The 144179-nt window shown below is 41.0% G+C and overlaps 8 protein-coding genes across 9 annotated transcripts; 5 read left to right on the top strand and 3 right to left on the bottom strand.

The window, feature by feature from the left end:
* The first annotated feature begins 5959 nt into the window (after positions 1 to 5959).
* On the top strand, positions 5960 to 17153 carry Ms4a3 (membrane spanning 4-domains A3). The gene is given in 6 exon segments (XM_038315653.1): positions 5960 to 6109; positions 6935 to 7069; positions 9635 to 9691; positions 13774 to 13932; positions 15590 to 15691; positions 17055 to 17153. Coding segments are annotated over 6 exon segments (702 nt in total).
* Positions 17154 to 26120: 8967 nt separating this feature from the next.
* On the top strand, positions 26121 to 33219 carry Ms4a2 (membrane spanning 4-domains A2). 2 transcript variants are annotated; one of them, XM_038309656.1, is made up of 7 exons: positions 26121 to 26182; positions 26973 to 27096; positions 27613 to 27747; positions 30154 to 30210; positions 31002 to 31157; positions 31565 to 31663; positions 32510 to 33219. In XM_038309656.1, the coding sequence occupies exons 1-7, from the start codon at positions 26121 to 26123 to the stop codon at positions 32606 to 32608; spliced, it is 732 nt and encodes a 243-aa protein (XP_038165584.1). In that variant the 3' UTR covers positions 32609 to 33219. The 2 variants fall into 2 exon arrangements, with proteins under 2 accessions (XP_038165584.1, XP_038165594.1); XM_038309666.1 differs by lacking the exon at positions 31565 to 31663 and having other exon boundaries at positions 27613 to 27627; positions 31113 to 31157.
* A 10272-nt stretch (positions 33220 to 43491) lies between these two features.
* Positions 43492 to 56008, top strand: LOC119801250 (membrane-spanning 4-domains subfamily A member 4D-like). The gene is made up of 7 exons (XM_038311739.1): positions 43492 to 43602; positions 45555 to 45714; positions 47553 to 47675; positions 49666 to 49722; positions 52072 to 52188; positions 54090 to 54191; positions 55815 to 56008. The coding sequence occupies exons 2-7, from the start codon at positions 45571 to 45573 to the stop codon at positions 55959 to 55961; spliced, it is 690 nt and encodes a 229-aa protein (XP_038167667.1). The 5' UTR covers positions 43492 to 43602; positions 45555 to 45570; the 3' UTR covers positions 55962 to 56008.
* Positions 56009 to 66236: 10228 nt separating this feature from the next.
* On the top strand, positions 66237 to 76066 carry LOC119804009 (membrane-spanning 4-domains subfamily A member 6B-like). The gene is given in 7 exon segments (XM_038315582.1): positions 66237 to 66374; positions 68307 to 68469; positions 69621 to 69755; positions 71190 to 71246; positions 72944 to 73144; positions 74937 to 75038; positions 75881 to 76066. Coding segments are annotated over 6 exon segments (828 nt in total). The 5' UTR covers positions 66237 to 66374; positions 68307 to 68322.
* A 9223-nt stretch (positions 76067 to 85289) lies between these two features.
* Positions 85290 to 95261, bottom strand: LOC119825534 (membrane-spanning 4-domains subfamily A member 6B-like). Its single transcript, XM_038346455.1, has 7 exons — positions 95129 to 95261; positions 93023 to 93185; positions 91731 to 91865; positions 89858 to 89914; positions 87282 to 87482; positions 86280 to 86381; positions 85290 to 85449 (listed from the first exon to the last, which is right to left on the bottom strand). The coding sequence occupies exons 2-7, from the start codon at positions 93167 to 93169 to the stop codon at positions 85375 to 85377; spliced, it is 717 nt and encodes a 238-aa protein (XP_038202383.1). The 5' UTR covers positions 93170 to 93185; positions 95129 to 95261; the 3' UTR covers positions 85290 to 85374.
* Positions 94952 to 103461, top strand: LOC119803942 (ATPase family protein 2 homolog). The gene is given in 10 exon segments (XM_042054434.1): positions 94952 to 94978; positions 96023 to 96135; positions 96246 to 96375; positions 97526 to 97659; positions 100588 to 101275; positions 101278 to 101523; positions 101525 to 101738; positions 101741 to 101922; positions 102114 to 102404; positions 102406 to 103461. Coding segments are annotated over 10 exon segments (3081 nt in total).
* A 2023-nt stretch (positions 103462 to 105484) lies between these two features.
* LOC119803867 (membrane-spanning 4-domains subfamily A member 4D-like) lies at positions 105485 to 118988 on the bottom strand. Its single transcript, XM_038315357.1, has 7 exons — positions 118910 to 118988; positions 116125 to 116284; positions 114185 to 114307; positions 111730 to 111786; positions 109268 to 109384; positions 107262 to 107363; positions 105485 to 105613 (listed from the first exon to the last, which is right to left on the bottom strand). Exons 2-7 carry the CDS (start codon positions 116266 to 116268, stop codon positions 105485 to 105487), a joined length of 672 nt encoding a protein of 223 aa, XP_038171285.1. The 5' UTR covers positions 116269 to 116284; positions 118910 to 118988.
* Positions 118989 to 122494: 3506 nt separating this feature from the next.
* LOC119803448 (membrane-spanning 4-domains subfamily A member 4A-like) lies at positions 122495 to 142255 on the bottom strand. Its single transcript, XM_038314792.1, has 7 exons — positions 142138 to 142255; positions 136866 to 137028; positions 131287 to 131415; positions 128069 to 128125; positions 126286 to 126444; positions 124434 to 124535; positions 122495 to 122627 (listed from the first exon to the last, which is right to left on the bottom strand). Exons 2-7 carry the CDS (start codon positions 137010 to 137012, stop codon positions 122565 to 122567), a joined length of 657 nt encoding a protein of 218 aa, XP_038170720.1. The 5' UTR covers positions 137013 to 137028; positions 142138 to 142255; the 3' UTR covers positions 122495 to 122564.
* Between the last annotated feature and the right edge of the window lie 1924 nt (positions 142256 to 144179).

Raw genomic sequence — 144179 nt, 5'->3', positions numbered from 1 at the left:
ATGTTACCTAGTAGACAATTTATATTACCTATTTAAATTTTGTTTTCTGTTTTGTACCCAGATTCAAGAATATGTCCTTTGTGGCACTTTTGAATATTTATAGTCTATTTTTTTAGATTGCGGCATGTGAGTGCATATGCGTGTCGCAGTCCATGTGGACAGGGCAGAGGACAACCTGCGAGACATCGTTCCCTTTGCAACCGTGTGAGTCCCAAGGATGGAACCCAGTTGTCAGGATTGCTGGTGGTAACCTTTATCTGCCTATCCAGCCTACCGGCTCTCATGTTTTGACATAATAGAATTATGTTCTACATGTTTTTAGTAAGGATTGTGTACAGAGATAGGTGTATTAATGTCTCAGAATAGAAACTTTGGGCCTCGGGCTAGAGAAATGACTCAGAGGTTAAGAGCATTGACTACTCTTCCTAGAGGTCCTGAGTTCAATTTGCAACAACCAAATGGTGGCTCACAACCATCTGTAATAGGATCTGATGGGCTCTTCTGGCCTGCAGGCATACATGCAAACAGAATACTGTATGTAGAGTAAATGAATAAACCTTAAAGGAACTTTGGGCCTAGTTTAAGTTTTAACCTGCTTACTCTCAGGAAAGAGAAATATTCTCTTGTTCACAGACACTTTAATTTGCATAGTGTCCTAATTTATCAAGCTGTGTTCTAGAACTAATTTAATATGACAATATATTCAGATGACTAATCTAGAAAAAACTCAACTCATGGTTTTTAACTTAAGTAAACAGCCTCAATGCTGAAATTTGATGTCATTGCCTTCTGTAATATCTCATCCACATTTGGAACAGTTGACCGAAGTTGGCAGGCATGGACAGAGAGCCTGCCCTCAGTGCAGGAAACCATAAGCACAGAAGCAGGTGATTATAGGTTGATGTCTCTGAAACCGTGAGACAAAATATGTCCGCTTTCCTTCAAGTATGTTTCTTGTTGTTTGATACGGCAGTGGGAAAGCTGACCAACAGACAAGGCAGTGCAGGCTTTTTTCCCCATCAGCATCCTTAGGGTATAAGATGAACATTGCTGGAGCAGCTGGCCTTCAGGAATACGATTCTAAACCATTTTATCCTGATACTCAGGCTCACAGTCCAGCCGGTTAGACTGAGGCTGGGAAGAATTGTGTCTTAAGTGTACATTGACATTTAGGGATAAGCCAGGAACACATCCAGTTTCCTTCTTCATTTCACCACCTATTTAACCTTCTTTAATTATCACAGCTGTGGTTTTCCTATTAAAAATGTGCTGGTTTAAATCATTCAAAGATGCCTATTTTGACCTATAAAATGTCACTTCATAATGGCCAAGATAAAAAACACTGACAACTTATGCTGAAGAGGTTGTGGGGAAAAGGGAATACTTCTGTATTGCTGGTGGGAATGCAAGCTGCTACAACCCCTTTGGATGTCAGTGTGGCGATTTCTCTGAAAATTAGGAAAACAACCTTCCTCAAGACCCAGTAATACCACTTTTGGGTATATATCCAAAGGATGCTCAATCATGCCACAAGGACATGTTCCCAACTATGTTCATAGCAGCTTTGTTTGTCATAGCCAGAACCTGGAAACAACCTAAATGCCCCTCGAATGAAGAATGGATAAGGAAAATGTGGTACGTTTACACAATGGAGTACTACACAGCAGAAAAAATTAACGTCATGTTGAATTTTGCAGGAAAATAGATGGAGCTAGAAAACGTTATTTTGAGTGAGATAACCCAGACCCAGAAAGACAATTATTATATGTACTCACTCATAAGTGGTTTTTAAACATAAAGCAAAGAAAACCAGCCCACAAATCACAATCCCAGAGAACCTAGACAACAATGAGGACACTAAAAGAGACTTACATAGATCTAATCTACATGGGAAGTAGAAAAAGACAAGATCTCCTGAGTAAATTGGGAGCATGGGGACCTTGGGGGAGGGTTGAAGGGGAGGGGAGAGGTAGGGAGGGGAGCAGAGAAAAATGTAGAGCTCAATAAAAACTAATTTAAAAAAATGTCTCTTCATGTGACTTAAAAGCTTTAAATGCATTCTGTCCTTTGGACTTTTTACCATTTGCTGGAGTGGGTGCTCTAATTTTCAGGTTACAAATGAGACACTAACCCTCAAGTTCCTTTTATGACTTTTCAGCTCTAAATTCAAAGAAAAATCTTAGATCTATTTTATTGCACTTCTGTAGATTTCTTTCTTCTTTCTTTAAATCATGTTCTTTCCATTTCTTTCCTTTGTGATATTCCATCTGCAATGGCTTTTGCTAAAACAGTACATGGGTGGTTGTGGGTGATATGGAGTAGGGGCGGGGATGTGTTATGACATTTGCCACTATCCTTCCTGCCAGTTCCTTGTGACCTCTGTCTAGGTTTACTCTTCCAGTTGTCCCTGCGCTTGGCTCTGAGCCCCGGTGTCAGCCTTGGCTGCAGAGCTCCTGCCGAGTATCTGCTGGCCTCATATCCCCAGTCCAAAAGCCTCAGATGATCCTCCAAAGGGATACAATGGGTCAAGGCAAAGCATCGGAGGGCCATCATTCACCCTAGCCCTTCCAGAATGTGGGGCATGGGCTGATATCAGTATCAGCAGTATCATGGGAGTGAGGTATAGGCAGAAGTAGGCTCACCCTAGCGGATGGAGTTTGGACTCTCTGTTAGTTATGTATTCTTATTGCTGTGACAAAACACCAGACAAAAGCAACTTAGGAAAGTAAAGTTTCAGTTCTGCTCACAATTTGAAGGCCAAAGGAGGTGTGGTGATGAGAGATGCCCTCGCTGTGACAGCAGGCTAGTCACTCTCTGCAGTCGGGAAGCAGCGAGAGAGGAATGCTAGCTCTCTTCTTTTCACCCAGCTCATGGCCTCAGACCCTGGGATGTTGAGTCCCATATTTGGGATTCATCTCCCAAGTTAAGCTTCTATGGGAACTCACAGAAATACTCAGTTATATTTCATTTCTCAGGTGACCTTAGCTGATTGATTTTGATCATCCACGCTCTGTTTCTTTTCACTTAGTGTGCCTTGTTCTTACTATGCCATACCATGGCATGAAGGCCCCCTCAGCAGGTGCCAAGTGTCCACTTCTATGATCATGAGGTAACTAAACTTTACAACTCACCCTGTCAGGAGCTTTCTCTTACATTGTCGGGCAATGGACTGACAGAGCCGGTTAAATGGGAGGGAATCTGGCTATGTTTTTTTTTAAATTTTTTTTCATGGTTTATTTTTTTATATTTAAAAATTTCCATCTCCTCCCCTCCTCCTCCCCCTTCCCTCCTCTCCTTCTCCCCCTTCCCTCCCCTCCCCTCCACCCATACCTCCCCTCCCTCCCTCTCAAGACCAAGGAGCCATCAGGGTTCCCTACTCTATGCTAAGACCAAGGTCCTCCCAACTCCCCCCCAGGTCCAGGAAGATGATCGACCAAGCTGAGAAGGCTCCCACAGAGCCCATCCATGCAGAAGAATCAGAGCCCAGCGCCATTGTCCTTTGCTTCTCAGTCAGCCCCCACTGTTGGCCACATTCAGAGAGACGGGTTTGGTCGCATGATCCATCAATTCCATTCCAACTGGAGTTGGTGATCTCCCATTAGTTCTGTCCCACCGTCTCCATGAGTGAATGCACCCCTCACGTTCCTGACTTTCTTTCTCATGTTCTCTCTCCTTCTGCTCCTCATCAGGACCTTGGGAGCTCAGTCCAGTGCTCCAATGTGGGGCTCAGTCATTTTCTTCATCTATCGCCAGGTGGAGGTTCCCTCACATTCCTGACTTTCTTTCTCATGTTCTCTCTCCTTCTGCTCCTCATCAGGACCTTGGGAGCTCAGTCCAGTGCTCCAATGTGGGGCTCAGTCATTTTCTTCATCTATCGCCAGGTGGAGGTTCTGGCTATGTTTTATCCTTCCATCACAATGACTTAGCAATGTTATCTAGGCCTTGGGTTATCCTCAGGATGGGAGGAAGAGATGCACGTGAAGCAAGTTGCACAGCGAACAACAGTTGATATATAGTAACCAGAATATATTTAAATAACCATTGTTTTGATTTATGACAAATGAACTAACCCTGCTTGGCCTGAGAGGATTAAGCATTATCATGCATGTAAAACAATTTTAGTCACAGCACCGGTGCATATGTGAGCATAGTCCCCTATGGCCCTGGTATTTTACTTCTTCCAACACTATTTGTTCTTCCTGGCTTCACCTTTCATTGCATAGCTAGACCTATTCTTCCCCCATTTCACAATACCTTCTTACTAACCCACCCTTATTTTCTGCTTCTGTTTCTTGCTCCAATAATGTGTGAAGCAACATCTTAGAGCCAGAAGGTGGTGGCTCCTGTTACCAGCTTCCTTCTTTATGGGTAAGCTTTGGGGGAAGTGGATGGCTCGCCAGTGCCTTCAGACATGGGTATGATTAGCACACCTTCCAGGCAGCCAGCAAAAACCCTTCCACTGGATCTGCTGAGGTATTGCACAAGGAAGAGATCCGTTAGATGCCAGGAAGAAGAGACTGCTGGTCCTGGGGCACAGACTGTCTTCTCTTCTGTAAGGAGATGGACTTGCAGGGAACGGGGTCTATCAAAGCCTGAAGTCTCCAAGGTAAACCTACAGGCTTCTTCTCCATAGGAATCTCCCTTTCATTTTTGTCTACTAAAGGCGCCTCCCTGAGGCCCTCTTGGAATGTCTAAAAGTTTCCTATTTGGTTGCTCAGTAGAGGTTTGGAAATTTTAGCTATATGGATGGCCGCCCTTAGAATGTAGATGTTACCCTAGTGCCATTATTTTTGGCATACTATAGCTATTTATTTGGGAAATGTAGACATGGACAGACAGACAGACAGAAGTGTGTGCATACACACACACACACACACACACACACACACACACACACGTTGCTATATTAAGAGGCTACCTCTGAGTTTGGTGGCCTGTTTGGGTTATGAGAAGACATTCCTGAACTATGAATGAGGTTTCGTGAGACAGCTCCTGTACAGGCTCAGAGAAAGAGTATTGTGATAACTAAAGGCCATTTTTTTACCCTTAGCTTTTTTGATCCCTGCCTGGTGGACTTAGGGATGTTATTTCAGGCTCTGTTTCTTAGATTCCTCATCTAATCTATAAGATGTAAGGGGCCATAATGCCAATACCCCCTCCAATGGAAGTTTTGGGAACTGATATGAATAAAATTCTCAGAACTTCTGCTACTCAGGGCTGGGAGGTGAGCTACTTAATATGATGTCAGCAAGCCTACATTTTCTTGCTTTTTTTTTTTTTTAAAAAAAATTCTCGCTGAGCATATTTTATACAACATGGTACTTTATCTGAAGGCAGAAGCTCATCTTTGATTCTTTCTTAAAAAAAAAGTCAATGATGTGTCAGACTATGTTTCCTTCCCTCCTTTCTGTGGTGTTTCCAGCATGAAAACACCCAGTGCCTGCTGTTGAATTTTTGATTGTTATCCTTAGACATGGCTTCTTCTGAACTGTGTTAGCTGGGTACCAACTGTGAGAAAGTGGGGCAGTAGAACAAAGATGATGAGCACACATACAGATAGATACAAACGAGCACCTTGAAAATGGAAGCTCAGACTGAGGGATTGTTAAAGGGGTGCTTGGGGATCCCAGAGCAGGCAGAAAGGGTTCGTCGTTCAAACTGGGCCAGGACTAAAAGGAGTATGGTTAAAGTTTGACTCATGGGCTGGAATTTGATTTGAAGAGAGGTGCTGTTCAGACCAAGGTGTAGCAGGAAAGAAGGCTTTGCTTTGAGAGGGAGCAGTTAGTTCTAGGGTAGAAAGGGATGGAGCAGGGGGTCAATCCTGTCATTTAGGAGAGTAATCTTGATGAATGCACAAAACTGAACTCTTTTGCTACCCTAAAAAAATATTGTTAGGAAGCAATAGAAGGAAGCATCAAGCTTTTGGGTTATTTCCCATGCCAGCGACAAGCAGCTCCCAATGGCCTCCCAGGAATTGGATGGTACAGGACTGGGGGCCTCAGCACGTGGTACCTCGCCAGGCAGTCACAGAGAGGAGACTGATGGTTCTACTTATCATCTCCTGGATGGACCACAGGATGTTCAGAGAGGAGTACTGCAAGCCCTCGGGGTAAGTCAGCCTTGGCCACAAAGTAGGTTTTTATAAGAAGGAACAAAAGGTTATATGGATTCCCTCCAAAATTTCTCAGTTGTTTTTTACTAAGTCATTAAAGACAAGTTGGGGCCATGGAGACCCGAGGAGTAGAAATGGAGAATCAGTCTCTCCTAGAGTATATCCTAGAAAACTCTGGAGAGTTTGTTCTAAGGCTCTTTATTGTTTCTTGGTGCTTTCTGATGGCTCCTGTCAGGAGGTTGAGTTCTGTGAAGTTCTTGCTTCCCTCCCATTTCCTACCTTCCCTTCCCTTCCCCTCTCTCCCTTCCCTTCTCCTCCCTTCTCCTCACCTTTCCTTTCCTCTCATTCCCTATCTTTCTTTCCCTCCCCTCCCCTTCCCTTCCCCCTTTTCCTTTCCTGTGGTCCTGTGGATGGAACCCAGGTCCTAATACCTGTCAGGAAAATACTCTATTATTGAGCCAGAGATCCATCCCTTTGCGCTTTTTAAAGGTGGGGGTCTTACTAAATCACACAGTTTGGACTTGAACTTATTCTGTAGCTGATAGATGTTTCCGCCTTATTCTCCCAAGTGGCTGGATTTGCAGGCCTATGATACCAGCGAATGGTCATATTCTATGTTTTAAATAAAAAAATTTAAAATAAAAATTTAACAGCTGTTTACCTTTGTCCTATTATAATCCTAAACAAAACCTTTTTAGAATGAGATTTTGCTCAGTTAATTCAGGCTTAGCATTTTAACCATTTAAAGTCATGATATTTCCTCCATTCTGAGGAAAATAAAGATAGTATTATGCCTTTTATCTTTTTTTCTTCTTTTCCCAGGCCATCCAGATCCTGAATGGAATACTGATTCTGGCTCTGGGTGTTTTATTGAGTTGTTTACAGCATTTGTCTCAGCACTTCAGGCATTTCTTCTTCACCTTCTACACAGGCTACCCGCTCTGGGGTGCTGTGTTTGTGAGTATCCATCCCCTCCGCCACAGGCCGTCTCTCACCCAGCACTGCTAGGGTGCTGCAATATCAAAGCGCTCATTGAGGATCACCAGCTGTGGTTTTGATTTGTAATTTCTGACAAAAGTAGGTAAAATCCCCTTTCTTTCTAATTATAAGAACCACTTCACTTCATATAATAATTTCCAGTTCCATCCATTTTCCTATGCAAGTTATGGCTCAATAAAATTCCATTGTGCATATTGACACATTTTATTTATCTACTCATTTATTAATGGGCATGGGAGACATAGCCAATTCCATCTCCTGGGTGAGACTTAGAGTTCTTGGATATGCTGCACACACACACACACACACACACACACACACACACACACACACACAAAATCCTACAGCTTTGCAGTTTTATAGACTCAGGAACACAAAAACTATATGTTTTCGTTTCTGTGCAGTGCCAAGATTTTAGATTTTTTTATATGTACCTAAATGTGTGTGTGGGGTTCTCTCTCTCTCTCTCTCTCTCTCTCTCTCTCTCTCTCTCTCTCTCTCTCTCTCTCTCTCTCTCTCTCTCTCTCTCTGTACATAAGTTGTGAAACTAGAATGGAGACCAAGAAAGAAGGAAAAAGGTTTTAAGGGCATGATGAGGGGCAAAAGACAACAACAAAACACATGTATCGTGAAAGTAGATTGTGGGCTGCTGTCAGTTCTCAGCCTGATAGAAGACTGTGTGCATTTTTAGTTCACTGTGTGTAGCATGTACTGGGGATTTGGCATCCCTGAAACTGTGAGAGAGTTAAGAAAAAATTTTTGGTGAAAGAGATAAACTCTGAAATATTCATGAATTTCTCTACATAATAAATCTTGACAATCCAAGTGAAGACTTTCTGCTCTGAATTTTAGAAAAAAACAGAACAAAAGAATTTCAGATGTTCACAAGCATGAAGTTTTATTTTCTCAGAGAGTGAGATTAGTGTGTTTTAAAATAGAAGGGGAGCAAGAGACTGGTTTAGCAGTTAAAAGAATTGGATTTCCCCCCAGAGAACCCAGCTTTGATTTCCAGCACCCACATCTGTAACTCCAGTTCTAGATTTGATGTCCTATTCTGACCTCCACAGGCACTGTACATATGTGCAGAGACATATGTGTGGGCAAAACACTCACACACATACAATAAAATGTGAAAAGGGAAGGGATCAGGGAGTCAGTGTCCCATTCACCTCAGCATCGCCAGAAGACTGGATCGTTGATTCCAGTTCTAGAAGTTTCTCTCTGGCTCTAAAGCATTTCAGGGCAAGTCCAAGGTATATGACCCATTCTCCCTTTCTGCCCTTGCCTGTAGTTATTAACTCCTGTCCAAGCCCTCCCCACGGTGAACATGCCTTCTGTGTGCCCCCTATACAGTTCTTTCTATTGCTTCAGCTTTCATATCCTATCAAGGATGTGGTTTTAGAGATTAAATGTGAACTTTTGCCCTCAGTTTCCTTAGTAGGCTGTCAGAAATAGCAAAAGAATCTTCTTTTGGGATCTCTGGAATTAAACAGTAGCTATGTATTGTTAATTTGGATGCTTTCCGTGTCCTGGGCAAACACATACTCCTGCTTTTGTATCATTCATTTTAGTACCGCAGCTGTTAGCAGGTGATGTTAACATGGGGATATGGATATCAGGTGGAAAAGGAAGCTGAGGGGAAGAAAGGCCTACTGGGCTACCCAGGAGACGGAGCTGGTATTGAAAACAAGGTGCTCTTTCACAAAGCACAACAGAGGGAAGGCCTGTGATAATCTCTTTATTATCTGAGGCAGAAAACTCAAAGCCTGCTCCTGCATTTTCTTTTTTATTCTTCTCTCTTACGTTGTATACCAACCACAGTTTCTCCTACCTCCATTTCTCCCAGTCACCCCCACCCCATCCCACAATTCACTCCTCCTCCATTTCCCTTTAAAAGAGAGCAGACCTCCCAGGGAAATCAACTAAGCATGTCATAACAAGTTACAATAAGACTAGGTACAAACCCTCATATCAGGGCGGACGAAGCATCCCAGCAGGAGGAAAAGGATCAAAAGCTCAGATTAAAGAGTCAGAGACAGACCTCATTCCCACTGTTAGGAGGCCCACAAGAACACCAAGCTACACAACCATAATATATATGCAGAGGATCCAGCTCAGACCCATACAGGCTCTGTGATTGCTGCTTCAGTCTCTCTGAGCCCCTGTAAGCCCTGCTTAGTTGATCTTGGGGGACATGTTTGCCTAGTGTTCCTCTGGCTCCTACAATCCTTCTTTATCCTCTTCTGTGGGGTCCCCTGGGCCTGTCTGTGTTTGGCTCTGGGTCTTTGCATCTGCTCCCATCACTTGCAGGGTGACACCTCTTTGATGACAGTTGTACTCGGTGCTAATCTATGAGTATAGCAGAATATCATTAGAAATTATTTTGTTGACTTTCAGTAGTTGAATTTTATTTAGTAAGCCTTTGTTCACCGAGATTTGGTAACTCCTGTTGAGGGAAGGCTGAGGAGAAGGTGGTCAAGACTACACAGATTCTTTGTCTGTCTTACTTTCTGTTTTAAACAGTTTATCTGCTCAGGATCCTTGACGGTTGCAGCAGGGAGAAAGCCTACACGGATGTTGGTAAGAGTCAACTCTTCCCCCTTTTCTCTATGACCAGAGGAGTAGAAATAAATTACCCCCCAACAGTAAGAAGGCTGAGGTTGGTGAATCCAGCTGAGGAACCAAGTCTCATTTAATACACAAGAAAATCAATTTTCTTCAAGAATTCGGTGGTAGATAATCAGGGAAATCAGATAAACCATGAATACTTGTGTCTGGGATTGTTATTATGAATAGTGAGTGAATCTGAAGCTTAGAAAGTAGGCTTCTCTTAATTTTTGTGTGTTGTCAGGCTTAACAAATTATTTTTAGTGAGTGGTGATAAACCATGAATACTCGTGTCTGGGATTGTTATTATGAATAGTGAGTGAATCTGAAGCTTAGAAAGCAGGCTTCTCTTAATTTTTGTGTGTTGTCAGGCTTAACAAATTATTTTTAGTGAGTGGTCTTTCACTACTTCCTTCAAAACTGGAAGCAAAAATTTCTATCCTTCTAATTCTTCCTTCCTTCCTTCCTTCCTTCCTTCCTTCCTTCCTTCCTTCCTTTCTTTCTCTTTTAAGATAAGAACTTTGGGTGGCTATCCAGGCAGGAGATGTCTCTGTCAAGTCTAGAGTTTTGGAAGTTGCCTACAATGCACTTCCTGTTTACTTACTATGTTAAAGTTAAAGCCTTCTTTTTTATTTAAACAGAAAAGGGGAAATGGTGTAGAAAGTCCTTCCGTATATGTGTTGCTTTTATTGGTTAATGAATAAAGAAGCTAGCTATAATAGGACAGAGTAGAGTTAGGCGGCGGTGGGGGTACTAAACTGAATGCTGGGAGAAAGAAGGCAGAGTTGTGGAAAGCCATGTAGCCCCACCAGAGACAGACTCTGGATGAAACTTTACCTGGTAAGTCACAGTCACATGGTGATACACAGATTAATGGAAATGGGCTAACCAAAGATATAGGAACTAGCTAACAATATGCTTCTTAAGTGATTGGTCAAGCAGTGATTTTAATAGTATAGTTTCTGCGTGATTATTTTGGGTGTCCTGGTGGCCCCGGGAGATGAACAAGTGACTTCTAACAACAGTGTACCCCCGGCTGTCCTGGAACTCACTCAGTAGACTAGGCTGACCTCAAATTCACAAGGAAACACCTGCCTCTGCCTCTGCCCCCCTGAGGCCTGGGATTAAAGGCATTCTCCACCATTGCCTGTCCCTAATCTCCATTTTAAAAGGAGTTATCCATACTCTGTCTAAAGCCTTCCCAACTCTTTTACTTCCTGTCCTCTTAAGAATATTGAAGGTATCCAGGTTGCCGAAGAAGTGCTCAGTTCCTGTCCCTCACTTGACTTCACCTCCTCTCCTGATACTTTTTCTCTTGGGCTCCAACACATCTTGACAGTTCCTCCTGTCCTTTTATGTCTCTATTTCCTTTTCAGACTTCTTAGGTTTGGATTCTCAAGGTCGCCATCTTTGGCAGCTACCCTGCTCAGTCTATATTTACTTCCATGATTTCAGCCATTTTCATTGCTTCAAATGTCACCTGTATGGTCACACTCCTGAAATGCATATTCCTGACAAGACTTGTCTCCTGAGCATCAAATTGGACTATCAGTTTTGCTTACAGTTATAAGTCTGAAAGATCCCAAACTCAACTTCTACTATCCCTCAAACCTGTCCTGTGAGATTGCATCTTCATGTTAGCTGATGGAAACTCCATCCTTTCAGATTCTTAGACTAAAAATATGAGCACATGCCATTTTCTCTTTTCACATTCCTGAAGCCAGTATTTCAGCGAATCAAATGGTCTTCACATTCAAGTTTGTGTTTGGCCTTTACTCATCTTTCCTCTCATGGCATTCTCTGTAGCCTCCTAAGTGGGCTCTCTGCTTCCATTTGTGAACCTCATTTTCCTCATGTTCTTACTTAAGACAAAGTGACACGTTTTAGGCTATTGATCTGTTGCCTCTTTGCTCAAAACCCTCCAACAATTTTGCATTTTTCTCAGAATTAGAATCAAAGACTTTCCCCCATAAGTTGCAGGGCTTTATATAATATATCTCTCTGTAAATTCCGATTTATTTTCCTAATCTTATTCACCTTGGCTTCCTTGCTTCCTGGGGACACTGTGGCCTTAGGGACTTTGAACTGTCTTCTTTATCCTGACTTCCTCTGGACCATCTGGGGAAATGCTCAGTTATTTATTCCTATCTCTACAAGTTATTACTACTGAATGTCACAAACTCCACCTCTTTCTCTAGAATTCCATTATTGCTATGGCATTCTATCAGCCTCAATACTTAGTTACTTAAAATATATGGCATAATTTACATGCCAGTGTATTTATCGTTTTCTTTTTTAGTGTTATTTTCTTCTTCATTTTGTAAGCATATTGGGGACAAACAAGAACGTGACATTTCTTCACAGTAGCAATGAAACTTACTAAACTGCCTTGCATTTCAATATCCTTAAATTTGCCTGTAATGCTCTTAGAAATTGATTGGAAAATGGGATTACAATCATTTCAGCTCATAATGACACCTCTTTATACTGAGTGTTCATTGATGTTAAAAACATTTACACACATGGGCTGTTTTCCTCATTTATGGTGTGGAATCTTGGGTCTACCCATGGCTGTGAGGGAATCGCAGTTGCGTGGTGATGATCTAGTTTCTGCCCTTCTGTTTGTGTTTTCAGAGAACAGAACATCTAAACATGGCTGTCTGGTGCTTCAAAAACTCATTTCCTTGCCTTTGCTTCCTTTGTTTCTGCATTCTGTCTCAATCATGGGTCAAATTGCTTAGAATTTCTGGAATCATCAGCATGCTTTTTTTTTAAACTAGAATATGAACTTTAGCTCCACTTCGAATACATATTTTTCCATTCTAAGCTTTTGTCCTGTGAAAACCTCACTTCTCCAAGAAATACTCAAGGATCATTTTCAGTGAAAGTTTCCTCCCCCTTTTGCCAACTAAAGCATTTCCTAGCTCTACAAATTGTCTTGAGTATTCATCTTTTTGTTTCTTCTAGAGAAATTTTTGCTCTCTTTCTGGGCTATTTTTCCAGTATTTCAGTCAATGTATTTCTTAGTTTTAACCCACCAATCTTTCAGTTTCTTTGAAACATAAATTGCTTTGTGTTTATTTATTTTCTTTTTAATTTTTTTTAAATTTCACTTTACATCCCAACCACAGTTATCCCTTCCACTCCTCCTTTCTCCCCCCTCACCTTCCCCTCAGCCCACTCTCTATCCACTCCCCTCAAAGGGTAAAACCTCCCATGGGTAGTCAACAAAGCCTGGCACATTAAGTTGAGGCGGTACCAAGTCCCTCCCCTGACATTAAGGCTGAGCAGGGTATTCCACTAAATGGAATGGGCTCCAACAAGCTAATTCATGCATGGGGATAGATCCTGGTCCTATCGCCAGGGGCTCCTCAGATGGACCAAGCTACACTACTGTCTCCCACATGCAGAGGGCCTAGTTCAGTCCCTTGGAGGTTCTACAACTGTCAGTCAAGAGTTCATGAGTTCCCACAAGCTTGGTTCAACTGTCTCTAGATTTCTCCTTCATGATCTTGACAACCCCCCCCACCCTGCAACCTTGGTCATATATTCCCTCCTCCCTCTCTTCAACTGGATTCCCAAAACTTGGCCTGGTCTTTGGTTGTGGATCTCTTCATCTGGTTCCATCAATTACTATATGAAGGCTCTGTGATGACAGGGTAGTCACCAATCTGATTACCCTCTCCACTATTCTAGGAGTCTTATCTAAATTGAGATAGGGTCTCATATATTACAAGATAGCTTTGAATTTTAATCTCTTAATCTCTGGAATTACAAGCATCCTCAAAGACACCCAGTTTATACAATACTAAAGATTGATTCCAGGGCTTTATACACATTAGGCAAGCATTTTACCAACTGAGCTGTGTACATCAATCTTCTTTGTCTTTCTTTTCTGGATTGCACCATGTTGCAATCTTTGCTTATGGGTGCTTGCACTGCATCTAGAATGCTGTTAGGTGTGTAAATAAATACCTCTTTAAATGGAATGATGTTGCTAACATGTTAAAGTATGTTCTAATACATTAATGAACTTTTTTTTTTGTTTGTTTTAGATGCAAAACAGTTTTGGGATGAACATTGCCAGTGCGATCATTGCATTTGTTGGAACTGCTTTCCTCTCTGTACATTTGGTGCTCAATTCCCAGGCACTCAAGGGCTGCCAGTCTTCACAGTCACCTGAATTATGCATTTACCTGGGTTCCTCATCAGATGTATGTTTTAAACCATTCAAAATACACAGAAAAACAGTATGTTGTATAGAATGTTGACTTTGCTCTTTACTAGTTTTGTACTGAAGGGCACATTAGACAATCTGTCTATATTTTAACTTTCTTATCTTTGAAGTGAAGATAATAACAGGTAGTTCCCATCTAATGGATTGGTATAAAATTCAATATGCTAATATTTAGTAAGTAATGAAAACAGTGCTTAGCTATCATGTTGTATTATTATTACTACTATTTATTATACTCTCCATAGAGAATACGTTAAACAATTTGTTTCACATACCTTTGTTTGATGACAAACTTTGGAGATACACAGCTTATTCTGCAGTCTAGAATGTTTGTGCATGTAAGGTACACTATCATCCTCTTTCTCTCTCTCTCTCTCTCTCTCTCTCTCTCTCTCTCTCTCTCTCTCTCTCTCTCTCTGGACTAGATTGTGTTTGACTTCGTGACTATGTTGCCTGTGTTCCTCGTATTATGTATCATGTACATCATGTGCATACCTGGTTCTTGAGGAAGTCAGAAGAGGGTATTAGATCTCCTGAACTAAGGTTACAGACAGTTGTGACAAACCATATTGGTACTGGGAACTGAACCCAGGTCCATTGCAAGAGTGGCAGATGCTCTTGCCTGCTGAGCTATCTCTCTAGTCCTTCCTTTATTACATTTCCAATCACCTAAATTTGTATTTATCTGTGTCTATTTTTCCAGATTAAGTGGTCTTTTTCCTTCCATAGAAATTTGATTAAGTATTTTCTCTAGGCGCTCAGCAATAATGGAAAGGTAACTTCTGCAGTAATGTGTAGTGTGGGGCTGCGGGCTGCGTTCCTGCCACCCTGCTCCTGGCCACCGGCTAGCTTATGCCCCGAAATAACAACACACAAACTGTATTCTTTTAAACACTGCCTGACCCATTAGTTCCAGCCTCTTACTCACATCTTGACTAATCCATATTGAATAATCTGTGTAACACCACAAAGTGGTGTCTTACCAGGAAAGATTCAGCACGTCTGTCCTGGTGGCTAGCTTCATGGCATCTCTCTCCCTGAGGAGAGGCACGGTGGTCTGCCCCAGAGAGGAGAGGCCGGGCAATTGTCTGAGCCATCTACCTCACTTCCTTTTTCCTGTTCTGTCTACTCCACCCACCTAAGGGCTGGCCAAGGCAGTTTCTTTATTAAAACAGAAGACCCTCCCACATCAGTAATGTGTTATGCTTCTCCAGCATTGTACTTTGGTCTGTGACTCTAATGTAAATGCCTACCTGTCCCCTCTGAAATCCTGTTGGTGGAATTATGAAGGGATCATTTTTTGTTCATTTTGCTAAACTGTGTATTAATTTTTGTAACTTATTATATTGATAAGTGTTAGTGATAGTGTCAGAATTTTTCTCCTTTGATTCCTTCTCCCCTTGACTGATTCACATAGGCCAATCTAGAAATAACATATATATTTCTCCCAGGAGGATGTTTTCATGATTTTGGATTGATACTGGATCCCTTCTTCACAATTTGTGTGTCTGCACCTTCTGTCTAATTTGTGTCTCACCTTATTCCCTGCTGAGGGTTGTGCAGTCTGTTTTCCCACTGACAATTTTTCCCACTGAATGTTTCCACTGATTTGATCTGAGGCATCCTTTGCCTAGGGCCTGGTGTCTCTGATGCTGATCCTCACCCTGCTGGAGCTGACCATGACCATTTCCATCTCAGTCATGTGGTGCCTAGGAAATGTCTGTGGTTCAAGAGAGGTGAGTTTGTGGAAATGAGGAGCAAGTTCTATCATCTGCAAATCCCACAATGGATGAAGCTAGTTCTGATTTTCAGAAAGAGAAACTTGTATATGGTAACGATTTGTGGGCTTCTGGGAATTATTTACTAGACCAAAGCATGAGATGGAGTAAGGTTGGAAATGATTCAGATTTGAAAATGTAAGCAATATATTAAAATACATTTAATGCCGTTAAACTAATTTTAATTATTTTCTTGTAAGTTTTTACTTTTGAGCTATATAACTCAGGATGGCCACATATTCTTGCTGGATATTTAGATCTTCTAATTTAGTTTCTTAAAATTTTCCACTTTCAAATATTTTTTTCTACCCAAGAAAGCTTTACATAACCTTATATACATAGAAATATAAAATAGGTATTTAGACAAAATGTTTACAGATAATGAATAATAAAGGAATTTATTTAAAACAATTAATTGGTATGTAATTTTACCACTTATTAAAGACCAACACAAACTTGCATATTAATGAAATGAATGTGTATGTTTATTTTTCCTTAATAATTAACATTGGCTATGTATTGGATGCTGCAGGATGGAGATCATCTTGTTTCTGAGAATTGATTAATCCTCTGATTTTATTATTCTCAAGGCCTAGAAGGGTGCGTTGCATTAACAAAAAGCACAAAGTGACAGACATGTGTTTTGTATGTTTATGGCCATTCCAAAAATTGCTGGAAATTCTAGCCTAATCCTGAGTCAAAGTTCATTCAACAATGTTTCATGAAACATGTCAACAATCCAAACAGTAATTTTAAAAATTGAACAGTCTATCATGAAACAACCCAAATATATGATAATTTGTTGCTTACATGCTAAGGAAGAATAGTAGAAAAATATTACAGGCATTTGGTTTCTGTAATTACACTACTATGCTTTTATAGGAGAGGTTGCTGCCATTTATAACATACAAAGAGTATTCAATCTGAGCAGCACCCACTGGCATTTTGTGGTGTGGCAGCAGCCACACCAAGTCAGAACCAAGTCTTCAGTGAAGGCAATGCAACTCAAAATGGGCAAGCAAGGCCAGAAACACCTTAGGAAGGTTATACATTTGATTTTTATTGACTTTCCCCGCGCAGTCTCCATATTCAGTTCTAGAACCACATATATGTAGCAGCAACCTATATAAACGAAGCTGAAAATGTTCTTATTGTCTCCTGATCCATATGGATATAATCATTCTTCAGTGTTTAATAGGATAATCACCAGTGAAGGAGTATTTTTGGATCTGTGGTAGTGATCATGATGGCTTTAAGAAGGGATGGAGTGGAGAGGGGAGATGATGACCCTCTTCTTGAGAACCGATGTCTCATTTTCTAGGCAGTTTCTTCACCTCCTAATTCTGCGGAATCGGGAATAGCTCCTGATGGAAGTGATTCGGAGCACCTGAACACTCAGCCTTAAATCACCAAAGACTGAGAGCTTCACTTGAGAACCCAGGAGAGAATGAGCAGATGAAATGCAATCTTTCTGTCACGGCACAATCCATGAGAAAGCTGGGCACCTGTTCTAATCCTGTCTGCCATCTCTGTAAATTCACTATGGTATGTTCTAGATCTTTATGGCATGTTCTAGATCTTTATGAATAAATGTATTTCCTTAGACATTTTTTGATTTGCAACTCCTATGGTCATTTTTTCAAAGCTGATACCAGAAATGCAATCTCTTTTTCTTTTTCTCCTACTCTATTGCTTTGTGAGATTTAAGGATGAAAGATTATCTAATACTTAATTTTCCTTTTTCCTTTCTTTCTCTCTCTCCCTCCATCCCTTCCCCCACCCCGTCTCTTTCTTCACAGTGTCTCATGTCCTGTAGGCTGGCTTCTAACCTATATAGCCAAATCTGGCTTTGAATTGATTTTCCTACCTTCACCTCCCAACTTTCAGAATTAGAGGCATGTGCAAGCATACTCAATTTGATATTTTATACTCACAGGCCTACTCAAAACTGCTGAGATTACAGTTTCAATCCCTATCGTGGGTATTTTTCATAAAATCTCAATTGCAGGATGAGCCAGATTGGTTTCAGCACAGAAAAAAAAGTGCTCTTGATTTTGGCTGACATCAGTATTACAGTCTAGCAAGAAGAACCTTCACCCGGCGATGGATGGAGAAAATGACAGAGCCCCACATTGGAGCACCGGACTGAGCTCACAAGGTCCTGATGAGGAGCAAAAGGAGGGAGATCATGAGCAAGGAAGTCAGGACCGTGAGGGGTGCGTTCACCCACTGAGACGGTGGGACAGAACTAATGGGAGACCACCAAGTCCAGTTGGAATGGGACTGATGGAACAGGCGACCAAACCGGACTCTCTGAATGTGGCTGATGGTGGAGGAGGACTGAGAAACCAAGGACAACGGCGATGAGCATGAACTCTACAGCATGGACGGGCTCACTGTGAGCCTTGTCAATTTGGTTGCTCACCTTCCTGGACTTAGGGGGAGTGGGGAGGACCTTGGACTTAACATAGTGAAGGGAACCCTGATGGCTCTATGGCTTGGAGAGGGAGAGAGTGGGGTATGGGTGGAGGGGAGGGGAGAGAAGGGGGAGGAGGAGGGGAGGAGATAGAAATTTTTAATAAAAATATGAGGAAAAAAAAGAAATACCAGAAAGTCACTGTAAGCATAGAAGCTTGCAGCTTTGCTCTGGGGAAAGGTTTTCTACTCCTGCAGGGGAGGGTTTCCCAGGTGAAGTAGATATTGGCTCTGCTCTGCTCCAGTCTGGTGAAAGTTGTTACACTTAGGCTCTGTTCCTATAAAAGTTTCATACCCCACAACAAACCTCACTCAAGAGGTTTGTGTATTGGGAGGGAACAATCCAGGGAGTGGCTGCCTCTAGAGTGAGAAGCAGCAGCACACTAAATGTGGTACAGAGCTGATATAGGGTTTCAGGGGCCGGGGGGGGGGGGGGGCTTTCTAAGGTAGCTTGCAATTGGTGGGTTTTTCTGGCCTGAATCAGGGACAAGAACAGAGATTGGTGGGATTTTATGCTCAGAGATTGGTGGGATTCTACAGTCTAAATCTGGGGCAAACTCAGGCATTGGTGGGATTTCAAACACTGGCCCTGGGGTCAAGTCAGGAGCAGGATGTTTTTTATTTGACCCCTTTTACCCTATAATATTAAAATACATAAAATAGGAAATAAAACCTATTTAACCTGTAAATGGAAAAAAAAGAAACATTGTGATTAATTTATGCTTTACTGTACTTGAAGCTTAAATCTTCAGACTCTAATTCCATCAGTTTCTAGGAATTACACATGTCCCAATACAATGGAGACTTGAATTAGTGACTTTTGTTCTTCAAAGGACCTTGGGAAACTATAAAGTAGAGACATGAAAAGACAAATTGGCAGATCTGGGGTTCAAATGCAGATGCGTCACTAACATCTGTTTGGTCATTTTTCATCACCTCTGCTTCTGATATGTCACAGATAATCTACTTGCTCTTGTTTGAATAAATCTTCAAGCATCCCTTATCAGAACTTATTAACAATGGAAAGGGACACTGCGATTGCCTCACCAGCATTCCCTACAACCTGAATTGACAGTAACTTCCAGTTTTGGGTGGAATTGACCTCACTCTGAGGTCCAGAGACACGCCCTGAATGATCTAACTCTATTTAGATACTTACTTTGATGATTGTGTTGGTCCATGACATCTCCACAGACATTGACTTGACTCTAGTGTGGCGAGATCTCCACTAAGAAAGGCTTTACAGCTTTCTCATAAAACATGTAACTCAAATATAACTGGAAATAGAAAGCCATTAGGAGATAATGACTAAAGGTTGCTGAAGAGTTAAGCTGGAGGCCACACAAGAGTAGTTCAGAAAACAGAAATTGACTTTAACCTAACCACTCCTGGAATTTGCGTCTAGAGTCTGTCTCCTGAGTTCATGATGTAAGTGTAGGAGGCCAGCAGACAACCCCTCTCACTGGTAGGAGGGCTCAGCAGTTAGGGACAGTTGGCTGGTTAAGGATGCAAGGATCTGCCTGCCTACCCCTTGCCACTGATGGAATTACCAGGGTATGTAACCATACCTGGCTTTTATTTCATTTTTAAAAATTTGCTTAAATCAGGATCAAACCCACGTTTTCATGCTTGTATAGCAAACGCATAATCAGTTGGGTTGTCTCATTAGACCTGCATTTTGTAGTGAACAATTTCTGGTTTTGTTCTTGTTTCCTTCAATTTTCAAGTTTCTCCAGCTCTTGCTGTTGTTAATTTAACCTTTAAGTATGATTTATGCATTTTTCAACTTGTAAAAAAAAACTTCCTTTTCTCAAGGTCTCAGAATAATGCTTTACTTTTTATTGCTGTATTTTTGAATGTGTTAAATTATAAATTTTACTTTTGCCTGGAGAGAATATTATTGTATGGTTGTTGTTATTATAACATCCTTGTAAAAAGCCAAAAATTCTAAAACTTCCACTAAAATGTTGCCATATTCAGATACAGAATTGTACACACACTTCCTAGTTTAGTGACAATTTCCCATCTTGTTAGGAGAACATATTGTTGTAGGTTAATACCATCCCTTATAATGAATGGTTCCTAGGTTATCTAGGACTGATTTCTTCTGTATGTCCTACTATCTAGGACTGATTTCTTCTGTATGTAATTTTTTTATAATTTGTTTGTTTATCCTTGCTTATTTACATCCCTATATAATTTTTAAAAGTAACTTGTTAGCATTTTGGTAATATATGGAAATTTAACTTAAAATAATTTTAAAACATTTTTATTTATGCTTTGAAGATTTTTTGTCCATATATACAAAATATCTTGATGTAATCCACTTCCAGTTCCCCCTCCCACTCCTTCTGTACTATCCCTAACTTATCTCCTTCCTACCTTCATGTTTACTCGATTTCTCTCTTTCATTTTGTAACCCGCCAGGTCCATTTAATGCCACCTATCAGTGTGCTGGATGATCTTGTTGGCTTTACCTTATGCAGGTCTTGTGTAGATATCTATAGATCATGAGTACAAAATAGTGTAAGCTGAACTTTTGATTTTTTAAAAAACAAGCCATATAGGATTAAAAATTGTTTAAAAGTTCTGGGATATAGCAGAAATAAAGAATAGACATGGTTAAACATTCAAATGTAATGATTTTAGCATCATAGTAGGAGAATGCTTGACTTAAGAAAGCTGTCATGGCAAAAAGGCAACCTACTGAATGGGAAAAGAATTTCAGCAACCCCACAACAGACAGGGGACTGAACACCAAAATATATAAGGAAATTAGACATCAAAATACCAAACAATCTAATTTAAAAATGGGGTAGAGATCTAAACTGAGAATTTCCAACAGAAGAATCTCAAATGGTCGAAAGACACTTAAGGACATATTCAACATCCTTAGCCATCAGGGAAATGCAAATCAAAATGACTCTGAGATACCATTTTATACTAGTCAGAATGGCTAAGATAAAACACCAATGATACCTTATGCTGGAGAGGATGCGGAATAAGGGGAACACTCCTTTGTTGGTGGAAATGCAAACTTGTACAACTACTTTGGAAATCAGTATGATGATATCTCAGGAAACTGTGAATCAACTTACGTCAGGACCCAACAACACCACTCTTGAGCATATAGCCAAAAGATGCTTAATCATACTACAAGGACATTTGTTCAACTATGTTTATAGCAGCATTATTTGTAATTGTCAGAACCTGGTAACAACCTAGATGCTCCTCAACAAAAGAATGGGTAAAGAAAATGTGCTACATTTACACAATGGAGTACTACTCAGTGGTAAGAAAAAACAATGACATCTTGAAATTTGCATGCATATGGATGAAACTAGAAAAAAATACTCCTTAGTGAGGTAACCCAGGCTCAGAAAGATGAACATGGTATGTACTTAGTCACAAGTGGATACTAGCTGTAAAGCAAAGGATAATGGGCCTACAGTCTATGACACTAGAAAAGCTAAGTAACAAGGTAAACTGGGAAGGGGAAATAGACAAGATCTCCTGACAAAATTGTGAACATGGGGGAAAAGGGAGAAGAGAGGGGGGAAGGGGAGGAGGAAAGGAGAAGGGGAGGGAGGAGGAGAACTTGAGGGAATGGCATAATCAAGATGGGGGAAGAACAGAGATGGAGAGCAAGGAAAGAGATATTTTGATTAAGGGAGCCATTATGGGACTAGCAAGAAACCTGGCACTAGAGAAACTCCCAGGATTCCACAAGGATGACCTCAGCTAAGACCCTAAGCAGTAGTGGAGAGGGTGCCTAAAGTGGCCTTTCCCTGTAGTCAGATTGATGACTATCTTAAAAAGGGAAGCTGTCATGGTAACTATTCAGAACACAATATGACAGCTGATATCTAAACCTTGCCTGTGAGTCTGCAGCTCATGATATTCCCTATCAAGATATATTCTTATATCTTAAAGTTCAACCATATATCATGCTTATTTCCCTAATGAAAAGTAAGTTTTTGAATAACAGAGGCATATGGACAGACAGATAAGAATTAGTGTGAGTTAGATAACCACCTTGATAGTTATCTGGCCCATAGACGGTGACACCAGACAAAAGCAGTCTACCAGGAGGATTCAAGCAAACCTTAGAACCAGAATGAACTGCATTAATCTAGCTCTGAACATTTCTGAAGTCATTTGGGTAAAGAAATGAAGGTTTTTTTTTCACTTAATGTTCTTCTTACTTGACACTCTAAACTTTAGAGCCATTTGTCTCATGGCCATTTCTGTAATCAATTTTCCATGAAACACTGGAACTTGATGTCAGTCCAAACTGTCTTACTCTAAATCATATTATATATGTGCTTGTATAAAAAAATTTCTTTTTTTCCTGTTTGCATGTGTGCCTGTGTTTATATACCCATGGTGTGAACACGGAGGTCAGAGGACAACTTTGTGGAGTCAGTTCTCTTCCTCCACCATGTGAGTTCCAGACCAGGCCCCCAGGATTGACAGAAAACATCCTTACCCATGGAACCACCTCATCAAGCCTCTTCATCACTTATTTTGAACCCAGACATGGCTCTAAGATGTGGGAATGTAAATATAAGATAGGAAGGAAGGAATGAAAGAAGGTTGTAGAAAAAGGGAGATGACAGAGGAGAGAGAGTGAGGCTGTAATTCCTTGGTGGAAGGTACCAGAAAATACCCTCTAAAGATAACATAATTTAAAACCTTTTGCATGGAAATTTGTGAGTATTCATTTTAAATAAAGTTAGCATTTATTTTTAGAAAACATTTGCTCATGATAAGTTTAAGAGTAAATGTCTTTTGAGTTTGGGGACACACTCCTAACCAAAAGGCTATTTGTAGTTGATACCTGATGGGAGAAGGAAAATCAGTTTTCTCCAATGGAGTATCACTGGGTATCAACAACTCTCCGGGGAAAGCCCCATGCTTACGATTAGCTCCATGTTCTTCTGTGTGTGCGTGCGTGTGTGTGTGTGTGTGTGTGTGTGTGTTTGTTTGTTTGCTTTTTTAATTTTTGGTGTTTTGTTTTTGTTTTTTGCTTTGGGTTGGTCAGGATGTAGGGAAGATCTTTGAGAACTTGGGGAAGGAGAAACAATATGATGAAAATATATTCTATGAAAATTAAGAAAAAATATAATGAAAAAAATCTAGGCTTTCACTGTAAGCATTGCAGCTCAGATGGAAAGGTATCCTGATAGTCAGGAGCCCAGAAATGCGACAAAGTCACTGTAACTGTAGCAACATATAGGTCTGCTCCAGGGAAAGGCTTATACAAGTACAACTCTGCTCCACCAGGGGGAGTTTCCCAGGGAAAGTGTTACAGCTCTGCTCCACCAGGGGGAGTTTCCCAGGGAAAGTGTTGTTACAACTCTGCTCCACCAGGGGGAGTTTCCCAGGGAAAGTGTTGTTACCACTCTGCTCCACCAGGGGGAGTTTCCCAGGGAAAGTGTTACAGCTCTGCTCTGCTCAGCTCTGCTCTGGCAAAAGTTGTTGTGACTGGGCTCTGCTCTATCATACCATATGTCACACCACATAGCAAACCTCACTCAAGAGACTTATGGGAAAGGAAGAATCCAGGAGGGTGCCTGCCTCAAGGGTGAAAAGCAATAGCAAACTGAACAGGGTATAGATCCTATATAGGGTTTCTTGGAGTGGGGGGGAGGCAGAGATTTCCAGGGTGGCTTGGGATTGGTGATTTTTTGCAGCCTGATTCTGGAGCAAGCTCAGGGATTGGTGGGGCTTCATGCTCAGGAACCTCAGGGATTGGTGGAATTCTGGGCTCAGGGATTGGTGAGATTTCAAGCCCTGATCCTGGAGTTATGTCAGGGTCAGTGTGTTTTACTTTTACCCTAGTCTTGGGTCTAGTTGGGGTACAGTGTTTCTTTCCTTGGCCCTTTCCACCCTAAACTAACTTACTAAATAAACTTGATAGTCAAAAAGAAAGCCAGAGAAAAAGGCATGTGAAGAGTCTGTGTGTGCCAGAGAAATGCTATGTAGTGGTGAAGACGTGCAGCTCTCTTATCTCTTCCTTCCAGACAGACATATGGTTAAAACTCAACTTGATAATAGTGCCCAGCCCCAAAGGAAGTCATTTGATCATAAGTTCTGATACTTGCTGTTATGGAAGGTGCAACACTATGGCTGTGGGGAACTGGACTATGAGTACAGAATGTGCTAAGCATCTCAGGAAGGGGAAGGATGAAGCTGTTGATAAACACTGGAGCATGAAATAATTGGGATGTCATAGGTCACCTTTCAGTACTGTATTTACATTTCGTGATTTGCTGTTGACAGTTCTCACAGAAAAGCATTATCTCCAATCATGGAAGGGCCCTCTCACTCTGTTAAGTGTTCAAATCTCAAATAGGTTCCTGATTTTGTTGTTGTTGAACACAAACCTTTATATACTACTAGGAGACACAGTTAAGGACTATCACATTGCTTCAGGACTTTACCCTGCAGACTTGTGTGGTTTTGCAAAGGTTGAGTAAGGGAATGAGATTACTAAACCAACCATTTTAAGGCTAGGCTCAAACATCACCTTCTCTGAACTCTACACATGCTCCATCAGGCAACACTGTTGTAACCTCTTTCACGTTCTAGCAGTCTCTGGCCTCTGATCTCTTAGATAATATTTTTTCTTTGTTCTCATCTGCAATATTATGAGCTAGATAAGTTTGGGATCACGATCCTCAATACTGCCTTCTCCATAATGTGAGCCATCAATAACAAGAAGCACTAAATCCTTTCTGTATGAATTAATAAGAATATGGGGCTTAGTTCTTAATTCAAATAGTGTCTTTGTTAGATGCACTGATTCCCAAAGATACAGAGGAAAGAACGTAGCTGGGGCAGTGATGTATTTTTAGGAAAGATTTGGCAATATGTACACTAGAATCCTTTATGAATATGCACATCTTAACCTCTCCTGAGACATTTTATATCCCAGAAAAATAACTCAGGTGATTAAGGTGCCATACACAGTATCTCGCAGTCATGAAAAACCATTCATAAAATTAAACTGAAATATGAGCAAGACAGACCTGTGAATCCCTCTTGTTTGTTGTGTTCCGGGGTAGTTAACTATGATATAGTTGAGTGGATACTTTGTCTGGGTAGATTATATTGCTCAGTTCCCACCATTCAGATTTGCCTATATAATTTCTGAGTTCACATCCTTTCATGTTTTCCTTGTCTTGTTCTTACCATTATAATGTGCCATTACATTATGGTACATATATGATGTACCATTATACATCAGTTGCCATGGACACATTCAGATAAGGCGTATTTCTTAATTCAAATAGTACTTTGGCTAGTTTCAGTGGCATGGTTCACTCTGTGGGTCCCATTTTGAAGATCATCTCCTGCAGACAGTAAACGCTATTCAGTAGACAGGAAGAGAGAATGAGAAGGAGGGGAGGGGAAGGAGGAGAGGGGAGAGAGAAGGGAGTGGAAAGAGAGAGGATGTGAAGTCAGAGATACATTTAGAAATTGATATTCGTGCTAATACACACATTTCAGCCTTGAGGCCGCATATGAAACCAAACTGAAGAACTTATGACATGGGTATAGTAGATGAAGCTTCTAAGGACCACACCTGTTTTTAATTCTATTTCCTTTGATCTTATCAGTGCCTAGATGCTTCAATATTAGGCTCCATTAATCCCACATCTCAGGCAGAAGTATGCTCTAAAATGCTCGTTTCTCTGTTCACCCTGCTCTCTATTTGGTAGATGTCTCAGTCTTATGACTTCCCATTATAGCAAGACCAAAGAACCACCGATACTAATCAGCTGGGAGACTTATCTGCATGGAGATAACCACTGTATTCAGTCAACACATCTAACTGCCCACCCGGTTACACCACTTCTCCATGTAACAGGCTCCTTCATTCCCGGGTAGTTCAATTTATGAAAAAATGGACACAGAAAATAAGAGCAGAGCAGATCTTGCGCTCCCAAACCCACAAGAATCCCCCAGGTAAGTAAAGACTATTGATTTTTCCATTGAAGTTATTTATCAAGACAGATAAATTCACAGTGCTGGGCAGTCAATTCTTAGATATATGCACGGACTCAAATAAGTTACTGAACCATGTTCACACATTCTTAGTGTCTTTTCTCTTCCGTAGTTGGCAGCAGGTTTTTACTTGATTTGAAATTTGGCAATACCATATTTTCTAACACTAGAGACTTGTGGTTTGGGGTGTGAGACAGGGAGTTTGGACATACAGATCTCTTGCCTCTGTGTTTGAAGTGTGTTTTGGGAGTCAGAGGCATTCTAAGATGACCACATTCTTGTTGGCCTTCGTGAAACTTAAGGCATGGGATCCTGCGCCCAAGATTAAAATATGAATGGAGATTGAAGAAGTCCCTCAAAACAATTCTCTGCGTATGAAGTTGTGTGTATTGACAAAATGCATGCAGATACATTTCTATGATAAAATGACTTTGAAGTCGACAGACAAACGTATTTGGTTGTTTTGTTTTAATCACAGATAGAGACTCGTAGATGGAACTTATGACAACCTGGGATGAACAAGAACATGATGCATGGCTTTTTTTCTGTTCTGTTCTATGTAAGCATTTGGATAATATTCAAATGGTGATTGCTTTGGCTCTCTGAGCCTTCTCAGGCACTACCCTGAAGAGTTCAACTGCTGAATTCTTTCAAAAAACAATTAGCAAGTAACACTCTAGTTTCTGACAGTTAACAACTTCACACAGGAAGTTAGAGGGTTTTCGTATGATTGAAATTTTGTAAATTTCAGTGTGCCTGACATTGAGCTCTTGGAAGCATCACCTTCTGCTAAAGCTCTGCCAGAGAAGCCAGCACCACCCCCACCACCGAAGACATGGCAGGCAGTTTTGAAGAAAGATTTGGAGTTCCTGGGGGTGAGTGTCTAGCCTACATTCTCAACTTGAATTAATGCTGGCTCTAGGATAGAGGATTAGAATATATTTACATTTCCTCTCATGAGCTGATGAGGAGTGATAGGTCCTGTAACATTCTTGATAGGAGAGGAACTGATGGTGCTCACTGCACATTCTGGGAAGAGAGAAGCATTTTCTCAAGAAGACTTTAAGTTACTGAAACATGAATGGAGAACAAGGACTCAGGATGGATACATAATGCTTGTGGCTAATAGATAGGACAGTTACTCCTGTCAATCATAACTATGTAGATAAAGATGTATGCGACACATGTTAACTGTGTGTGCTTTAGATTCTATTAGTAACAGTTCCGATTTTTATAATGAAAAGAAGCCAGTAGAAAATCTCACATCTGGTTCAATCTCAGGAAGGCATATGACACACAAGAGATTTCTCATTTTCGGTATTGCTTATAGGGAAATTGGTACAATCTTGAGAAAATATATCCCAACTTTACAAACTTTGTGTTTTCCACAGGTAACACAAATTCTGGTTGGTGTGATGTGCCTTTGTCTCGGGACAATTGTCTGCTCAGCACTCCCCATTTCTGACTTTGACGATGAAGTCCTTCTGTCCTACAGAGCAGGCTATCCATTCTGGGGAGCAGGGCTGGTGAGAGCACGTCTGGAATTGTTTCTGAAATAGTGCCAATCAGAGTTTTCTTCTAAACAAATCTAGCTACACAGCTCTAGCATTTTGATAGAAATCGACAGCTTTTCACTTCTATGCAGATAGCATCTGTAATTGCAATTCCAAAGTTTTCTCTACATTAACTCATTGACATGCACATTATCACCCTTAGATGTGGTTTAAATCGTTAGCCTTCTTAGTGACTGGATACTTGAGACTTACGACATTGTAAAAGAATAATACATTAATATTTAAGAAGTTAAATAATTTGCCTAAAAGTTGTATTCTAAGAAAATTCCACTAGCACTATTAATAAAATTACATGCTAAGTACATGTATTTTTTTCATTAATAAAAGCTAGTTAAGGCTGGACTTAGTAGTTAAGGGTGCTTGCTGCTCTTCCACAGGACCTGAGTTCAGTCCCAGCACTGTGTCAGGTGCTCACAACTACCTGTAACTCCAGCTCATGGAGATAAGATACTTCCACTGGGCTTCTTGGGCATTTGTACACATGTGGCATATACATGCACAGACATATACATGCACAGACATATACATGCGCAGACATATACATGCACAGACATATACATGCGCAGACATATACATGAGCAGACATATACATGCGCAGGCATATACATGCGCAGACATATACATGCGCAGACATACATACACACTTGCAGATAAAATTTTAAAAACATAAAACCCCCACAAACCCACACCAGAATAGCATAAAAGGTTGTTTTTAAGAAGGGAGGGTGAAATATTGTTCAGATGAGAACAAGGTAACTATGCTGGGTGGGTATCTGTTGGGCCCTTGACATGCTTTTGACCGCTAATGTCCTGGGTTCCTTTTTAAACAATATATTATCTGGAAAGCAGATGGCTGAATGAGAGCACATTCTGTGTATAGAAGAATTCTGTGTATAGACGGTGTAGAATTTGATACATTTGACTCATACACACACATACAATGTTAGCATATATGTCCCCTTCAGTATAACAAGCCTATCTATGACTTTGTAGTGCCTTCAGATCATTTTCAGACTTGTCATACTGCTTGGTAAGTTCTTTTAACTGTCCCCTTAGCTCCTTAAGATGGCCGTCTATCTCCTTGTGCTCTAGCAGCTTCTTGTGGTAGTCCTGAAGCGCCTTATCTCTAGGGTCCGCCATGATGAGAAGCCTATCTGTGATTTGGAAAGTTACATGGCTCCTTTCTCATCCCGAAGCAATCACTAAAACTAAAAGCTATGTTTTAATTCTTAGAGCTTTGTAGAAATAGGATTGCATGCTACAATGTCTCTTATGCCTATCATCCTTCAGTCCATATCATTATCATGTTTTACTTTTATAGATAATTAAATTATAAAGAAATATTTAAATCTAAGAAAAACATTACATTGGTTGAATACGCTGCTAAGTATGGAGCTTGCAGTTCTCTTGGTCTTCTAGACCATCTACTGTATTCTACATCAACATTCTATTCTCTCTCTCTCTCTCTCTGTGTGTGTGTGTCTGTGTGTGTGTGTATGAAAGAGAGAGAGAGAGAGAGAAAGAGAGAGAGAGAGAGAGAGAGAGAGAGAGAGAGCATGGTGCTCATGGGGCGGTTAGAGAATAATAATCCTAGGATGTCATTTCTCTCTTGCTACCTTGTGGGATCCAGGAATTGAACTCAGATCATTGAGCCTGTGTTGTGTTACAAGTTCTTTTAGCTGTTGGACTTTCTCATAGACACAAATATTTAGCTCTTTAAGTGTCCCTGGACACGCAAATCTCAGTTTTTTTAAGAAGGTGTTCTGAATTTGAGGTCTCAATTTTTACTTTGACTAAATATTCCCATATTTACATTTTCATAGTTAACTATATGGCCATGTGCTGCTGAGCAGCCTCCCTAGGTATACACAGCGTAGATACAGGTTTCTGGCCTGGAGGAGTTGACAGTGTAAGGCAGGACATACGAACAGAGTTACAATAAACGAGACTGCCATTGCAGTTGTCCACCAGATCCCACTAGTCCCCGCCGCCTACCCAGGAGGTATCCAAGCCAGCCTCACAGGGGAGACCTACTGAGGAAGAGCCTGCATGCTGCTTCTTTTTCTCACCGGGTAGCTCAGGCTTACCTTCTCCCTTCTTCAGCCTCTGGAGTGCCGGGATCACGGGCATGTCCACCACACTCAGTTCAGAACCTGCATTTTATCAGGACCATCACGGGGTTTGGATAAGAATCGTCATCACTTTATAGGAAATAATAGTAAACAGTAGTTTCCTGGGAGGTTTTAGTAGAGAGCTTCATGAAGCACCTTAAGCTGGCTTTTTGCATGTCCAGGGTAAAGGAAGGGATGTCCCAGAGAGCAGAGACTTACTTTCCTTTCTCTCTTTCTTTTTGGACAGTTTGTTTTGTCTGGATTTTTGACGGTTAGGTCCGAAAGGAAGAACACGCTGTATCTGGTGAGTCACAGTTACATTTTTTTTTTTTTTTTTTTGGTTTTTCGAGACAGGGTTTCCCTGTAGTTTCTAGAGCCTGTCCTGGAACTAGCTCTTGTAGACCAGGCTGGCCTCGAACTTGGAGATCCGCCTGCCTCTGCCTCCCGAGTGCTGGGATTAAAGGCGTGCACCACCACCGCCCGGCTCACAGTTACATTTTTATTCATTATTCCAAAGTAAAACAAGTGGAATTTCAGGGGTGTTAAGGGAGACCCATTAGTACTAGTGGTGTTTGAGAGGGTGTGACTATGTGATTTACCTCAATCCCTTTGTACTTGAAGGCTTTTGGCAGCAAAAGTTGGATAAGATCATTAGAAACATAAATTGTGTCACTTAACTAGCAGTAAAATTTGATTACTTTGACACCCTTTAAAGGGACCCAAGCAATTATTGTCCTTGTACGTATTTAAAAAGTCTTATGGCTATACAATTAGTTTCCAACCGAGATGATTTGAGGATAGACTATGCATGTGTGTGTGTCGTTTTTATGCTTTGTATCAAGTCTCTGACCTTCTGCAAAGCCTAACCCTGTGGCTCACTGCTGAACTATTCCCCAGCCCTCATGCTAATCTTGATGACCTCTCAGAGGGAAATGGATGCCTACCACATGATGAGGCCATCTGGCCAGGAGTTCCCTAGTTGACTGGGGTTGTAGACAGCTTTGAGTTACCACGCAAGGCCAGCTCTGAGAGATAGATCAGTTGATTGGCTGCTGCCACATGCAACCCCAGGGCTGATTGTTCTTCCGCCAGCAGATGAGAGGAAGCCTGGGAGCAAACATCGCCAGCAGCATCACTGCAGCAGTAGGGGTCCTCCTGCTGATCCTCAATCTGAGCCAGGACTTCAGGTATATGAACTACTGTAAGGATCTAAACGAGGACGACGGCTGCTTTGGGGCGTCTTTGGTCACGGTACGCGTCTCTTCTGGAAACACACTAAGTGAGAAACCCCATTTCTCTTCCAGAGATACAACCCCCCACTTGGAGTTTCCGTCTCGTCATCTAGAGTTAGGAACTTTCAGGGGTTGATGGCCGTACTCCCACATGCCCTAAGCTTAGAGTTATCTCCACCTAGCCACCTCCTGGCTGCCTATCGATGTCTGTTTATGAGGTGTGCTCCAGAGAGAGAGAGAGAGAGAGAGAGAGAGAGAGAGAGAGAGAGAGAGAGAGAGAGAGAGAGAGAGAGAGAGAGAGAGACAGAGAGACACACAGAGAGAGAGACAGAGGAGGAGGGAGAGAGAGAGAGAGCTTCTGTAAGGGGAGGGATCTGGGGTACATCTGTCTGTGACTTTGCCCCTTGTTGGTTGTTTGTTTGACAGGAAACAGTATTGATGATGCTGCTGCTCACCATGCTGGCCTTTTGCAGCGCTGTGCTGTTCATTATCCATAGGATTGGAGAAAAATTCAAAAGTAAAAAGGTCAGTGGAAAGTCCTGAATGGCATGTTAAAGAGTTGATGCTTTATTCTTTTAAAACATGGGGCCTGAAATTTCTGGAATTATTACTTCTTTTTTCCTGAAAAACTATTTCTCAAAAGCTGACTTTCGTATCTCATATTGGAAATCTTATTTTAGACCTGAAATGGAACATGGTCACAGCCACAGTCCCCTAAGGGCTAGGCAAATGGAATCTTATAATTATAGAAATTCCGGGTGCTTTGAAGGGATGGCGTGTGAGCAGTGAGTTAATGTCAGCATGTGATGGAAACATGCAGGTGTTAGGTTTTACTTTTCATTTTTGTTCCCAAAGAGCTTGTTATATTTGTTTCTGTCTTTTCCACCCCCCCCCAATGTACTTTTTCCCCCTTTCTATTGCTCTAAATACGCCTTGAGTTTTCTTTCCTCTTGACTCATGGTGACAACTGCATTTTCACCTGCTGCACACATCATTATACCTGTGATGGAGATTCCCAATTCCCAGCTGCTATATCAACTCAGCTCTGACAAATGGAACCCGCTGCTCATCCTCTATGTCCGCTTTTAGACACACTCCAGTCTCTACACGTCTTATGACCCCTGTCCCTAGTCAGAAGGCAAAACATTTCAGAGGCAGGGTCACCTTAGCAATTTGTCACTGACATGGGTTCTTTTAGTCCCCATTGGCCAGTCCATCTGATTTGGTGTCTAGACATTAAGGGAATAATTTGAGTGTCATGAGAGGTAGGTTGAAATTCAAAAAGACAAAAGAAGAGATTTCTGCATGATAAACCTCTTAGAAATGGAAAGTTCTGGGTAATTGATACGGAGTGGTTTTTCTCTTTATCAGGTTGCAGATGATCGTCTTTATGAAGAACTAAATATTTATTCACCGATCTACAGTGAGTTGGAAGACACAGGGAACATGCCGTCCCCTGTTGGTTCATAGGAATTGGGGACCAGAACAATCTGACTCACAGTAGAATTCTGAAATCCAATCTTTAAAAGACTTTTACAAAATTATAGCAAAATTAGTTTGTTCCACATTCTGCCAGTTTTACAATTAGATTATTCTCCTATGCCATTGTTTTAGTTACGCTGTTTCTGATCTTCTGACTCTCCCTCTCTTTGTGAATATCATCCACTCCAGCTGTCTTGTTTTGTGTTACAGTCTCACACACATTCTTTCTGGAAAGTCATCAAGGAATAAGTTAGCTTTACTGTACATCTACAATGATGATCAAAAGGAAAAAAAGAGGAAGTAGGCTTAGAATTTAATTAAATTTAGATAATCAGGTAATATTTGCTCTTTGTTCTTTTTAGAACTCTCAACAACTATCGATGGGCATGATATACATTAACCCATATCCATCTATCTATGTATGTATTTTTAACATGATATATAATTTCTATATGGAAATATTTTGTACCTCAGTAATAATGACTTTTTCTTTCTATTAATTAATATTTTTAGTTTCATTTTATTTTGCTTCCTTTATACTCATTTTACATACCAACTACAGTTTTCCTCCCACCCCTTATCCCACTCCCCCACAATCCACCCCCAATCCACTGCACAGGAAGTGGAAGGCCTCTCATGGTGAATGAACAAAGCCTGGCCCATAAAGTTGGGGCAGGACCAAGCCCTTCCTCCTTAATCAAGGCTGAGCAAAGCATCTAACCATAGGGAATGGGCTCCAAAAAGCCAGCTCATGCACCAGGGATAGATCCTGGTCCCACCGCCAGGGACCCCTCAAATAGATCAAGCTATACGACTGTAGAGGGCCTAATTTGGTACCATGCAGGTTCCCCAGCTGGCAGTCCAAAGTTTGTGAACTCCCATTGACTCGGGTCAGTTGTCTCTGTGGTTTTCTCCATCATGATCTTGACTCTCCTTGCTCATATATTCCCTCTGCCCTCTTTTCCACTGGAATCGCAGAGCTCAGCCTGGTGCTTGTCTGTGGATCTCTGTATCTGCTTCCATCACTTGTTGGGTGAAGGTTCTATGATGACAGTTTCAGTATTCACCAAACTGATTACAGGGAAGGACCAGTTCAGGTACCCTCTCCACTATTACTAGGAGTCTTAGCTGGGGTCATATTTGTGGATTCCTGGGACGTTTTTTTAGCACCAGGTTTTCCCTAACACCACAATGGCTCCCTCTTTCAAGACACTCTTTCATTGCTTTCCCTCTCCATCTCTCCCCCGACTTGGCCATCTGAATCCCTCATGTTCCCATACCCCTCCCTTCTACCCTCCCCCTTCCCCATTTACCCAGGGGATCTTAACTATTTTCTCTTCCTGGGGCCCTGTCTCTTCTAGCTTCTGGAGCTTGCTTATGTGTGCATTTTTGTTTATCTTAGAGCTAAAACATTACAGTCTGCTACATGACTGAGCCCATGTATCAGGAAGGAAGAGGGACTCTTGAGTTCCAGGATGTACATTAGATAAGATTTTAAGTATAGAACTTCAACTAGAAAAAGTAACCTAAACAAATTTGGAGTGATGACTGTATCAGACATGAGGAAGATTGCTCCCTACCCAGAAGCAACAGTCAGAGAGAGAGAGAGAGAGAGAGAGAGAGAGAGAGAGAGAGAGAGAGAGAGAGAGAGAGAGAGAGAGAGAGCAAAGAATTCTCTGTCTAGGGCTATTGAACTCCTATTTCATGCTAAATCTATGTGTCAGCTTTATTGACCTTTCTTTTGGTTGATGTTTTGTTCAGCAGAAATAAAAACAGAACTGCTAGGCTTTTGCTACTGAAGTGTCTTGAATTTGTTATTAGAGAGTCGGGTAACGGAGGATCTTGTTTCTCACAATAGAGAGATATACAGGAGAGAATCGATTAGGGAGACTGACTCAAAGGATCTCAGAGGCTGAGCAGTCACATTACAGGCTATCTACAAGCTGGAGAGCCTGGAACACCAGTAGTATGCTTGAGCCCAAATTCCAAGTCTCCAGAGCCAAGGAAGCTTGTGGTGTAGACTGCCTGACACCAAAGGCCTTTGCCCTTGGAGACTCATACCAAGAGTGTACAACCTTCAAATTCCTCCCCCCACTGTAGCTCAGGACATGTTCGGCAATCCCACAACTTGCTTACAACAGGTCACTATCTTTTCAGCTGTTTCCCAGTCAACCAACCAAATGTGTTGTTAATGTCCTTTCTTAAAAATTTCCTTTTTTATCTACTTTGTCTTTCACACCGTGCATCTCGATCCCATTCATCTCCCTGTCCCTTCATATCCGCCCTCTGCCCTTGCAACCTCTCCCCAAAATAAAATAAAATTTAAGAGAAAATGAAAAGAAAAATCTCATCATGAAAGCTGTAGTTGACACAGTGAGTCGCACAGTGACTTTTGTTCATGTATCATTACTTGCAAGTGTTCACTGCAAAGAGTCATTGCTCTGGCTTGTGGCCTCTGGTATCCGTTATACCTTCGATACTGGGCCCTCACTGGAGCTCCTCTTGGATATCCTGTTGTTGCCCTGTGTCATTGCGGTCCTGCAGCTTTGGGTCTGCAGGATGCACCCCTTCACCTGGTCTAGCAGATCATAGATGGGATGAGCCAGCACACAACCCTGGTTCTGAGCCTGGGTAGTTGCAGGGTTGGTCAGTCCACCAGCTCTCCCTCATCTTCACTATAGGATGAGCTTTCCAGCATTGCTCCAGCTAGTTCACCCTATGCACCAAGGAGCAAGGGGAGGGGAGGCTCTTCTGCTTTTATGCCCTCAGTATCAGCTCACCTGTACCTGCACCACCAACACCAGCTCTACAGTGTTGCCCAGGAGAGGTGCAGGGGACTCTTTCCCAAGCGCTGCACCTGGAGTGGAGCACGGTCAGCTCTCCTACTCTCATTACCTCAGGACCAGATCTCCCAATTGACACAGGTGGCAAGGGGTGGAGGGAGACGTCTCTCCCTTGCTCATGCCACCATATGATAGATGAGGGGCAGGGGCAGCCAGATCGAGGGCTTATCCACCCTGTCCGGCCAATAGGCTCAGCTCTACTATGCTGCACAGGTAAGGTACGGGGATCTCTTTCCTGAGAGTTACAGCTGGTATGATGGAGAATCAACGCCCTCATCCGCTACAGGTGGCAAGGGGCGAGGGGCAAGGAGGAGAGGTCTCTCCCGCGCTCACACTGCCACCAGATGAGCAGTGGGGCTGGCTCTCCTGTGCTTACACTAGCCTGCTCAACCACACCGCATCGACAGGGTTAGCTCTCCTGTGCTGCCCAGGCAAGGTGCAGGGCCCACTTTCCGGAGTGCTGCTGCTGGTGAGGGAGAAGGGTCAGCTCCTTGCACTGCTGCAGGTGGCAGCGGGGAAGGGGAGAGGGCATCTTTCCCTTGCCCTCACCACCATACAGCAGACAAGGGGAGGGTATCGGCTATCCCACTTTGACCCCTCAGGACCCATTTGTCCATACCCCAAAGAACAGGGTCAACTCTATTGTGCTGCCCAGATGAGGGGTAGGACCTACTCTTCCAAGTGCTGCAGCCAGTGAGAGGTGGGACCAGCTCTGTACAACTCTGTCCTCTTAGCCTTCAGTGGTATCAGGAGCCACGGACATTAGCACAGACCGTGGCCAAAACAGGGTCATGGACCCAGAAACGGGTCCTGGCAGCAGTCTAGGCCCGGATATCACCATAGCCCAGATATCACCTCTGTCCATTCCTCACTGCGTTCAGCTCTTCAGATACGCCTCTGTCCACAGCACATGAACCATTCTGTCTTCCTTTCTCTCTCGTACCACACCATACATTTGCTCAGCGTAATAGCGCCCGACTGCCTGGCACTGCAAGGGTCGTGCTTTCTCCTTGGCACCTTGGGCGGGCCATTCCGGGGCATGTGTATAGCCTCGTTGTCACATTTAGTCATGACGGTGCTGGGCAGGGGCTTAAGTCCTTCTTAATCGTCACCCTTAAACATTACATTCAAACTATCTGCTTAGAGAGTTCATATTAATAAATGTATCTAGAGCCAGACTCAACAGTCCCTTAGCGGCTTTCCTGTACACATTTAAGCATCTGTTCTCACATTCCCCAGGCTTCTGTGTAATTATATGTAGAAAACTCCAGCGGTTATTTTAATTTTTCCCAGAGATCAGCAGATAGCATGTGGAAGTAGAGAGGGACATCTGGTGTCTTCCTCTATCCCTGTCCACCTTGTTGCCTTGAGACAGGGTCCTCCACTGAGTTGGTAATTATGTTTACCTGGGTTAGCTGGCATCTCTCTGGCTCCACGTGTCTCCATTGCTCATCTGGGGCTACAGACATGTGCAGCTTTGACAGACTAAGGGTAGTAAGCGGTATTACACTATTTCCAAAAGGAGAATTTTTTTTTATTTTGCTCTTTATTCTGAGAGCCTTCTAAAATTCGGTATATATCGCATTAATCTCTTAGATAATCATTGCTTGTTTATATATGCCAGGCTTTGGATAGATGCCAAACATGTCACATATAAAACAGTATCTTCTTTCTAAGGAAGCCATTCAACTCTCTTTAAAGTTAGGTTTTTAAAAACTGAGATGTCTTGAGAGATGCCTCAGTGGTTAAGAGCATTCATTGGCTGCACTTCCAGAGGACCTGGGTTACATTTCCAGCACCCGTGACAGCTCAAAGCCACTCCAGTTCCAGGGCATCTGTGTCCTCATCTGACCTTAACAGGCACCGGGCATACATGTGGTTCATAGAAAGACATGCAGACAAAATGTCCACTCAAATAAAAAAAAATAAAATGTGTGTATGTATGTATGTATGAGAGAGTGTGAGTGTGGGTTTGTGCATGTGAATACAGTGTCTGCAGAGACCAGAAAAGGGTGTCAGATCCCCTGGAGTTGAAGTTATGGGCAGTTGTGGGCCTCCTAATATGGGAGTGGGTAATCAAGATCTCTTCTAACTACCCTGTTTATTTGCTCTGTTTCTTTTATGTCTGAATGATTGCTCTCTTCCTTCCTCAGTTGTACGGAGCCCACCAATGAGCCCTTGACGACTGCCTTATTTATCTGTGTTTCTCATTGTTCGTTATTTGTTAGATTTTTTTCCTAGCTTTTTAAAAATTACCCTCCAATTCTGTGTATTTTAAAATTCTATGCAATTTTCTAATAGTTATTTAAACTTGGCATCCTGTAGTTCCAACATCCACATCACATCTGAGCCTGGGATTCAGTCTATTAGTAAGATATTAGTCTATTTTTACATTTCCCAGACGGTCATCTCTGGGTCTGCTCCTGCTATGGCTTTGCTTCTCTTTCTGTAGTGGCTAGAAAGACACTCTTGCTTCTTCATCTGCTTTATCCCAAGGTGTTCTTCTTCTCCACTAAGGTACGTGGAGATAAAGGAGGCATCCTGAAACACTCCAACTGAGCTTCAGTCTTAAGTAGGTGCAATCAAGGAACATAGGCCTGGGGCCTTCTCAAGGATGCTGCTCCTCCTTCAGCTGTAATGATGGCCTCAAAACTCACTCCATTCCTTTCCAGATGCAGCTTTCTGTTTTTGATTTTCTTTCCCAGATAAAGTAGATTTGCAACCACACCTTCAGGTTATTTGCTTTTTTTTCTTCCAGATTAAGATTTCTTTTATTTTCTTAAAGGTAAAGAGAAAGGATCTGCCTGTGGGCCTCATAGTATTCCTGTAGGAAGAACCTATGAAGAACTGTGCACACTTTCATACTGGATTACACTTCATTACACTATGTCTTATACTATTCTGAAGGAAAAGCCCACAGGGAACTGTGAATTCCTTTTCTCTGGAACTCTCAGTGCCCACTCCATTCCTCAAGTCCAGTCTTCTTCCAAGCTTGTATCTTCAGTCCTGTGTGAATGGTTCTGATGGGCCCTCTCCCTCTAGTTTTAAGGTTAATGGTGTGTTTCCTGCAGACTTCATTCTCTAAGGAATCCATGAGCCGTGCCCGGATGGAGCGATTGAGCTGAACGACAGGTCAGAAGCAGTGTGTTAATGGCGGAAAATCAAAATAAGAAGGGGTATGGAGAGGATAACTAAGGAGCGTGTGGGCTGAAGCTCCGGAGGGAGATTAGTCATGTTTTTAAAAGAATGTGAATTGCACAATGAGAGAACGGAATGTCCTGGAGATAACACTTGACGAGATAAGGCTCAGGATGGTGAAGGACATCAAGACATTAATTAAGAAATTCCTAGGAATGTCAAATAACCAAAATAGGAATGCAAACTCCTCATATATCTAAATACCATGCACCAAAGGAAGACAACATAAGGAAAAGTTGGTGACATTTAGATCAGCTCAAGATAATAAAAATACAGGAAATCAATAAGCGGTTGCTCCTACCTGTGTGAGGAAATTGCAGCAAGCACTAACAGTGACCACATTTGTTTGAGAAACATCGAGGCAACTGGGTGCCCACAGCAGCAGCGGCAGAAACAATTCACGCCTCCGGCAAAGCTTGTCCCCTTCTGCTCAAGGACAAGTGGATTTTCATTACATGCCCTTTTTCCAATTTTTTTATGACCAATCTCTCCTGGATCATATAATTACACACTATAAACTGCAACTAGAATGTTGACCAAACTATTACGGGAAACACCAACCCACTCCTGCAGCCTCTTTAGTGTGTGGTAGAATATGGACTAAGAAAGTCCATCTGCCTTCAAAAAAAGACTGGGATGAGAATTTTTAGATAATTCTTTTCTAACTTCTTTTTTTCCTTTTCTTTCCTTGTTTTCTTTTTTCCATTCAAAAATTTACACTTCCTCCCCTCCTCCCATTCCCCTCCTGCTCCCCCACTCCCCCTCCTCCCTCCCCCTTCCTTAAGAACCCTGCCCTCTGGGAAGTCCAAGGCCCTCCCCTCTATATCCAGGACTAGGAAGCTTTGCATCCAAATAGACTAGTGTTCCAAAAAGCCAGTACACGCAGTAGAAACAAGTCCCAGTGTCTTTATCAATGGCTTCTCAGTCAGCCCCCATTGTCAGCCACATTCAGAGAGTCCAGTTTGATCCCATGCTCATTCAGAGCCAGTCCAGCTGGATTTGGTGAGCTCCCATTAGAACAGGCACAATATCTCAGTGGGTGGACCAGCCCCTCGCAGTCCAGACTTCCTTGCTCACCTTCTTCCTCCTTCTGCTCTTCAACTGGACCTTGGGAGCTCAGTCGTTGCTCTGATGAGGGTCTCTGTCTCTATCTCCATTGATATTCGAGATAAACATCAATGTGATAGTGGGGCAAGGCCAGTTCAGGCACCTTCTGCACTGCTGCCCAAGGACCTAGCTGGGGACATCCCCGTGGACACCTGGTATGTATTCACTCATTAGTAGACTCTAGCCATAAACAAAGGACATTAAGCCTATAGTTCACAAGCCTAGAGAAGCTAAATAACAAGGTGAACCCAAAGAAAAACATATATAGAATCTCCTGGAAACTGGAAGGAAACAAGATGGCAGGGCAAAAGTTGGGAGCATGGGAGTGGGAGTAGGGGTGGAGGGGGAAGGGGAGAGGGGGAGAGAGAAGGGAGAAAGGAAAGATTGGAGAGAGCTTAGGGGAGTGGGAGGGTGGAGATGGAGGGAGGGCGGGTATAGGAGCAGGGAAGAAGATATCTACATTAAGGGAGCCATTTTAGGGTTGACAAGCGACTTGGCTCTTGAGGGGATCCCTTTCCTAATTTCTTGTTGCTGATCTATATATTCACTCTTTTGCCACCCCTCACTGCATAATAGAGGGAAATTCAGGGTGTCGTGGGACCTCAGGCAGGAAGTAGATGTCTGTTCCTTGGGGGAAATGGTCTCTGGGCAGCACTGGGGAGGTGTGACGAGAAGAAGGAAATGACAAGCAATTACTTCAAGGTAGCTTTTCTCCATGTCTCTGTAGAAATGCCCTATATATTTCTGGGGTTGCACAATGTCTGTCCAACTTTTACATCTTGAGCTGGTCCTGTATATTGATTATAATGATGCTGAAGATAATTTCACTTCCGATGTGAAAAAGGTGTCCTTGTAGATTACTCCAGAAGAGGAACCACTTTGAAAAACAGCGTTATCTCTCTTGCTTCTCTTCTTTTCTTAGTCGTAATTTATTTGGGTAGATAATATAATCTCATGTTTTTATATGATCTTTTGCTTCTTCCTTTTTTGTTTTTTATAGCTTAGAACATAAATATGTTACCTTGTGTTCTAAGATATTTAGTATTTAAGCACTATCACATTATGATGAAATAAGCATCTTTTCTGCTGGGGTTCTTCCAACCCAGGGGAATTTCTCTCAGTGGGATAAGTTGATAGTGTTTCATCAGGGGTTGGAAAAGGGCCTCAGCCAGCTAAGTACCTGCTTCACAAGCAGGAGGACTTGGGTTCAGTCTCCAGAACCCATATAAAATAGCCATGCCCAGTGGCACGTGCCTACATCACAGGACTGGAAAGGCAGACACAGGGGTTCTCTGGAGCTTTTCTTCCAGCCAGTGTGGCCAAACAGGTGAGCTCCAGGTCTGTTGAGCTAGCCTGCCCAAAAATAGAAAGAAGGTGGATAATGACTGATGAAATTGCCCAACATTGGCCTCTGGCCTCCAATTTCACACACAGTTGTAACCACCCACACATGTTCACTCCCACCCACACATGTAAACACACAGGAGGAGGAAAAGAAAGAGGAGAAGGAAGAAGAAGAGGAGGAGGAGAAGAAGGAGGAGAAGAAGGAGGAGGAGGAGGAGGAGGAAGAGCTTTGTGGTGGCCTGGGTCCAATCAGAAAACCCACAATAGATGTATTAGGACACATTTAATATCTTGAGCTATAAATAATAAAAGAGTAACAGAATTCTAGATGGCATCTTAGATTTGAGTTCATCCTCAGTGAAGGAAAAATTTGGAATGGGATCATTTCCTGGAGAAAGTATGATTTAATCACCTGATGGAAGTTTGTTGCTTTGTCCAGACTGGAATGAGTTTGCAGTTAACCAACAAATAACTCAACAGTTTCCTAAGTGTAGACAGAGAGTGGGAAATCAGCAATGGTCCCACCACTAATGTGATGTGAAGTTCAGGTCCAAGTAGGGGCAATGTTCTTCAGGATGCATGAAGTTTACAGGAAGAAAAGGGACACAGCCACAGGAGGCTGCCTGTGCCCAGGTTTCCTGAGGTTAGCCAATGGGAAAAGCATGTCATGTGGGTGAGCATATACTTTTCTTGGCCAAAAAGTGTCTATGTTGTAAATTCAGGGATGCAGGCCTGGAATGTCCATGCTGTGGGTCTGTGCCCACGCTAGGGATGGCAGGATGCCTCTTGCTGCCACAGAGACTCTCTTGCTCCCTCTACTGAGAAACTTAACACATTGTTCCTGTTATAGAACTGCTTAAAGATACTGAGTTACCATCAGACACTTTCAGAATCAACAACCAACACGAGCAACACATATTTTGCTAACTGTTCAACCTCCAGCATCAAAATCGATTCTTGTATTGGAATATATTATATTACTATTGATATATTTTGGGTCGCTAAACATTCTTTCTTAATAAGGAACATATAAACAGTCATGTCATATATAGTACTTTCTGCAGTGATTTATTAATTTTTATATGGTGATTTTGTATTGGAGATTGAACCTAGGGCCTCAAACAGTGAAGGCAAGCACTTTACCCCTAAGTTGTATCTTCAGCCTTTATTTTAGCTTTTATTTTGAATCAGGATCTCACTGAGTTGTCCAGGCTGGCCTTATATTTACTTTCTAGTCCAAGCAAGCCTTGAACTTGTGAGGCTTAAGCCTTCCAAATAGCTGGTATTATGGGCATATACCACCAGGTCCAGGTACTGTTATTTAATAGTACAAGGACAAAGGGAGAGGGAAAAGAGGGAAAAACAAGACAGCTAAACTTCTTGAAGAAAATAAAAAGCCATCGTATACCTGACGATGGATGAAAAGCAGTCAAATCACAGAAGAAAGTAGTCAGCGAAGTAGTAGCACACATGAAGACGTAATTTGACTCATCTAGGCGAAAACTGTGTTTGCTTACATATTGTCAAAGCTTCTGTGCTTTCTACTGCCTTTATGTAAAGTCTTGAGTGTGGCTACAGAAGACAAGTGTTGTTGACCATTAAACATGATTTGTTTGTTCAAAAAATTAAACTGAATTTACACACACACACACACACACACACACATACACACATGCACACACCACACACACACACACACACGACATTCTGATGTTTTCTCTTGGTGTCTGGCACTACAATCAGTGCAGATTTTCTGGAACATTTTCCTATTGTGTGCTGATGGCATGAAGCCTCCTTGCACAGCTGGAGATGCTGTTCCTCTCATGGGAGAGCTTGAAGGAATGATTATCACAACCTGGTACAGCCAAACAGATGCCATCACATCACCCACTATCCTTAGAGTTCCATTTTTTAAACAATATTGTGTCACTACTACCAGCATATGCTCTTTAATCACTGGATTGGATTTCATATTTCCATATTTCATTTTCATATTTTTCTCCTTATTAATCTTAATACACAAAATAATGGATAATACAAAATTTTCATGTATCATAGAATTTTGCTTATAGTCCTTTGGCAAAGTTTTACAAACCATAAATCTTTACTTATAACCACAATAAACATTATCATTTTCTTGTGGAAAAACCCTGTAAGTCATTCTGTTTTTAGTATATTTTGTAATAAATATACACACTCTAGCTGAGAAATCAAAACTTAGTTAATGGTTTTATAGAAAAAACAGGAAGCTGATATTTTCAGAAGTTCATACCACACCCTTTATGATCTAGAAATGTGAAAAAAGAAGCATGCAAATTTCAACTGAGTGTGGAGTGGGGGTGGGGTGGGTCCCGGGTGTGGGTTTGGTCCCGGGTCTGGACAGACTGAGGCTCAGTGTGGGTTTGGTCCTGGGTCTGGACAGACTGAGGTGCTCTCCCAGAGCCTGGCCTTCATCAGACACAGACAGTAGGCATTGCAGGCTGGAAGAAGGTAGGTGCAGACATTTGTCTTCTTAGGTTTTTGGCATGATGGCTACTGGGTGAATATAGGACATCTTGATGGATAAATGAGATCACTACACACACTAGTATTTTGGACTTGCGTTGAGCGCACACCTAAACGCACCTTGGGAGGCAGTTTTTGATGCAAAGAATAAGGACAATGACAAGACAAATGCTTGGTAAATTGGCAGTAATATTTTCTCCTCCAGGGTCTATGACCTCACCATGCAGGTGGCTAGGCTTAATAGTAGCAGACATTAATTTCCTCCTATTGAATATTCTGTAAGGCCATTTACACAGTGCTTGGCTACCCCCAAGATATAAGTGCCAGTTTTGTACCATTGAAAATATCTTGCCATATTCACCCCTAGATGAAGAACTATAGACAATTACTGACTGTTAAGAGAGGCAGAATCAGTCTTCTCTAACAGTGAACTCCCAGATGGGTTATCCAATCCCAGGAGGTTATCCCTAAACAATATACAAATGAGAAACACTAAATGGACCTCACAGGTTGTATGTTTATATATATATACATATATATATTCATATTGTATATTATATATTCTATATAATCACATGCATAAAGGGTATGGGGAACATGGGAAAAAGTTGAACGGTAGAGAGGGTGGGGTGTAAATGATGTAAATAAAATACTCAAGTATGACATTCTCAAAAATAAAATAACATTTAAAAGGGAAAGTAAAAGAAAGACAAAGGCCACACCTTAAATTGTCGACTGAGAATTTTGCAAACGTTTAATAATCTTCTACCATTATATTCATCTCTGTCTCCTAAATATCATCTCTGTAATCCATCAGTTAAGACAGTATCTATTCCATGCAGACTCAGTGGACATGGAGAGGATGATAGAGCCTGAGCGCCCAGCCAGATATGCTTAGTCTGCTCCCGAGATGGACTGTGACCTGGACGAGGTCTCCAAGCATCTCTGGCTTCATTTAGGGTACACATAGGCCATGAGCTGAAGTCACTGATGCAGATGTTTATCAGTGGAAGACACAGGGCAAACTTTTAGCAGTTTGAAGATCATAAAGAAGCTTGGAACAATTGTGCCCAATGCATTCTTTACAGGCGCAGTCACGGTAACCCAGACACAGTTAGTAGCCAGAAATTCACATCTTAATGAAAGAGCTACAAGTAGATTCCAGATTATCGGGTCTTAGGCCAGGCTTTTCCCTGCTCATATTTCATTTCTAGACCATCATCAGTTACCAACAAACTTGAGATTTAGGTTGTGTGTGTGTGTTTTCTATTTGACAAAAGAGATTCCTCTCTTTATTCTTCCTCGTTAGTAACTGACTCATGAGGAGAATATTAATAGACATCCAAGAACTCAGCACACCACAGAGGTCTGAAAGTATTTCTGAGAGGTACAGCAGAGGCCCTTTGTAAACAGAGAATAAACTGTGCATTGGAGAGGACTACTCCACAGCTTAGGTTTCCTTAGGAACACCTTTGCCTTCTGGAGCAAGAAAAGGAAGTACCAAAGGCAGGTTGAATCCTCTCTTGCATTGCAGTTGAGTAGTATACAACAGGGGGAAGTTGTAGCTGACGGAAGCCGGGGACCCAGTGAGAAGAGTGATGGGTTTCTTTGCTGAGGTGGAGAAGATAGTGAGCTGGGGGGAAATGAAGTCAATGGAAATAAATTCAGCTTGTACAAATGCTCCAATGACCAATTTGAAAATGAAGTCCAAAACAGCCATGACTATCTAAAAGAATTTATGAGCACTCAAAAATAAGGCTAAGAAAATAGAAACAGAAGAGCTTCCTTTACCAAAAGATTAAAGCTATTTTTGTAGTTAATCAAAGCTAAACTTTTTATGATAACATAGGTACATTTAGCTCGGAATTTATCAGAAAGAAGGATCCTGGTACTGAGTCATCTCCAGGGGTTCATCCAGAATTTCATTTTTATTTCAGCACTGTTTCTGTTGCCATGGCAACCATGCAAGGACTAGAGCAGACCACCATAGAGGTGGCCCCTGGAGAAGTTCCGCCTTCAGAGAGGTCTGTTGTAAGGGCACAACTGTGGAAAGAGAACGCTGAGAAATTCTTGAAGGGGGAACCCAAAGTCCTCGGGGTAAGACATTTCTGGATCTAAGGGGAGAATGATTTTGTAAATATCTAAATGACTAACAAATAAAAAAAATCTAACACAAGTACTCTGTCCCATTAACCTCATGGTCTTTCTCTCAACACATGCCATGGTCACCAGCATTTGATTTTCAAATCTATCATTTGAAAACGGATATGTTATTCTGCCACATCAGATTTTCAATTTAATTATGTTTAAAATAGAGAAACTTCAGGTACGTTCTAGGTTGTGTGTTATCCGAGATGACCACATCCGGTTCAGTGCAGACAGAACCCATGCAACCTGCTGCTGTGCTCCAGTCCCAGGCCTGCCCAGCGGCGGGGAAACGCATACTGTTCTCAGACGTTTATAGTGCTATCACTTCCCCTTCTGCTCAGATGATGAGAAATCCCCTATTTTCTGCATTCTTCTGTCTGTAGAAGAGTGTATCTTAAAGAAAAGAGAGAGAGAGAACTTCAAGGAATAAGATCCGTAAAGAGTTAAAGGTCACTAAATGCAGACGGTACTCACTGGCCCAACCCTTCAACCCCTGCAGTTGCAGTTGCTGTAGACAGCTTCTTTTCTACTTCACTGTTCTAGTTCTTATAAATATTGAAAAATGGTCATTTTTTATGACATAACTTTTATGTCCATCTGGAAGTTGTATATCTTAAATATGCCAAGATTCTTTTTGCTGCTGATGTATTGTTTATTTATGAGTCCCTCTGATTGCTAACTAGGTGCCAAATCATGACTAGCTAAAAAAGAAGCCCAAGAATTCACAGAAATGGGATCAAACTAAAGCAACACAGAACAGAAGCTGGCATTTCTAATTTTTAATTACATTTCAGAATATCACACAATTTGGCAAATAATAATGCTTTTCTTTCACACGCTCTCCACATATTTAATTATGGCATATTCAAAAATGTATCACTTCAAGAGAGTCCAAGTTTTGAATGAGACCAATATGCCAATGCTTAAGACACAAAATTAAATTTAAAAAGCATTGAGTTTTATTCTGTTTGGGGCTTTTCAGATTTCCACGGATCACATTGTCCCTGTCTTCTACAACACCTCCATAATCCTACCTCCTCTGAGAGCTTAGCCCAGAGCTCAGTGGTTCTCAACTTTCCTAATGCTGTGGCCCTTTAATTCACTTCCTCATGTTGTGGTGATCTCAACCATAAAACTATCGGGTTGCTACTTCATACCTGTGACTTTGCTACTATTATGAATTATAATGTCAATGTCTTATATTTCCAACGGTCTTAGGTGATCCCTGTGAAAGGGTCATTGAACCCCCAAAGTAATGAAGACCCACAGGTTGAGAACCACAGCCTTAGGTACTCAGCTTGGGCTCTGGGAACAAACTGTGCTTTAACATGAGCAGTTTGATGATACAGGGTTGTAGATTATTGTCTTGCACTCCTATGCACCTTCCCAATGATTGCCTGCCCTTAACTCAAATATCCCCTTAGTCTAACTGATTACAAGCCGAGTACCTACCTCTGTAAATTCCCTTTAAATTTGAAGTCACTGATATAAATGAATGTGTGTGCGTGTGCGTGTGTGTGTTTGTGTGTGTGTGTGTGTGTGTGAGAGAGAGAGAGAGAGAGAGAGAGAGAGAGAGAGAGAGAGAGAGAGAAAGAGAGAGAGAGAGATTCCAAGGGAAATATATATGTTAGTACATCACATCTGTATATGAAAACTATTGTCAGAATAATATTTCAAAATTCATCTGTGTATATTAAAGGTGCGGATGAAGGTAACTTAGTGGTTTGATAGAACTTAGTATAGACATCATTTTTGTGGTGGATAATGTTTCACTTTTTTGTGTCTAGGTTGTCCAAGTTCTGATTGCTCTCATAAACCTCATTTTGGGTATAATAATGAAGAGTGAGATAACATATTTCCGCCCAGTACTTTCAGTGTACGTTTATGCCCCAGTTTGGGGTTCAGTCGTGGTGAGTAGCACACCATCTTATGTAACTGGAGATATTAACACTCTGTTGTGACTCCACTAACCTGGGGGAATCCTCTCTTTACTCTTTCAAGTAGTCTATAAGTTTGAGAACAGTTTATCTGCTTTTTCAGTTTTTTTCCTTGTTCATGTTGCAATATCAATATACCCTTCACATAAACTAGGTGGGTTGTTTATTTAATATGGCATTTAGGATACTGTGTCAGCGTGTACTCATGTACTCCCACAAGGGTTACTTAAGCATTGTCACATCTAATTTCCTCAGGAGTCCAGAGGCTAGTCATTCCTAGTGGTGGTTAATCGGCGGTACAAGGATGTCATCACATCTTGATACATACTGATGTAGCTCTTTCACTGTTCACAAAGAGTTTACCAGTCTATTCCTAAGCCAAGGATAATGAGCTTGCATTTTTAACTTGTGGAAATTGAGATTCACTTCTCTACCTGGGAAGGGATCACTGAACTCTGAAGCTCATGAAAGAATGAAGGAAATGAAGGACTTGTTAGCAATGCAGAGGAGACAAAGCTGAGCAGGTGGTTATCAGTGCCTGGCTAATCAACTCTCCGTCAATGCTTAAGAGAATAGAAAACCTAGGTAAATTCTGTTCCAAATTTTAAAGAAAATAACTAATCAAAAAATTGAAAATAGAAATTTTAAAAGTATAAAAAGTTTCCTCTATAATAAAATTTAAGAAAGTTTTGTAGAGTTCAGACTGTCAATTAAGTATAAAATATCAAACATTTTCTTACCTATATATTATGAGCTGACAAGTGGAAGGTAAAATACAAAAACTTGGTTATTTTACAGTGAGAATTCCATTAAAAAATGAGAGCTCCATTTATTGATAAACTTGAGAATGATAAAATTTAGTGATGTTGTAGACCTGGTACCTTAATTTCCCCTTCCTATTTACAATAGATGTTTAAGATTTGAGAAATACCACAGGCTCCAATACTTTTCAAAGTTACATGACATTTGACATATCAATAATAGTATCAATGATTATGATAATAGTAGTAATAGCACCTATAACTCCAGTAATAGTTTTCATTGCACTGTAATCTAGGAATATTGCTAACTGTTTTGTATGTAATGTTCCACTTCAATAAATCACCACAACTTCTGAGAAATTTGTTTTCATTGTCATTGTATAAATGAAGAAAACGAGACTAGGAAGGGTTAATACACCCAAGATGTATTCAGCCCATGAACGAGGACTCAGAATCTCTCATATCTCCCCACCAATGTTTTCTTCTTCCCTCTTTATTTTCTATTAAGTACTGTCTTGGAAACCAACTCCCATAGTTCTTGATGGAGAATTGAACCTCAGGGCTCAGACCTGCATGGGAAGCAATTGGCTGAGAGCCATCTCCCCAACCTTACATGTATATCTTGATTTTCATTTCCTGATGATGCTGCCATTAACTTTTAAATCTTCTAAGCCAAGTTTGGAAAGCAAATGCAGACATCTGTATATTTAACTGAATAGTTTAAACAGGTCAGTTGAGTCAAGTTGATAGCAGTCATTTAGAAGAAATTGAAAATAATCGCCAACTTGCAGGATCAAGTGAGCTACAGAATTCTAGTATAATTTTGTCATTATTTTATTTACAGCTTTCAATTTATCTTCAACAAGAATAATTTCTGGTCTGATTTTGTGTAGCTAACTTATTCAGTTTCAGGCCATGTGTGCAAAATCTTATTATAAGCATTGGGGAGTTTTAGCTTTCACTGATCTTAAACAATTTTGTTGGGATGACAGTTTCATAATTTAAAAAACCTTGGTGATTCTTCCACTGACTCTCTTTACCCCCTGTTCTTCTGGCAGGGGAGGTATTGTGTCAACTGCACTGCTTTTAAGATCATTGACCACTTTAATAGACCCAGTTGATTTAGAAGTAAGTTTTAGTATGCTATGATTTATAATAGCAATTTAAAAATTGTTAACTTGAATTTTTCCTTTTATGATCAGTTCATAATCTCAGGATCCTTGTCAATTGCAGCAGGAATGAGAACTACAGAGGTCCTGGTAATTATTTTCTTTTAATTTTCCTTAAAATAGAATGATTACATTAAGTATGTACTCTGCTAATATGTAAAAAAGGTTGGTTCTATTTTCCTAAGGCCTAGGCTCTGCCTTTTAAAAGGATTTGACTTTCAAAGGTGTAGCTGAGCTACTAGGTCTCATCATGTCTGAGTGGACGGTGTGTCCAGGCAGTTGCGGAGAGAATCTTGGTTCTGGTGAAACTGGAGAAGTGAAGTTAGACAAGTGAACCGTGAAGCTTCAGATCCTGCCCATGACAATGACACCAAATATTTGCAGTGGCAATAACATCATTAACTGACAGGTTAAAATTATTTCTACAAATGTATCTAAGATAACAGTTTTAAAAAATATTACAGAGGCCATAGAGATAGCTAAGTGATTAAGAACACTTATTGCTCTTGCAGAGGGCCCAGATTTGATTCAGAGTTTCTTGTAATGACTCTCAGTTATTCCATTCCAAGGAATATAGAGCTTTCTTCTGACTTTTGTGGGTTCCAGGCATGTACATACATGTAGACAAAACACATGTCCACATAAAATAATAAATGATTTCAGAAAGCCAGTTACAATGGGATTTCTGTCAAAACCTGATAAAAGGCAACAAGCAAGAGGTCAGCAATTATTTCACTCGCTTGCTAAAAGCTGCAGTTGAATTTCCCTTCCTGCAACAGAAAACTTCAACTTCTGGACCATGACCAAGTGTTCCTGTCTACCTCCTTAGCATCTTTAACCAGCTTTGACCACTAACATGTCCCTCCTGTCATGAGATCTGCAAAGTTACACAGCAGATCAGCTGATATTTAGAAGACAAATCCACCAGAGATTTACACATCTAATGGAGGTTAAATTCACACAGGCATGGCCTGTGGAAAATATTACCTTTGGTCTCTAATTGTAAATTCTCTTGTGTGATAAGATGCTCCTCTCTAACTCAGCTTTGGGACTCTCAGGCAGTGTATGCCTCGTATGTAGGACACAATCTTCCTGTGTTGTTAATAAGATTACTTTTCCCCCAAACTGTAATTCTAGCAAATAAATATGACTGTCAAACCTTTTGTCCCACACTGGTATAAAAAAAAAAAAAACAGAAGTCTGTTCTTTGTAATTAACTCCCTGGCAGTATGATTTGGCCAGATGGAAGTCCTTGTGGCGTGAACTTTTACAGAACAGATTTGCAGGTGTCTGGTCTTGTTATATCATAGTCCTTTGAGAGATCAATAGGACCTATGTGGTCCCAAGTTTTCTTCACCAGCATCTCTCTGCTCTCATTCAAAATAGCAATTAACACTTTGTACCAGCTTTTGATGCAATAAAATAACTGTTTTATGTTTAGATCTTAAGATTTAGGTGATTAAAAAATTCTGGTTATTTACTAACAACGAACAAATATTATTAATCACACTTGAGAAATGTAAAATAATGCACATATTCTTTGCCTTTTCTTAGATCCCTCAATGATTTAGCTTTCTGTCTTTTGTAAGCTGTAGCAGCCCCTATGGGAGAGGGCTGGAATCTCCCCATAGCTTCAGCTGTGGTCAGCTACAAACTAGATGATAAGTTTTGTTGCATATCTTCAAAGAATACCTGTGTCCCTGAGAATATAATATCCCTTGCAGTTTTTTTATTACTAACAAGTTGTTAATGAATGTATTTATATATGATTGGGATCTTGTAATGGCAGAGGAACAAAGAGCATGACTCAGACAGCACGTGTGCGAGTTCATTCTGTTGCCTCTCAGACTAAGAGTTTTCTAAGTCCCTCTCGCTATACTGAGACAACCTACCTAACCCTGTGAGAAAGTCAGCAGAGCTGGACTCTGTTCTCTTTCGATTCTCATGTTAGAGACACAGCAAACTTTCAGTTTCCTGAGTAATTTTACTTCTCATAATAAAGTTTGTTTTATTGAACCACGAGAAGAGGATTGTGAAACCAAATCTACAGCATAGGGGGAAATATGCCAGAGGGACATGCCGTGAGTGATTATCAACATTCATACAAGGAAAAGAGTCAGACGCTTGAAGAGTGTGGTGGGAAATGACAGGCAGGGCCTTCCAGATAATGTGTCAAGGGAAGAAATTTTTACTACAAAATTTGAAGAGCATGTTGCGCCCTTGAGTGTCATATCAGGGGCTGTGGAATTTCATCTTAGAAAAACGGCATGCTTTTACTTTGTCAAGAGATTGGAAATAAAGATACCATATGAAAAGACACAGATTCTACTTTTGGCAGAAATAGGATGAAATGTATTAATAAAATCATGGTGCATTTCAAATATTGATGGTGCTACACCAAAGATGCAATTGAATTAACTGATTCCCATTCCTTTCTAGGTCACCACCAGTCTAAGTTTTAACACGATTAGCTCTGTGGTGGCAGCAGCAACAAGTCTAATCAGTGTCTTCAGTGTACCTATGGGTGCACTCAACTATGGCCATGGAATTATTGTGGTGAGTATTTCCTTTGATGATGGGCTTCCACTCTTGCAAAGGCAACAATCAACACTGTAAAATGTGACTGTCAAATCTCTTTGGGGAGCTGCGAATGACTGGGATGTAGAGGGTTATCTCTTTAGGGGTCAGGTGACAGTGGATTATTTCCCTTTCGTCTATAACTAAGTAAAGAAAACGAATAATGAGGCTAGCGCAGAGACATAGGGACCACAGTCATGTCATCTTGAGTCTGCATCCCAGACAGACCCAGACTAAAACCAAGTCCCTAAGAGTGGGAGGTTCCAAACCTCTAAAGAGAAAAGATATATTGTTTAGCTTACAAAACAGGTTTAAAAGAGTGAGTTCTTTGTACAAAAACAAAGCCATATGGAATTATCAGTGACCATCCAAGGTGACCTAAAAAAATTCCTACAACAAAAATTGTATATTATAAACTTATATACATGTGCTACTCCTGTTGAAAGTCTTCCTTTTGTCTTGTTTATGTTGCTGTTTTCAGTTTGTGTGTTTGTTGGATATTTCTGGAGATGTGAATCTTGCTATATAGCCTGGGATTCCCACAGATTAAAACACCATCTCTTCTCAGTGTTGGGATTATAATTGTGAGCTAACAGGCCCAGCCTCTACTTGTTTATGTAAATTATAATTATGTTATGTGAGACTGTTTATAAATTATATGAAAGTGATTAAATATTTGTAAGGAAGAATATGAGCATACAGACCTGACTTCTGAACTCTCTGACCCTCAAAGAAACTCTTAATCTGCCTATCTAGATTGTCACATTCTGAGGACAAGGCTACCATCTCTTCTCCTTGTTATTCTCCACTGTGCCTGTCACAATGTCTGAGTCACAGAGGCTACTGGATCTGTTGAGACAGGAGCAAGGAATATTTCATCACAAAACATGCAAATCTTCTCAGAGCCTGCTGAATCAGTATCTCTCACATGCCAAGGTTCTGATTTGCTGACTAATTTACAGCAGAGGGAGCATTTCTGATCAATGAGAGAAAGAGACAGAATATTCAAACCCAACAATTCCAGGCAAGAGAAATTCAAAACCAGTTCAAGGCAAGAGAATTCAGAACAAATGTGCTGCTACCTTTGTTCCTCCATTTTGATCCTGTGGCTTGCTGAAGAATCAGACAAAGCCAAGTGCACTGGACACTAACAAATGTGGTATTTAACACGCCAGTCATTTACCATATTGTGACAATTGCTACCAAATTAGCACATAATCCAGATATAATACAGGATGACAGAATTTCAAAATGAATCTTAATTGCATACAATCAAAATGTTGGCAGGGCTATTGTCCTTCCTGGGAGACATAGGGAAATGTAATTTTCTTGGCTTTTATGTTTCCACCTCTGTCTGCATCCCTTGGCTCATCATTCTGTCCTCTGTTTTCAAGGCAAGTACCACAGTCTCTTACACGTAGATTCTTCAGCATCTTGCTTCTACTTGTGAAGTTGCTATGGTAACTTGGACAGCCCGCAGAGACCAGGACAGTCAGCCTATATTATTATATTATCTCATAAACCCTCTCTGTTCCCACTGCAAACTAGGATCTCCCCATCCCAGAGTTTGGTTAGAAAGCCAACCTGAAAGTCTCTTTTCTTCAAAAGTAAAATAATATTATTGTTTTCTCTGTGTTAAATTTCTAGCACCAGAGTTTAGCAGGCTCTGGGGATTCTGATAATTTTTATTAGTAAAATAGTGAGAGAAGAAATGATATTCAAGAGGCCAGATAATTGTCTAAGGGTTGGCTCACATCAAAAGCTAGATTTCCAAACCCCTGGCCAGGATCTTTCCTTTTTTGGCATGGTAGTGGGCGGCATATTTCAAACTTATAATTTCTACTCGCTATTCACATTCCTTTGTATGAATCTGTTTTTAGGGTACAGATGCTTTGATACTCATTTTAAATGTGCTAGAATTCTGCATTGCTGTGTCCACCTCTGCCTTTGGATGTAAAGCAGCCTGTTGTAACACCAGTGAGGTGAGTAGCAGTCCTTGTTGGGTGGCGTTCAGTAGGTCTCTATCGCTCTAGTAATCAGTCTCACAAATCTAATAGCTTACAAAGACATATCTTCATTGCTCTCAGCTCCCGCAAGTCAAGACCATCCACAGGTCAGCAAGGTCCTCTGCTCAGACTTAAAAGGCTGTGTTACCAGAGAACTGAGGCTGCCTTTGGGGTTCTTAGTTTCATTAAGAAAAGAGTTTAAACCCAGACTAGGAAGGAAGTTCAAGAGCACTTTCTTGACAGTTTGTGGGACAGCCTTCAGAGAGAGGGAGATGGAGAGAAAGACTGAAAAGAACCGGGGAGTCTGGGAAAACGTTTAGGATTGCCAAGCCACAGATCTGAGTTCAGAGGTTACCCAATTCCAGATCCTTGTTTTACAAAGCAAAGGACTGTTCCAGGGACTCATGCTTAGAAATTAAAACAGAGACCATTTCTAAGAAAAGCATTTCTAAGGATGGAAGTGCGCTTGTGAGCTGCAGAAAGAACCTGAAAGGTATCCAGCCACAGAATGTAGCATCCTTTATAGGACAGTTTTAGACCCTGCCTTTTTGTTTGTATCCCATGGATCCATTGCCATTCAGCCCCACCTAGCGTGCTCTCTTCCTAAGATGAAACCTAGCTGAAGAAGGGTTTCTAGTCTTCTTCTGTGTTCAGACTTCTTTCACATGCTGATGTTTTTATTGTTTGAAAATATCATAACTGCATCTTGTATGCTTTGATCAAATCCAGCCCCATCTTTTCCACTCTGATTCCTCCTTTCCAGGCCCCATTGTCCTGCATAATGTGTGCTCAGGGTGTTGACCGGGTTGTTGTTTATCAGAAACTTCCAGCTTGTGCACATCTGGCCATTGTCTTTCTCCAAGGACTGCTGCAGATGTTCTTGAGGGCTGGGGAGGAAGAAGGTCACATAGGGATAAGAAAGTGACAGACGTAGGAGGAAAAAAAGGCCAGAAGGAGACCATGATGATGATATGCCAGGAGAGGCCTCAAAGATTCAAATATTCAAGTAGAGAAAGTAGCCAGTGAAACCCAGCAACTGCTCCCTAGAGCTGAATAATGCTGTACCTGATGATTTCTGTTGATCCACCACAGCAGTGGCCTAGGGCATGTGATGCTTAAGTATGCACATCTTCTTCATGCTGTCACTGCCCCACATCACTTGAGCTTGTGATGGACAGAATTTTCCCAAGTCTCATGATGCTTCTGCCATTCTGGGCCACTGTCATGTTTGCAGAACTTTGTTCATGGCTGTCACACCAAAGCCTGGATGTGATGCTGTCATCAGGAGTAAACGACTTTGGAAGAGTGCTATTGTCATCTTCCATAACACCTTGTTTCGCTAAGCCATTTAAAATGGAATGGAAAATTGATGCTCCAAGATGCAGCTGCAAATATCAAGTTCTCTGGTCATCCTCTGCAATAGAATGAGTGTCCTGTGTGTACAACATTTGATCCAAATGGTAGCTGAGACACAAAGCAGGGTAATGTGTGAACTCAGTAATGACAATGTACACACTGGTTTGGGGGACATTATGGGGTAAGTAATAAGAAGCTCTTGATATTCTGGATGGCTCAATGACATTTTGATTCATTTCTCAGGTTGTTGTAATTCTGCCACCAAATCCTGCTGTGTCTGCAGAGGCAACTCCCATGTTACTTCAACCATTGGCACCACCAGTATACCAAAAAAAAAGTTTTCCAGAAAATCTATACAAGACTTCCACTAGAGAAAATATCCAGTTCTGATTGTGTGTGTGTGTGTGTGTGTGTGTGTACATGCATGTGCATGTGTGTGTGAGAGAAAGAGAGAGGGGGATAGGGAGAGGGAGAGGAGTACAGAGGGAGGGAGGGAGGGAACTTTAGAGCTTTGTGTTCTATTCATTGCTTTAAATATTGATTAAGAGAAATCATGATATCAAGTGATATTAATTCTTTTCAATTGTTCTATCTTATATAGGACTATTCATAGTGGCTATTTCTTTTTCTGAGAGTTGCTACATGGTATTCTCAGGCAATTCCTCTAAGTATAATAGATTTGTTGGCTTCTTCTTTTGGGTTCCCACAGTGCTATCCCCTGCATGTTTTCTGATAGTGTTATCCGTCTTTAAAGGAAAATAAATTTGGGTTTTCTAAGTCATCTCCACTGATTCCCTGTTTCGAATTCTGAGCACCCACATGCACATGCATGTATATGATTTCACAATCATGTTCTCACTCTTTGTTTCCGTAGGAATTTAACAATTCATTTTACTGAATGTTGGAGTATCAGACCTGCTATAAATTGATAACCACAAGCATTTACTAGGCTAATAGAACCTGTTGGAAGGAGAGCAGGGCCATTGTTTGTCCTGGTCACCTGGCTAGCTTACACCTGAAATAACCATACAGAAACTGTATTCATTAAAACACTGCTTGGCCCATTAGCTCTAGTTTCTTATTGGCTATTTCTTACATTTTAATTTAACTTATTTCTATTGATCTGTGTATCTCCACTGACTGTGGCTTACCAGCAAGATTCTAACCAGCGTCCATCTCAGGGAGAAGATCCATGGCATCTCTCACTCTGCCCTTCTTCCCAGCATTCAGTTCTTTCTTCTCCACCTACCTAAGTTCTGCCCTATCAGGCCCAAAACAGTTTCTTTATTCATTAACCAATGAAAGAAACACATGAACAGAAGAACCTCCTACACCAGAACCTGAATATCTTTCATACATTGTATGTACAAGGCTATTGAATTAGCAAAGAAGTTTTCAATGGGAACTGGAAACAAAAAAAAAAAAAAATGTGTTAGTGAAATAGGGTCTTGGTGTAGGAGTTTCTTCTGTTTGTGTGTTGCTTTCATTGGCTAATGAATAAAGAAACTGCCTTGGCCTAGTTGATAGGGTGGAACTTAGGTAGGCAGAGAAAACAGAACTAAAAGCAGGGAGGAAGAAGGGCAGAGTCAGAGAAGCCATGGATCCTCTGCTTGAGATGGATGCCGGTTAGAATCTCTGGTAAGCCACAGGCATGTGGTGATACACAGAGTAATGGAGATGGGTTAAACTAATATGTAAGCATTAGCCAATAAGAAGTTAGAGCTATACCTTCCTAGACCTGGATGGAGGGGGGGAGGACCGTGGACTTCTCGTAGGGCAGGGAACCCTTACTGCTCTTCAGGCTGGAGAGGGAGGGGGAGGGGAGTAGGGAGTGAGGAAGGGAAATGGGAGACAGGGAGGAGGCAGAAATTTTTAATTAAAAAATAAATTAAAAAAATGTAAAAAAAGAAGTTAGAGCTAATGGCCAAGCAGTGTTTTAATTAATAAAATTTATGTGTGGTTATTTCGGGGGGCTAAGCTAGCTGGGTGGCTGGGAAGAACAAAGGGTCCTCCTTGTAACAAGGTCTCCAAGAAGTAAAGACTACAGTCTACATTTTATTTGGGGTTTTGCTAAATAAGTAGATTTGGCTACTCATGATCATGTAAAGGCACATTAAGTATGCAAGACAACATGTATGTTAAATCACTAACTATTGCAATCAATTTTAATCTCTTGTACATATGCATCACATAATACCAGAGTGTATAGGGAAAAATTACAGTGAAGACAAGTCATTGGAATCAGAATACCTGGTCCCTAAATATACACACATATATACACAGAGTGCATCTCTCACTATATATTATCATATATATGTGAATATACATAGTATATGTAAAGTGTAGATACAGAGAGCACATACAACATATATGTATGTATTTATGTATTATACATAACATAAAAAGCAGTTTCTTATTGTTGTGGATTGATTCTACAGTGTCCTCTGCACGCTCACAAGTTTGAACACTTGGTATTCAAGTGATGCCACTCTTTGAGAGATTGCTGAATCTTCCCAATATGAGGTCAAACTTGTGAAAGTAAGTCACTGAAGGTTAGCTTTAAAGGTTACACTTATCACTTCCTGAGGGGGGAGCAGCCTCCAGACAGGGCTCGAAAGACATCCACAGTATCAATGTATACTAGATTTTTCTACCTGATTTACACTCTCTCTTAATGGTATCCTTCTTCTTTTATTCCTCAGTGTACTTGTGTACTTCTTTCTACAGCTTATATATCCCAACTAAGTTTTTCAGGCAATGTATGAATCACAGTGTATTTACACCATATTTTTAGATGAATGATTATAATGAATACAGGTTAAAACAGGTTTTCTTTATATAAAACATATTAAGACATATAAACAGGTTTTCTCATATCCTTTTTATATGATTAAAACAAAGTCACCCCAACAACCCATATACATTTACATCTAAGCAACTTGTTATAGATTAACAGGTCATGAGCAAGCAGAAAAGTATTTTTTCACAGCCAACTCTTTTGTTGTCAGGCTGCATATTGTGGTTACAAAGAAAGAATCAATCATTTTATGCCGCGCACTGCGGCCCCGGTCTGCGCTCTATGCGCTAGACCCTCGGGAAAGGGGCTGGAGGTTGAGAATACACACGCAGAGACAGACCAATGCGCAGACCTTCAAACACTGATACCAAAGCCCCTCTTTATTAGCACCATGTAGGCTTAAATACACTGCAGTCAATGGTCAACAGGTGAAAATCCCATCCTCTGATCCTCTAAGCTAGGCACAGCTTCTAGTAACTTTAATTAGAAGGTTCTAGGAGGGAAGAGCAGCTGAAGGCCTGGACTCATTAGTCCCAACAATTTTAGTATTTATCTTGACAGTTAATCTTATAAGGAATCTTAAAGGAATCACAAACCTACTCTTTTACACATGAAAACCAATCAGTCATCTGTACATTAAGTCTTTAGGGTGCATACCCACCATTGCCATTCTTATATCAGGAGATTGTGGGCAGGAATGAGCACAAGGAATTAATCATCCCCTTTGATCATCAGCCAAACCTACTCAGGAAAGTATGATCAGTTAGCAACAGTTGGGCTGAATTGTGTTTTTGACCCTAAACTAATGAATTTATAACTTGGCTATGTGTCCTTGTGAACTTTAGATTGTTTCCTGGGCTTTTTCATCTCAAAACTATTATCAAACCATTTGATCTAACCTGAAATTATTTTAAAGTTTTGTTTCAGTGTGGCACCTGCACTATGGGACAGTATGCGAGCCAGGAACTAGGCTGGACATTTTAAAACATACACATTCAGACAGACACGGGCCACAGGTCATCCTTTGAAACAAGAATGGATGGAGATAGAGACAGAGCCCCACATTGGAGCACCGGACTGAGCTCCCAAAGTTCTGATGAGGAGCAGAAGGAGAGAGATCATGAGAAAGAAAGTCAGAACCATGAGGGATGCGTTCACCCACTGAGACGGCAGGACAGAACTAATGGGAGACCACCAAGTCCACTTGGAATGGGACTGATGGAACATGCGACCAAATCGGACTCTCTGAAAGTGGCTGATGGTGGAGGCTGACCGAGGAGCCAAGGACAATGGCGATGGGCTTGGTCTCTACGACATGAACGGGCTCTGTGTGAGCCTTGTCAGTTTGGTTGCTCACCTTCCTGGACCTGGAGGGAGTTGGGAGGTCCTTGGACTCAACATAGTGTAGAGAACCCTGATGGCTCTTTGGCCTGGAGAGGGAGGGAGTGGGGGTATGGGTGGAGGGGAGGGGAGGGAAAGGGGAGGAGGAAGGGAGGAGATGGCAATTTTTAATAAAAAATAAATAAACTGGAAACAAAAAAAAAAGAATGCCAACTTTATTGTGCTCCAGGGAAGCTTATATAGGGATCCTTAACTGATAGCCATGCCCCAGCTCCTGGGATTTCCAGCTGTAAAACCCACCAGAAATCACTCCCCTGCTATCAGGAACTTATGAGAGTCTCATGCTCAGAGCAACTGCAGGCACAGGAAAACAAGTTGTTTCATTCCAGCAAGCAAAGGGTCTGAGGCAGGCAAAGAAATCCAAGGGGCCAGGGATCTGCAGCCCCCAACATTTCAGCTAATGATGCACCCTGAAACCTGTGACTGTAACTTTCGGGATTAAGATTAAATAAATTTCAGCCAGCCTGGCTCCTGGGACTCAATTGTTTTTCTTAATCATTAACTTGAGCTACATCTATGCAGTCTTTAAGTGAAACTCATAGGGCCTAGATGTGTAACATTTCCTTGTATTTGTTTTTATTCATCAAAACTCTGTATAAACTAACACATTTATTATCAAATAGACGGTACAGCTTGGGGAGGAATTACTTTCACAATAACCTACAGATAAAAAGGCCCAAATAGAACAGGAAAATTCCATGAGATAAATACATTACATTATAGGCAGCGGGGATCTCCTCACACCCATTCACACCATGCCAGGTACCAGAGAAAGATGGCAGCAGCAAACATTCAAAGGCATAGTAGAAACAAGACATTCCGAGTTCTGTGGTCTTGGGGTCTTGCCTTCCAAGACTGACTCATCAGAGAGCTTCCTCCTGGTTGTCTGACATCTTAAACTTCAGTTGCCACCTGCCACACTTCTGACTCGGCCATTGGCGTACACTGCCTTCCAGTGACTTCATACGTTTGCTGCTTCTGGGTCAAGCCTCACTGATGGACTCTGCATCATGTGACTAATACCACAGCCCTGCCCACCATCCCTTCCTCACAATGGCCGTCTCTACCTGCAGAAACCATTAGTTTAAAGAAACTATTTTTTTTATTTGTCTTTCATCTGTACTTTCGTTGAAGTAATGAGAAAAGTATTTAATATACTTATATACCCTCATTATTAGCGGTACATTCCAAAGTTTATGAATATAATCTAGTACAAAATTCCTACTAAATTTTCTACCACTGTCCACAAATTGTATTTATTTATATGTAAACAAATTATGCATAATTTGCCTATAATAATATGTCTTACATTTACTCATATATTTAAATAAATATGGTTGGCTTATAACTATAGCTGCCTCTCTGGTCTTTTAAGAGTGCTATCATCTAGATGCTCGGGTTGTATCCCACTCTGGTTTCATTTTGTGATGTTCTTATATTGTTTTGTAATTTAGGGGCTTGGTCTGGATCAATTGTTTTATAAAATATTGCATGTCCTTGAAACTTACCCCCAAATTCAGATGTTGAAATCCTAACTTCCAGTGTTTGTGGGGTGTCTAAGGTAGGAGAGCAGGTCACTCAGGAATGATGCAGACCCCAGAGAGTTCCCACATGCCCTTCTTCCATGCAGACACAGTGAAAGGTAGTTACCTGTAGACTAAAAGAGCATTCTCGTTGGACAGTGCCTTGATTCTGAAGTCCCAGCCTCCAGAATCGTGAGAAAGAAAAGTTCCATGTAAGAAAAGTGTTGTCTACTGGCTGCCATATTATAAAGATCTATTTTCACATTCATTGCTGAGAAGGTACCAGTAGACATACTCTTTGGGTCCAGGTGAACATTATGTTCCCCAACAAGTTTTACTGAATGGTGTTGGCATCCTTAAAAATTTCCAAGGCATTCTTAGTTTGGTTAATATTTGTTGAATGCTTATGTTACCTTTCTGGTTAGAAGCACAGTACAAAGACTCTGCTATCAATCTAAATTTCCAAGAAAGAAATGTGTAAGTAAATTCTTGGATAAACTGATTTTTACGTATGTGTCAATATATACTGTTCATTTTGGAATAAGTCTAGATCCTGTGTTGTGACTGGGCACTGGGACCGATGGGACAGGGTCTCGGGAATAGGTAGGTAGGAGTCGGCGAATGACAGACATAAGACACAAAGGAATTGCATCTGAATGCGTCTTTACTAAGCATGAGGCTCATCCTTTCTATAGAAAAGATTGCTTAACAGCATGTATTGTTTTTCCATGTGATACGGATTAATTTTAGAATTATTATATCAGATATATGAGAATGAAATTTCATCAGACAAATGTCCCCATGGTGAGTCTGTGTTTGATCATGTTAGATATGGCTTTGTATTAGTTTTGATATAAATCTTCATCTAGGCTAAGAGTTCATGGCATTTTGAGCTAAGGGCAAGCGGTTGTGGTTAATAGTCACACGGTCTGCCGTCTTTTATATTTCTGCAATCTATGCAGAAGAACTTTTTAAAAAATATTTTAACTCCTTTTTAAATCTTTTCCAAAACCAATCTCAAGAAGTTAAAGGCATTTATCTTTTTTTATTCTTATTCCATTTTTGTTGAATCTGTCTTAATTGCTTATAGAACTTTGTCTTTTGTTCTTTATTTTTTAAGCATCAGATTAAACCTGGAAACTTTTTCCCTTGAATGTCAACCCAACTTCCTCCATTAGCATCATATATTTCTATATATGGCAATAGCTCATTAGTAGACTCTGGAAACTTAAACATACTATCTTCCCTTCCAGAAGAAACCAGACTCTATTCCTTAGAACATAAGCAGGTAATGCCAAAAGTGCAAGGGTTTTGATGCAGGAAGCAGAGCACACACACACACACACACACAAACACACACACACACACACACACACATCTTTTTTGCGGGCATTTTTTTTTTTTACGTTTGTGTCACATCTTACCTGAGAGACTACACAGACTCCGCAGGAGGTGGGGTGAAACTGTGTTAGTTTGGCATAGCTTGATTTAAATTGTTTGCCAGGATATAAACCACAGGTACTGATGTGTTCCAGGACCCAAAACCTTATCCAACCACAAAACCTACGTCTATTTCTTTACTTATAACTTTAAACTAACTTTTAGTATAGGTACATCACGTTAGTTCTCAAGGAAAAGAAACACCAAAAACATAACAAATGGGACTGGAGAGACACCTCAGCAGTTAAGAGCTCTTTTTGTTCTTGGAGAGGACCTGGTTTCAGTTCCCAGCACCCACATGGTGGTTCACAACCGTTGTAACTCAGGTTCCAGGGGATCCAATGCCCTCTTCTGACTTCTGCAGGCACCAGGCACACAAGTGGAACACATACACACACCACACAAAACACAAAATATTAAATAAATAAATCTATAAAAAAATATGTGGGACCAGGTAGTGGTGGCACACACCTTTAAACCCATCACTCAGGAGGCAGAGGCAGGTGGATCTCTGTGAACAGGGCAGAAAGAGATGCTGAGTTTTCAAAGATAAACAGTGAACTGGTTTAACTGGGAAGTTAGACACACAAGCCCAGAGAAGAGGCATCTCGAAAATGTTTCATAGTTCCAGAATCCACTCCCATTTTCTTGTTGTGGCTGAGTCTCACACACATTCCTTCTGGAAAGTCATCGAGGAATAAGTTAGCTTTATTGTATGTCTACAACCATGAACAAAAGGAAAATGAGAAAGTAGCCTAGGAATTTAACCAAACTTAATCAGGAAATACTTGGCTCATAGTTCTTTTTAGAATCTTCAACAGCTATAGTTATACACATCCACCAAATCCACCTCTCTATATATACACATTTTAACATGATACAAAATTTTCTATGTGGGAATATTTTGCATCCTAATGATAATGGTTTTTCAAAGGCAAAGTTTTTTTTTTTTAAAAAAGATGCATATTGTTTGATTCATCAATACATTTACTAACACAGTTACTGTTCAATGATGCTCACCAGTTGGTGAGTAGTAGGTATTAGGTCATGAAGTCTAGTGAAATGCATAGGTAAAATCAGGGGCACGATGAGTGCATATAGTTCAGTAAGACATGTGTGATGAGTGAATAATAAATTAATGGTGAATGAACTGATAAAGATGAGTAGAAAAGTAGTCATGGAAATGACAAGAAACAATCATGTATAGCACATGTAGATAAATATCTACCATAAAATTGCTAAATCTAGCCTCCATTACACAGTGAGTTAGAAGCCAACCTGGGTTACACAAAATCCTACATCAAAGAACCAAAGAAGAAATAGGTTCAGGCTGTTAACACCTTTAAAAATGTTAAACATACAACAATTGGCTGATATATTAAGTGTTTGCATCTTTAATAAAACTGGACATTAATAACGTTGTGGGAGAGGGAAAAAGTAATATAGAAATCTGAGTGGTGGAAGAGTAACAGAGACTAAATATATAAGCTTTATATTCTGAGAAAGTTATGAGCGATCATTATTAAATGAAGAAAATCAAAATGCTAGGAAAATAATTTTGAAGTAGAATTAAGGCAGGTTAAACTACATATGTCTATATTTAGAAGGGGAAAGTAAAAATCAAATCCAGAAAGCATAGCAATTAGTCAAAAAAAGGACATTACAAAAAATCATACAACAGGTAGCCTAAAGAAGAGAAAATTAAGCAAAGAGAAACTAATTAATCAGCAAAACAAAGAATGTACATTTGACTTGGGGAAAGAAGTTGGGAAACAGCAATCCTAAATGAATGCAGACTGTGAAGAGGCATTTCCCATGGACTGGGCGGAGGGCAGGGCATTTGCGAAGGTGCTTAGAGAGAACAGGAGATTGTGAGCAGAGGGTCCTAGGTGACGAAACGGAGTGCTATTGTTAATAGTCTTCTGTCTCCAGGTACAGGCGCTGACTCCGCTCTGAGAACAATGAGGGTGAAAGGGCAGCACGGAACTATGCTGAGACTAGGGAGAGCCGCCTTTGGCTTGGATGCAGAAGTCCCCTCTCCAAACAAAGCACACAAACCCCAAGGTTGGGGAGAAGAGAAGGTTGATGGTGGGAATAGATGCATGGGGAAGATATGGGGTAGTGCGACAAAAATGCCACTCTTAGGTCACTATGCGCGCCTTTGTGATGGTGATCTTACAGGCGTTATCTCAAGTACTCTATTAACGTCTGTAAGTACATTTAAAATTGTGAGAGTGTGCAGATGACAAACAGACTGGGGAGGAATCTGGGGTAGGCAGATTTAACTTGCTTATTAAGCCATTCTCCTGGGGACAAATGTGGGAATGGTTGCCCTCAAGAGGCCACACTTCTGCTTTGTTAAAGCTCAGAATAGCTGAGCTTCACTAACTCACTGGGTCCTGGGACAGTGATGAGCCCACAGGACATGGTGGGAAGGACAGTGATGAGCCCACAGGACATGGTGGGAAGGACAGTGATGAGCCCACAGGACATGGTGTGAAAAGGACAGTGACAATAGGCATGCTGGGAAAGGAGAACCAACTCCAGATCAGGAAAGTCCCTTTCTATGGATTTCTTAGAATCTAGAATTGAAGCAGGACTCTACTAATTTTTCCTTCTAACCTACATCTAACCTTTCAAGCAAAGGAAGAAGGAAGTTTCCAGAGTGTGGCTGTGCAGTTGCTGCATCTGCTTCTGGTTCCCCTGTGCTATTAATTATGATCAAAATCAATTTCTGAACTGTGAACTGAAAGCCACAAGGACATCTGTCTTCATGACAGCATCCTGAGTGAGCTACTGTCAAAGTCATTCACGGGGTGTTGAAACTTCCCCACTTCCTCCTCCGCTGTAGGTGACTTTCCTAGTAGTGTCCAGTCATTCCCAGGGCGCCTCCGTTGTTGAGAAGCCCAGGGGTCTGGACATAGGTTAGAAGGAGAACATCAAAAGAGTTCTAAAGTTGTAGCAATGAATCAAAGGGTATGAACGGCTGCTTGCAGCCTTTTCAGAGGCTGCTAAATTAGTTTAAAAAAGTATAAATAAATTCCTTAAGTATTGTAATATGTTCAATTATTATAATTTATTATATATTATTAAATAATCACTCAAAACCTAAGGTTATGATTACTATTATCATTATACTTTTTTATATATGGTGAAATGTTTTAGCATCAATATTACTATGACTGGGAATACAATTAGCAATCAAGACAGTTCATTAAACACTACTTAAAACCAAGACAGGCCTTACAAAGTCACTCTCTCTCATCTTCATGGGCTTCCCCAGCTTGTTGCTGTTCTCTGTTTAACACTTTGACAAGTAAGGTTCCAGAACATGGACTTGGGCATTACTTGGAGCTGGTGGGTGTTAATGATCACATCCCACAGGCTCCCAGCACTGGTTCTATTCATGATTTTTCTGAGTTCCTGGACGTTACTGAAATAGGAAGTACGGCTGCATTGACACGGTCACAGTGTGTACGCATTCCATCCTGCGTGGTAGTGAACACTGAAAGAGGAAGAAGGGCTGGGGACAGTCAGAACTTCACCAACAGAAAACAAGGATCAGACCGAGAGAACCCAGCATTAAAAGCTCTTCGGATCCTGAGGGCCCAGCTTGGGAGGACTGGGAGACACACAGGCAAGGTAGGCAATCCCAAAGAGGCTTCTCCCTATGTCGTGTAGTATTCTCTTTCTGGGATTTCGATAGGGGGAACAGCCAATGCTCGTGAAAGCACTAGAGACCCTGGGGCGCTTCAGAACTACATGGGAGAAGGGAAGAGGCATCTGGTTTACCTCTGGCCCTGCTCTTTCTAGCTGCATGATCTTAATGGGAGCAGAACTCTATTCACTAACTGATCAGAACTCATTCACTAACTGGGCAGCCTAAAGGCTGAGAATAGCCCTGGGAAAAGAGAACCAAGCTGATGTTTTCCTCTTGGCTTAGCTGCTACTCATTAATCTATTGATATTTTAATTATCATCTGCCACCCCACAACCCCTCAGTCAGCACCCTGCTGACCACTCAGGCCATGACCTGGCAGGGCTTCCATTTCCACAGCCAGGCTCTGCCACTTCCACATAGGTTTGAATTAAATATCTCTATCATTCTGTTAACCAATGAGACTCAGAGTCAGAGACTGGGGTGAAAACCTGCTAGCACACAGAGGCTGAGTAGCAGCTAGCTGACCTTGCTTTTTGGTCAGAAACACTGCAAGAGACCAGTCCCTTCCCTCCTGGCTGAACCAAGAGGAAGCTCAAACTCTAGTCCACACCCTTTCCTTCCTGTGTGTCATCTCTATCCAAGTTGCTGGCTTCTCTATGGCCAATTCCAGCCGACTAGTCACTGACTCTGCTCACAGATTCAAGGCATAACTTTACTGGGCAGAATTAGGAGTGTCAGAGTACGATCAAAGTATTGTACAACTTCAACCTGAGCTCAAAAACCAATTTCCCAGACAACTTGGTTCTTCCAACCAACAGGGACATGGGTCTGACCTTGAACCTCAGGGTACGACCCCAGGACTTCTCATAATGCTGCATTCAGCTGCTTCTCCATGCTGAGGAGACTCAGACAAAGGCTGCCATTGGCAGAGGTGAAAGAGGGAGAGATAGACAGCTGGGGTACAGCACTCAACTGTGTATAGGCAACTGATTAATAATAACAACACTAAACATTGTTTAACATTGATTTTTATGCTCTGAGCAAAGCTGAATTACTTCCACATGTACAACTAACTTTTGCCTCTGGATTTTCTTTCTGATTATGATTTTATTAATTAGCAGAAAGGATTTTTTCAAGGATTAAATCACTATAAGATCACTTCTACTAAAATATGACAATATGTAAAATGCTAGTTCTAAAATTGGTACTATTAGAATCACAAAACCGACAAATGGGATTAAGTATTTTGAATGTTATGTAGCATGAATTGAAAAACTATGAAGGCTGAATTTTATTATCTCATGACCAGCAGAGTAACATAGGGTAAAAGTCATCAGATAAAGAAAATGCACTTAAACTAGGCAGAACTGAGGAAAGAGCTGGAGCTCCATTTTGCAAATGTTGTGTGAACGTTTAGGTGTGGATTCAGGAACCCCTGAGGATTCATGCTGTCTCTCTGTATGATGTGTTTATTATCTCAATTTGGTGGCCTGTGCCTAACATCATGGGGAAAGACCTTAGGAATCCGAGGTGTGGTGTCTTATTCTTCTGAACCACCAGTTTCTTCTGCCAGAAGACAGGTCAAGAATACAGGAAGGTGCACAGTCTGGAGGCAGCGGCAGACCCTGGGAGCATAGTACATTTTGTTAGTTTGCTTGGCTTTATTGTATTCAGAGCAAAGCATTTAGCTTTTAATTTAAAATTTATACAATATTGTCTAATCCTCCCTTCCCATTCAACTTTATACCTTCTCTATCTCTCCACATCTCTCTTTCTAAAGCAAATAGGCAAATACAAACAAACAACCAAAAACCAAACCAAACCAATCCAACAAATAAGCAAATCAACAACGACAACAAAATAGTACAATGAGCACAATTCTTTTTAAGAGCAGAGTGCATTTTCTCTTCCAGCCCTGGAAGCTCCACCATGATCCCACAAGTAGTGACCAATGAGACTGTCACAGTGATTTCTCCAAATGGAGTTAACTTTCCCCAAACAGACAAACCCCAGCCTACCCACCAGATTCAAGACAACCTGAAGAAATATCTAAAGGCAGAGATCAAAGTGATTGCGGTAAATCAAACTCAGAACGCTCTGGAGTGGGTGGAGGGCAGAGAAGGAAACACTGTGTCTTAGAACTAGAAACAGATTTTGGGAATGGACAGCCTTCAGTTTTGACGAAATGATCACAGAGTAGTCTAGACCTATAGAGAACCCTTGGCAAGATGTATATATCTCTAAGAGTTTCCACAAATTAACAAGTATTTCCCCTTATTGCAAATATAAGTTATTGAGATTTTGTTGTTTAATTTATCTTTTCATTTTTAGAGAGTGTTTGCTAGTATTTTATTTATGAAAATATTGTGGATACATTCTTGGTGCTCACTGAGTAAAGAATACCTTTCTCCCCTTTAGGGAGAGGAGGCAGCACAAAAAGACCACTGGATTTCCTCTATGTGTTCATCCCAGATTTACTAAAGGCACTCTTCCGGGGGTAAAGGGAGGGTATGAGAAAGAACATATATTTGTGCTGTGAGGAGAGATAAGGCTGTTTCTCAGTGTCGTCTGTTCTAACACTATCTGCATGGGCCTCTGAGTTACCCAGTTCAGAACTTAAACTGTTGGCCTGGTCTTGGGCATACCATCATCTGGATTCCTTTGAAGTACATGCAACAAAAATTTTAAGGTTGCTTGACCAAATGTACAAGAACCGTGAGTCTGTGAGGTGGAGGAGGTCAGGAAGACAAAAGTGTCCCTTCTCCCACAGAGGCTAGGGATCCCTAGAAGGGACGCCTGGGCTGGAGAGGCTGTGGGCAGAAAGGCTGGCTCAGTGTGGTGCTCTGTGAGTTCTGGGAGATGCGGCACCCAGAGGTTTCCATTAGAATGTGCTCAGAGTGGAAGGAATTTCAGTTTACTCTTCCCCCCACAAGAAGGAGCAGGAGACTTTGCTAACTAAGGGCTCACAACTTAGCACCAGCCAGGAGATGCTGGGAAATTTCTTGAACATGAAAGGGGTTCATGAACAAAAGTACTTGAAGAGGCCTGAGCCTGTGGCAGGGCCACACCTCCTCCAGAAGGAACTTCCCTCACCTCTGAGCTATTACAGTGTCTGTGTGCTTACAGGGACAGTGTAGAAGGTGACAATTCATGAGCACCACGGGAGGAGTGGAGAGGTGCCACTTGTCATTGCTGGTTTTAATCTCCCATCTCGCTTCTTTCAACAGGCGATCCAGATCATGTGTGGTGTGATGGTGCTGAGTCTGGGCATCATCTTGGCATCGGCTCCAACCACCGCACACTTTACCTCAGTGATTTCTGTCCTCTTAAATTCTGCCTACCCATTTGCAGGAGCTGTGTGCGTAAGTAGAGTTCTGTGGGCACAAGACGGGAGAACAGAGGATGCAGGCAGCAATGCTTCCACTCTTAGGCTCTGGCTTTGTTGAGGCACTAAGGGTGATAGACTGGAAATTCCTCAGAAGCTGCTCCATGCCTGGGGTCAGGAGGACATGAAGGTTCCTCCTCTCAGAGCCTAGTTCCCCTCTAGATAGGTAGAGGAGTCTCATGCACAGGTGAGGTTTCCTGTCACCGTGACTTCCTGTCTGCCTACTACAGTTCAGTAACAATCCTTCCTTTCCTGCATTTTATTTTCCGATGCCTCCACAGCTCCACCTTTTCCTCATTTTGTTCCAATGACTTCGGCTTTAGTCATCTCACTCTGAGACACTGTCTGATTTCACCAGTTTTTCACAAGTGTCCCTTGTCCCAGGTTCCATTCAGAGACTCTGCATTCCACCAGCTCTTCTGTCTCCAGAGCCAGATGCACAGATGGGATGCACATGCCCCAGCATCACATAGATAAAACTCAGCATTTATTTATGTGGATATGCTACTTAACTTTACAATAGAAATTACAAAATTTCTTTACCCCTTTTCAATTATAAAGAATGTTTGCTTCTTGATTTTCTTTGATTTATTGGAATCAGAGAAAGTAATTTGATTTTACAAACCATGTTAAGGGCATCTCACCATCCAACTTTATGCTTCCTTTGTTCTCTTTTACCTTAGTTTTTATGACCAGTCACTGTGAGTGCTATTTCTTGTCTTCTGTGTTTGTTAATATCATCCCTTATTTAAAGAACTAAAATAGTGCAATTTGTTCTCAAAGTATTATAAAAATCTGAGAGAAAGAAATTCATTTAGGACACCAGTATCACCTAGACACCGGGATGATGGTATGATGTCAGCCATGAGCATGACAAGAAATGGAAAGTATGTGACAACATCCTAAAGGAAGGTAGTGGTAATACTCCTCGCTAAAATTCTGGGAGATTGAAAATTGCACGTTAAAAAGATACTTCAACAAGTTCAAGTGAGAGTCACTGAGAGAAGATTGCATGGTTTACATATGAAAACCAGAGTGGCATAGCTCTATTAATGAAAGAGGGGATAAAACCCCAGTAGCTATTTTCCAGTCTCACCCTGGAGAGCAATGCTTCAGGATCTAAAAATCATCTAATTCCAAAATGTCCCTTTCCAATCAACGAAATATGTTTTTATTTCCTCTTAAGTCTTTATTTATTTTAATGGGATATATTTCTACTCTTATCTACCTTTCTTGTGTTTTCTAAATAGTATGTGAGCAAAGGGACTCCTCTGAGAGCCCAAGTGTAACATTGGCCATTTGTTCCTTGAGGCGTTTCCCATGGAGGTCTGTCATGAACCCCAGAGACTGACACTGTCATCACTTTGTACATAGAAATTGACCTGACAGTATTCTCCTCTTGTCTGAGCAGTTTATCATCTCTGGAATTCTGTCAGTCATCGGGGAGACAAAGTCAACGAAGTTTTTGGTGAGTACAAGAGCCGTAACCCTGAACTGATGAGGATGAACTCAGGGAGCACCCATCAGGCCCAGCTCTTCACATTGAAGTTACAAATAAGATCTTGGTTTTTTTTTTTTTTTTTTTTTTTTTTTTTTTTTTTTTTTTTTGTGAGCTGATTCTGGGTTCTCCATATCCCTGTATAGAGCACATTCTTCCTATCACAGTGACCAAAATCACAGTGTGCCTTATGTCTTGAGACCATTGCCAAGGAATGTCATTTAAAACTATGTTCTTATGATCCCATTGAGTAGGCAACAGGCTACAATGATTAATCTTGATCATCCACTTGACCTGATGGGAAGCACCTTGAAGATTAAAAAGCACACCTCTGAGGTTGTTCTATTTCCAAAATGTGATAGGGTCATCCCTTAGGATAAAGACTCAGAAGGGCCAAGATACTGAATCCATGAAATACATTTTGTTGCTTAAGTTGTTTATGTGAAGTATTTTGCTATAGAATGAAAAGTCTAACACGAAAGCTTTCAAATTTTACTCTTCGGTAGTTGTTATGTTTCTTATTTTAAAAAATTGTATTTGTTGTGAATACACTATATAATCTCACCACTTCAAATGCGTGAACAACCTCAGACAAAATCTTCACATGAGAATCATCTTTCATCTATATCTCCATAAAGGGAATGCTTTTGCTGGGCTTGAGTAAGCATTTTGAACTGAGAAGCAGAATATTTGAATCGTGAAAGTCTCAGTAGTTGTTTATTTTGGCTAAGAATTCTGCTTTACCTACTTTTGTAGTGATGAGCTGCGGGCAGGCCTGCTTTTCATCCTGCCTGACCCCCTCATGGCTAGCTTTACACCTCAAATAACAACACACAAATTGTATTCATTTAAACAATGCTTGGCCCATTAGCTCCAGCCTCTTATTAGCTAATTCTCACATCTTAACTAACCCATATCTAATAATTTGTGTAGCACCACGAGGGGTGGCTTACCAGGAAGATGCATACAGATAGGCAGAGAGTGTCTCATGCTTAGTGAGCAAAGGTGTGTGCCACATGTCAGCAAGGAAGAAAAGAAAAGAATGAAGGTACTGTTTCTGATATACCCCTTTTGCAGGATCTTCTCTGAGGACTAAACTTTGATCAGGAAGCACTTCCTAGAGGTTCTGAGATCTCACAGCATCATCTGCCTGGGGATCAGGTCTTTAATATGTGGGTCTCAGGCCACATCAAATCCAAACTACAGCACTGGCAATGTTGAGGGACAGGGAACACACCTGGTGTCCACACCTCCTCCTTTGCTCCCATTGTCTTGAGAATTTTCCAGTTTTGCATTATGGGGTTCCATTAAAAGTCATGGGTGATGGATGATTTTGCCAGGGGAATATTTTATTTCTTTTCATTGTAATCCTATTTATCCACACAATTACCACTTACATTTTGGGTTTGTATGTTTCTAGACATTCTGCAGGGCCAATACAAATGATAGATGTTGTTTAAAGAGATTTGATCAAATATCATCTAGGAAATGGAGCCTATGAAAAATAAGGAAGGAAAACTCCAGCCTCTCCTCTTTCTAGTGAAAACAACTATGAGTTAGGGAGATGGTGAAACAAATTATTAATCTTTCAGCTGCTAAGGAAGACAAAGGGAATTGGCGCAACTTTGTGGGAAAGAGGTATGAATGAAACCTGTTGCCCGTTTCAGGTAGAGGGCAGCCTGATTACGAACATCCTGAGTATTTTATTTGCTTTCATGGGCATCGTTATCCTCTCTGTCAGCCTGGCTGGTTTGCATCCTGCCTCAGCGCAGTGTGAGCAGAGCAAACCTCCTCCACCAACTGAGCATTATTTCTACCACCGCCGTCCCCTCAACAACGACTGCTCTAGCACCAAGGCTGTTCTGACTGTGAGTATTCCCCAAGGCTCATGTAGCTTTTGAAAAAGAGTGGCCTTCCCCTTAGCTTTTGAAATCCTTTCACTCTGCTGGTTTGACATCTCAGGGAATAAAATAAAAATATAAATAAACAAAGTAATAAGCATGGAATTCAAAATCTAGAATAAGTGTTACATGGTAATAGCAAGGAATCAAAGGAAAATTACCAGATAATATAGGTGATGAAACTGTAAAGATTGCATTAGAGTTTCTTAAGAATTGAAAAAAAAGTTTCAATTTTAAAAGCATAAATTATGAGAGACCAAGAGCCTTGACCCACAGATTGATGAATTTAGATAGGAAAACCTCCCAAAAAGGCTCAGGTGGTCTGGAGACACAAATGGGGAAACCTGGTACATGTGTGTGATACAGGGGTGAAGTGGGCTGAGAAAACTTCAGCCAAGAACTGGGAGACAGAGTGTGGGAAGTGCAGGGGGCATATGTCAGGGCGCCTGCTCCGTCCTGTGATCACAGTAACCAGGATCATGCCTGTGTGGAGGCAAGCTCATTGCCTCATTACAGTTTAAAGAGACAAGATTACTAGATGAGGATAAAAGAAATTCAGAAAAAAAGAGAAGAGTAACTGACAGAGATGTGCAGGAACTCCATTTCACTGGAAGAAAGTAATCAGTATGATAACAGGAATAACATGCCTATAATTCGAACATCCAAGGACATACATTTGACCGTTAACGCATAGAGAGAAAATAGAGTAAGATAACAATGAAGATACTGAAGGATATTCATTCCCTTATGACAATAAAAATAAGATAGAAAAAACTGGAAAATGACCAGAGGGTCTCAGACCCTTATTGAGCTGGGTTCAGTGTATCTTCCTTCATTAAAAAAAAAAAACACAATAAGAAAAGGTATATGCAAATTAGATGCAGAACAATGGAAGTAAATTAATATCTGGAGCAACTAAGCCTGACTTAGAAACCTGAAGCATTGGAAAGGACTCTGCATGACCACAAAGTACGAGGACATAATGGGACAGTTTCACATTGTAATTCAGAGAGTGGGTTGAGTGTATTTGCTGGGACAGTGTCTAGATAACGGAGGTGTGCTCCAACACATACCTGCGTATGGACAAAGGGAAAGTTTACAGAATGGCATTCATCTTCCTTACAGTTAGGCAGCCTTCATGAAGGACACCTCAAGACAGAAGTCATGGGCTGTGTGTTATTAACCTAGGTCCTTCTTCGAATTGGTTTGTGATGTTACAGACTATAGAAACTGGACTGTTTCTCTGCCTTTTACCATCATGAAAAAAGGCCAAGGAAACACACCCTGAGGAAGAAGGTTCTATCAATGCTGACTTTTACAAAGGCGTTGCACTGTCAGAACCTCACTAACCCTCACAAGTCTCTGTGGACGAAATTATCACACACGTGTGAGAAGTGAGCAGGCAGAAGACAGAGAAGCAGAGACTTGCCCAGCCTCCCACTAGGAGGATCAAGAGCAGGAGCCCCTGACTCTGTCCTGGCTCTCAGTGAGTGAACAGTGTAGTCAGGGACCCTACCCAAGACAGGCAAGAAGCAGTGGCATGAAACAGCTTTGGTTTAGTTTGGCTTCCATCCACTTCCCCTCAGGGAATGAAGGGCTCAGGCCTTGATCTAAGCCTGGGTTTGGAGGGATCCCTTTCCCTTCTTCATGGTGTCCTTTCTTCACTCTCTGATGGTGGAGATGGTTTCCTCTCTATAGTCACTTCCCACCAAGGCTTCAGCTGGTTCAGTTACCCCAACTTCTCCTCTCCTGAATTTAGGGAGTCCTCTCCCTGATGCTGATCTTCAGTGTGTTGGAGCTCGGCCTGGCTATGCTCGCTGCCACGCTGTGGTGGAAACAGGGTCACTCTGACTTCTCTCGGGTGAGTATGCTAGAGGCCTCCGGGAATCTTGTCTTTGTTCCTCTAGGATGTGCTGCCCTATGCTGCCATGAATGACACACAGGATAATCAGTCACCATGACGTTAACGTCAGGGCATTTGGACAGTGAGACAGGGCAGTAAGTGAAGGGGTAGAAGGCGATTGAGTAGCTGAGGAGGATTATCTGGTCATGGAAATGGGTGAGCCTAACACATCACCTGCTTCTTCCTTCCTGTTTGCAAACAAAGGAACTGAGGCTCTGAGAAGTTAAATGCAAATCCTGGGATTATGCTGAGTTTGCCTGTGTTCAGGATGCTGGAGGCTAGCTACCTCCCTTCTAAAGAGGGCTACTTTCTCCGCCAAAGACTAGTCTTGTTAACAGCCTTGACTTGGTGAAGACCAATTACACACTGGAGTGGATGCAGTCAGCATCTCAGTCTCTACTTCCTTCCTTCTGATCTTAAGTTTTTTTCTTGCATCAAAGATGTGAAGGCAATGATGTTTCATAATTGCATGTAATCTTTCTCAGCAGCTCTGAATGCATGTCTTCAGTAATGGAACCAAAAGCTGTGCTCTGACCAAATCCTTAGTTAGAATGTTAAAATGAAGATTAGATAATATATATCAAATATGTGCATAACTTAATAATATGCTATTCTTATCCTGGAATAGCTATAAATTCTATGTATGAATGAAATACTGTCATATATACACACACATGCGTCTTTGTATCTACCTTCCTATGTGCATATGTATATAAATGCTTATGTATATGTATATATACATATATGTAATATATATAAAATCATTTGTAGTCTGAAACTGAATATTTTCTTTATTCTAGAATGTGATTTTCCTGTCTCGTAACTCAAAGAATGAATCCAACATGGAATCAAAGTCACTGTGTAACCCTGTATATGAACAATAATTAGTTTTTTTAAGAATAAAAACAAATTTGGAAGTATACAGCAGAGAATCTATCTTCAAGATAATGCAGAAAATCAAACCATCACAGCGCAGCAATGCTTAAGCTTCCTAAAATATAGCTGTTTAAAACCTGAATATCAGTAATGTGTTCAGTCACATCCTCTTGATTATCATGACGTTGGCTTCAGCCAAAGTTCAGACCTATGAATAGTGGCCAAAGAGCCCCAGATATTTCTTTGAAAATTAACAGAATGTTTCAGGGGATCTGGCAGAGCAAAGGAGCAACATTTCCTTGTTCCCTTAAATTAACTACAATATCTCCCATATGATCTTTGCGCTCAGAATTCCTGTGATGGCATGGGTCTTTCATTATAAAAATTTTATTCATTAGTATGTAGAATCAAGTGACCTGCAATGAAGTCTTAAGAACTGTACATGTTATTTCTTTCTAAATAAATATCTTTATGAATTTATGGTATTTTGTAAGGGTTTTTCTTGTTTTGTCATTAAGCACAGATCAAGACCCCTGTGATACATAAACACATTATTTTGATATTCTGTTGTTGCCTTTCATATGTTCTAATATGTACTCCACCACAGAACAGGGTGTTTCCCACTCCTTCCTTTCCTTTAGTTTTACTTACACCGACCTTCCCGTAGCCTAGGCACACTCACTCTCCCCACTGGGTTCCTTCTTAGAGACAAAAGAAGAACCTGGGATGAGGTACAGTTTCTTCTTACTTTTGCATGCTTTTAGAGAGCAATAACAATAGGTCCTGTCCCTTCTGCTACAGACTGTACAGTTCCCCCAAAGAATGAGTTGCTCTGGTGTGTGTATGTGACAGAAAAGTCACCAAGAATCCTGTGTTGGCCGGCTGCTTCCTGTTCTTTGCCTTACTCAACAACACAGAAGACCATCTGTAAGGTTGCAATCATAGCACTCTATTTGTAGTACACTAATCTCTGCCTAGTTCTTAAATGCTAATAACCTTAACTCAGCCCCCAAAACACATCAACTTGTGAACAGATAAGGAATTAAGGGCATACATATATAATCAAGTAATATTTGGCCAGGATAAATAGTGGAATCCTCTCATTTTCAGAAGTAAAATAAATGGAATATAGAGGCTTCAAGTCAATAAAATAAGAAAGACACAAGAACACAGTATTGTGTGTGTTCTCTTATATGTAGAAAGAAACAAAATTATCAAGAGACCCAATGAGAAAAAAACCACAGGCTAGCTCTGCACCATTAGGACAGGATATTTGGAGATGAACACACACATGCCTGCCCAGGGCCTTTGCCCTAGGTGGGGAGAAGAAACCATGGGTCTGCTTGGCACAATTAGGACGAGGTGGTGGAGAGCCATCATGGTGAGCACATACTTGGTGCTGTATTCGAGAGACAGAATGGTTCATGTCCTGCGGAGAGTGACAGATCTGAAGAGGCAAAGGCAGTGAGGATTGTACTGATATTTGTTTGTGCTTTAACAAATAAAGCTTACCTGAAGATCAGAGGGCAGAGCTAAGCCACTAGAGGTAAGCCATAGTGACACACATCTTTAATCCAGGACTCAGGAGACAGAGGCAAAGGGAGCACTGTGAGTTCAAGGCCACCCTGGGCTACACAAGACTGATCCAGTCTCAAAGAGAAACAAAGCCAGTTGATGTTGGTTCACACCTTTATTCCCAGAAGTAAGTAGATGTCATATGCCTTTAATCCCAGCAGTAAGTAGGTGGAGACAGGAAGGGGCATGACTGGGAAGATAGAGGAATATAAGGTGGGAGGAAACAGGAGTTCAGTACAGTCTGGAGTTGCAGTCTGAGGAGAAAGACTGTAGACAGGATCGTCCTTTTGGTCTGAGGATTCAGTAGAGGTAAAAAGTCTCTCTAGTGGCTGGCTGCACTGCTTCTCTGATCTCTCAATTGTCACCCACCAATATCTGACTCCAGATTCTTATTGAGAGCAATTAGAATTCATGCAATGGTGGAATGGATTGATGGGGCAGGTCTGTTTTCCAGTCAGGGCCATGGTAACTTTCAGTACTGGGCTGCCGCCAAGGGCCATGCCTGGGTCTGTGGGCCTGCGGCAGCCAGGGTCTGTGTTGAGGTCCATGGCTCCTGTTATCATCCAAGGCCCTATTTCTGCCCAGGGGCTGGGTTGCCACCTGGGGCCATGTTTAAGTCCAGGAATCATGCTGCTTCTGGGCCCATGCCAATCTGAGAGGCCTGGGCTGCCACAGTGACATCTGGGTCTAAGCTGCTGCTGGCCATGTTGGGATATGTGATCCTGCCACAGCTGAGGTCTGTGTTTGAGATAGCTGACCCTGCTCCTCACTGGCCCTGAGATAATGGAACTCGAGGATCCTGGCACTGGAGAGCTCGTCTTACCCTTCATAGATCTGCCTCTCCTCCCTGCTGATGCCACCCTTCACCAGAAGTGTGGGAGAGCTGGCTTTGCCCCTTCTCCTGAGGGGTGTGATCCCAGCGCCCAATCAGCTACCACCCAGACACACATCCGGGGCTTCAAGTTGGCCCACTCCATCATTTACCCCATCTATGACCTGCTGGGATATGTGGAGGGACCAGTCTCAGGATCTCCATGACCAAGGCAACACCAGGACATTTGAGAGTGTCCAGTACTGATGGTGTGTCAGAAGCCAGAGGCATTAAACCTGACCAACACACTGTATAGTGAGCACTGGCAGGTGAAACTGTTTGGACAAACGGGTCTACTGCATGATACAGAGAGGCTCCCAGAGCCACTGAGATGAATGGGAACACAATGGAGAAGCAGGAAAGACGGAGGAGCGAAGTGGGTTTTTGTTTGTTTGTTTCCTTGCTTTCTTTTTGTTTTTTGAATTATTTGTTTTAATTTTGTTTTTTTTTGTTCCTTAATTAATATTATTATTTTATCCTATTTTTATTATCTCTTTTTTAGTTTTTATTTGGAGGAGCACTACAAGGGTGAAGAGCAGATATGGGATTGGGAAATTAGTGGGATTAGGGTGCATGATGTGAAATTCCCAAAGAATCAATAAAATAATCATGTTTCAAAAAGGACCCAAGGATATGAAATAGGGTGAAACAATTAGAGCCTGGGAGTGAGGAGGCTTGGAGAAAGAGAAATGAAGACAGAAGAGTGGATTGACAGTGTCCTAGTTGTTTCTGTTGCTGTGGTATCATTACCGAGAATATCTCGAAGAGCAACACGTTTATTTTAACGTACAGTTGTGGTCCATCCTGAAGTTAAGTCAAGGTGGGAAAATAAATCAGAAACTGAAGCAGAGACCATGGAGGAAGGCAGCTTGCTGGCTTGTTCCCCATGACTTGCTCAGCCTGCTTTCTTATTATATCCAGGCCTACCTGTCCAAGGGTGGCACTGCCCACAGTGAGATAGGCTGCTCTACATCAACTGTTGATCAAGAGCATGCTCCACAGGCTTGCCCACAGTCCAGTCTAATAGAGACATTTTCTCAGTTGAAGTTAACTCTAGCTCGAGTTAACAAACAACAACGGGGCTGTCCTAGACAAACACAGTGTCTGGATATGTCCACGGTCTTTCTCCTTAGACTACAACTCAGACTTTTTGAGTCTGTAGCAGAAGGGACAGTACCTATTGCTCTCTAAAAGCATGCAAAGGTAAGAAGAAACCATACCTCATCCTAGCTGCTTCTTTTGTCTCTGAGAAAGAGCCCAGTGGGGAGGGTGAGTGTGCCTGGGCTACGGGAAGGTCAGTGTACGTAAAACTAAAGGAAAGGAAGGAGTGGGAAACGCCAGACCTAGAGTCTTGCTGTGAGTTAGCAATTAGCATTTTTATTTTTAATCTGAGAGGAAATCACCTGGTTTTCTTAGGCTGAGGATTATTGCTTTAGCATCATTACACTGTTCAACTGCCAAGGTCACATATATTTGAGCTGATTTATTGGAAGAGCAAGGGAACTGGACTCTAAGGAGTACTATAGCACATCTTAGTTAAAATAGGCAGAAATTAGATATGATTTTATCTAATCTCAGAAACCTTGATTTCCTTGTGACTTGATATTAGCTCTGATGGTAAAAGAGATTTGAAAGTAGTTTGCATGGATAAATGCTTTATTCTGGTAACAAAAGTAGCAGCTGGAAATGCAAGGACTACACAGACATTATACTACTGACAGTGATCTTCCCAAGGTGTGAGAAGGATTTCCAGCTAGGCCAACCAGTGATTGGGTCTTGACCTCCCAACAGCAGAAGAAGCTGCTGATCTTTCTGAAGGGGTAAACCCAGGTCCTAAGGCAAGGGGAGGTGAGTGAGCATAAGAACAGTGCCTAAGACTGGTTAAAGACTGCTTCCTTGTAGATGGAAGTTTCTATGCTACCCGGTCCCACAGTCATTCAGTTACAAAGAACCACAAAGAGGCTTATAACAATTATAAACTCTTTAGCCTCATTAATTAGCGCTTACAATTTAAATTAACCCATAATTCTTGTCTATGCTAGCCATGTGGTTTGGCAACTTTTTTCAGTGAGGGATTCTCATCTTGCTTCTTCTGTGTCTGACTCTCTCTGCCTTTCCTTTTCCCAAAATTCTCCTGGTCTGGTTGCCCTACTTATACTTCCTGCCTGGCTACTGGCCAATCAGTATTTTATTAAACCAATACGAATGACAAATCTGTATAGTGTCCAAAAGCATTATCCTACAGCACTTCCTGATCAGACTATGGTTGCAGGTAATTTCAGTTCTCTACATCACTGATTTGTCCTATACTGACCTAACAAGCCCTTGTTATATGGTTGGCTGTGTCTCAGGCTTGAAAGGTGTCTGCAATCATAGTGAAGGAACTGATTGAAAAAGGGTGATATCCCATAAATTGGTACAGAAATACTTGAGAGGGTCCTGATGAAATGATGCGAGTCACTTAGGACATTGAACTCTCAGATTCTGATGGATCTATTCTGCCTGAGGAATGGCCTTTTCACTGTTCATGGCAGATGCATTCCCAGCCTGACTAGAGTCCTACTGTGCCCTCTACCCCTGTGTTAATATTGGAGAACGGAGCCTGCTTGTTGGTTCCCACTTGCCCGGCTAGCTTAGCCCCAAAATAATCACACAGAAACTGTATTAATAAATCACTGCTTGGCTCATTAGCTCTAGCTTCTTATTAGCTAACTCTTACATATTAATTTAACCCATCTCCATTAATCTGTGTATTGTCAATTGACAGTGGCTTACTGGCAAAGTTTCAGTATGTCTGACTCTGGTAGAGGCTCCATGGTATCTCTCTGACTCTACCCTTCTTTCTCCCAGCATACAGCCTAGCTTTCTCTGCCTAGTTCTGTTCTTTCCTGCCATAGGCTCAAAGCAGATCTTTATTAATTAACCAATAAAAGCAAAACATAGACAGAAGGACCTCCCACACCAGTTAAAGAATTAGACAACCATTGTTTGCAGAAGTAACAGTAAACGTTCCTGAAGAAGATCTAAGCAAGACAATGTCCACCTTCACAACCTGGCTTTGTTTCTAGGTATATAACCAGAGTCGTGAGTGTGTCTGTAAAGGAACTCAGTGGTTATTTTCTCAGCTGCTATGCATAATTGGAATATATAGACTGAGAAGTGGGTAGAATCTCCACATTGGTTCCCTGACCTGTGGAGTGAGGTATATCGTGGTTAGAAGGCCAGTAGAATCTATTATATGTTTGTCTCCTTGGGCAACTCGTGAGTTGATGTCAGTAATCAAATCCTTGGAATAGTTATGGAAAGAGCACACCAATAATGTGAAAGATATGGGGTGATTGTTTCAACCACATCTCTTTGTCTTTTCTGTTTGACTTGTGCAGAGGACAGACAGACCTGAGAGCATGACAGTTATGTCTCATTCCGTGGTAGATGGGTCAAATTGCTGCTGCTATTGTACAGTGTGATTTCGTTTGTATTTTTTCCAGATTATTTTATCTCCTGGTACTGCATGTAGCAACTGATGTGGTAAGTGCGTTTTTTCCTTCATACCTTGTAGTGATGAGGCGAGCAGGCCTGCTTTTCGTCCTACCCGGATCCCACATGGCTAGCTTTACACCCGATATAATTACACGGAAACTGTATTCATTTAAATACTGCCTGGCCCATTAGTTCCAGCCTCTTATTGTCTAATTCTCACATCTTGATAACCCATTTCTAATAATCTGTGTAGCACCACGAAGTGGTGTCTTACCGGGAAAGATTCAGCATGTCTGACCTGGTGGCTGGCTACATGGCAACTGTCCCAGAGAGGAGAGGCAGGGCAATTGCCTGAGGTATTTGCCTCACTCCCAGCATCCTGTTCTGTCTACTCCACCCACCTATGTTCTAACCTATCAGGCCAAGCAGTTTCTTTATTAATTAACCAATGAAACAGCAGATAGATAGAAACACTCCTACATCAATACCTGTCTGTGAGGTCCATCAGAACCAATTTCCTTTCAGATGGCAAACCCAGCAGTGTAACTTCACTGCTCGGTCTGTACAGCATATTAATTGTCCCCAAACCTATTTCTCTTTGCACTTTGTGTTTTCTTAGATATGGACACTTCTGCCCTTTTGACACTAGGTGTCACTCTATATTAGGGTTTGCATTAATTTTGCTGCATTCTTAGTGTCATCTGAAATAACAGCTTAATAAGAGAGGTGTTGGAGACTTCCAGTGAATGCACCCCTCATTCATACAAGTACTTGTCAAGCTTGAGTTGTTCAGTCATTTTTAGGGACCTTGGTACAATTCCAAATGGGGTCCATGTGTGTGTGTGCATGTCACACAACCACCACCACCACCACCACACACACACACACACACACACCACCACCACCACCACCACCACCACCACCACCACCACCACCACCACATCACATCTGCCCTAAGAACTCATTTAACACCCATAGTATCCTGGGGACACACATTGTCCTGTGGTGGGTGGAGTACATCTTAGAACACATGCAAGTCTGGGTAAATACACACACACACACACACACACACACACACACACACAATGTAGTCAAATACTTTAGTTATATATGTTCTCTGCTCCAAAACTAGAAAAAAAACATTTGTACATTTCTAAGAAGAATTTTAAAAAAAGAAAGAGAAAAGAAGCTACTCTTTTTTCCTTGTACTGGAGGGATTTTTATATGTTATTTTTCTCAGATTCCTAGTATTGCATTCATTTGTGTACCTGAGTTGAAGTCTCATAGTTTTGAAAGAAAACCCCAGATAATAAGTATATATTTTACATAGATAGATAGATAGATAGATAGATAGATAGATAGATAGATAGGCAGATATTTACTAATGTGTAAACTCTTTAAATACATAAATTAGACACAACTATAAGGAATATGACAGCAGAATAAAATTTAATTTTACAGAAAAGGCAAAGCAGAAAACTTTAAGGAATATGCTTAAATTTTAATTTGTATAAAAACTTTTAGAGCTTGGCTTAAACACGAGACTATTCATGAACGAGAAAAGTTAGTTAAACCAACACTAATTTAAGAAATTATGACAGTGCTATAAAAGAAGTAGTAATTTAAAAACAGACTGTGAGGCTCAACGCCTACTGATGCCACAGGAATGCGGCCAACGCCAGTGTGAGCTGGCTGTGGGAAGGCAGAGAGGAGGTCCCGCATGGTGTGATCTGTGCCCAGGTGGGACTGACACTGTGACAGGAGTGGGACCGACAGGATGGATGTAAGCACCAGAAGTGAATTCTTCCCTATCTATCATTTCACCTAATGTTCCTACCTTTGATGTCAGAATACTAAAGCCTCAGAATAACATGGAAATACCCTATACTCTCTTTTTAAAATTCATTTGCAAATGATTGGTATATTTATTCTTAAACATCGAAATTAATTCACCTGGGAAGCACTCTGGGCCCGAGTTTCTCTTGTGACTCTTGCCCCCATCCTTCACTTCTTACATAGCATTCATATTTTAATGTTTTATGATAATTATTCTTGGGTTGCTTTCTATTATTTGTTCTCATCTCATTTATTTGTATAAAGTTTGCACAACTGTGTTCACTATGTGACCTTAAGTCCTCTTAGTTTTTGCAGAGTTGGTAATGATTTTTCCTTGTTCAGAAGAGGTGTGGAATTTTGATGCTAACAGTGATGACTGAGCTATGCAATGATGCAACGCTGAAAACACCAACTTTGATTTCTAGGTGGTCGCCCTCCTTCCTTTCCTGAAGCAAGATGAGTCACACGACTGGCAGGAGGTAAGGGTTGGGGGACATGTCCCAAAGAAAGACTGTCTTCTTCTACAAATGCTTTTAGGCAGAAAATAAGATTAAGTAATCTTTAGTGTGGACTCAATAGACCTTAATGGCTTATACAATATGATCCTCATTTTATTCTCATTCTCCACTTTCTGTATTTTACTACAAATTTCTTTTTTAATAAGTTTTTATGTTGCATGCATATTTTACATGGATGTATATTTGTGCACCACATGCACGTCTAGTGCACCACAAATGTCAGAAGAGGGTGTCAAATCACCTGAACCTTAAGCTACATATGTTTCTGAGCTGACATGTGGGTGTTGGGAATGGAACTCAGGTCTTCTACAGGACTAATCAATACACTTAACTCCTCAGACATCTGTTGAGCCTCCTATAAGAAGTGAAGAAATGTCTCTTATTTGCCTTGGTAATCCTAGAAATAAGTATGTTATCTGTCACCTCAAAATAAATCGCTGAACTTTGAATATTCATTCACATTCAGTTAAATACACACACACACACACACACACACACACACACACACCCAGAGGTTTATTTCTAGTTGCCTTTCCCATGCCTTTTTTTTGATTGACAGACAAAGGAATATCAATAATGATGTGTTTTTGTATCACAGGGGTTTTGATCTGTGCTTAAAGACAAAACAACAAAAACTCTTACAAATAGATCACAAAATCAGAAAAATATTTTATTTAGAAAGAAATAACATGTACAGATCTTGAGACTTCATTGCAGGTCACTTGATTCTATGTACTAATGAATAAAATTTTTATGATGAAAAACAACACAGGAATTCTGAGGGCAAAGGTCATATGGGAGCTATTGTAGTTAATTGAAGGGGACAAGAAAATGTTGCTCCTTTGCTCTGCCAGATTCCCTGAAACATTCTGTTAATTTTTCGAGAAATATCTGGGGCTCGTTGGCCACTATTTGTAGGGCTGAGCTTTGGCTGAAGCCGAAGCCATGAAAATCAAGAGGGCGTCACTGAACACACCTATTCAACACATTACTGATAATCAATTTTTAAACAACTATATTAAGGAAGCTTAAGCATTGCTGCCCTGTGATGGTTTGATTTTCTGCATTATCTTGAAGATCAACTCTCTGCTGTGTATTTCCAAATTTGTTTTTATTCTTAAGAAACTAATCGTTGCTCTTATACAGGGTTACACAGTGACTTTGATTCCATGTTGGATTCATTATTTGCGTTACGAGACAGGAAAATCACATTCTAGAATAAAGAAAACATTCAGTTTCAGACTACAAATGAATATATATGATACACACACACACAAGCATTTATATACATATGCACATAGGAAGTAAGATACATAGATGCATATATATATATATATATGTAACAGAATTTTATTCATACATAGAACTTATACCTGTTCCAATATGAGAATAGCACATTATTAAGTTATGCACATATTTGATGTATATTATCTAATCTTCATTTTAACACTTTAACTAAGGATTTGGTCAGAGCACAGCTTTTGGTTCCATTACTGAAGACATGCATTCAGAGCTGCTGAGAAGGGGTACATGCAATTATGAAACATCATTGCCTTCACATCTTTGATGCAAGAAAAAAACTTAAGATCAGAAGGAAGGAAGTAGAGACTGAGATGCTGACTGAATCCACTCCAGTGTGTAATTGGTCTTTACCAAGTCAAGGCTGTTAACAAGACTAGTCTTTGGCGGAGAAAGTAGCCCTCTTTAGAAGGGAGGTAGCTAGCCTCCAGCATCCTGAACACAGGCAAACTCAGCATAATCCCAGGATTTGCATTTAACTTCTCAGAGCCTCAGTTCCTTTGTTTGCAAACAGGAAGGAAGAAGCAGGTGATGTGTTAGGCTCACCCATTTCTATGACCAGATAATCCTCCTCAGCTACTCAATCGCCTTCTACCCCTTCACTTACTGCCCTGTCTCACTGTCCAAATGCCCTGACGTTAACGTCATGGTGACTGATTATCCTGTGTGTCATTCATGGCAGCATAGGGCAGCACATCCTAGAGGAACAAAGACAAGATTCCCGGAGGCCTCTAGCATACTCACCCGAGAGAAGTCAGAGTGACCCTGTTTCCACCACAGCGTGGCAGCGAGCATAGCCAGGCCGAGCTCCAACACACTGAAGATCAGCATCAGGGAGAGGACTCCCTAAATTCAGGAGAGGAGAAGTTGGGGTGACTGAACCAGCTGAAGCCTTGGTGGGAAGTGGCTATAAAGAGGAAACCATCTCCACCATCAGAGAGTGAAGAAAGGACACCATGAAGAAGGGAAAGGGATCCCTCCAAACCCAGGCTTAGATCAAGGCCTGAGCCCTTCATTCCCTGAGGGGAAGTGGATGGAAGCCAAACTAAACCAAAGCTGTTTCATGCCACTGCTTCTCGAGAAGCCTGTCTTGGGCAGGCTTCCTGACTACACTGTTCACTCAGTGAGAGGGCAGAGGGGAGTAGTGAGAGCCAGGACAGAGTCAGGGGCTCCTGCTCTTGATCCTCCTAGTGGGAGGCTGGGCAAATCTCTGCTTCTCTGTCTTCTGTCTGCTCACTTCTCACATGTGTGTGATAATTTCGTCCACAGAGACTTGTGAGGGTTAGTGAGGTTCTGACAGTGCAACGCCTTTGTAAAAGTCAGCATTGACAGAACCTTCTTCCTCAAGGTGTGTTTTCTTGGTCTTTTTCATGACAGTAAAAGGCAGAGAAACAGTTCAGTTTCTACGGTGTGTAACATCACAAACTAATTCGAAGAAGGGCCTAGCTTAATAACACACAGCCCATGACTTCTGTCCTGAGGTTCATGAAGGCTGCATGATAGGAAGGAATGTCGTGCTGTAAACTTTTCCGTTGTTCATACACAGGTATGTATTGGAGCACACCTCCATTATCTTGACACTGTCCCAGCAAATACACTCAACGCACTCTTTCTTTATTTATACACTTATTTTATTCAGCCCTGACCTTTCCCTAAGATCTCAAACCAAACAGGGTGAGAGGATTTCAAAAGCTAGGGGAAGACCACTATTTTCCAAAAGCTACATGAGCCTTGGGGAATACTCACAGTCAGAACATTCTTGGTGCTAGAGCAGTCGTCGTTGTCAAGGGGATGGTGGTAGTGATATCGCTCGGTTGGTCGAAGAGCTTTGCTCTGCTCACACTGCGCTGAGGCAGGATGCAAACCAGCCAGGCTGACAGAGAGGATAACGATGCCCATGAAAGCAAATAAAACACTCAGGATGTTCGTAATCAGGCTGCCCTCTACCTGAAACAAGCAACAGGTTTCATTCATACCTCTTTCCCACAAAGTTGCGCCAATTCTCTTTATTTGTCTTTGTTAGCAGCTGAAACATTAAGAATTTGTTTCTCCATCTCCCTAACTCATATTTGTGAACACTAGAAAGAGGAGAGGCCCTAGTTTTCCTTCCTTATTTCCCCCCCATTTCTTAGCTGATATTTGATCAGATCACTTTAATCAGCCTCTATCATGTGTGTTGGCCTACAGAATGTCTAGAAACATACAAACCCAAAATGTAAGTGGTAATTGTATGGATAAATAGGATTACAATGAAAAGAAATAAAATATTCCCCTGGCAAAATCATCCATCACCCATGACTTTTAATGGAACTCCATAATGCAAAACTGGAAAATTCTCAAGACAGTGGGAACAAAGGAGGAGGTGTGGACACCAGGTGTGTTCCCTGTCCCTCAACATTGCCAGTGCTGTAGTTTGGATTTGATGTGACCTGAGACCCACATATTAAAGACCTGATTCCCAGGCAGATGATGTTGTGAGATCGCAGAACCTCTAGGAAAAGTGATTGTGGGGACTCGTTCTCAGTGTCAGGTAGACTTTGCAGTCTGAACATGCTTAGGATTGGCTGTTACTGGGGCCACGTGGGGATGGCTGTAGGCAGAAATCTAGACATGTGACAAAGGATGTTGTCATTTGTGGAAACAGTGGGGCAGAGAGAAGCAGGATGAAACTAGATGTTGGTAAACCGAGGCCATGGTGCCAGAGTTCCTTGACTGTCATTGTTCTTGAGTACTCAGTTCCAAAGCTCACTTTGGATTTCATCTCTACATTTATAGTGTTAGCAAAATAAGTAAACTTTTCTCAGTAGTGAGTTTTTTCTTCCTCAACCTATAGAAAGTGAAAATTGAGCTAAGACCTGTCTAAAGGGTATAATTATAGGTAAGAATTTCCAGGGTGTGCCCGGATATCTTACACTGGAGGGTGACTTAATTTCAGCACACTTATATTTTAGATCAATTGTATAACCCATTCAGAATTTGGCATTTTTGGGGGTGCTACTTCACACAAACAGTGACTAAAGTACAACTCTTGGACTCCTCTAACAACAGCTGCAATCAGGATGTTGGTCGTGTGTTCTAGAACAGACTAGGTTTATTCTAGTTGGCCTTCTTCTTTAGTCTCCACACACAGGATGAAAAGACTATTCTTCAGCACAGGCTAAGTGTCTTTCATTCTTATTCTATCTAGAGGCTACTTATATCCTTGGTTACTTTTAGCCATGCAATTTTACCATGGCAACAGAAAAGTAATCAATACTCTGTGTATTTGAGAGGCTGGTTTAGTCAGATCTTAACAAATAAGTCCCTAAGCTGTTGATTGAATCACATGGCATTCTGTCCCATGACTTCCTGAGTCAACTCCATGAGGAATGTGAGTTGACTGATGGCTAGGTGAATCTTTTCATATCTCAAAAGCTTCTTCCTCTTGTCCATCTTTCTTCTTTCAGTGACTTCAGTATTCCTCGGGAATAAGTTAAAAGTAGGTAAAGCTGAATTCTTAGCCAAAACAAATAACTACTGAGACTTTCAAGGTTCAAATATTCTGCTTCTCGGTTCAAAAATGCTTACTCACGCCCAGCAAAAGCATTACCTTTATGGAGATATAGATGAAAGATGATTCTCATGTGAAGATTTTGTCTGAGGTTGTTCACGCATTTGAAGTGGTGAGATTATATAGTATATCCACAACAAATACAACTTTTTAAAATAAGAACCATAACTTAACTACTAAAGAGTAAAATTTAAAAGCTTTTGTGTTAGACTTTTCATTGTTATGACAAAATACTTCACATAAACAACTTAAGCAACAAAATATATTTCACGGATTCAGAGAGTGGGCTGGTGTGGCAGAACAGCGCAGCTCATAGCATGGTGGTCCTGGTGATCATGGAAGCAGAATGAAAGGATAAGCACATTTCAACTTCTTCTGTCTATTCCATCTGAGTCTTTATCCTAAGGGATGACCCTATCACATTTTGGAAATAGAACAACCTCAGAGGTGTGCTTTTTAATCTCCAAGATGCTTCCCATTAAGTCAAGTTGATGATCAAGATTAATCATTGTAGCCTGTTGTCTGCACAATGGGATCATAAGAACATAGTTTTAAATGACATTCCTTGGCAATGGTCTCAAGACATAAGGCACACTGTGATTTTGGTCACTGTGATAGGAAGAATGTGCTCTATACAGGGATATGGAGAACCCAGAATCAGCTCACAAAAAAAACCAAGATCTTATTTGTAACTTCAATGTGAAAAGCTGGGCCTGATGGGTGCTCCCTGAGTTCATCCTCATCAGTTCAGGGTTACGGCTCTTGTACTCACCAAAAACTTCGTTGACTTTGTCTCCCCGATGACTGACAGAATTCCAGAGATGATAAACTGCTCAGACAAGAGGAGAATGCTGTCAGGTCAATTTCTATGTACAAAGTGATGACAGTGTCAGTCTCTGGGGTTCATGACAGACCTCCATGGGAAACGCCTCAAGGAACAAATGGCCAATGTTACACTTGGGCTCTCAGAGGAGTCCCTTTGCTCACATACTATTTAGAAAACACAAGAAAGGTAGATAAGAGTAGAAATATATCCCATTAAAATAAATAAAGACTTAAGAGGAAATAAAAACATATTTCGTTGATTGGAAAGGGACATTTTGGAATTAGATGATTTTTAGATCCTGAAGCATTGCTCTCCAGGGTGAGACTGGAAAATAGCTACTGGGGTTTTATCCCCTCTTTCATTAATAGAGCTATGCCACTCTGGTTTTCATATGTAAACCATGCAATCTTCTCTCAGTGACTCTCACTTGAACTTGTTGAAGTATCTTTTTAACGTGCAATTTTCAATCTCCCAGAATTTTAGCGAGGAGTATTACCACTACCTTCCTTTAGGATGTTGTCACATACTTTCCATTTCTTGTCATGCTCATGGCTGACATCATACCATCATCCCGGTGTCTAGGTGATACTGGTGTCCTAAATGAATTTCTTTCTCTCAGATTTTTATAATACTTTGAGAACAAATTGCACTATTTTAGTTCTTTAAATAAGGGATGATATTAACAAACACAGAAGAGAAGAAAAAGCACTCTCAGTGACTGGTCATAGAGACTAAGGTAAAGGAGAACAAAAGGAAGCAAAAAGTTGGATGGTGAGAAGCTCTAACCATGGTTAAAATCAAGAAGCAAACATGCTTTAGAAATTTAAGAAGGGTAGAAATTTTGTAATTTCTGTTCCTGAAAGTTAAGTAGACTATCCATATAAATAAATGCCGCGTCTTTATCTCTGTGAGGCTAGGCCCTGTGCATCCCATGCATGCATTTGACTGCTGAGCTACAGTCACGGCTTCACATGCAGAGGCTTAGATAAAACTGAAAAGTACGAAGTGTCTCTTCTAACGCCAGGGATGTTAGTGATATGCAAAGAGCACAGCATGGAGAGGAGAGAACAATAAAGTCACAGTCCTGACCTAGAAATCACCACATCAGCCCCTGGTCAGGGTTAAGTCAGCAGAGTAGTGACTTAAATACTATGGACCTTCAAGGACCGTGAGAGTGGCAAGACACTGCTGTCACCTGAACAGTCACCATTCTGTGCTCAGTTAAAGATTAAGAAAATATCGGACAAATTGAAACATAGGATTTTTCATAAAAAACATATCCTGACCAGCCTTATTGAGACACCATCAAAGTTACCAAGGACAAGAAAGGTCTGGGACAATCCAAATGAGGATGACTAGTGGAGGCAATGGAGACAGAAGAGCTGGTGGAAGGCAGGGTCTCTGAATGGAACCTGGGACAAGGGACACTCATGAAAAACTGGTGAAATCAGACAGTGTCTCGGCGTGAGATGACTAAAGCCGAAGTCATTGGAACAAAATGAGGAAAAGGTGGAGCTGTGGAGGCATCGGAAAATAAAATGCAGGAAAGGAAGGATTGTTACTGAACTGTAGTAGGCAGACAGGAAGTCACGGTGACAGGAAACCTCACCTGTGCATGAGACTCCTCTACCTATCTAGAGGGGAACTAGGCTCTGAGAGGAGTACCTTCATGTCCTCCTGACCCCAGGCATGGAGCAGCTTCTGAGGAATTTCCAGTCTATCACCCTTAGCACCTTCAACAAAGCCAGAGCCTAAGAGTAGAAGCATTGCTGTGTACATCCTCTGGTCTCCCGTCTTGTGCCCACAGAACTCTACTTACGCACACAGCTCCTGCAAATGGGTAGGCAGAATTTAACAGGACAGAAATCACTGAGGTAAAGTGTGCGGTGGTTGGAGCCGATGCCAAGATGATGCCCAGACTCAGCACCATCACACCACACATGATCTGGATCGCCTGTTGAAAGAAACGAGATGGGAGATTAAAACCAGCAATGACAAGTGGCACCTCTCCACTCCTCCCGTGGTGCTCATGAATTGTCACCTTCTACACTGTCCCTGTAAGCACACAGACACTGTAATAGCTCAGAGGTGAGGGAAGTTCCTTCTGGAGGAGGTGTGGCCCTGCCACAGGCTCAGGCCTCTTCAAGTACTTTTGTTCATGAACCCCTTTCATGTTCAAGAAATTTCCCAGCATCTCCTGGCTGGTGCTAAGTTGTGAGCCCTTAGTTAGCAAAGTCTCCTGCTCCTTCTTGTGGGGAGAAGAGTAAACTGAAATTCCTTCCACTCTGAGAACATCCTAATGGAAACCTCTGGGTGCGGCATCTCCCAGAACTCACAGAGCACCACACTGAGCCAGCCTCTCTCCCCAGCTCCACAGCGTCTCCAGCCCAGGCGTCCCTTCTAGGGATCCCTAGCCTCTGTGGGAGATGGGACACTTTTGTCTTCCTGACCTCGTCCATCTCACAGACTCACGGTTCTTGTACATTTGGTCAAGCAACCTTAAAATTTTTGTTGCATGTACTTCAAAGGAATCCAGATGATGGTATGCCCAAGACCAGGCCAACAGTTTAAGTTCTGAACTGGGTAACTCAGAGGCCCATGCAGATAGTGTTAGAACAGACGACACTGAGAAACAGCCTTATCTCTCCTCACAGCACAAATATATGTTCTTTCTCATACCCTCCCTTTACCCCCGGAAGAGTGCCTTTAGTAAATCTGGGATGAACACATAGAGGAAATCCAGTGGTCTTTTTGTGCTGCCTCCTCTCCCTAAAGGGGAGAAAGGTATTCTTTACTCAGTGAGCACCAAGAATGTATCCACAATATTTTCATAAATAAAATACTAGCAAGCACTCTCTAAAAATGAAAAGATAAATTAAACAACAAAATCTCAATAACTCATATTTGCAATAAGGGGAAATACTTGTTAATTTGTGGAAACTCTTAGAGATATATACATCTTGCCAAGGGTTCTCTACAGGTCTAGACTACTCTGTGATCATTTTGTCAAAACTGAAGGCTGTCCATTCCCAAAATCTGTTTCTAGTTCTAAGACACAGTGTTTCCTTCTCTGCCCTCCACCCACTCCAGAGCGTTCTGAGTTTGATTTACCGCAATCACTTTGATCTCTGCCTTTAGATATTTCTTCAGGTTGTCTTGAATCTGGTGGGTAGGCTGGGGTTTGTCTGTTTGGGGAAAGTTAACTCCATTTGGAGAAATCACTGTGACAGTCTCATTGGTCACTACTTGTGGGATCATGGTGGAGCTTCCAGGGCTGGAAGAGAAAATGCACTCTGCTCTTAAAAAGAATTGTGCTCATTGTACTATTTTGTTGTTGTTGTTGATTTGCTTATTTGTTGGATTGGTTTGGTTTGGTTTTTGTTGTTTGTTTTTGAGAGAGAGAGAGAGAGAGAGAGAGAGAGAGAGAGAGAGAGAGAGAGAGAGAGAGAGGGTATAGAGTTGAATGGGAAGGGAGGATTAGACTAAATTGTATGAATTTTCAATTAAAAAGTAAATGCTTTACTTTGAACACAATGAAATCCAACCAAACAAACAAAACAAACTATGCTCCCAGGGTCTGCTGCCACCTCCAGACTGTGAACCTTCCTGTATTCTTGACCTGTCTTCTGGCAGACAAAACTGGTGTTTCAGAGAAATAAAAGACACAACAATCGGATTCCTGAGGTCTTTCCCCATGATGTGAGGCACAGACCACAGAATTGAGATAATAAACACATCATACAGAGAGACAGCATGAATCCTCAGGGGTTAATGAATTCACACCTAAACGTTCACACAACATTTGTAAAATGGAGCTCCAGCTCTTTCCTCAGTTCTGTCTAGTTTAAGTACATTTTCTTTATCTGATGACTTTCAAACTCAGGTTACTCTCTGGTCATGAGATATTAAAATTCAGCCTTTCCAGTTCTTGCTACACACCATTTAAAATACTTAATCCCATTTGCTGGTTTTGTGAGTCCAATAGTACCACGTTTAGAATTAGCATTTTACATATTGTCATATTTTAGTAGAAGTGATCTTGTAGTGCTTTTAATCCACGAAAAAAATCCTTTCTGCTAATTAATAAAATCATAATCAGAAAATAAATCCAGAGTCAAAAGATAGATGTACATGTGGAAGTAATTCATGTTTGGTTCAGTGGCATAAAATCAATGTTAAATAATATTTAAAGATCTTATTGTTAATCAGTTACCTATACACAGTTGAGTGCTGTACCCCAGCTGTCTATCTCTCCCTCTTTCACCTCTGCCAATGGCAGCCTGTGTCTGAATCTCTTCAGCATGGAGAAGCAGCTGAATGCAGCATTATGAGAAGTCCTGGGGTCGTACCCTGAGGTTCAAGGTCAGACCCATGTCCCTGTTGGTTGGAAGGACCAAGTTGTCTGGGAAATTGGTTTTTGAGCTCAGGTTGAAGTTGTACAATACTTTGATCGTACTCTGACACTCCTAATTCTGCCCAGTAAAGTTATGCCTTGAATCTGTGAGCAGAGTCAGTGACTAGTCGGCTGGAATTGGCCATAGAGAAGCCAGCAACTTGGATAGAGATGACACACAGGAAGGAAAGGGTGTGGACGAGAGTTTGAGCTTCCTCTTGGTTCAGCCAGGAGGGAAGGGACTGGTCTCTTGCAGTGTTTCTGACCAAAAAGCAAGGTTAGCTAGCTGCTACTCAGCCTCTGTGTGCTAGCAGGTTTTCACCCCAGTCTCTGACTTCTGAGTCTCATTGGTTAACAGAATGATAGAGATATTTAATTCAAACCTATGTGGAAGTGGCAGAGCCTGGCTGTGGAAATGGAAGCCCTGCCAGGTCATGGCCTGAGTGGTCAGCAGGGTGCTGACTGAGGGGTTGTGGGGTGGCAGATGATAATTAAAATATCAATAGATTAATGAGTAGCAGCTAAGCCAAGAGGAAAACATCAGCTTGGCTCTCTTTTCTCTGTGCTGTTCTCAGCCCTTAGGATGCCCAGTTAGTGAATGGCCTGAGAGCCTTTGCAGGTGCAGGAGTTCTGCTCCCATTAAGATCATGCAGCTAGAAAGAGCAGTGCCAGAGGTAAGCCAGATGCCTCTTCCCTTCTCCCATGTAGTTCTGAAGCGCCCCAGGGTCTCTAGTGCTTTCAGGAGCATTGGCAGTTCCCCCTATCGAAATCCCAGAAAGAGAATACTACACTACATAGGGAGAAGCCTCTTTGGGATTGCCTACCTTGCCTGTATGTCTCCCAGTCCTCCCAAGCTGGGCCCTCAGGATCCGAAGAGCTTTTAATGCTGGGTTCTCTCGGTCTGATCCTTGTTTTCTGTTGGTGAAGTTCTGACTGTCCCCAGCCCTTCTTCCTCTTCAGTGTTCACTACCACGCAGGATGGAATGCGTACACACTGTGACCATGTCAATGCAGCCGTATTTCCTATTTCAGTAACTTCCAGGAACTCAGAAAAATCATGAATAGAACTAGTGCTGGGAGCCTGTGGGATGTGATCATTAACACCCACCAGCTCCAAGTAATGCCCAAGTCCATGTTCTGGAACCTTACTCTTAAAGTATTAAAAAGAGAACAGCAACAAGCTGAGGAAGCACATGAAGATGAGAGAGAGTGACTTTGTAAGGCCTGTCTTGGTTTTAAGTAGTGTTTAATGAACTGTCTTGATTGCTAATTGTATTCCCAGTCATAGTAATATTGATGCTAAAACATTTCACCATATATAAAAAAGTATAATGATAATAGTAATCATAACCTTAGGCTTTGAGTGATTATTTAATAATATATAATAAATTATAATAATTGAACATATTACAATACTTATGGAATTTGTTTATACTTTTTAAAACTAATTTAGCAGCCTCTGAAAAGGCTGCAAGCAGCCGTTCATACCCTTTGATTCATTGCTACAACTTTAGAACTCTTTTGATGTTCTCCTTCTAACCTATGTCCAGACCCCTGGGCTTCTCAACAACGGAGGCGCCCTGGGAATGACTGGACACTACTAGGAAAGTCACCTACAGCGGAGGAGGAAGTGGGGAAGTTTCAACACCCCGTGAATGACTTTGACAGTCGCTCACTCAGGATGCTGTCATGAAGACAGATGTCCTTGTGGCTTTCAGCTCACAGTTCGGAAGCTGAGTTTGATCATAATTAATAGCACAGGGGAACCAGAAGCAGATGGAGCAACTGCACAGCCACACTCTGGAAACTTCCTTCTTCCTTTGCTTGAAAGGTTAGATGCAGGTTAGAAGGAAAAATTAGTAGAGTCCTGCTTCAATTCTAGATTCTAAGAAATCCATAGAAAGGGACTTTCCTGATCTGGAGTTGGTTCTCCTTTCCCAGCATGCCTATTGTCACTGTCCTTTTCACACCATGTCCTGTGGGCTCATCACTGTCCTTCCCACCATGTCCTGTGGGCTCATCACTGTCCTTCCCACCATGTCCTGTGGGCTCATCACTGTCCCAGGACCCAGTGAGTTAGTGAAGCTCAGCTATTCTGAGCTTTAACAAAGCAGAAGTGTGGCCTCTTGAGGGCAACCATTCCCACATTTGTCCCCAGGAGAATGGCTTAATAAGCAAGTTAAATCTGCCTACCCCAGATTCCCTCCCCAGTCTGTTTGTCATCTGCACACTCTCACAATTTTAAATGTACTTACAGACGTTAATAGAGTACTTGAGATAATGCCTGTAAGATCACCATCACAAAGGCGCGCATAGTGACCTAAGAGTGGTATTTTTGTCGCACTACCCCATATCTTCCCCATCCATCTATTCCCACCATCAACCTTCTCTTCTCCCCAACCTTGGGGTTTGTGTGCTTTGTTTGGAGAGGGGACTTCTGCATCCAAGCCAAAGGCTGCTCTCCCTAGTCTCAGCATAGTTCCGTCCTGCCCTTTCACCCTCATTGTTCTCAGAGCGGAGTCAGCGCCTGTACCTGGAGACAGAAGACTATTAACAATAGCACTCCGTTTCGTCACCTAGGACCCTCTGCTCACAATCTCCTGTTCTCTCTAAGCACCTTCGCAAATGCCCTGCCCTCTGCCCAGTCCATGGGAAATGCCTCTTCACAGTCTGCATTCATTTAGGATTGCTGTTTTAGCAAATTTATGGTAGATATTTATCTACTTATGCTATACATGACGGTTTCTTGTCATTTCCATGACTACTTTCCTACTCATCTTTATCAGTTCATTCACCATCAATTTATTATTCACTCATCACACGTGTCTTACTGAACTACATGCACTCATCGTGCCCCTGATTTTATCTATGCATTTCACTAGACTGCATGACCTAATACCTACTACTCACCAACTGGTGAGCATCATTGAACAGTAACTGTGTTAGTAAATGTATTGATGAATCAAACAATATGCATCTTTTTTAAAAAAAAACTTTGCCTTTGAAAAACCATTATCATTAGCATGCAAAATATTCCCACACAGAAAATTATATATCATGTTAAAATGTGTATATATAGAGAGGTGGATTTGGTGGATGTATATAATGCCCAACAAAAGCTGTTGAAGATTCTAAAAAGAACTACGAGCCAAGTATTTCCTGATTAAGGTTGGTTAAATTCCCAGACTACTTCCTCATTGTCCTTTTGTTCATGGTTGTAGACATACAATAATGACAACTTATTCCTCTATGACTTTCCAGAAGGAATGTGTGTGAGACTGACCCACAACAAGAAAATGAGAGTGGATTCTGGAACTATTGAGAAACCTTTTCGAGATGCCTCTTCTCTGGGCTTGTGCGTGTAACTTCCCAGTTAAACCAATTCACTGTTTGTCCTTTATAACTCAGCATCTCTTCATCCCTGGTCGCTGTAGAACTGCTGTAGCCAGTGGGCAGACAGTAGGGTTCCAACGCGAGATGGAAGCTGTGCTCTCTGTCTCCTGTCATCTTTCTGTGTCAGACGAGACAGAAAACAGTCCTGTAGATCACCTCACTATGGACCACTCTTTTGTCCTTTTGAGAGAGAAGCTCAGAATTGTGTGTTCTCCAAACACACTCACTTCCCAGAATGAGAAGAACAAGGAACTGACACAAAGAACAAAGAAAGAAACACTTGACAGGAAACAGAATTGAGCAAAGTTTGGTGTTCTTCGGGAGTGTGACACATTACGGTCCAGAAACACATCTGCAGTTTTGTCTGACTCTGGGCATTTGGGCAAACCAAGTACAGGAAAGGTCTCATTTTTCTTACTTGAAACAGCTTTAGATCAAACATTTTCTTATAGGTACTGGTCTTGAATCAATTGCTTTGCATTTTTGTCCCACATATTTTTTTTTGTTTTTTGAGGCAGGGTTTCTCTGTAGCTTTGGAACCTGTCCTGGAGCTAGCTCTTGTAGACCAGGTTGGCCTCAAACTCACCGAGATCCATCTGCCTCTGCCTCCAGAGTGATGGGATTAAAGGCATGTGCCACTACCACCTGGCTCCACATAATAGTTTTTTATAGATATACTTAGTTAACTTATTGTGTTTTTGTGTGGTGTGTATATGTGTACCACATGTGTTCCTGGTGCCTGCAGAAGTCAGAAGAGGGCATTGAATCCCCTGGATCCTGAGTTACAATGGTTGTGAACCACCACGTGTGTGCTGGGAACTGAAACCAAGTCCTTTCCAAGAACAAAAAGAGCTCTTAACTGCTGAGCTATCTTCCCAGTCCCTATGTTTTTAGTATGTTTTCCTGAGAACTGCCATGATGTATCTTTACTAAAAGTTAATTTAAGGTTGCAAGTAAAGAAATAGAAGCAAGCTTGTGGTTGGATAAGGTTGTGGATCCTGGAACACACCAGTACCTGAGGTTTGTATCCTGGCTGTTTGGAAATATGCAAATTATTTAAATCAGGCTATGTCAAACTTACACAGGATTGATACTTATTCCAAAATGAACAGTAGATATTGATAATTACTTAGAATCAGAATCAGTTTATCCAAGAATTTATTTACACTTTTTTCTTTCTTGGAAATTTAGTTTGATAGTAGAGTCTTTGTACTGTTCATCTAATCAGAGAGGTAACACGAACATTCAACAAATATTAACTGAACTAAGAATGCCTTGGAAATTTTTAAGGATGCTAACACCATTCAGTAAAACTTGTTGGGGAACTTAATATTTACCTGGACCCAAAGAGTATGTCTACTGGTACCTTCTCAGCAATGCATGTGAAAATACATCTTTATAATATGTCTACTGGTACCTTCTCAGCAATGCATGTGAAAATACATCTTTATAATATGTCTACTGGTACCTTCTCAGCAATGCATGTGAAAATACATTTTTATAATATGTCTATTGGTACCTTCTCAGCAATGCATGTGAAAATACATTTTTATAATATGTCTACTGGCACCTTCTCAGCAATGCATGTGAAAATACATCTTTATAACGATGGCAGCCAGCAGACAACACTTTTCTTACATGGAACTTTTCTTTCTCACGATTCTGGAGGCTGGGACTTCAGAATCAAGGCACCGACACAGTCTCATATACAACAAGAATGCTCTTTTAATGTACAGACAACTGCCTTTTACTGTGTCTGCATGGAGGAAGAGTGTGTGGGAACTCTCTGGGGTCTGCATCATTCCTGAATGACCTGCTCTTCTACTTTAGACACCAACAAACACTGGAAGTTAGGATTCCAACATCTGAATTTGAGGGCAAGTTTCAAGGACATGCAATATTTTTATAAATTAACCCCCTAAATTACAAAACAATATAAGAACATCACAAAATTATGGCAGTGTGGGATATGACCTGAGCATCTAGATGATAGCACTCTTAAAAGACCAGAGAGGCAGCTATAGTTATAAGTCAACCATATTTATTTAAATATATGAGTAAATGTAAGACATTATTATAGACAAATTATGCATAATTTGTTTACATATAAAAACATAATTTGTGGACAGTGGTAGAAAATTTGGTAGGAATTTTGTACTAGATTATGTTCATAAACTATGGAATGTACTGCTAATAAGGTTGTATAAGTATATTAAATGATTTTCTCATTAATCCAAGCAAAGTACAAATGAAAGGCAAATAAAAACAGTAGAAGTTTCCTTAAACTAATGGTTTCTGCAGGTAGAGACGGCCATTGTGAGGAAGGGATGGTGGGCAGGGCTGTGGTAGCAGTCACATGATGCAGAGTCCATCAGTAAGGCTTGACCCAGAAGCAGCAAACGTATGAAGTCACTGGAAGGCAGTGTACGCCAATGGCCGAGTCAGAAGAGTAGCAGGTGGCAACTGAAGTTGAAGGTGTCAGACAACCAAGAGGAAACTCTGATGAGTCAATCTTGGAAGGCAAGGCCCCAAGACCACAGAACTTTTGTTTCTGCTGCCTTTACATCGTTCACTGGTTTGAATGGGTGTGAGGAGATCCCCACTGCCTCTAACATAGTCTGTTGAACTCATGGAATCATTCCGTTCTATTGGGTTTTTTTATCTGCAGATTATTATGAAGATAATTCCTCCCCAAGCTGTACTATTTGATTATAAATGTGTTAGTTTTTACAGAGTTTTGATGAATTAAAAATAAATACAAAAAATGTTAAACAGCTAGGCCCTATGAGTTTCACTTACAGACTGCATAGATGTAGCTCAAGTTAAAGATTAAGAAAAACATTTGAGGCGCACGTTGAGCCGGCTTTGGCTCGGGTTTGTTTACCGACAGCCTGCGGTCATGTCGTCCAAGAAAGCGGCAGAAGGAGGGCGCCGAGAGCACCTCGCCTTCGCTGTCTGCTGCTTCGTCTCGCTGGGGGACGCCGGGTCCACTGGCCCGGCCTGACGTGACGGCGCCGGGGACGCTGGTGGTGACCAACTTCCTCGAGAAAGTAGATGGCAAAGTTCCTAAGACATTCCAGAATTCCCTTGTTCATCTTGGACTTAATACTATGAAGTCTGCAAACATATGTATAGGCCGACCAGTGCTCCTTACCAGTTTGGATGGAAAGCAGGAGGTTTATACAGCCTGGCCAGTTGCAGGATTTCCTGGAGGCAAAGTTGGCCTGAGCGAAATGGCACAGAAGGATGTGGGTGTGAAAGCTGGAGAGACCAGCCGAGTGCAGCCTCTTTTGGGAGCTGTGCTCCAGGCTCAGGAAATGGACTCGGCACTGAGTGACAAAGATAAGGAAATTAATGAAGAAGAACTGACTGGTTGTATTCTGAGAAAACTAGATAGCAAGATTGTTTTACCAGGCAACTTCCTGTACTGTACATTCTATGGACGACTCTGCAAGTTACAAGTGTTGCAAGTCAAAGGGACAGATGGCACAACCTTGGGAAAGCCTCAGAGTGCCTCCCACACTGACACCCAGGGAGTGGCCGCTGAACATTCTAGTGCGGGGAGCAGTGACATGGATATATATCTTTCCAGCTAAGCCAGTTAGAGCTGAAAGAGCCTCAGAGCCCAGTGTCACAGAGTACTCCCTGTAAATCCGTTAATGACAGAATTATGAACAAAGCTGGGGAAGTTTTGTTGGATGTTACACAGAGCCCCAGAGATGGCAGTGGACCTGGTCTAAAGGAAGCCACAGGTCTTAAATGTAGTTTTGATTCATCCAGAGAAGGAAGTACATGGCCTATCAGCGAAGAGAAACTACTGAAGTCCTACCAGTGCAGGGGCAAAGAACAATACTGATACATTTTATTTTATTTCTTCAACAACAAGAATCAATCTTAAAAAAAAAATTTGTACAAATTCAAAAGAACAAGACAGCCAATTCAAAGTAACTTACGACGTGATTGGAAGCTTAAACAGTCAGCTGAAAGCAATAAGAGAAATAATTGAACTGCCTCTCAACCAGCCTGAACTTTTCAAGAGTTACGAATTCCAGCACCAAGAGGGTTGTTACTCTATGGCCCTCCCGGCACTGGGAAGACAATGATTGTTGCTAATGAAGTTGGAGCTTATGTTTCTGTAATTAATGGTCCGGAAATTATAAGCAAATTCTATGGTGAGACTGAAGCAAGGTTACGCCAGATATTTGCTGAAGCCACTCTACAGCACCCATCAATTATTTTTCTTTCTTTTTTTTTCTTTTCTTTTTGGTTTTTCGAGACAGGGTTTCTCTGCAGCTTTTTTAGAGCCTGTCCTGGAACTAGCTCTTGTAGACCAGGCTGGCCTCGAACTCACAGAGATCCGCCTGCCTCTGCCTCCCGAGTGCTGGGATTAAAGGCGTGCGCCACCACCGCCCGGCTCCATCAATTATTTTTATTGATGAACTGGATGCACTTTGCCCTAAAAGAGAAGGTGCTCGGAATGAAGTGGAAAAGAGAGTTGTAGCCTCACTTTTAACATTGATGGATGGCATTGGCTCAGAAGGAAGTGAAGGACGGATATTAGTCCTTGGGGCCACAAATCGCCCTCAAGCGCTAGATGCTGCACTCAGAAGACCTAGATGATTTGGTAAAGCGATTGAGATTGGGGTTCCTAATGCCCAGGACCGGCTTGATATTCTCCAGAAGCTGCTTCGAAGGGTGCCACACTTGGCTCACTAAAGCTGAGCTTCTGAGGCTGGCAAACAATGCCCATGGATATGTTGGCGCAGACTTGAAGGCTTTGTGTAATGAGGCAGGTCTGTATGCCTTGCGAAGAGTTCTGAGGAAACAGCCTAATCTCCCTGATAGCAAGGTGGCTGGTATGGTGAAAATTACCCTCAATGATTTCTTACAAGGAATGAATGACATCAGACCTAGTGCTATGAGAGAGGTAGCAATTGATGTCCCAAATGTATCCTGGTCAGATATTGGAGGACTGGAAAATATCAAACTGAAATTGAAACAGGCTGTGGAATGGCCCTTGAAACATCCTAAGTCTTTCATCAGAATGGGCATTCAGTCACCTAAAGGAGTTCTCCTGTATGGTCCCCCGGGATGCTCCAAAACAATGATAGCAAAGGCGTTGGCCAATGAAAGCGGGCTGAACTTTCTAGCTATAAAGGGGCCTGAGTTAATGAATAAGTATGTTGGTGAATCTGAGAGAGCGATTAGAGAGATATTCCGTAAAGCAAGAGCAGTGGCGGCACCTTCCATTATCTTTGTTGGTGAACTTGATGCTTTGGCAGCTGAAAGGGGCAGTTCTTCAGGTGCTGGGAATGTTGCAGACCGTGTATTGGCTCAGCTGTTAACAGAGATGGATGGGATTGAACAACTAAAAGATGTAACTGTTTTGGCAGCTACTAATCGCCCAGACAGAATTGACAAGGCCTTGATGCGGCCTGGAAGAATTGACAGGATCATTTACGTGCCCTTGCCAGATGCAGCAACAAGAAGGGAAATACTGAACCTGCAGTTCCACTCGATGCCAATCAGTAACGAGGTTGACCTGGATGAACTAGTTCTCCAGAGCGACACTTATTCAGGAGCAGAGATCATAGCCGTCTGTAAGGAGGCCGCTCTCCTAGCCCTGGAAGAAGACATTAAAGCTGACCGCATTATGAAGAAGAATTTCACTCAAGCCTTGAGCACTGTGACACTTAGAATCCCAGAGTCACTGATGCTCTTTTATGAAGATTACCAAGAAAAGAGTGGGCTACACACCATCTAAGAAATACATACTTATATGCGTATATTTTGTAGAGAAAAGTTTGCAAATTTTGTCTTGAGTGTTTACAGTTTCTTAATAGGTAAATGTTTGAAATATCCTCATTGGAGTTGAAGAGCCTCACCTAAATGTTTTTGAATCATTCAAGTACAATAAACATACCTCTGGGCATGAGTTAAAAAAAAAAAAAGAAAAACATTTGAGTCCCAGGACCAGACTGGCTCAAATTCTTTAATCTTAATCTTGAAAGATGCATCATTCCCTGAAACAACACTTTAAAATAATTTCAAGTTAGATCAGATGGTTTGATAATAGTTTTGAGATGAAAAAGCCCAGGAAACAATTTAAAGTTCACAAGGACACAAAGCCGAGTTATAGATTCATTAGTTTAAGGTCAAAAACGCAATTCAGCCCAACTGTTGCTAACTGATCATACTTTCCTGGGTAGGTTTGGTTGGTGATCAGAGGTGATGATTAATTCCTTGTGCTCATTCCTGCCCACAATCTCCTGATATAAGAATGGCAATGGTGGGTATGCACCCTAAAGACTTAATGTACAGATGACTGATTGGTTTTCATGTGTAAAAGAGTAGGTTTGTGATTCCTTTAAGATTCCTTATAAGGTTAACTGTCAAGATGAATACAAAAATGATTGATTCTTTCTTTGTAACCACAATATGCAGCCTGACAACAAAAGAGTTGGCTGTGAAAAAATACTTTTCTGCTTGCTCATGACCTGTTAATCTATAACAAGTTGTTTAGATGTAAATGTATATGGGTTTTTTGGGTGACTTTGTATTAATCATATAAAAGAGATATGAGAAAACCTGTTTATATGTCTTTATATGTTTTATATAAAGAAAACCTGTTTTAACCTGTATTCATTATAATCATTCATCTGAAAAATATGGTGTAAATACACTGTGATTCATACATTGCCTGAAAAACTTCGTTGGGATATATAAGCTGTAGAAAGAAGTACACAAGTACACTGAGGAATAAAAGAAGAAGGATACCATTAAGAGAGAGTGTAAATCAGGTAGAAAAATCTAGTATACGTTGATACTGCGGATGTCTTTCGAGCCCTGTCTGTCTGGAGGCTGCCCCCCCTCAGGAAGTGATAAGTGTAACCTTTAAAGCTAACCTTCAGTGACTTACTTTCACAAGTTTGACCTCATATTGGGAAGATTCAGCAATCTCTCAAAGAGTGGCATCACTTGAATACCAAGTGTTCAAACTTGTGAGCCTGCAGAGGACACTGTAGAATCAATCCACAACAATAAGAAACTGCTCTTTTATGTTATATATAATACATGAATACATAGATACGTGTGTGTGCTCTCTGTATCTACACTAAACATATACTATGTATATTCACATATATATGATAATATATAGTGAGAGATGCGCTCTGTGTGTATATGTGTGTATTTAGGGATCAGGTATTCTGGTTCCAATGACTTGTCTTCACTGTAATTTTTCACTATACACTGGTATTATGTGATGCACATGCACATAGAGATTAAAAGTGATTGCGATAGTTAGTGATTTAACACACATGTTGTCTTGCATACTTAATGTGTCTTTACATGATCATGAGTAGCCCAATCTACTTATTTAGCAAAAATTCCAAATAAAATGTGAACTGTAGTCTTCACTTCTTGGAGACTTCATTTCACTAACAATTTTTTTTTCAGTCCACATTGAAAACTTCTTTGCCAATTCAATACACTTGTACATACAATGAATGAAAGATATTCAGGTGTTGTTAGCCTAGTAAATACTTGGATTTATTTTTTATTGCAGGTCTGCTACTCCAACATCCAATGCACTTAACTGTGAAATTCATAGGGAAACAAACAATGAGAACTTGATTTTTAAATCACATACATGCAGGAGCCTGTGCGTTCTCTCTCTCTCTCTCTCTCTCTCTCTCTCTCTCTCTCTCTCTCTCTCTCTCTCTCTCTCTCTCTCTCTCTCTCTCAGACAAACAAACACACACACACAATAAAAACTAGGCTCTTTCTCAAGTGCAATTCTCATATATATTTTCTGGAACATTTTTTTCTTGGTATACTGGTGGTGCCAATGGTTGAAGTAACATGGGAGTTGCCGCCTCGGATACAGCAGGATTTGGTGGTAGAATTACAACAACCTGTGAAATGAATCAAAATATCATTGAGTAATCCAGTATACTCAGAGCTTCCTATTCCTTAGCTCATAATGTCCCCCTTACCAGTATCTACATTGTCACTACTGAATTGAAACACACATCACCCTGCATGGTGTCTCAGCTACCATTTGGATCAAATGTTGTACACACAGGACACTCATTCTATTGCAGAGGATGACCAGAGAACTTGATATTTGCAGCTGCATCTTGGAGCATCAATTTTCCATTCCATTTTAAATGGCTTAGCGAAACAAGGTGTTATGGAAGATGACAATGGCACTCTTCCAAAGTCGTTTACTCCTGCTGACAGCATCACATCCAGGCTTTGGTGTGACAGCCATGAACAAAGTTCTGCAAACATGACAGTGGCCCAGAATGGCAGAAGCATCATAGGACTTGGGAAAATTCTGTCCATCACAAGCTCAAGTGATGTGGGGCAGTGGCAGCATGAAGAAGATGTGCATACTTAAGCATCACATGCCCTAGGCCACTGCTGTGGTGGATCAACAGAAATCATCAGGTACAGCATTACTCAGCTCTAGGGAGCAGTTGCTGGGTTTCACTGGCTACTTTCTCTACTTGAAAATTTGAATCTTTGAGGCCTCTCCTGGCATATCATCATCATGGTCTCCTTCTGGCCTTTTTTTCCTCCTAAGTCTGTCACTTTCTTATCCCTATGTGGCCTTCTTCCTCCCCAGCCCTCAAGAACATCTGCAGCAGTCCTTGGGGAAAGACAATGGCCAGATGTGCACAAGCTGGAAGTTTCTGATAAACAACAACCCGGTCAACACCCTGAGCACACATTATGCAGGACAATGGGGCCTGGAAAGGAGGAATCAGAGTGGAAAAGATGGGGCTGGATTTGATCAAAGCATACAAGATGCAGTTATGATATTTTCAAACAATAAAAACATTTGCATATGAAAGAAGTCTGAACACAGAAGAAGACTAGAAACCCTTCTTCAGCTAGGTTTCATCTTAGGAAGAGAGCACGCTAGGTGGGGCTAAATGGCAATGGATCCATGGGATACAAACAAAAAGGCAGGGTCTAAAACTGTCCTGTAAAGGATGCTACATTCTGTGGCTGGATACCTTTCAGGTTCTTTCTGCAGCTCACAAGCGCACTTCCATCCTTAGAAATGCTTTTCTTAGAAATGGTCTCTGTTTTAATTTCTAAGCATGAGTCCCTGGAACAGTCCTTTGCTTTGTAAAACAAGGATCTGGAATTGGGTAACCTCTGAACTCAGATCTGTGGCTTGGCAATCCTAAACGTTTTCCCAGACTCCCCGGTTCTTTTCAGTCTTTCTCTCCATCTCCCTCTCTCTGAAGGCTGTAGGAATTTCCACCTTGTCTGTTCCTCAAACTGTCACGAAAGTGCTCTTGAACTTCCTTCCTAGTCTGGGTTTAAACTCTTTTCTTAATGAAACTAAGAACCCCAAAGGCAGCCTCAGTTCTCTGGTAAAACAGCCTTTTAAGTCTGAGCAGAGGACCTTGCTGACCTGTGGATGGTCTTGACTTGCGGGAGCTGAGAGCAATGAAGATATGTCTTTGTAAGCTATTAGATTTGTGAGACTGATTACTAGAGCGATAGAGACCTACTGAACGCCACCCAACAAGGACTGCTACTCACCTCACTGGTGTTACAACAGGCTGCTTTACATCCAAAGGCAGAGGTGGACACAGCAATGCAGAATTCTAGCACATTTAAAATGAGTATCAAAGCATCTGTACCCTAAAAACAGATTCATACAAAGGAATGTGAATAGCGAATAGAAATTATAAGTTTGAAATATGCCGCCCACTACCATGCCAAAAAAGGAAAGACCCTGGCCAGGGGTTTGGAAATCTAGCTTTTGATGTGAGCCAACCCTTAGACAGTTATCTGGCCTCTTGAATATCATTTCTCCTCTCACTATTTTACTAATAAAAATTATCAGAATCCCCAGAGCCTGCTAAACTCTGGTGCTAGAAATTTAACACAGAGAAAACAATAATATTATTTTACTTTTGAAGAGAAGATACTTTCAGGTTGGCTTTCTAACCAAACTCTGGAATGGGGAGATCCTAGTTTGCAGTGGGAACAGAGAGTGTTTATTAGATAATATAATAATATAGGCTGACTGTCCTGGTCTCTGCGGGCTGTCCAAGTTACCATAGCAACTTCACAAGTAGAAGCAAGATGCTGAAGAATCTACGTGTAAGAGACTGTGGTACTTGCCTTGAAAACAGAGGACAGAATGATGAGCCGAGGGATGCAGACAGAAGGTGGAAACATAAAAGCCAAGAAAATTACCTTTCCCTATGTCTCCCAGGAAGGACAATAGCCCTGCCAACATTTTGATTGTATGCAATTAAGATTCATTTTGAAATTCTGTCATCCTGTATTACATCTGGATTATGTGCTAATTTGGTAGCAATTGTCACAATATGGTAAATGACTGGCGTGTTAAATACCGCATTCGTTAGTGTTCAGTGCACTTGGCTTTGTCTGATTCTTCTGCAAGCCACAGGATCAAAATGGAGGAACAAAGGTAGCAGCACATTTGTTCTGAATTCTCTTGCCTTGAACTGGTTTTGAATTCCTCTTGCCTGGAATTGTTGGGTTTGAATATTCTGTCTCTTTCTCTCATTGATCAGAAATGCTCCCTCTGCTGTAAATTAGTCAGCAAATCAGAACCTTGGCATGTGAGAGATACTGATTCAGCAGGCTCTGAGAAGATTTGCATGTTTTGTGATGAAATATTCCTTGCTCCTGCCTCAACAGATCCAGTAGCCTCTGTGACTCAGACATTATGACAGGCACAGTGGAGAATAACAAGGAGAAGAGATGGTAGCCTTGTCCTCAGAATGTGACAATCTAGATAGGCAGATTAAGAGTTTCTTTGAGGGTCAGAGAGTTCAGAAGTCAGGTCTGTATGCTCATATTCTTCCTTACAAATATTTAATCACTTTCATATAATTTATAAACAGTCTCACATAACATAATTATAATTTACATAAACAAGTAGAGGCTGGGCCTGTTAGCTCACTATTATAATCCCAACACTGAGAAGAGATGGTGTTTTTAATCTGTGGGAATCCCAGGCTATATAGCAAGATTCACATCTCCAGAAATATCCAACAAACACACAAACTGAAAACAGCAACATAAACAAGACAAAAGGAAGACTTTCAACAGGAGTAGCACATGTATATAAGTTTATAATATACAATTTTTGTTTTAGGAATTTTTTTTTAGGTCACCTTGGATGGTCACTGATAATTCCATATGGCTTTGTTTTTGTACAAAGAACTCACTCTTTTAAACCTGTTTTGTAAGCTAAACAATATATCTTTTCTTCCTAGAGAATGGAGCCTCCCACTCTTAGGGACTTGGTTTTAGTCTGGGTCTATCTGGGATGCAGACTCAAGATGACATGACTGTGGTCCCTATGTCTCTGGGCTAGCCTCATTAGTCGTTTTCTTTACTTAGTTATAGACGAAAGGGAAATAATCCACTGTCACCTGACCCCTAAATAGATAACCCTCTACATCCCAGTCATTCGCAGCTCCCCAAAGAGATTTGACAGTCACATTTTACAGTGTTGATTGTTGCCTTTGCAAGAGTGGAAGCCCATCATCAAAGGAAATACTCACCACAATAATTCCATTACCATAGTCGACTGCATTCACAACCACACTGAAGACACTGATTAGACTTGTTGCTCCTGCCACCATACAGCTAATCATGTTAAAACTTAGACTGGTGGTGACCTAGAAAGGAATGGGAATCAGTTAATTCAATAGCATCTTTGGTGTAGTCCATCAATATTTGAAATGGACCATGTCTTTATAAATACATTTAATCCTCTCTCTGCCAAAAGCAGAATCTGTATCTTTCCTTATGGTATCTTTACTTCCAGTCCCTTGACAAAGTAAAAAGATGAAATTCCCCGTCCCCCTGAGATGACACTCAAGGGCACAACATGCTCTTCAAATTTTGTAGTAAAAATTTCTTCCCTTGACACATTATCTGGAAGGCCCTGACTGTCATTTCCCACCACACTCTTCAAGCGTCTGACTCTTTTCCTTGTATGAATGTTGATAATCACTCACGGCATGTCCCTCTGGCATATTTCCCCCTATGCTGTAGATTTGGTTTCACAATCCTCTTCTCGTGGTTCAATAAAACAAACTTTATTATGAGAAGTAAAATTACTCAGGAAACTGAAAGTTTGCTGTGTCTCTAACATGAGAATCAAAAGAGAACAGAGTCCAGCTCTGCTGACTTTCTCACAGGGTTAGGTAGGTTGTCTCAGTATAGCGAGAGGGACTTAGAAAACTCTTAGTCTGAGAGTTAATGGAATGAACTCGCACACATCCTGTCTGAGTCATGCTCTTTGTTCCTCTGCCATTACAAGATCCCAATCATATATAAATCAATTCATTAACAACTTGTTAGTAATAAAAAAAAACTACAAGGGATATTCTCAGGGACACATGTATTCTTTGAAGATATGCAACAAAACTTATCATCTAGTTTGTAGCTGACCACAGCTGCAGCTATGGGGATGTTCCAGCCCTCTCTCATAGGGGCTGCTACAGCTTACATAAGGCAGAAAACTAAATCATTGAGGGATCTAAGGAAAAGGCAAAGAATACGTGCATTATTTTACATTTCACAGGTGTGATCAATATTATCTGAATATGGTTTCAAATAAACACCATTTTTAATCACCTAAATCTTAAGATCTAAACATAAAACAGTTATTTTATTGTATCAAAAGCTGGTACAAAGTGTTAATTGCTATTTTGAATGAGAGCAGAGAGATGCTGGTGAAGAGAACTTCAGACCACATAGGTGCTATTGATCTCTCAAAGGACTATTGATATAACAAGGACAGACACCTGCAAATCTGTTCTGTAAAAGTCCCTCCTGCTATCACTCCACAAGGACTTCCATCTGGCCAAATCATACTGCCAGGGAGTTAATTACAAAGAACAGGCTTCTGTTTTTTTATAGCAGTGCTGGACAAAAGGTTTGACAGTCATATTTTATTTGCTAGAATTACAGTTTGGGGAAAAAGTCATCTTATTAACAACACAGGAAGATTGTGCCCTACATATGAGGCATACACTGCTTGAGAGTTCTAAAGCTGAGTTAGAGGGGAGCATCTTATCACACAGGAGAATCTACAATTAGAGACAGCAGCTACCCAAAGGTAATATTTTCCACAGGCCATGCCTGTGTGAATTTAACCTCCATTAGATGTGTAAATCTCTGGTGGATTTGTCTTCTAAATATCAGCTGATCTGCTGTGTAACTTTGCAGATCTCATGACAGGAGGGACATGTTAGTGGTCAAAGCTGGTTAAAGATGCTAAGGAGGTAGACAGGAACACTTGTTCATGGTCCAGAAGTTGAAGTTTTCTGTTGCAGGAAGGGAAATTCAACTGCAGCTTTTAGCAAGTGAGTGAAATAATTGCTGACCTCTTGCTTGTTGCCTTTTATCAGGTTTTGACAGAAATCCCATTGTAACTGTCTTTCTAAAATCATTTATTATTTTATGTGTACATGTGTTTTGTCTACATGTATGTACATGCCTGGAACCCACAAAAGTCAGAAGAAAGCTCTATATTCCTTGGAATGGAATAACTGAGAGTCATTACAAGAAACTCTGAATCAAATCTGGGCCCTCTGCAAGAGCAATAAGTGCTCTTAATCACTTAGCTATCTCTATGGCCTCTGTAATATTTTTTAAAACTGTTATTTTAGATACATTTGTAGAAATAATTTTAACTTGTCAGTTAATGATGTTATTGCCACTGCAAATATTTGGTGTCATTGTCATGGGCAGGATCTGAAGCTTCACGGTTCACTTGTCTAACTTCACTTCTCCAGTTTCACCAGGACCAAGATTCTCTCCGCAACTGCCTGGACACACCGTCCACTCAGACATGATGAGACCTAGTAGCTCAGCTATACCTTTGAAAGTCAAATCCTTTTAAAAGGCAGAGCCTAGGCCTTAGGAAAATAGAACCAACCTTTTTTACATATTAGTAGAGTATATACTTAATGTAATCATTCTATTTTATGGAAAAAGAAAAGAAAATAATTACCAGGACCTCTGTAGTTCTCATTCCTGCTGCAATTGACAAGGATCCTGAGATTATGAACTGATCATAAAAGGAAAAATTCAAGTTAACAATTTTTAAATTGCTATTATAAATCATAGCATACTAAAACTCACTTCTAAATCAACTGGGTCTATTAAAGTGGTCAATGATCTTAAAAGCAGTGCAGTTGACACAATACCTCCCCTGCCAGAAGAACAGGGGGTAAATAGAGTCAGTGGAAGAATCATCAAGGTTTCTTTTTTAATTATGAAACTGTCATCCCAACAAAATTGTTTAAGATCAGTGAAGGCTAAAACTCCCCAATCCTTATAATGAGATTTTGCACACATGGCCTGACTGAAGAAGATAGCCAAACAAAATCAGACCAGAAATTATTCTTCTTGAGGATAAATTGAAAGCTGTAAATAAAATAATAACAAAATTATACTAGAATGTGATGGAGGAGAGTTATCTGTCTATGTTACTTTCATTGGTTAATTAATAAAGAAAACTGCCTTGGCCCTTTAAGAGAAGAGAAAATTAGGTAGGTGGAGTAGACAAAACAGAATGCTGGGTAGCAGGCAGGGGCAGACCCTTCAGGGAGTCACCATAAGCGGTCGCCATGCTTCTCCTCTCCGAGATGGACGCAGGTTAAGATCTCTCCTGGAAAGCGATCCACCTCGTGGTGCTATATAAATTACTAAATATGGGTTAAAGCAAGATATGAGAATCAACCAATAAGAAGCTACAGATAATGGGCCAGGGGCCAGGCAGTATTTAAATGAATACAGTTTCTGTGTAATTATTTTGGGTAAAGCTAGCCTGGTGGCAGGACGCAGCCCGCCGCTCCATTCTACAAGAATGCTTTAGCTTACTTGGGTCCTGCAAGTTGATGATTGTTTTCAATTTCTTCTAAATGACTGCTATCAACTTGACTCAATTGACCTCTTTAAACTATTCAGTTAAATATACGGATGTCTGCATTTGCTTTCCAAATTGGCTTAGAAGATTTAAAAGTTAATGGCAGCATCAGCAGGAAATGAAAATCAAGATATATATATAAGGTTGGGGAGATGGCTCTCAGCCAATTGCTTCCCATGCAGGTCTGAGCCCTGAGGTTCAATTCTCCATCAAGAACTATGGGAGTTGGTTTCCAAGACAGTACTTAATAGAAAATAAAGAGGGAAGAAGAAAACATTGGTGGGGAGATATGAGAGATTCTGAGTCCTCGTTCATGGGCTGAATACATCTTGGGTATATTAACCCTTCCTAGTCTCGTTTTCTTCATTTATACAATGACAATGAAAACAAATTTCTCAGAAGTTGTGGTGATTTATTGAAGTGGAACATTACATACAAAACAGTTAGCAATATTCCTAGATTACAGTGCAATGAAAACTATTACTGGAGTTATAGGTGCTATTACTACTATTATCATAATCATTGATACTATTATTGATATGTCAAATGTCATGTAACTTTGAAAAGTATTGGAGCCTGTGGTATTTCTCAATTCTTAAACATCTATTGTAAATAGGAAGGGAAAATTAAGGTACCAGGTCTACAACATCACTAAATTTTATCATTCTCAAGTTTATCAATAAATGGAGCCCTCATTTTTTAATGGAATTCTCACTGTAAAATAACCAAGTTTTTGCATTTTACCTTCCACTTGTCAGCTCATAATATATAGGTAAGAAAATGTTTGATATTTTATACTTAATTGACAGTCTGAACTCTACAAAACTTTCTTAAATTTTATTATAGAGGAAACTTTTTATACTTTTAAAATTTCTTTTTCAATTTTTTGATTAGTTATTTTCTTTAAAATTTGGAACAGAATTTACCTAGGTTTTCTATTCTCTTAAGCATTGACGGAGAGTTGATTAGCCAGGCACTGATAACCACCTGCTCAGCTTTGTCTCCTCTGCATTGCTAACAAGACCCTCATTTCCTTCATTCTTTCATGAGCTTCAGAGTTCAGTGATCCCTTCCCAGGTAGAGAAGTGAATCTCAATTTCTGCAAGTTAAAGATGCAAGCTCATTATCCTTGGCTTAGGAATAGCCTGGTAAACTCTTTGTGAGCAGTGAAAGAGCTACATCAGTATGTATCAAGATGTGATGACATCCTTGTACCGCCGATTAACCACCACTAGGAATGACTAGCCTCTGGACTCCTGAGGAAATTAGATGTGACAATGCTTAAGTAACCCTTGTGGGAGTACATGAGTACATGCTGACACAGTATCCTAAATGCCATATTAAATAAACAACCCACCTAGTTTATGTGAAGGGTATATTGATATTGCAACATGAACAAGGAAAAAACTGAAAAAGCAGATAAACTGTTCTCAAACTTATAGACTACTTGAAAGAGTAAAGAGAGGATTCCCCCAGGTTAGTGGAGTCACAACAGAGTGTTAATATCTCCAGTTACATAAGATGGTGTGCTACTCACCACGACTGAACCCCAAACTGGGGCATAAACGTACACTGAATGTACTGGGCGGAAATATGGTTTCTCACTCATCGTTATTATACCCCAAATGAGGTTTATGAGAGCAATCAGAACTTGGACAACCTAGACACAGAAAAGTGAAACATTATCCACCACAAAAATGATGTCTGTACTAAGTGCTATCAAACCACTAAGTTACCTTCATCCGCACCTTTAGTATACACAGATGAATTTTGAAATATTATTCTGACAATAGCTTTCATATACAGATGTGATGTACTAACATATATATTTCCCTTGGAATCTCTCTCTCTCTCTCTCTCTCTCTCTCTCTCTCTCTCTCACACACACACACACACACACACACACACACACACACACGCACACGCACACGCACACACATTCATTTATATCAGTGACTTCAAATTTAAAGGGAATTTACAGAGGTAGGTACTCGGCTTGTAATCAGTTAGACTAAGGGGATATTTGAGTTAAGGGCAGGCAATCATTGGGAAGGTGCATAGGAGTGCAAGACAATAATCTACAACCCTGTATCATCAAACTGCTCATGTTAAAGCACAGTTTGTTCCCAGAGCCCAAGCTGAGTACCTAAGGCTGTGGTTCTCGACCTGTGGGTCTTCATTACTTTGGGGGTTCAATGACCCTTTCACAGGGATCACCTAAGACCATTGGAAATATAAGACATTGACATTATAATTCATAATAGTAGCAAAGTCACAGGTATGAAGTAGCAACCCGATAGTTTTATGGTTGGGATCACCACAACATGAGGAAGTGAATTAAAGGGCCACAGCATTAGGAAAGTTGAGAACCACTGAGCTCTGGGCTAAGCTCTCAGAGGAGGTAGGATTATGGAGGTGTTGTGGAAGACAGGGACAATGTGATCCGTGGAAATCTGAAAAGCCCCAAACAGAATAAAACTCAATGCTTTTTAAATTTAATTTTGTGTCTTAATCATTGGCATATTGGTCTCATTCAAAACTTGGTCTCTCTTGAAGTGATACATTTTTGAATATGCCATAATTAAATATGTGGAGAGCATGTGAAAGAAAAGCATTATTATTCGCCAAATTGTGTGATATTCTGAAATGAAATTAAAAATTAGAAATGCCAGCTTCTGGCTGTTCTGTGTTGCTTTAGTTTGATCCCATTTCTGTGGATTCTTGGGCTTCTTTTTTAGCTAGTCATGATTTGGCACCTAGTTAGCAATCAGAAGGACTCAAAAATAAACAGTACATCAGCAGCAAAAAGAATCTTGAAATATTTAAGATATACAACTTCCACATGGACATAAAAGATATATCATGAAAAAAATGACCATTTTTTAATATTTATAAGAACTAGAACAGTGAAGTAGAAAAGAAGCTGTCTATGGCAACTGCAGGGGTTGGAGGGTTGGGCCAGTGAGTACTGTCTGCATTTAGTGACCTTTAAACTGCTTAGGATGTTATTCCTTGAAGTTCTCTCTCTCTCTCTTTTTAAGGTACACTCTTCTGCAGACAGAAGAATGCACAAAATAGGGGATTTCTTCCCTGACCAGCAGGGGAAGGGAAAGCACTAGAAATGTCTGAGAACAGTATGGGTTTCCCCACCGCTGGGCAGGCCTGGGACTGGAGCACAGCAGCAGCTTGCATGGGTTCTGTCTGCACTGAACCGGATGTGGTCATCTCAGATAACACACAGTCTAGAACGTACCTGAAGTTTCTCTATTTTAAACATAATTAAATTGAAAATCTGATGTGGCAGAATAACATATCTGTTTTCAAATGATAGATTTGAAAATCAAATGCTAGTGACCATGGGAAGTGTTGAGAGACCATGAGGTTAGTAGGACAGAGTACTTGTGTTATATTTTTTTATTTGTTAATCATTTAGATATTTACAAAATCATTCTTTCCTCAGATCTAGAAATGTCTTACCCAAAGGTCTTTGGGTTCCCCCTTCAAGAATTTCTCGGCGTTCTCTTTCCGCAGTTGTGCCCTTACAGCAGACCTCTCTGAAGGCGGAGCTTCTCCAGGGGCCACCTCTATGGTGGTCTGCTCTAGTCCTTGCATGGTTGCCATGGCAACAGAAACAGTGCTGAAATAAAAATGAAATTCTGGATGAACCCCTGGAGATGACTCAGTACCAGGATCCTTCTTTCTGATAAATTCTGAGCTAACTGTTCCTATGTTATCATAAAACGTTTAGCTTAGATAAACTACAAAAATAGCTTTAATCTTTTGGTAAAGGAAGCTCTTCTGTTTCTATTTTCTTAGCTTTATTTTTGAGTGCTCATAAATTTTTTTAGATAGTCATGGCTGTTTTGGACTTCATTTTCAAATTGGTCATTGGAGCATTTGTACAAGCTGAATTTATTTCCATTGACTTCATTTCCCCCCAGCTCACTATCTTCTCCACCTCAGCAAAGAAACCCATCACTCTTCTCACCGGGTCCCTGGCTTCCGTCAGCTACAACTCCCCCCTGCTGTATACTACTCAACTGCAATGCAAGAGAGGATTCAACCCGCCTTTGGTACTTCCTTTTCGTGCTCCAGAAGGCAAAGGTGTTCCTAAGGAAACCTAAGCTGTAGAGTGTCCTCTCCAATGCACAGTTTATTCTCTGTTTACAAAGGGCCTCTGCCGTACCTCTCAGAAATACTTTCAGACCTCTGCGGTGTGCTGAGTTCTTGGATGTCTATTAATAGTCTCCTCATGAGTCAATTACTAATGACGAAGAATAAAGAGAGTAATCTAAAGGGTGAGCCTCTCTTTTGTCAAATAGAAAACACACACACACAATCTAAATCTCAAGTGTTTGGTAACCGATGGTGGTCGAGAAATGAAATATGAGCAGGGAAAAGCCTGGCCTAAAACCCAATAATCTGGAATCTACTTGTAGCTCTTTCATTAAGATGTGATTTTCTGGCTACTAACTGTGTCTGGGTTACCGTGACTGTGCCTGTAAAGAATGCCTTGGGCACAATTGTTCCAAGCTTCTTTCTGATCTTCATACTGCTAAAAGTTTGCCCTGTGTCTTCCACTGATAAACATCTGCATCAGTGACTTCAGCTCATTTCAGCCTATGTGTCCCCTAAATGAAGCCAGAGATGCTTGGAGACCTCATCCAGGTCACAGTCCATCTCGGGAGCAGACTAAGCATATCTGGCTGGGTGCTCAGGCTCTATCATCCTCTCCATGTCCACTGAGTCTGCATGGAATAGATACTGTCTTAACTGATGGATTATAGAGATGATATTTAGGAGACAGAGATGAATATAATGGTAGAAGATTATTAAACGTTTGCAAAATTCTCAGTCGACAATTTAAGGTGTGGCCTTTGTCTTTCTTTTACTTTCCCTTTTAAATGTTATTTTATTTTTGAGAATGCCATACTTGAGTATTTTATTTACATCATTTACACCTCACCCTCTCTATCGTTCAACTTTTTCCCATGTCCCCCACACCTTTAATATTTATGACCTCGCAGGGTGGTGGTGGCACACACCTTTAATCCCAGCACTTGGGAGGCAGAGGCAGGCGGATCTTTGTGAGTTTGAGGCCAGTCTGGTCTACAAGAGTTAGTTCCAGGACAGGCTCCAAAGCTACAGAGAAACCCTGTCTTGAAAAGCCAAATAGAAATATTTATGACCTCTTATTCTTTATTATTGTTATATATGCATGTGATTATATAGAATATATAAATATACTATACTTATATATATATACATATATATATATATGTATAAACATACAACCTGTGATGTCCATTTAGTGTATCTCCTATGTATTTTGTTTAGGGATAACCTCCTGGGATTGGATAACCCATCTGGGAATTCAATGTTAGAGAAGACTGATTCTGCCTCTCTTAACAGTCAGTAATTGTCTATAGTTCTTCATCTATTGGTGAATATTGTAGTGAGGAGCTGAGGGCAGGCCTGCTTTTCATCTGGCCCTGCTCCCAGCCGCCTGGCTAGCTTATGTCCCAAAATAACAATACACAAACTGTATTCATTTAAACACTGCCTAGCCCATTAGTTTCAGCCTGTTACTCACATCCTGACTAACCCATATCTAATAATCTGTGTAACCCCATGAGTGGTGTCTTACCGGGAAAGATTCAGCATGTCTGACCTGGCGGCTGGCTCCATCGTGTCTGCCCCAGAGAGGAGAGGCATGGCGACTGACTATGGCGACTGCCTGAAGCGTCTGCCTTCTCTCTCCCAGAATTCTGTTCTGTCTACTCCGCCTACCTAATTTTCTGTTCTATTAAAGGGCCAAGGCAGTTTCTTTATTAACCAATGTAAGTAATACATAGACAGATGACTCTCCTCCATCAGAATATGGCAAGATATCCTCAAGGGTACAAAAGTGGCACTTATATCTTGGGGGTAGCCAAGCACTGTGTAAATGGCCTTACAGAATATTTAATAGGAGAATATTAATGTCTGGGACTATTAAGCCTAGCCACCTGCCTCTTGAGGTCATGGACCCTGGAGGAGAAAACATTGCTGCCAATTTATTTACTAAGCATTTGTCTTTTCATTATCCTAATTATTTGCATCAAAAACTGCCTCCCAATGTGCATTTAGATATGCACTCAACTCAAGTTCAAAGTACTACTGTGTGCAGTGATCTCATTTTTCCATCTAGATGTCCTTTCTTCATCCAGTACATTAAAAGCCATCATGCCAAAAACCTAAGAAGACAAATGTCTGCACCTACCTTCTTCCAGCCTGCAATGCCTGCTGTCTGGGTCTGATGAAGGCCAGGCTCTGGGAGAGCACCTCAGTCTGTCCAGACCCGGGACCAAACCCACACCCGGGACCCACCCCAACCCCATCCACACTCAGTTGAAATTTGCAGGCTTCTTCTTTCACCTTTCTAGATCATAAAGGGTGTGGTATGAATTTCTGAAAATATCAGCTTCCTCTTTTTTTCTATAAAACCGTTAACTGAGTTTTGATTTCTCAGCTAGAGTGTGTATATTTATTATAAAATATACTAAAAAAATGACTTACTGGGTTTTTCCACAAGAAAAAAAAATAATGTTTATTGTGGTGATAAGTAAAGATTTACTGTTTGTAAAACTTTGCCAAAGGAATATAAGCAAAATGCTATGATATATGAAAATTTCGTATCACCCATGATTTTTTGTATTAAAATTAGTAAAGAGCTAAATCAAAACTAAATAAAGCATAAATACAAAAATATAGCAAATATACAATTTTAAAGACTTAACATGCATGGACTAATGTAATTTAGATGACTTTTCAAAAATCTATTTGCAAAAATTTACACATTGCTGTTACTGTGTTTTTCTAGAGAGCTGTGTATATAGCATCTATATATGCTAAGTGTGCACGAAAGTCCACTTCCGTTGTTGAATAAAGAGATTTCAAAGTAGAGCTGATGTATAGGTATATTGCCAAAGATATGTCCTCTGCAGGGATGACAGAACATCTGGACAACTTTTTCTCTTAGCTAAATAATAACACAGGTATTAAACACATAAATCTGCAATCTAAACTCACATGGAAATTCCTAATATTATATCTTTACTAGTGCTTACTACTACAATCAAATTGTCAAGGATTCCGTGACCATTTTTTGACCGTTTTGTTTTTTTAATCCACATTCATTCTTCTCACTTCATACATCAGTACTCCCTTTACATTATTTCCACTCCTTTTCCCCAGTCCTCTCATGTCCCCACCATGTCCAATCAAATTGTGACTTAATTATTGTGAAACACAGTTATATATCCAAATGCACATATAATGTGAATATATGTGTGTATATAGACATATATGTTCTACTGAGTTCGCAGTGAGGGTTTCTCACTGAGATCTGGCACCTGCTAGGGCGTATAAGAGAGTGACTAGTATAGATGTCTTCAATTTTCGCCAGAGCACTCTTCTTTCTTTCTTTCTTTCTTTCTTTCTTTCTTTCTTTCTTTCTTTCCTTCCTTCCTTCCTTCCTTCCTTCCTTCCTTCTTTCTTTCTTTCTTTCTTCCTGCAGAATATATACTTTTTGTTTGTTTGCTTGCTTGTTTGTCTGTTTGTTTGAGGCAGAAATTAATTCTCTGTGCTGCCCTGGAACTTGCTCTGTAGACCAGGTTGGTTTCAAACTCACAGAGATTATCCTGTCTCTGCTTCCTAAGTGCTGGGATTAAAGATGTGCACCACCACTGCCTGGCAAGATATATGTTTTTTGTTCCTGACTTGATTTTCCACATCAGAGAATATTATTTACTCCTGTATGTATATTGTAATTAAAATATAATTACATTATTTTTTCCTTCTCTCCTCCTAACCCCTCGAATGTCCCCTCTCTCCAATCCTCTTGCTGCCCCCCCCTCATTCTGTCTCTAATTCATGGCCTCTTTTCCTTTGATAATTATTTTTGTAACAATATAGCATAAATACATAAACATAATGTGTCAACTCCATCTAGTGTTGCTTGTATGTATATGATTTCAGGGTTGACCACTTAGTATTGGATAGCCAATTAGAGACTCATCCCTGGGGGAAAATAATTCCCCCTCTGTAGTTAGTCATCAGTTGCTAGCAAGAGCTTTGTTATGGGTGGTGGATTACATGCCCTTTCCCAATACATGCTGGAGTGCTGACAGGCTTGATCTCATGCAGGTCATCAGCAGGCACTCTGAGCTCTTGTCTGGCCATGTCTAGAAGACTCTATTTTGCCTCAGTCCTTCAAAACTTCTGGCCCTCATAGTCTCCTGCTCCTACCTCCATGGTGTTCCCTGAGCCTTGGTGTGAAGGACTGTGATACAGATGTTCTATTTATGACTGAGCACCCCCAGAAACATTTGTTTTATGCACTTTGACCAGTTGGGAGTCTCCATAGTAATCACCATCCACTGCACAAAGATGGGGAGAGGGTAATAGAAGAGATTGATACAAAAGCGGAATGAGAGCTATGGAGGGAGAAAACGAGGGAAGGGGAGGGTCAGGGAACGGGAGGGGAGTGGGGAGAAAGACGAATAGGAGCCAAGTATGTATGGAAGTGCCACAACAAAGCCTATTACCTTGTATGCTAACTGTGAAAATGCATAAAATAAACCTTTGAGTCACAGTATGTGACAGCCAGTGCACGAGCTATTTTACCTGTGTCTATCAAATAATGACTACAGGTGAGTGAGTTGGGTTCTTAGTTATCTTCTGAAGAAATGTGAGCTACCAGAAGATTTTTGCTGTATTTCTGGGGTTTTCAGGGTACAAGTGAGAAAGAGGGGGTTCTCAAGATGAAAACTCTTGGTGTGATGTATCAGAAATCCTCCATTGCATTCCACTTTTCTATATTTCCTAGCCTTTTGGATTAGATTGTTTTCTCTAATAGCACATGTGGATGCAGTAGGTGGCACGTGGATGCAAGGCTTTCTAACTTAAGTTTGTTCTGCAATCAAGAATAAAACATGTTTACTGCATACCTAATAAATATACCTAGTCATATCCTGACATACCTGGCACCAGATAGGAGTTTACTTAGGTATCTTTCTGCTTAGAGGAGGGAGGGGGGATAAAAATCAGTTGAATCTTATCCATATGTCTGGACAGACACTCACTTGGACATGAGATACATTGACTGTGCTATTTTGTAGAACATTTTTAGTAGCTTACAAAAGAAGAAGGTCAAAAAGAAAAAGCAAAAATGTTTTTGCACTTCTTTAAGGGAAAAAAGTCTTGTTTCTTTCTTTAAAAACAAAAACCAAAAAGCCAAAGTTAGACAGTCAAAGAAAACATTAGACAAAGTAGTAGAACTATGTAGTCAATGTGAAAATACCATGTGATTAAAATCATCTCACCCATTGACTTTTTAACCTACTTTGCTTCTTTAAAACACTTTTAGAGGGAGCTGGAGAGATGGCTCAGTGGTTAAGAGTACTGACTGCTCTTCCAGAGGACCTGGGTTCAATTCCTAGCACCCACATGGCAGCTAACAAGTGTCTGTAACTTCAAGATCTGACGCCCTCACCCAGAGATACATGCAGGCAAAATACCAATGTACATCTAATAAATAAATTATATAAAAACACGTTTAGATTATATAAAGTATGAACAAACTATGTTCAAATGATATTTAGCTAGTAAATAGATGGTTTATTTATTCCATTCTGATAATCTTATGAAGAGTCAGTGGAATGATTTGCCAAATTCTCGAGGAAACCTGAGAATGTCATTAGAAATTTACACATACAAAAACATGCATGCACACACAGTCATGCATGCATGCACAAGTACGGCATCAACATCAGAGCTGGAGTCTTGTGCTTCCCCATGTATGGTTCTTGAATAAAAAATCAATGCAGATTTCCTGGTACATTTTTCTTTTGGTGAGCTGGTGGTACCAAACCTTCTTAAAGTGATATAGGATATGTTGTTTCTTTTGTGGGAGGACTTGACGGCATAATTATCACGACCTGTAAAGTCAATCAGATGTTGTTATATTTTTACAGACCCTCAGGGATTCCTTTCTTTACCCACATATTGCCACCAGCACATCAATCTGATGGACTTCTAAGGCATCACTTAGATCAGGCTATACCTAGGACATCCCTTAGATCAGGCTATACCTAGAACACACTTTCAGTTATAGAATTTTATCCTTTAGAAACTTCTGGCTGCTCTTGAGTCTTAGAGTGGAACAGTATGAGGTGTGTGTGAGAGTACCCATGAGTTTTCTTAGAATGATGTTTCATAGAAAATACAGAGCTCTTTTCCCAAACTAATTTGCTAGGGCTGATGGCAGTGGGATACACAAATCATGACTTAGTTGCCATAAATAAAGCACTATGATAACCAGACTGGCCCAGAGTGGCAAGAAGCACCCTGAAAGCACCAACAAGTCTTATCCTTGTTCTGAAAAGTCATGTGACATAGAATTTGACAGGAATAGCTGAAGACCCTGGGGATTGTTAGCCTTGCGTTATATGACAAGTTCCATAGCAAGTCTGAACTCAGAGCATTGGAGGCAACGCTTCTCAGATTTACTAGTATTCTAGAATTCACAAGAAGCACTAATTTCCATATAGTAAGCACTAAGGTCTGAAAGGCTTGAAGGAATTCACCTATCCCAAAGCACTTCATCACTCGGTGAAATCACAAAAACTTCAGTGATACCCAATAAATTTCCAACTCTAGAGCCTTTAATTACAAAATTACAAACCCATGATAAGCTTTGCTGTGAAGTAGTACAATGCTCTTCTTTAGGTTGAGCCTGTGGTGTTAATGTGGTGTTTCCTGGGAGCTCCCAGAAAGAGCAACAGAAGGATATAGATGAGCACCTAGTGATCTCATCATTTTATTATAACTTTATTATTGGCTGTGAGTCCTGTCCATCACTGGACCCATAGGCAATGAAACTATTGAGCAGTTGTGGGATTTTATTAGCTACTAACTCACTCTAGAGCCCTCAATACTTAAAGAACACAATGATCATACTCTTGTCCTTGCCTATTTCTGTTTTCGTTCCCATTCCCCACTCTGTGAGATCATCTTTCTGAACAGAGCCAGAAGGCTCTGCTGTAAGTATCAGGGTAAGACAATGCCCAAGTGGGTACAATGACAGAGAGGTCTTATCCTCAATGTTTCTCTATAGCCAGGGAAGGCTGCTATTATAAGAGAGTGGAGTAAATCTGGTACCCTCTGTAGACTTCTAAGATGTGAACTGCTCTCTGGTCTGGACTCTAGGGGGTGTCACTTGCAAGAAAAAGAGTGGTAAGACTTTACTACTTTGACCATAACAAAAACAAAAATCCTGGATGTCTCTCGGTGACCATCTCCTTGTGAGTAGATGAGACATGAGAAAAGAATAGTATAGTATTCCTGTGAGTAGGCCATAGGTCAGTTTACTTTGAGTCAATTAACAATATTCTAGATGAATCTGTTCAATTTGTGTGAACCAAAAGAACTCAAGACCTCAGTTCCCCTGGTGCCTTCAAAGACGCACACTCTCCTAATTTCTGTACTAAAGATGTTATGAATTGTGCCGCAAGACTATATAAGAGAAGCTTGAAGCTTTGAATGGTTCCACAGATGATCCAACTGCACAAACATGATCTTGTTGAGTGGTTGAACAGGAAACTCAGGTAAGCTTTACTCATACTTCACCCATGGGAGCCGAGAGGTGATGAGGGAGAACTCTGTTCAGGTTCCGTGTTTGTGTGACTTATTACGGAGTGACAGAAAACATGAAAAGACATATTAAAATGAGAACCAAAACTTACCCCACCAGGGTTACAACACATCACTCTGCATCCAAAGGCAGAGAGAGAGACACCAATGCAGAACTCCAGCGCACTGAGAATGACTAACACAATATCCAGACCCTGTCAACAAATCATAATGCAAACAGGTGAGGAGTGGGAGTCACACATTCCAAACACTTCTACGCGGAAAGTGTGGAGGCACTGGCCAAGAGGTTAGGAACATGGCTCCTGGCACAGCCTGACCCTTAGCCATTTCTAAATGTTGCATATTCTGTCATTTTTGAAGCACAAATATTAGTTTAAACACTATGAAACTATGGCCTTTCAAGGACACATGTCACTGATTCTTGTGAATTTCATGTGGTACAATCCAGTTATTTCACACAGTAGATCTCTACCTGTTCTTCTCTTATAAAGAACTTGCTTTATCTGGCTTCTTGGCTTATAATTCCATGTGTCATGATGTATTCCCCCCCAAAAAAGATGAGAGCTTCTTGAACTAAGAGAGCTATTTCTTAACTATCCCAGTACTAATCCTGAGATCTTTTATAAACTGTGTGCTCCAGAGACTTGGGAGATGGCTTAGCTATTAAAACGCTTTCTATGCAAACATAAATGACTGAGGTCAGATCCAGAGAGCCCCATAAATGCCAGCTGGGCATGATGGCCTGCATTCAATCCCTACATGCATCCAGGGGATCCTTGAAACAAAACAAATAGCTAGATGAGTTGAATCTGAGAGCTGTGGGTTAAAATGAGTACCCTGCCTCAAAGTGGAGAGCTATCAAGAAAGACACCTAAGGATGACCTTTAGCCTACACACAGATGCGCGCAGACACACACACACACAGAGACACACACACTGACACATGCAGAGACACTCGTGAGAACATGCACACATATTTTCAAGCACAGCACACAAAACACAAACATGGGGGGAAAGTATGTGTGTGTGTGTGTGTGTGTGTGCGTGTGTGTGCTTCAAGGTCTGTGAAATGACTGGTTCCCAGATATGAACATACTGGACACTTCAGGCTGAATGAGGCCCTTCCTAATAGAGGTCCTCTGACATAAGACTCACACAATTCAGAAGACTTTGTGAACTTGACAAAGAGAGGGCTGAGATGAATGATGATCCCATCATGTACTGTGAAGAGAGCAGTGCAGAGATTACAGCAAACACAGAGCTCTTTTAAGCCTGAAGCATTGTGTGAGGTCACAGGCCCCATGGCCAAGAAAGCTGTCGTACACAGCTCTCAGTTCTACAGCTGGGCTCAAATCATTGCACCTGGGTGGCTGTGAGGTAACAGGCCCTCAGAAACACCAAGCAAGGTTCTTCATCAGGAAAACTACACAGAATAGGTAAGTTACAGGCAGGAAATTCCAGAACTTATCTTTGCCAAGTTCTGAGTGACTTTGGAAAACTGTTCCATCTACTAATCATTTGTGTCTCATTTTTGGTTGAGTGCCTAGAAACTGATTGCTTTCTATAAATACTTATAGAATGTTCAAGAGGAGATGATAATTAGCTATCAGTGCCCCTCATGCAATTGTTTTGATGTAAATAAACAGGGCCCAATATCCATGAACTTTAATTTAGAATGAAATAAAGACAGTGCAGTTTATTCTGCATAAGGAGTGAGAATGTTGATTCCCTATATTTACCTGTATTTTCTTCTCTTTTGGTCTCATTGTACCCAGGAATGTGAGATATAATTCCCACTCCTAAATAAAGGCTTGATCTATTTCTTTATGGTTTCTAACCTCTCAAGGTGAGTCTACAATTGAAGAGTGTTACTCTTGGATTTGTTGAGTCAGTTTGCCCCAGCCTTGCCCCAACCATAATTCCATGAAAACAGAAACCACTCACCATTAAAATGGATACGGTCATATGGCAGCTTTCTGAAGAGCCTCTATATGAGCAGAAATATAAATTGTAAGAATAAATGCTTGGGCTCACTGAGTGGATTATGATCCCCGTGAAGGCAAACACAGAGCTGGTGATGTTCAAGCCTAGGCTGCTTCGAACCTAGAAAGGAGTAAAATTGATTAATCTGATGGGGTTTGGTTCCATCTTGTTTAGACAAAAGGGGGAGATGATGGGGAAGCTCAGCCAATCACATCTGGCTAGGGTGTGGCCGCCTGGAGCCAGGTAGATAAACAGGGTAGATAGGTGCGTGCACTCTCTGCACAGTGCTCGCCTGACCCGTTTGGACTTCGAACCTTCTACTCCGGTAGCGTGATTTCCCCCATTTTTCAATTATTAAATTATATCTGTTGTTTTGAGCTGGTCTGGTTATTTTAGCGTACCAATCGAATACGCCTTCGCTAACATTAATGCAATATTCTTCAATATCCTCAAGTCTGTCTCCACCTATCACCTCAAGCTCTTCAGTTATTCCCTTATACATTTCATCCTCTTTGTTTTGAATAACTCAAAAATATCGCAATCTGTGTCTATCAAAGCTCTTCTCAAAATAAAATGTGAATGTCATTTCCACAATTAAATCTTTCATATTATCCCTACAGATACATGACACTCCAAATTTCTCTTTTTGGGAATTTCAAAACTATTATACTTTTAAAATAAGTTTATTTATTTATTTAGATGTGTATGCCTGTAGGGCTCAAAGAACTTTTGGGAGCTAGCTCTCTCCTCCTTCCATGTTGGGGTAGGATGTCTTTTCTTATTTCTGAAGCTGAAAAGCCCAGCTAGCCTCCTGTGTGTCCTGAGGCTCAAACTCAGGTTCTCGGGATTAACATCTTCACCTGCTGAGTCATCTCCCTCGACTTTCCATTATACTCCAGCAGAAGCAGGAGATCTCTATGTGCTGGTCTCTTGCCATTACCGGCTACAAGATTCCCTGACTTCTTCTGCTTGGATAGATTTTGCTGGCCTCTCATCACCCCGCTCCCTTTGCACATTTCCTTCTCTACTTCCTGCAGTTCTTTTCTAGTATTTAAAGTATATCAGCTTTTTATAAGAAGCCAGAAAAGTCTGCGTGATCTGGTAAGGATGTAGCAGGGGCGGTAAACACTAACAGTCCCAGCTAGGAGCCATGCTGGGGCACAGATTTAGAAACGTCGTACTAAACATGTGTCTCTTTTAAGTAAGGATAATGTAAATATTGTCCTAGACAGTGTCAAGTTTGTTGAGATCTTGGTTTGGGGCCTTTCTCTTGGCTTTGTGACAGATACCCTGACATGTTTCATTTTATATTTGTCTGTTCCTGAGAAATAACTCATTGTGAATTTGTTTTATTGACTACTCAAAATCTTTTCTGGATACAATTAAAACACACATTTAAATCAAACAGTCAATAAATGCTATGTCACTCAAGTGCTTAGTGCTCTGGTCATGGGTGTGGATAGTAAACTTCAAGGTAGATTTAATTCATCATCCTTGACTTTTCTTCTCCTGAATTCTCCATATCTGCACCAAGATTCTCTCTGAAAAATCACTGCCACAGTGCTCAACCTCGTGTCAGGACTGAGATGAAATACAAATTCCCTTCCTTTGTTTCTTAGAGGTTAAGATATCTTTTTTTTTTTACATCCTGGAAGAACAGACACTTGAATTATATTCCCCCTCTATTTACACCAATAACACACACACACACACACACACACACACACACACAAACCCAACTCACCAAGCCTTTTGTAGTTCTTCTTCCTGCTACAATTGAGAATGAGCCTGAAATAATAAACTAGAAATAAGAGATAAAATCCAGGTTAAATAAAATACTTTATACATTATTGTAAATTATAACATATTGACACTTATTCTTAAATTTGATAATATATGTGAAACAGATTGACTATCTTAAAAGAACCACAAAAGTTAAGGAAGTTTACCCCTTTTTCAACTATAAACACACACACACACACACACACACACACACACATACACACTCACCAAAATTGCTATTAAGACTGTTTCAGAGCCCTGGGTCATAAATTCCTAAAGTGAATTATTGTTTACCTAGAGGTAAAATTTAGGGATTTGTTAAATCAAGGAAGAAACTAAATGTTATTCTCATTTAAAATAGCTACTTTAATCCAGTTGGCTTGGTTCGTCATTTAGCCAGAGGAACACCCCTCAGGAGTTTAGACTCACCTTAAATCATGCTAAAGAGGGAGGAGAAAGAGCTATCCCTTTAATGACATACTGTGCTTTTCCTTCCCAGAATCCTGACCCTTCAGGTGCTTTTCCTAGGGACCAGCATATAGTTCAGCTAGGTCTATCCACCTGTCTGTGTCCTGACTTAGAAAAGACTTAACCATTACAATTTTTTTAATTTGGCACATTGAGCTTCATTGCTTTTTCTCTAAAACATCCCTCCCACCAGGTGACTGCTTGGCACTACATGGCTGACACCCATGCCAACTTAACTCGAGCGGCATGGGTTGTTATTACCTTCTCTGTTTTCCTCTCAGCAACTTCTGGGCTCTACAGCTTGCCTTTCCTGGGGTTATTCTTCTAAACTGCTAAAATTGCCCTTGAGTTTCAAAAAATATAATGCAGAATAGTTACTAAATACTATAAATAAAAAGGTGGCAGAGGAAAAAATAACTGGGGGATGATGACGAGCCTATTTTGGGCTCATTGGGTTCTTTCAATTTGGCAAGTGTTTCCGTTTGCCTGAAATGGCCATTGTCAACACATTTGGACTCATGTACTTTCATAGTTCTCCTATATTGGCTTCTAAGGTAGTTTTGCGCATTTGATTTTACATTTAAATATTTTGCCTTTATTCCAAAATGTGTGAACTAGCAAAATAGTTTGAAAACTTGTTCTTCAACACATTTCTGATGTCAGGATGTTAGCTAATGCATGTAAATGAGAGGTGAAGACAGAGCCCACTCATAGCAGTATCTTAAATACATTGTGTGCACATGGGATGTTCCCCAGATTGTACTGTGATTTGGATCTTGAGTGTCTCCCAAAGGCTTTTGTGTTAAAGGCAGCTTCCTTATCATGCGCTGCTGGACTGTGGAGGTGCTTTTAAAAGGTGAGACCTAGAAAGAGGTTTCCCGATTAGGAGGCAAGTCTGTAAAATGTATAGTGGTGGCGAACATAAGCAATAAACAGTGGTATCCATGGGGAAAGATACTGTGTTTTTGTATCCTGTTGTTTTGTATCCTTAGTACTAAATGAAAATAAACAAAAGCAAGATACCAGATACTTTGGATGGTGTGTCAACTGATATAATTACTTGAAAAAGACACTTGAATGTGATTATTAAAATAACTACTTAGACAGTAATATAATTTATAGCACCAACATCTGAGACTATCACTTAAAACTAGTATAAATGACTAAGCTCTCAGTAAGGCACATGGGAAAATATTATATTCATTTTGCTCATTATCCCATGAGTTTCATAGGAAGGTGAACTATAGAAGCAAATCACAATTGGTACAAGTTAATGGTAGCAAATCCTCATCCATGTTAACAACTGGTTTGAAAATATGCATTGAAAGCCGGGCAGTGGTGGCGCACGCCTTTAATCCCAGCACTCGGGAGGCAGAGGCAGGCGGATCTCTGTGAGTTCGAGGCCAGCCTGGTCTACAAGAGCTAGTTCCAGGATAGGCTCTAAAAACCAAAAAAAAAAAAAAAGAGAGAGAAAAGAAAAAGAAAATATGCATTGAAGATTGCTATAAGAAATAAGATATGTTAATAAGTCAGATTGATCTATCAACAATACTCATTGAGTCGTTCATGCAACTGACTTAAAAAATACTGAAAATAAAAAGTCACTTGGCCTTTATTTTGTGAAGAAATTAATGTTAACATATTTCCAACTATTGTGATCTGAGTTCATGGTTACATACTACTGAAATGTATCTTCATTGATACACATTAAAATTTTAAACTACCTGTGGCATTTATATTGCATTGTCATTGCTGTGTTATATATGAGTCAAAAGAAATTTCAACTTTTTTCCCTCAAAGTTGCAGAAATAGTAGATAGGTCAGGATTTCATAGGTTGTTGGCCAAGAAGCCCACAGAAGCTTCCAAAATAATGCAGGCTATAGTCATTGCTTTTGGATACCCACCAGAATTAAACAGTAAGAGTCTATTGTTGAAGACACCACACATTATAGATACAATGACAGGGTAAACAATCTGTTAAAGTTCTCATCCCTGGTCATAGAAACTTCTTTCCCCAGTGCAGAACAGCCAAGGAAAGTACTCGAACTGACCAAAGTGCCAAGAACAAGTGACTGTTTAATGCTGGGTTCCCCAAATGGACATCTATGTGATACATACGCGCACGCACACACACACACACACACACACACACACACAGAGAGAGAGAGAGAGAGAGAGAGAGAGAGAGAGAGAGAGAGAGAGAGAGAGAGAGAGAGAGAGAGAGAGAAAGAGAGAGAGAAACATGGTGGGGGGAGAGAGTGAGCAAGCAAGAGCCCAGTGAACACCACAGAAGACTGAATGGAAGGACTGCAGGAGCTAATGGATGGGAAGGAATGTGATGGGTATCATCTTCTGGATACAGCACAGCCATTGCAACCATGAACACATGGACGCTGTAAAATCCTACACAGGCCCTAGAAAGAAGGAAGAAAGGGAGGGAGGAAGAGTGAGACAGAGGACGTAAAGGAGGTGGGAGGAAGAGCAATTAGGGGACGGTGGTTGGTAGTGATGGGAGAGGGAGGAGAGAGGGCAGTGAGAGAGCAGATATAAGTATAGTGTACAACATACAAATATTTTATCAACTATTTAAAAAAACAATTAAAAGAAATAAATAAAAAAATAAAAGCCCCCTAATAAATTAATAAATAAATCCAGAATCTTAAAAACAGTCTTATTCTAGACCCATTTATAACATAAGATATCCAACCTACCATGAGAGACCCCCAAACTGGGTACCCTATGTACACTGAAACAGGGGGCATTTCACTGGATGTCAAGGTGGCACTTGTCATCATGATTCCTATGGTGAGGTTCATGAGGGCAATCACAATCTGCACAACCTAGATGCGACAGTAAAGAAATAAGAACAGATCACTTACCACAAATATGTGCCCATGTCACATACAATCACTAAGTTACTCTCACTCTCCATCTTTGATACACTGAGATGAAGTTCTAGATAATCTTCTCTTGGTTTCCTTCGTCCACGGAGCTGTGGATATAATAACTTATCAAAATTGCCCCAGAGAAAGCCCATCACTATGCTAGTAATTTTAAAGCTAGAAGGAATGTTCCGAAGCCTTTCCCAAGATGCATTTTTGATACTCAAGATGCCACTTCCACAGCTGCTCTCTTAGTCATGTGCTCAGGCAAGAGTGACCCTGGAATTAGTAAATAATTACTTTAACAAGAAGATGTAACTTGAATAAGCACAGCTAGCGATGGAGTGAAGAAAAAGAAGAATAAATACAGCATTGTCTTAAGATCTGGGACCGTGGGGGAAAATATTAATAAAAAGTCCCGAAAATGGAGGAATACAGGCCTGGAGAGTTGGTTCAGCAGGTAAGTGTACCCACTGCTCTTGTAGAGGACCAGAGTTCTGTTCCCAGCACCTATATAGAAAGGTTTGTAACTTTCAGTAACTCTAGTTCATAGGAACATAATGTTCTCTTCTGAATTCCACAAGCAACACACACACACACACACACACACTTACAAAATAAATAAATCCATTTTAAAAGTATGGGTATTATATTACAAATATACTAGGATACAAAAGGAATGGAATATTATAAAAACTTGAAAGATTCAAGAAAGAAAATATATAGTAGTGAGAATGTATTTCCATAATACATGTGCTTTTAAAAGGTGACAGATCTAACGTTAACTACCTAAGTGTTCATATTTGCAAACTCAAGAAACAAAAATGAACCAAAAAGGAAAAATGAATTTTAGAATGGAGATCAGGCATTTAATAGAATTCACTTCAGATATATTCTGCATCCACCATTTTCTAGTTTAGAATTAATGTGGGATTCCCCTCTGTATGCTGTGAATACTACTGGTTAATAAAAGACTGTCTTGGGCTTGCACAGGGAATAGAGGTAGGCAGGGGAAAGTAAATTGAATGCTGGGAGGAAGAAGGCAGAGTCAGAGAGAAGCCATGGAGCCCCCCGTCCCCCAGAGCTGGATGGAATTTTGCCCAGTAAGCCACAGCCATGTGGCGGTACACAGATTACTAGAAATGGGTTAAATTAAGATGTAAGAGTGAGCCAATAAGAAGCTAGAGCTAATGGGCCAAGGAGTGATTTAATTAATACAATTTCTGCATGATTATTTCAGAGCACAGCAGCGGGGAACCAACAAGCGGCCTATTACAACATAGACTATTACCAATTTTTAATTTATTTTATCTGATGACATCAGCCCCTTCATATTTTCTAGGATTTTTGTTTTGTCTGGTTTTGAGTTTTGGCAAATAGTGTTTTCAAAGAGCTTTTACTTCATCTGTATTACCTACTTTACAGACCTGGGAAGTAATGATAAGAAACCAATGAACTAAAACAAAATCTATAGTTATGTTTTTCACTGAAGAGACACAATAAATCTGTTATCTGTTAACCAGACTAGGTAAGAAAAAAAGACTGAGATCACCCATTAGTAATATCAGGCCATATGTGTAAGTCAGATGGCCCTGCTTAAACAGAATGGGTACCAGAAGAAACAACCCTGGGAAACAGATTGGATTGGTAAGATGGGGGCTGGAGTTGAAAGGAAAAGGGGAAGGGGAAATAGTGGGAAAGAGATTTGTATAAAACTGTTATGGAACAAAATAATCAAGAGATGCCCAATCATGCTACAAAAGCATTTCTTCAACTATGTTCATAGCAGCACTATTTGTAATAGCCAGAACCTAGAAACAATCTAGGTGCCCCTCAATGGAAGAATGGATAAAGAAAGTGTGGAATATATACACATTAGAGTTCTACTCAGCAGTAAAAAACAATGACATCTTGAATTTCGCGTGCAAATGGATGGAAATAGAAAACACTATACTGAGTGAGAGAACCCAGACCCAAAAAGATGAATATGGTATGTACTCACTCATTAGTGTATTCTAGCCATAAACAAAGGACATTAAGCCTATAGTTTGTAATCCTAGAGAAGCTAAATAATAAGGTAAACCCAAAGGAAAACATATATAGATCTTCCTGGAAATTGGAAGCAGACAAAATCACTGGGCAAAAGTTGGGATCATGGGGGTGGGGAAGGGTAGGGGGAAGGGGAGAGGGGGAAAGAGAAGGGAGAAGGGGAGGATTGGGGAGAGCTTGGGGGAGTGGGATGGTTGAGATGGAGGAAGGGCAGATATGGGAGCAGGGAAGAAGTTATCTTAATTAAGGGAGCCATTTTATGGCTGGCAAGAGACTTGGCTCTAGAGGGGTTCCCAGGTGTCCAAGGGGATGTCCCCAGCTAGGTCCTTGGGCAGTAGAGGAGAGGGTGCCTGAACTGACCTTGTTCCATAGTCACACTGATGAATATCTTGAATATCACCATAGAACCTTCATCTGGCGATGGATGGAGATAGAGACAAGAGACCCACATCAGAGCACTGGACTGAGCTCCCAAGGTCCAGTTAAAGAGAAGAAAGAGGGAGAAGATGAGCAAGGAAGTCAGGACCATGAGGGGTTGACTTCAGTCCTAGTCCAAGGCCAGCTGAACTGGGACTGAACGAGCATGTGATCAAACCGGACTCTCTGAATGTGGCTGACAATAGGGGCTGACTGAGAAGCCAATAATAATGGCACTGGGATTTGATTCTATTGCTTGTACTGGCTTTTTGGGATCCTAGTCTGTTTGGATGCATACCTTCCTAGGCCTGTATGGAGGGGGAAGGGCCTTGGACTTCCCACAAGGCAGGGTACCCTGCCTTCTCTTAGGACTGGAGGGTGATGGAGGAGGGTGAGTGGGGAAGTGGGAGGAAAATGGGAGGAGGGGAGGAGGTGGAAATTTTGAATGGTATTATTTATAAGGCAAAAAATAAATAAAATGTTTGATTCTAAAAATAAAATAAAATAAAAAAATAAAAATGCGGGGGTAGGATTGTTGAAGGATTGTTATTACAGAATCAATTGACATGGAAAGAAAAATTGTCTTCCCCAGGGAGGAATACACTAATTGGTTATCTAATACCAAATAATCAACCCTGAGAACATACATGAAAGCATTCAGATTGAGCAGCTTATACATTAGGAACATATATTTATATACATACATGTATGTAACAACAATCAATGAAAAAGAGGTCATGAATTTGGAAAAGAGCAAGGAGGGGTATATGGGAGGGTTTGGAGGGGGAAAGGGAAGGAGAATGATGTAATTATAATCTTAAAAAATAAAGGAAACATGAAAATGGCTAAAATTAATCATATAAATGTATAAAGATGTAAAATGACAAAAAATACAGAATCACAAACTTAAGTATTATTATTTGGTATTTGTTAAGTGTAAATCTGACAAAGTATATAGACAAATCTATACAGAAAAATGTAAACCTCTGATGACCTAAGTTAGCAAACAGTGAGAAGATACTAGACTCCAGGTTAGTGGATAAAAAGACAATATCATAAAAAAGCAATAAGAATTCTCCTCATCTTCACATACAAATTTAATGAAACTCAAAACTCCAGTAATTTGTGTTATAGGTCTCTAAAACTGGTACTCAGCATGGGCTACTCTATAGTGAGTTCCAGGTCAGCATGGGGCCATGGCAGTTGTGAGCCACAGGAACTCTCAGCACTTCTGTTTGAAATACTCAAGATGGCACAATTGCATGCAGGGTGAGCAATCAGGCATCTCCTTTGGAAACCAAGTTTTGCAAAATGCCAGGATTCAGATTAAGTTAGTAACACAGAGGTTCAGCCACAGGAAGCTTGCCCCTCCCCCCCATGGTAATGAGAGGAAGTGGAAACTTTAAAGGAAGTGTGGTGGCTAGATTTATGTCATCTTGACACAAACTATAGATATCAGAGGGAAGAACACCTCATTTGAGGGCCGGGCGGTGGTGGCGCACGCCTTTAATCCCAGCACTCGGGAGGGAGGCAGAGGCAGGTAGATCTCTGTGAATTCAAGGCCAACCTGGTCTACAAGAGCTAGTTCCAGGACAGGCTCCAAAGCGACAGAGAAACCCTGTCTCGAAAAAACCGGAAGGAAGGAAGGAAGGAAGGAAGGAAGGAAGGAAGGAAGGAAGGAAGGAAGGAAGGAAGGAAGGAAGGAAACCTCTACTGAGGAAATGCCTCCATAAAATTGGATTGTAGGCAAACCTGTAGAGCATTTTCTTAATTAGTGACTGATGGGGGAGGTCCCAGACCATTGTGGTGGTATCATCCCTGGGATGGATATACTGGATTCTATAAGAAAGCAGGATAAGCAAGCTATGGGGAACAAGCCAATAAGTAGCACTCCTCCATGGCCTCTTAATCAGCTCCTACCTTTGGGTTCCTGCCCTGTTTGTGTTCCTGTCCTGGCTTCTTTAGTGATATAGACTACATCGTGGAAGCATAAAGCCAAATAAACCTCCCCAAATTGCTTTTGGTCATGGTGCTTTGTCACGGCAATAGAAACCCTGTCTAGGACAGCAACAAGGATATTAGTGCTGGAACTATGGATTGAATATGAAATGTTTCCCACAAGCTCGTGTGTTGAATTCCCCAGATTGGGGGTGGGTACTGTTCTAGGAAGTTCTGGAATTTTTATAGGGGAGGCTTATTTGGAAAAGTGGCTCACTCACTGATGGGTGGTCTAATTGATTATGGGTAGAAATCCTCCTTTGCACTTACCTGTGTCTCTGTAATATTCTTGTACACCATTAGGCAAACAAGCTCTTCTGTCATATGCTCCTGCTGCCATGTTTGAGTCAAGCAGGTGGAGTGTCACAACCATGGCTCAGGAACCATGATCAAAGCAAATTTTTTACCCTTGATGTTGCTTCTCTGGTGACACATGCCATCGTGATGCAAAAATCATGCACAAAATTGATACCAGAGAAGTGATTAAACCTGTCCATGGTAGTCCTTTCCCTTTGGCTTATAGGAGAAATCTGGAAAAGTTTTGAGAGCCTAAAGCACTTTGTACAGCAAGCCTAACTGATGGTTCTGATAGGAACGTAGAAGCCACGTGTGCTAGATGTTGGGGGGGAATGTATCTACAATTTCTCTATGTTCTAAGATTTTGAGTGAGGCTAGATACAAAAGCAATAGGCTAATTAACTTGGCATAGAAAAGACAATATACATTCAGAATATGACATGGATATTGCTTGCTGACTTTTGGACAGATTTACAAGGAGAATACAAGTTAATGAAATATAATGTTAGTTTTTGAGAAGCTAAGTTCTACAAATTAAACACCAATAACTCCATTTGATGCATTAAAAGGCTAGCAGGACATGGTGGTTGGTATCACACTGATCATCTGAGGATTTATAGCACAGCTGTTCCCTCAAAATCACATACCCCAAGGATTTTGGGTTCTCCCTTTAAGAACTTCTCTGCCATCCTTTTCCATGCATGTGAATTCACTTGTAAAGACTGTTGTCCCAGCTGCTGTGCATCATAGGCAGCTCCCGATGCAGTCTGTCCTATTCCTTGTATGGTTATCATGGCGGCAGAAACAGTACTAGAAGAAGAAATTGTAACTAAGGGTGACTTCATGGAAACCACAAACAGCGAGTCTACATACAATATGACACATATATACCAAATGGGTCAAATATGCCAGAACATAAAAATCAAGAAAATTCCATGCTACCATTATACTTAATGCCGTATTAATCTACACTCTGTTTTCTATATTGGTTATGAATACTTACATCTACTTGTGAATTCTTGCATTTATATTCCTCATAATTATTATTACTTAATTTATGCCAGGATATCTCCATCTAATATTTTCAGTAAAGTTAGTCCATAGTCATAGGCTTTTTCCTTTTTTAGGTTGTGTTTATCTGGCAAAATCATTTTACTTTACCTATATTCTGAAAGATACATAGTCAGGTACTCTTTCTTTCAGCACTTTGAGTACATCAACTTAGTGTCTCCTGGACCACAGCGTATTTTACTGGAAAACAAAAATCCACTGCAAGACTGATCATGATTCCCTTGTATGTGAGATGTTTTTCTCTTGATGGTTTGAGAGTTCTCTTGTCTCTGATTTGGACAATTTCATTATAGTAGGAGAAAATACATTTGGAACCCTTGTGTTTATAGGACCTTTACAAACAAACTGATGCCATCCAAAACAAAGAGTCAGGATATGCTAATGTTGTTCTGCTTCTTCTTTGTAATTTGGGAGGTCACCTGGGAAAAAGGCATTAATTCAGTCTACATGGGAGAGCAGGCATACAAAGCAGGAAGATAGATAGGAAGATGTGACAGAATGGGCATAGAAAGGTGTGGACGTGACCACAGTCATTCTCCCCACTACCTAGGAAACAGAATGGCAATGAATTTCTCTTTCAGCTCATGTTTTGGTATAAGAGCTGTTTGGACAATAAACATGGGGAATTTTCAGGATTTCATGAGGGATCCATGAAAACTCCCTCCTGATAAAGTCATGTGAATTGTGTCTTTATTCCCACACCTCCCCTCTGGTTTCATAAATAATTTAGGTCTGGGCTGGCCCTGGACCATGACATAGTGGCAACCAATGTGGGGCTGATTGGTGAACCTCAACATGGTATGAATTCATTGTTAGGTAATTCATGTATTTCTAGTCCTATAGAGTCTGTTATTGAAGAATAAATGTATGGTCTTGGTGGACTCATATTCTCTTGATTTTCAGTTTCTCTAACATCCTTACATTTGTGTCTGTGTATCTTGTGGAGGCTGTTGGAACTGTGGGGTTGTGAAGCGGAGTCTTATTATATGTTATTGAATAGGGATATTTCAGCCTATCTATAAACTTTATCATCCCCTGAGCAGAACACAAAGTCTAAATTTGTAAAAGTTAGAATAGTCTAAAACTAACATACAACATTGGGTGTTTTTTGCTTGTGAAAATCTAACTTCTTTGGCATTAATTTAAATCCTACTAAAACTCAGACAACTTCACTCATATGCATGCAATCATTCATGCACATGCACACAATCTGCATACTCACACTTTAAATAAATCTGCTAGTTTCACTTGCTTCAGGTTGATTTTGGAAACCACTCTATTTGCAGTGTCTCCAAAAATAAAGTAACAAGAGACAGAGATATCTTGTCTGTGGCAAAAGTGTTGTGGCAATCTATGTACATGCCCTTCCTTCATGGAAGGCCCAACAATTAAGTCAGTCAACCATGCTAGAAAACTGACATTTTTTAAGTCCAATAAATCATTTTTCCCAAATCTACATTTCTTCTACTTTAGCAGAGAAATTTGTTATCCTATATGATAACTTCTAAGCATTCCCTTGGGTCAATTTGATCCTTGTATATTTAATCTTACCCCACTTAATAACCACATTGGTCATTCTAAAATACAAAAATTCAATTTAATTTCTTATAAAGAGAAACTCATATTTTATTCCCCTCCCCTTTTTGCTTTTTCAAGATAGAGTTTCTCAGTGTAACAGCTTTGGTTGCCCTAGAACTCACTCTGTAGACCAGGCTGGCCTCAACCTCAGATATTTGTCTGCCTCTGCCTCCCGAGTGATGGGATTAAAGTTGTGTGCCACATTTTAACCCCAATCTGTATTTCTAACATTATTTTTACTTTTTCCCTTTTTGATTTTTGGAGGCTCAAATATACTGGATATATTTCAGTTTTCCTACATCAACAATTTTATGCCTGCACAGTCAGCCACCTTGCAGTATTTTTTTCCCACATCCCCTTTCTGCTCTGCCACAACGAAAGTCCCTTCTCCTTTCTTCTTATGAACTGATAGTATCACATGTGCCCTGCTTTCCTTCAGAGACAACACCCTGCCACACATGAGTCACTCAGACAACAGCATGGACGTGTTTGAAAACTCTGTGTGACTTCCATCATAAACAACAGAAGACAAAGGTGCCGTGAAAGCAACAGATATTTCATTTCAGCCCAATTTAATGTGTACCTTGGTTTATTTGCTTTTGGTAATTATTTTTGTCCTTATTTTTTCAGACATATGTTCAGAGGTTTTAGAAAATGAAGATTCTATTCAATTGTAACCAGTAAAGCCTAAGTAGGTCTAGGGAGAGAGCTCTGTCCATAACATGCTTGTCTGGCAAGCAGGAGAACCTTCACTTGATCCCCAGCGCCCACACTCAAAAGTTAAAAAGCCATTACAGTGGCATGGGTTTGTAATCTCTGTGCTGGGAAGGCAGAGACAGGTGGATCATGGGACTTGCTGACCTACTAGCCTACCCTAATTGGCAAGTTCAAGACCAGAACAGAACTCTGTATCAAGAAAACAATTCTACATACCAGAGAAATGATGCCCAAGGTTGATTGCTGACTTCCATATTTATGCATACACACATTCACTTGCATACACATTATCAATCATACACATGTGCATGCACACACATGCCCACACACACTACATAAATACTGTAGGGGCCCACTTGCTTCAGGTTGATTTTGGAAATCACTGTATTTGAAGCCAAGCCGTTGAGCAGTGCAGTACCAGTCTCCTACGGTCTTTGCAGTAGTGGCCACCTCTTTCTGGTGTTCTCTAAGGAGCTAAGAGCTGCTCTCGGGGGAATATTGCCAGTTCTTTGCTTCCCTGAATTTGGGGGGAATGCTGCCTTTTACTACCTTCCCAGTTTTTGATGAGAGATATTTTTTTTTGTTTTGTTTTGTTTTTCGAGACAGGGTTTCTCTGCAGCTTTTTTTAGAGCCTGTCCTGGAACTAGCTCTTGTAGACCAGACTGGCCTCGAACTCACAGAGATTCGCCTGCCTCTGCCTCCCGAGTGCTGGGATTAAAGGCGTGCGCCACCACCGCCCGGCTGATGAGAGATATTTTTTAACCCTAATCATTCACTATAAGATTAGTTATTTGGGAAACCTAAAATGACACAACCATAGACGTTTAACCTTCAGTGTATTTTCTTTACATTTCCAAAGCCCAGCACATTGGACAGCTTCAGGCAAGAGCTGCTGTGCATCAGCAAAGCAGAGCCCTCCAAATTCACCTGCATATGTTATATATCTAAACAGATCCCCTGTGCGAGTCTGCGTGAGCAAGCCATAAGAATATGGCCTTGTTGATAACAGTGACCATCTTCCTTGAGCTGCCAAGTTTCAAAATCAGTCTTTGTTTCTTGCTCTAACAACTGATCTTCCAAGCCCTGACCTTTTTAAGTGTCTGCCAATGCACTTAGGCATGGCAATAGGGCCAACCAGCCCTGGGGAGTCTTTTGAGTTTTTGGCTTCCTTTCTGGTTAGACTGGAGAGACTCTGTATCAACAGTGCCCCCTATCGTGTTTCCATAATTTTCTGGTAAAACGGGTCATGTTCTGGATACTTGAGGCTGATGTTAGGTGTTTCTAAGTAAATTCATGCAGCTGGTCCCTACATTCATACCACGGAAATATACTTTTGACACAAGACAAATACATTCCTCAAAGACAAAAAAAAATGTGTGTTTATGACCTAGAGCTCAGTGCTCCAACTTTCATATAGAATAAAGAATATTATGTGGTCTTGAGGGATAGTTCTCCAGGCTAGGGACAGATATGCCAATGTTTTACATTATCTATGACATTTATGGGATTTTTGGCAAATATAGTGTCCTTTTTTTATCCATAGTACAGAGATGAAGAAATACAAGCAGCCCCAGTCCTGATAACACCAAACTCCTTGTGGGTCAGCACCAAAACTAGTCATGCTTCCTCACTTTTAAATGAACATCTCTCTCATCAGTCAGAATGATCTAGAAGGAATCATAAAGAATGCAGTCTAAAGGGCCAGCCTCTCCTAGGACAAAATTATACAATAACGTGGAGATTCAACAAGATGTCTGAACCTAGATCGTTCTTTGTACAAGGCAGCGGTGGTAATGTGCGAAGGTGACCTGGGCTGGGGCAGTCCTGGACTAAGATTCAGTAAGTGTGGGACGTAGTTCAAGCTCATGGAAGTTTCTAGTCATTCTCTCTTTCTGCGTATGTTCCATCTCATCTGAGAAAAAGTTGCACTCAGTGTCCTCTGACCCTTCACCAATAGCCACACTCTCCATCCTCAAGGCTTCCTACGAGAAGCTTAAATTCATGGCTGCGAGTGCCCCGTACATGAATTGTGGGGACTCACATCAGGTCCCAGTCTATCTCAGGACTGGGCTACGTTCCACTGAGGTCTCGACTTTCTCCTACACCATCCCCACCACATTCTGCGTGTGGCAGGCAGTTTCTTAACTGATGAACTGCAAAAATTACTCTTATAAGAAAAGAACAAATGTGGTGGGAGAAGGGACATTCAGAGTGCATGAAGTGGTCAGAGGCAAAGGAACTGCTTTCTATTTTTAAGAACAAAAACAGCTAAAATCTCATTCAGAACCCACTCTTGGCTTTTAGTAGGCCCTTATTTTTTTTTCTTGCCGCCCCCAGCATTGCAACACAGATTGCTCCTCAAATGCCCCCAGAATTACATGTTAAAGTGAACTCTTTCCTCCCTTCATCCAGAACAGTGGCTTCTGCCATAGGACAGGACCTCTTTGTGGTTTGTTTGTTTGTTTCCTTATTCTAGTCCTAACCTAAGTGCCCTAGAACATGAAATGGAAAACCATCCTCACAAAAGGCTGTGGAAGGCAAGTGTGCACTTACCGTTCTTCTCAGCTGGAAAGTCTGCTGTGTGTCAGACGAAGAGCAGTCTCTAGGCTCGTGCCTCGGGTTCCCTGTTCAGATGTGATGACTCGCCCGCAACCCATGTGCCATAAGTTCAGTACTTTTTCTAAATCCTAAAGGTTTCTGAGGAGGATCTCTAAAAAATACAACTAGTTCCCCTTTTATTAGCAGAAGTATCCACTGGCTCTGCTTCCTTGATAAGTGCGTGGTGTTTTTTGGAAATACCCTGAAAAAAAAGTGTCCCAATCTTTTGGATGAAAACGACGGCACAGCAGTGTATGTACTAAGCAGGCCCCAGTTATCACCATAGCCCATTTCAGACAAGGCTGGTGGTGTATGCCTGGAGTCCTGTTACGCAGGAGTCTGAGACTGAAGGATTATGACTTGTAGCAGCCTGAGCCTCACAAAGAGAGCCTCTCTCAAAATAGCAAAAAAACACCAAATGCCTGTTTATGATAGTCACATATTTACATGTCATTTTCTTTTCCTAGAAAGCTATCTATGCATACTTTTCATGTGGGATTTCTTTTATGAAATTCCACTGTTTGGGACTTACTATAAATGTCCATCAAGTGGCAGTATGTTGGATGTGAAGAAATAAGTAACACTTTGCAATTATTAAATAAATAACCCCTTTTCTAAGTCAAACAAACATTTATTACAAATTCAGTTGCAATAATTTACTACATGATCTTGTCATCCTCCAGAATCTAGTAGTGCTCACTGACAAAATAATCCTTGACTTAATGTAAGAAGTATTAGTCTGCTTTCCATTACTGCAACAAAATACTTGGTGCTGTATACTTTATATAAAAGATGCATTTCCTTCTCTCATAGTTTTGGAGTCTCAGAATCATGGGTTTGGCACTTGCTGGTTTTAGTTAGGGCTCTCTGAGTACAACACAACAAGAAAGATGGGGTTAAATGGTGGAAAAGTGGCTCAGAGGTGACAATTGCCCCAAAAGATGAAAAGATAATATGTTGACTCACCTCTGGGCCACACCTCATAAAACTTCTGCTCCCTCCACACTTCATCACTGAAGATCACAGCTTCAGCTCATGAACCCTTTGAAGGGCAGATGCATCCACATCACAGCAGAAAGGAAAAGAAAGAGGTTGCCAATATTCACTCATTCAAAATTTTCTTAAAGACCATTTTCCATGTATTAGCAATGTGGCATGGGTAAGATGGCGTAGACAGATATAAATAAACTTTGCCCCTGGGGAGTTTATAAGCTACCAGAAAATTCAGACAAGTCAACACACAGATAAGCTTGTTAAAATCCTGGCTTGCCAGTTCTCTGCAAGGTAATGCAGAACAAACTGAGTCCTCATAGGACGCCAGTCTTGGAAACACAGAGGAGTCTTTCCAGAGGCAACAACATCCAGAAGGTGTTGATGAGTGAGATAACCAGATGTAAGAGAGTTGGCGATGGAGGGAAATCTTGTGTACTGATTCAGTAGCCATTCTTTCTTAACTGAGCAGAACCCTCACCAGCAGATAAGACTGGAGAGAACGTGGTGATTCTCTGGTTCCGGGGCTACTGGAGCTGGAGAGCAAGCTCGGTGTGGCTTCTTGTGATGAATGTCATCCATGGCTGAGGATACCTCCCATAGTTACAACTGTAGAAGTTACTGGCAAGGTTTGGGGCAGGGGAACAAAGGTTTCCTTCGGAGCGGTGGTTGGAGGGATATTCTATTCTCATTTTCTCCACACTGGTGAGAATAAGCTGTAATGGCCTCTCTAAGGGATGAATCTGACCCAACCCAGAAGTAGTCACAGCAGGAGATGAATACAAAGCAGGTATTCTCAGAGTCCTGTAGGTCCTGGACCTTGGGCTTATTATTAGAGTCATTAGGGTTAGAGCCCACGTGGTCTCAATAAATTAGACACACCATTCATTTTTAATGGGCCAATTAAAGACATAACTAATAGTAAAAACTTGGTAAAGGAGATTTATTCCATGTAGCTGCATTGAGAAAACAAGAGGTCCAATGAGCTCCCCTGCCCCCAAGTGCTT

The sequence above is a fragment of the Arvicola amphibius genome, chromosome 1 (genome assembly GCF_903992535.2).
Source record: "Arvicola amphibius chromosome 1, mArvAmp1.2, whole genome shotgun sequence".
NCBI lineage: Eukaryota > Metazoa > Chordata > Mammalia > Rodentia > Cricetidae > Arvicola > Arvicola amphibius.
Note: the sequence above shows the minus strand (reverse complement) of the source record. Positions and strands in the feature narration are given on the sequence as shown.

Excerpts from the sequence above, each read along its gene's own strand:
- Ms4a2 (XM_038309656.1), top strand. The coding sequence starts at position 26,121 with ATGGACACAGAAAATAAGAGCAGAGCAGATCTTGCGCTCCCAAACCCA. Across the intron at positions 26,183-26,972 it reads AACCCACAAGAATCCCCCAG|TGTGCCTGACATTGAGCTCT; the intron begins GTAAGTAAAGAC and ends TGTAAATTTCAG. Across the intron at positions 27,097-27,612 it reads AAGATTTGGAGTTCCTGGGG|GTAACACAAATTCTGGTTGG; the intron begins GTGAGTGTCTAG and ends TGTTTTCCACAG.
- LOC119801250 (XM_038311739.1), top strand. The coding sequence starts at position 45,571 with ATGGCAACCATGCAAGGACTAGAGCAGACCACCATAGAGGTGGCCCCT. Across the intron at positions 45,715-47,552 it reads GGGAACCCAAAGTCCTCGGG|GTTGTCCAAGTTCTGATTGC; the intron begins GTAAGACATTTC and ends TTTTGTGTCTAG. Across the intron at positions 49,723-52,071 it reads TGAGAACTACAGAGGTCCTG|GTCACCACCAGTCTAAGTTT; the intron begins GTAATTATTTTC and ends ATTCCTTTCTAG.
- LOC119825534 (XM_038346455.1), bottom strand. The coding sequence starts at position 93,169 with ATGATCCCACAAGTAGTGACCAATGAGACTGTCACAGTGATTTCTCCA. Across the intron at positions 89,915-91,730 it reads CATTTGCAGGAGCTGTGTGC|TTTATCATCTCTGGAATTCT; the intron begins GTAAGTAGAGTT and ends TTGTCTGAGCAG. Across the intron at positions 87,483-89,857 it reads CAAAGTCAACGAAGTTTTTG|GTAGAGGGCAGCCTGATTAC; the intron begins GTGAGTACAAGA and ends TGCTTGTTTCAG.
- LOC119803867 (XM_038315357.1), bottom strand. The coding sequence starts at position 116,268 with ATGGCAACCATGCAAGGACTAGAGCAGACCACCATAGAGGTGGCCCCT. Across the intron at positions 114,308-116,124 it reads GGGAACCCAAAGACCTTTGG|GTTGTCCAAGTTCTGATTGC; the intron begins GTAAGACATTTC and ends TTCTGTGTCTAG. Across the intron at positions 105,614-107,261 it reads CCTGTTGTAACACCAGTGAG|GTTGTTGTAATTCTACCACC; the intron begins GTGAGTAGCAGT and ends TTCATTTCACAG.
- LOC119803448 (XM_038314792.1), bottom strand. The coding sequence starts at position 137,012 with ATGATAACCATACAAGGAATAGGACAGACTGCATCGGGAGCTGCCTAT. Across the intron at positions 124,536-126,285 it reads TGACCGTATCCATTTTAATG|GGTCTGGATATTGTGTTAGT; the intron begins GTGAGTGGTTTC and ends ATTTGTTGACAG. Across the intron at positions 122,628-124,433 it reads TGTGTTGTAACCCTGGTGGG|GTCGTGATAATTATGCCGTC; the intron begins GTAAGTTTTGGT and ends TTGACTTTACAG.